The 126,397-nt window shown below is 48.6% G+C and overlaps 31 protein-coding genes across 31 annotated transcripts in view; 13 read left to right on the forward strand and 18 right to left on the reverse strand.

Moving 5' to 3' along the window:
* VC83_08519 (uncharacterized protein) overlaps positions 1–173 on the reverse strand; it is a gene marked incomplete at its 5' end in the record, with an annotated part of 2,350 nt that extends 2,177 nt beyond the window's left edge. The window contains one exon of the mRNA XM_024472068.1: positions 53–173. Within this exon, the coding sequence (XP_024320279.1) occupies positions 53–173 (121 nt within the window). The remainder of the gene's footprint in view (positions 1–52) is intronic.
* Positions 174–1,929: 1,756 nt separating this feature from the next.
* Positions 1,930–3,094, forward strand: VC83_08520 (uncharacterized protein). The gene is made up of 2 exons (XM_024472069.1): positions 1,930–2,401; positions 2,471–3,094. Exons 1-2 carry the CDS (start codon positions 2,066–2,068, stop codon positions 2,990–2,992), a joined length of 858 nt encoding a protein of 285 aa, XP_024320232.1. The 5' UTR covers positions 1,930–2,065; the 3' UTR covers positions 2,993–3,094.
* A 297-nt stretch (positions 3,095–3,391) lies between these two features.
* VC83_08521 (uncharacterized protein) lies at positions 3,392–8,089 on the forward strand (the record flags this gene model as incomplete). Its single annotated transcript, XM_024472070.1, has 5 exons — positions 3,392–5,237; positions 5,291–5,399; positions 6,505–6,652; positions 6,709–7,013; positions 7,069–8,089. The coding sequence occupies 5 exons, from the start codon at positions 3,392–3,394 to the stop codon at positions 8,087–8,089; spliced, it is 3,429 nt and encodes a 1,142-aa protein (XP_024320233.1).
* Positions 8,090–16,417: 8,328 nt separating this feature from the next.
* On the forward strand, positions 16,418–16,849 carry VC83_08522 (uncharacterized protein; the record flags this gene model as incomplete). Its single annotated transcript, XM_024472071.1, has 1 exon — positions 16,418–16,849. The coding sequence occupies one exon, from the start codon at positions 16,418–16,420 to the stop codon at positions 16,847–16,849; it is 432 nt and encodes a 143-aa protein (XP_024320300.1).
* A 13,067-nt stretch (positions 16,850–29,916) lies between these two features.
* VC83_08523 (uncharacterized protein) lies at positions 29,917–32,134 on the reverse strand (the record flags this gene model as incomplete). Its single annotated transcript, XM_024472072.1, has 6 exons — positions 29,917–30,132; positions 30,197–30,341; positions 30,447–31,172; positions 31,223–31,554; positions 31,613–31,798; positions 31,877–32,134. 6 exons carry the CDS (start codon positions 32,132–32,134, stop codon positions 29,956–29,958), a joined length of 1,824 nt encoding a protein of 607 aa, XP_024320301.1. The 3' UTR covers positions 29,917–29,955.
* A 938-nt stretch (positions 32,135–33,072) lies between these two features.
* On the forward strand, positions 33,073–35,258 carry VC83_08524 (uncharacterized protein). Its single transcript, XM_024472073.1, has 6 exons — positions 33,073–33,771; positions 33,822–33,852; positions 33,904–34,047; positions 34,098–34,224; positions 34,275–34,902; positions 34,951–35,258. Exons 1-6 carry the CDS (start codon positions 33,440–33,442, stop codon positions 35,123–35,125), a joined length of 1,437 nt encoding a protein of 478 aa, XP_024320236.1. The 5' UTR covers positions 33,073–33,439; the 3' UTR covers positions 35,126–35,258.
* A 53-nt stretch (positions 35,259–35,311) lies between these two features.
* Positions 35,312–37,149, reverse strand: VC83_08525 (uncharacterized protein). Its single transcript, XM_024472074.1, has 4 exons — positions 36,667–37,149; positions 36,475–36,598; positions 36,002–36,418; positions 35,312–35,853 (listed from the first exon to the last, which is right to left on the reverse strand). Exons 1-4 carry the CDS (start codon positions 36,862–36,864, stop codon positions 35,399–35,401), a joined length of 1,194 nt encoding a protein of 397 aa, XP_024320261.1. The 5' UTR covers positions 36,865–37,149; the 3' UTR covers positions 35,312–35,398.
* A 734-nt stretch (positions 37,150–37,883) lies between these two features.
* Positions 37,884–39,808, forward strand: VC83_08526 (uncharacterized protein). Its single transcript, XM_024472075.1, has 5 exons — positions 37,884–38,404; positions 38,472–38,598; positions 38,652–38,772; positions 38,833–39,287; positions 39,344–39,808. Exons 1-5 carry the CDS (start codon positions 38,174–38,176, stop codon positions 39,655–39,657), a joined length of 1,248 nt encoding a protein of 415 aa, XP_024320234.1. The 5' UTR covers positions 37,884–38,173; the 3' UTR covers positions 39,658–39,808.
* A 4,264-nt stretch (positions 39,809–44,072) lies between these two features.
* On the reverse strand, positions 44,073–45,673 carry VC83_08527 (uncharacterized protein; the record flags this gene model as incomplete). The annotated part of the gene is made up of 3 exons (XM_024472076.1): positions 44,073–44,225; positions 44,297–44,985; positions 45,589–45,673. 3 exons carry the CDS (start codon positions 45,671–45,673, stop codon positions 44,073–44,075), a joined length of 927 nt encoding a protein of 308 aa, XP_024320235.1.
* Positions 45,674–53,878: 8,205 nt separating this feature from the next.
* VC83_08528 (uncharacterized protein) lies at positions 53,879–54,803 on the reverse strand (the record flags this gene model as incomplete). Its single annotated transcript, XM_024472077.1, has 4 exons — positions 53,879–53,882; positions 53,956–54,138; positions 54,188–54,236; positions 54,635–54,803. The coding sequence occupies 4 exons, from the start codon at positions 54,801–54,803 to the stop codon at positions 53,879–53,881; spliced, it is 405 nt and encodes a 134-aa protein (XP_024320308.1).
* A 1,642-nt stretch (positions 54,804–56,445) lies between these two features.
* On the forward strand, positions 56,446–56,769 carry VC83_08529 (uncharacterized protein; the record flags this gene model as incomplete). The annotated part of the gene is made up of 1 exon (XM_024472078.1): positions 56,446–56,769. The coding sequence occupies one exon, from the start codon at positions 56,446–56,448 to the stop codon at positions 56,767–56,769; it is 324 nt and encodes a 107-aa protein (XP_024320262.1).
* A 738-nt stretch (positions 56,770–57,507) lies between these two features.
* VC83_08530 (uncharacterized protein) lies at positions 57,508–59,181 on the reverse strand. The gene has a single exon (XM_024472079.1). The coding sequence runs from the start codon at positions 58,396–58,398 to the stop codon at positions 57,763–57,765; it is 636 nt and encodes a 211-aa protein (XP_024320281.1). The 5' UTR covers positions 58,399–59,181; the 3' UTR covers positions 57,508–57,762.
* Positions 59,182–60,272: 1,091 nt separating this feature from the next.
* Positions 60,273–61,824, forward strand: VC83_08531 (uncharacterized protein). Its single transcript, XM_024472080.1, has 4 exons — positions 60,273–60,451; positions 60,529–60,703; positions 60,761–60,879; positions 60,928–61,824. Exons 1-4 carry the CDS (start codon positions 60,377–60,379, stop codon positions 61,414–61,416), a joined length of 858 nt encoding a protein of 285 aa, XP_024320280.1. The 5' UTR covers positions 60,273–60,376; the 3' UTR covers positions 61,417–61,824.
* Positions 61,825–62,337: 513 nt separating this feature from the next.
* On the reverse strand, positions 62,338–63,938 carry VC83_08532 (uncharacterized protein; the record flags this gene model as incomplete). The annotated part of the gene is made up of 2 exons (XM_024472081.1): positions 62,338–63,014; positions 63,905–63,938. 2 exons carry the CDS (start codon positions 63,936–63,938, stop codon positions 62,338–62,340), a joined length of 711 nt encoding a protein of 236 aa, XP_024320283.1.
* Positions 63,939–67,831: 3,893 nt separating this feature from the next.
* Positions 67,832–68,341, reverse strand: VC83_08533 (uncharacterized protein; the record flags this gene model as incomplete). Its single annotated transcript, XM_024472082.1, has 1 exon — positions 67,832–68,341. The coding sequence occupies one exon, from the start codon at positions 68,339–68,341 to the stop codon at positions 67,832–67,834; it is 510 nt and encodes a 169-aa protein (XP_024320282.1).
* Positions 68,342–68,781: 440 nt separating this feature from the next.
* Positions 68,782–69,246, reverse strand: VC83_08534 (uncharacterized protein; the record flags this gene model as incomplete). Its single annotated transcript, XM_024472083.1, has 1 exon — positions 68,782–69,246. One exon carries the CDS (start codon positions 69,244–69,246, stop codon positions 68,782–68,784), a length of 465 nt encoding a protein of 154 aa, XP_024320230.1.
* A 623-nt stretch (positions 69,247–69,869) lies between these two features.
* Positions 69,870–72,264, reverse strand: VC83_08535 (uncharacterized protein; the record flags this gene model as incomplete). The annotated part of the gene is made up of 2 exons (XM_024472084.1): positions 70,925–72,264; positions 69,870–70,869 (listed from the first exon to the last, which is right to left on the reverse strand). The coding sequence occupies exons 1-2, from the start codon at positions 71,002–71,004 to the stop codon at positions 69,870–69,872; spliced, it is 1,080 nt and encodes a 359-aa protein (XP_024320266.1). The 5' UTR covers positions 71,005–72,264.
* On the forward strand, positions 71,230–71,847 carry VC83_08536 (uncharacterized protein; the record flags this gene model as incomplete). The annotated part of the gene is made up of 3 exons (XM_024472085.1): positions 71,230–71,320; positions 71,373–71,499; positions 71,556–71,847. The coding sequence occupies 3 exons, from the start codon at positions 71,230–71,232 to the stop codon at positions 71,845–71,847; spliced, it is 510 nt and encodes a 169-aa protein (XP_024320285.1).
* A 3,220-nt stretch (positions 72,265–75,484) lies between the features above and the next one.
* Positions 75,485–76,941, reverse strand: VC83_08537 (uncharacterized protein; the record flags this gene model as incomplete). The annotated part of the gene is made up of 3 exons (XM_024472086.1): positions 75,485–76,471; positions 76,529–76,704; positions 76,750–76,941. 3 exons carry the CDS (start codon positions 76,939–76,941, stop codon positions 76,258–76,260), a joined length of 582 nt encoding a protein of 193 aa, XP_024320284.1. The 3' UTR covers positions 75,485–76,257.
* RNR1 (ribonucleotide-diphosphate reductase subunit rnr1) lies at positions 76,629–80,687 on the reverse strand. The gene is made up of 3 exons (XM_024472087.1): positions 80,342–80,687; positions 80,131–80,288; positions 76,629–80,062 (listed from the first exon to the last, which is right to left on the reverse strand). Exons 1-3 carry the CDS (start codon positions 80,358–80,360, stop codon positions 77,756–77,758), a joined length of 2,484 nt encoding a protein of 827 aa, XP_024320264.1. The 5' UTR covers positions 80,361–80,687; the 3' UTR covers positions 76,629–77,755.
* A 1,177-nt stretch (positions 80,688–81,864) lies between these two features.
* RHO1 (GTP-binding protein Rho1) lies at positions 81,865–82,789 on the reverse strand (the record flags this gene model as incomplete). The annotated part of the gene is made up of 5 exons (XM_024472088.1): positions 81,865–82,020; positions 82,115–82,249; positions 82,329–82,526; positions 82,603–82,630; positions 82,722–82,789. The coding sequence occupies 5 exons, from the start codon at positions 82,787–82,789 to the stop codon at positions 81,865–81,867; spliced, it is 585 nt and encodes a 194-aa protein (XP_024320267.1).
* Positions 82,790–84,247: 1,458 nt separating this feature from the next.
* Positions 84,248–85,670, forward strand: VC83_08540 (uncharacterized protein). Its single transcript, XM_024472089.1, has 2 exons — positions 84,248–84,732; positions 84,816–85,670. The coding sequence occupies exons 1-2, from the start codon at positions 84,295–84,297 to the stop codon at positions 85,455–85,457; spliced, it is 1,080 nt and encodes a 359-aa protein (XP_024320252.1). The 5' UTR covers positions 84,248–84,294; the 3' UTR covers positions 85,458–85,670.
* On the reverse strand, positions 85,627–86,831 carry ALG14 (UDP-N-acetylglucosamine transferase subunit; the record flags this gene model as incomplete). The annotated part of the gene is made up of 3 exons (XM_024472090.1): positions 86,486–86,831; positions 85,694–86,428; positions 85,627–85,632 (listed from the first exon to the last, which is right to left on the reverse strand). Exons 1-3 carry the CDS (start codon positions 86,552–86,554, stop codon positions 85,627–85,629), a joined length of 810 nt encoding a protein of 269 aa, XP_024320253.1. The 5' UTR covers positions 86,555–86,831.
* VC83_08542 (uncharacterized protein) lies at positions 86,832–89,536 on the forward strand. Its single transcript, XM_024472091.1, has 2 exons — positions 86,832–88,431; positions 88,482–89,536. The coding sequence occupies exons 1-2, from the start codon at positions 87,079–87,081 to the stop codon at positions 89,325–89,327; spliced, it is 2,199 nt and encodes a 732-aa protein (XP_024320287.1). The 5' UTR covers positions 86,832–87,078; the 3' UTR covers positions 89,328–89,536.
* Positions 89,533–90,204, reverse strand: VC83_08543 (uncharacterized protein). The gene is made up of 3 exons (XM_024472092.1): positions 89,980–90,204; positions 89,851–89,928; positions 89,533–89,798 (listed from the first exon to the last, which is right to left on the reverse strand). Exons 1-3 carry the CDS (start codon positions 90,064–90,066, stop codon positions 89,730–89,732), a joined length of 234 nt encoding a protein of 77 aa, XP_024320255.1. The 5' UTR covers positions 90,067–90,204; the 3' UTR covers positions 89,533–89,729.
* Positions 90,205–90,421: 217 nt separating this feature from the next.
* On the forward strand, positions 90,422–90,875 carry VC83_08544 (uncharacterized protein; the record flags this gene model as incomplete). Its single annotated transcript, XM_024472093.1, has 2 exons — positions 90,422–90,473; positions 90,523–90,875. 2 exons carry the CDS (start codon positions 90,422–90,424, stop codon positions 90,873–90,875), a joined length of 405 nt encoding a protein of 134 aa, XP_024320256.1.
* Positions 90,876–95,051: 4,176 nt separating this feature from the next.
* VC83_08545 (uncharacterized protein) lies at positions 95,052–99,277 on the reverse strand. The gene is made up of 2 exons (XM_024472094.1): positions 98,936–99,277; positions 95,052–98,879 (listed from the first exon to the last, which is right to left on the reverse strand). Exons 1-2 carry the CDS (start codon positions 99,112–99,114, stop codon positions 95,123–95,125), a joined length of 3,936 nt encoding a protein of 1,311 aa, XP_024320257.1. The 5' UTR covers positions 99,115–99,277; the 3' UTR covers positions 95,052–95,122.
* A 192-nt stretch (positions 99,278–99,469) lies between these two features.
* VC83_08546 (uncharacterized protein) lies at positions 99,470–100,892 on the forward strand. The gene has a single exon (XM_024472095.1). It carries the CDS (start codon positions 99,588–99,590, stop codon positions 100,824–100,826), a length of 1,239 nt encoding a protein of 412 aa, XP_024320288.1. The 5' UTR covers positions 99,470–99,587; the 3' UTR covers positions 100,827–100,892.
* VC83_08547 (uncharacterized protein) lies at positions 100,873–103,492 on the reverse strand. The gene is made up of 6 exons (XM_024472096.1): positions 101,967–103,492; positions 101,727–101,916; positions 101,559–101,665; positions 101,393–101,505; positions 101,053–101,339; positions 100,873–100,994 (listed from the first exon to the last, which is right to left on the reverse strand). The coding sequence occupies exons 1-5, from the start codon at positions 102,343–102,345 to the stop codon at positions 101,190–101,192; spliced, it is 939 nt and encodes a 312-aa protein (XP_024320309.1). The 5' UTR covers positions 102,346–103,492; the 3' UTR covers positions 100,873–100,994; positions 101,053–101,189.
* Positions 103,461–107,468, reverse strand: VC83_08548 (uncharacterized protein; the record flags this gene model as incomplete). The annotated part of the gene is made up of 3 exons (XM_024472097.1): positions 106,356–107,468; positions 103,886–106,192; positions 103,461–103,831 (listed from the first exon to the last, which is right to left on the reverse strand). The coding sequence occupies exons 1-3, from the start codon at positions 106,981–106,983 to the stop codon at positions 103,461–103,463; spliced, it is 3,306 nt and encodes a 1,101-aa protein (XP_024320220.1). The 5' UTR covers positions 106,984–107,468.
* Positions 107,469–121,141: 13,673 nt separating this feature from the next.
* Positions 121,142–121,759, forward strand: VC83_08549 (uncharacterized protein; the record flags this gene model as incomplete). The annotated part of the gene is made up of 2 exons (XM_024472098.1): positions 121,142–121,541; positions 121,617–121,759. 2 exons carry the CDS (start codon positions 121,142–121,144, stop codon positions 121,757–121,759), a joined length of 543 nt encoding a protein of 180 aa, XP_024320231.1.
* Between the last annotated feature and the right edge of the window lie 4,638 nt (positions 121,760–126,397).

The raw sequence follows: 126,397 nt of genomic DNA on the forward strand, positions 1-126,397 counted from the left end.
AAGTTCATCAGATTAAAATGTGCTGACAGGATGGGCAAGAACCACTGCTTACCGATAAGTGCTCCAACCTGCCATAGTCTAAATATTTTACTGTTTTTCTCAGGCTCGGTTTTTGCTTGCTTTGGCAGTAACTGGGTTGTTTCGTCCGCAGATTCTTCACCAAATCCGCTCATGCTTGAAGTTCGAGATAGGGTACAGGAACTTGAAGAGGACATCGGAAGCCGGTCCTTCGGGACAGTATGCCAGCGCTTGATATGCGTGTGAAGGAAATCAACCTGGGTTTAACTGTGGCGTATGTGGCTGCAAGACGAGAGTACGAGGACGATGAGAATGCACATGAATACTGAAAGGAGTCAAAGATGAGATAGCGAGAGGCAGTGGCGGATGTATAGGAGGCGAATCCGGCACCCCAATAACGAATCTAAAGGAGCAGATTCCAACGGAGCTCCGGAAAGAGAATCTCCCCGTGCACAACCTACAGCAAAATAACCGCATTCGCTCTGTTTACGCACGGGCTCGTACAAATTCTTTCGGCGCTGAATTTTAGCCCATCCTCTGAATGGCTCACTCACCCTTCGTCTCACTTTGGTTCGAGGGCCAATGGCTCAAGTATACCTCATCCCGAGTCTTTCCTTGGGTTGCAAGACAAGAGCTGAAGCCTACTATACCTTACCATTTGCCTTGCTTCATATTGCAAGAGAAGAGCTGAAGCCTACTGTACCTTACCATTTGCCTTGCTTCATATTGCAAGAGAAGAGCTGAAGCCTACTGTACCTCATCCTATGTCTCGCCTCATATTGCAAGACAAGAGCTGAGATCTCTCGTGCATTACTGATTCAGCTGGGATATACAGAGATCTATACTTTCCTGCACGCCACTTCTGTTTTTGTAATAAAAGGCTGGGGTCTTTCCGGGGTCTTTGCTCCATTCGTAAAAGCGCTGGCAGTGGGACAGGTTTCATATTGTAAGACAACAGCTGAAGGCTAGCGCACGACCCTATATCTCGCTGCATTTAGTAACTTACCAAAAGAAAAAAGTATGTAAAATGAATTAAGGGCCGATTTTCTAAGAACACGTAAATAACAACTATTTTTACATATTATATTAAATGAAGTTTATTTTCTCTAACGTACATGTATAACGAACCGGCCAAACAAGCGAACCGGCCAATCCATTTTACACCTTAAATCACGAATTTCATAACTTAATATCTCAACAACCCTTTAATAATAAGTTATAAAAATATGTACTTAGCCTTTTATAAGCATTTAAAGTACTCTATTTGATTTTTAAAGCAATTAGTATTGTAGTTATTAAGATATTGAGTTTTAGCCCCCACTTTTGACCTAATTCTTAGTATCTTAATAACTACAATACTAATTGCTTTAAAAATCAAATAGAGTACTTTAAATGCTTATAAAAGGCTAAGTACATATTTTTATAACTTATTATTAAAGGGTTGTTGAGATATTAAGTTATGAATTCGTGATTTAAGGTGTAAAATGGATTGGCCGGTTCGCTTGTTTGGCCGGTTCGTTATACATGTACGTTATATACTAACTAATCTATGTTAATTTTTAGATAATAAGAAAAAGAGAACCTGTTATTATAAATAGAGTAAAACATGTTTAGTGAGTTATACCGATAAAAGGTGTGGGTAGTTTAGGAGGTTATAGTGAGTAATATCTTGAAGATATCTAGTGAGCTACATGCTATAATTGAATTTAAATCTAAAGTAGAAAGGCGGTAAGGTGAGTAAAAGAATCTTTACCAGGGTTGTGCAGGGTATTTAGATCTTTTGCCCATGAATTAAATTGATTAAAATGATACTTGGTGACTTGATATAAATGTTTATATTCTAGTTAGGGTGGTGCGGGGGAACTAGTTCTGCATTTCAGCCGCTTCGTGATTCCCCACCGACCCACTACATGTTATAGCTGAACTGAGATATGATGCAACGGTCTACTTAGCACAGACACTTCATTATCTTTGCAAACTCGACGTGATTCTACCAAATCTCACACATTCAGACACAACAGAGCGGAATACGCATTTCCCAATCAACATGGCAAGCCACCTTTCAGACCCTGCCAATGGAGCGGCCCTTGGCGGCACTTCTATTGCCCAGATCTCGACCATCTCGCTCCCACGACTCCTCAAAAAAGATCCCGCTGAGATTGCTCTCCTCAACAAAGTGTGCTCCGGGGCAGGCTTTTTTTATCTGGACTTCCGTGGAGATGCGGAGAGCAAAGGTGTGCTTGCACATCTCTCCGACGTCAATACGGTAGTTGAGAAGTACTTCGACCAGCCCGACGAGGCCAAAGCAGGGGACGCCAGGCTTGACATCAAAGCTTCCCAGGATTTCGGATATAAGAGGGGCCACGGGGGTGAGTCGTTCGAGGTAAGAATGCGCGACCCCCGGTCTGGTAGATCATACCCATGGTATCTCTGCTGACCTAATGGAAATTAGATATCACGAGACGAAATTACATCAGACGGCGCTTCTGTCTCGAAAATGCCGCAGCTGTTCCAGCATGATTGGGCCAAGATCAGCAGCTTCATTGCTAGTTGTGACGAGGCTTGCTTGACATTGCTCAAAAGTCTCTCAGAAGATTTCATGCTGCACCACCGCGTCGATCACCCCAGCGACACTGGACTGAAATTTGTCCTCCACCCATCCCTGGCTCGGTTGTCAGACGTTGGCGAAAACCTACACACGGACGGCGGAACCTTGACCCTTTTGTTTTACAAGGATTGGAGCATCCATGCTTTTCTTCCCGACGCCGACAGATGGGCTTTCATCCCGCCACCCCCAGAAGGATGTACCCTGGTCAATATCGCCGACACACTGCAGGCTCTCTCGGAGGGGAAGCTGCATTCGCCAAAGCACAGAGTAACACAGCCAGTTGATGGCGCAAACAATCGGTACTTTCTCAGCTACTTCTTGAGGCCTGAAAATGAGTGGATCAATAAATGCAGCTCTACCAAGTAGACAGGGCATGGAACTGGTCTGGCCAGCATTCAATGGAATGCATGTCGTGACAAAAATGTGATCTCTCGAGACTTTAGCATTTAGAATATATTACTGCTGCTGTGAAATTTGAATAGAAGCATTACACTATACTAAAATTATACTTTCCTCTCCGGATCGAGCTTAAGCCACTTTGGTTTTGTGATAAGGCCGAAATAGCAATAGTAGTGATAAGGATGATAATATATTATATGGTGTTGTAAGGTGTAGAAAGCCACATATCGGAAGCTCCGCTAATCATCGAGACCCCTGTGACACTGAATATTGCGGATCAGCTTTTGAGTATTGGGAATTGCACTTCTAGAGAGCCGTCCAATTCCATTCATCTTACTTTGGGCACTCAATAAACCCCGACTCATCATGAACTCTCTCTTAGTTCAATGGTTTCCGACATTTGCTACTGTCGCTTCCGTGGTAGCCGTTATACTCTTAGCTCCATCTCGATCGAAAACTTGGCTCCGAAGGCATTGGAGCTTGAGGTTTGGCCACAATGTTTTTCGCAATAAATCGACTGAAATAAAGATTCAGATCAGCCATCGAAAGTGGGAAGCCCGCGACAAAGATGCCGATGATGAGAAGCTGGACGAACTCAAAAAGCTCAAGCAATTATACTACCAACTACACAATCTTGAGAAGTTCCCCGAAGTCCTTCCTCAGGCCAAGGGACTCTTGGTTTCATTGCTAGAGGAGACAAGCACAGCGGGTCGGACACTACCTCTACATGACAGTATTCTGTCAGTTCATCCCTTCTCTCGGCATGCTCTGGAAGCGTTTCAACACAGGCGGGATCGTGGTATTGGAAAGGAATGGGAAGACTATAACATTAGACGAAAAGAAGGGTCTCCACGGGAGTTGGTCAGCGACAGGGAAGAAGCAATTTGGTGGTTGAAGCAACTTTCTCCCGTCAAGTATGTCGATGGCGCTTGGCTGGGTTATATTGGCAAGGTAACCACACCATTTGCCCTCTTGAAGACGATGAAAGGGGCATGGCAGATCTTGTCCGAAGAATTGGGTGATGGTGATTTGCGAAAGAACCACGTTCACTTGTACCACAAGCTGCTCGAAACTACCGCTCCGGACCTACCTACTGCAGAATCTCTCGACTTTGGTCACCCACGGCATCAGCTCAACGAGCTTTCCGTATGGAAATCCGCAATCGCTCAACTACTGATTTCTCTCTTCCCGCATGAGTTTCTACCGGAGATCCTCGGATTCAACCTTCATTTTGAAGCTATTTCAACGGACACGCTAAAGGCCACTCGGGAATTGAAAGAAGTTGGAATAGACCCGTATTACTTCCTCCTCCACATATCGATAGACAACACCCATTCCGGCCACAGTGCAATTGCGATAGAGGTGGTTTGCGAATACATGAGGCACGTACTCGAAAGTGAAGGGCAGGAGGGTGCACAAAAGGCATGGGGAAAGCTTCAGGCAGGCTACCTCCTCTCGTCATGCTTGCCAGGAGCAGTTATTTGCCCATCCCAAAAACAATTGAATAGTGGCTCTAATATTTCTCTGAGCCCAGCAGAAGTCAAGGTAATCAACATATTCAGGGCCAAGGCACAGGTCGCCCATGGGTTTCATTGCAGTAGCCGGGTCAAAATCGGGTCCCGAAGCGTGGCCGACTGGCTTGACCCAGTCGCACTAGGATCCAAAGAATGGCAGAAGGGGCTGCTCGATGCGCTCAGTTCCAGCAAGTACTGGATTTGCAAGGGAGATAGTCGCAAAAGCCGCTTTATCCAAGAATTGCAATGGAACGGAAGAATGTTTGGCTCTTTCACCCAGGATGAATACAATGTCTTGACGAAATGGATTGATACCCTTCCCAACAACTCTTCAATTCTGCGGACTCTCGATGCCATGGTGCAGAATGGCGATGATGACAACAACAAGGACATCCTTTCTGGATATCCTGTGTTTCAGCGACCCTTCAGTGGTTGGAGTTCGGGGATACCCAAAGCTTTCCAGCCAGCCACAACCTTGTTCAAGTTCCCAGAGCTCCCATCTCTGGACATTGGAGGCCGCCCGGTTATCGAGAAGCTACTACCGCTATGGATCTCTCACCCTTGTCTTCTCCAAATGTTTGTGTCGGTTCCAATCAGAACCAAGAACACGTTTGTCTGCTCAATCATCAAGATTCTGCGTGCACAGGGAGGCTTCGACATCGAGAGAGAATGTCCTGCTGGGATGGATGAAGTCCAACGTACCAATAGCCTAGGCCTTGCCGGAATTGGTATAAATATGATAGTGCAACAGGGTCTCTCCCCTACCGCGCTACCCTCATTGAAGGAAATTCTCAAAATGTTTCCATCGGAATTTGCGGTTCATATGTTACACTTTTCGATGCGCCCAATGAGTCACAAGGGTATGCTGATTGGGATGGCAACTGCTTTTGCAAAGATGCATTCCGTACTATCAGAGTCTCAATCCGGTCTGTTGTCTGTCCAGGATCAGGACATTTTGCAGAGGATAGCTCGTCGAGAATTAGAGGGGCTGGAGCATTGCTGGAAAGAACTAGAACAAGATGGAAAAACATATGCCGACTGCTGTGAGGGTTATGCCAAGACCGCAGATCAAATCAAGAGGTGTTTTGAATTGTGAATATCATATCGGAGGTAGAAGTCTGCGATTACAGTTTCCGGCTCATATCGCAGTTTGTTTTGATGGTATTTGCAATTTAGAGACTAGAAATGAAAAAGTCTATCCGAATATTTCCTAAATCGATTCCATGTACTTCAAATTTTGTGAAAGCCCATGTTAAAACCCACCTTCGCATCCGTTTATGAAATCAACCAAAAATGATATGCTTGTGCGACCTTGGGCCAAAATCAGCTTCAGAATCGAAAAGCTCAGCAGTCTTCGTATTTTGTGTCCCCACTTCTCTGGTGGAGATCAACGTCGATCCCGCTGAGGAAGACTAACCTTTCGTCTCACACTGACAAGGACCTGGTACATCCCTCACAGCCCCGTGACACCTGAGAACAAAGGGCGTAGTCCAGTGGAACCTTGCATATCGGATAGACGGATGACTCCGAACAGGGAAATTGATCAGGTTTTTGGCTTGAGTGTACTGCTGCAGCTCTTGGTTTCAGAACAGAGAGTCCGATAGCCCCAAACATCCCATTTTCAAAAACACTACGCCACCTTGACTTCAACCACTTATATCTCCAAGTGTGTCCGAAGGTGTGAGATTCGGGTTTTGCAGCAGATATGCTCCGAATATGACTTAGTGTGATAATAGAAGTACTCTGAGGGTAATGCATTTGCATAGATACTACAAGCGCATAGATACTACAAGCTTGATAAGGCGATGTCTTGAGTTCGTAGTATAAAGCCGTGGCGTATACCCTCCCAGAACCCTCACCATTCTACATACCAACCAGTAAAATGAAGGTTTCTTGTCTTATTCTCTTCCTTGGGATCTCAAGATGCCACGGGCATCTTGTTGGTCAACCGATCAAAACATCCAGCGGCCCAGTTAGCGGCCACGCAGCGACTGTCAATTCAGATGTCTCTGTATATCTCGGGATTCCTTATGCACTACCACCAGTTGGAAATCTGAGATTTATGCCACCGAAGAAATATCATGGTGATAAACCCATTAATGGAAGCAGTATAGTAAGTTTTTCCCTAATCCTGGCAAATTCGAGAGTATATTCACATTCCAACCCTAGGGATACGCTTGTCCAGCCAACACGCCGTTCGCCGCTCGTGGCAATGATCTCAACAAGTACGATATATCTCTTGCAAATCTTACTGCCCAAGGAATTGCAACTCTCTCGGACTTATTTCAAGTTTTGGCAACTTTTAGTGAAGACTGCCTAACTCTGAATGTCTGGGTTCCCGCTGGTGGGGAATCAGACAAAGCTGTCATGATCTATGTCTATGGGGGCAGTTACACTGGAGGGAGTACTCAGATTGGCTATTACGACGGGCAGCATCTCGCAGCCGAACAGGATGTTATTGTCGTCACCCTCAAGTAAGCAATCCGTCATCAAATGACTGGGGGGCAAATTCTAAAACTCTCGTCTTAGCTACCGGGTCGATATCCTGGGATTCCATGGCGATCCGGAGTCTGAAAATCATAACCCCGGATTCCTTGACCAGCGGATGGCTGTAGAATGGGTAAGAGACAACATACGCGCTTTTGGCGGCGATTCCTCAAGGTTGACGCTATTCGGCCAATCTGCTGGTTCAGCCTCAGTGGACCACTACGCCTATTCCTATGCGTCTAACCCCATCGTTTCTGGCTTCATTATGGAGTCTGGTGCTGCTGGTTTTGGAAAAGCCTTGCCATCGAACAATGCCCAAGCATGGTACAGCGTCTCTGATACTCTTGGTTGCGGCACAAACGTTACTTCTAGCCATCATGATATACTTTCGTGTCTACAAACGAAGGATTTCAAAGAGCTGTTTGCTGCGATTGCGATTGGGTCCAACAGCTTCGGTCCCAGCGTCGACGGAATCACGGGCTTTGCCGACTATCCCGCTCTTTCAAAAGCAGGCAAATTTGCCCAACTCCCTGTTTTGACTGGGAATAACGATTTCGAGACGGGCGCATACATTCCCTTATTTGCTCTCAATGGCGTCACTCAAGACCATCAATTCTGGGTTGATTACACTAATAGGGAGTTTGCGTGCCCTGCAGGCGCACGAGCAAATGTCAGCGCCTCACATGGCCTTCCTATATGGCGTTACCGGTGGTTCGGAAACTTCCCAAACACTCGCCTGTTCACCAACCCTGATAGCGGCGCCTGGCATTGCTCCGAGATTGCCTTCATTTGGAACACGCTTCCTACCGGACCAGGAATTCCTCCTGATACCGCGGTGGAGGTTTCGATTAGGGGATATATCCAGGGCGCGTGGGCAGCTTTTGCAAAATCTCCTTGGACTGGGTTGACGAAGTACAGGGGTGGATGGCCTCAATATTCACCTTTTGAGCCATCATTGATTAGGTTGGCTTATGATAATGTGACGGGCACGAATGTTGCATCGTCCGGAACTTATGATGAGGCCTGTCTCACGACCTATCCCATAGGCCATAAAAATCATTGATAGTACTATAATATTCATCTCGCTGCCCTTCTCTGTTTACTATTGATTATAGACTCGCATTTGGTATGGCTTGATACAGCGAGACTCGCCCAGGAACTACATATAATAGCCCGAGGCGCCGGTCATCCCGTCCCATTGATCATTTCACTCGACCAGGTAAATGGGGGTCTCAATAGTTTGTGCGATGAAGAATGCACATGACAATTTCGTACGAAGAAAGAAGAATGATTCTTGCATTTCAAATGCTTAAATTAAACCCAAAATTAAGTGTAACTTAGGTTGCGCGAATCTATGATCTTCCTCATACAACATTAAGAGATCGACATGCTAGAAAACCTACATAATATACAACTTTAGTTAACGTACATGTATAACGAGTTAAGCAAGTCGGCCACTTTCTACCAACCACATATATATTATATAAATCAATTCAACCACAACGCCTTGAATCAATTCAAACTACTTGGAATTAACCATCTTTAGACGTCTCCTAAGCTACCTAACATGTTGAAAATTATGGCTAGTTTAGCTACAGTTGCCACAGCGCTAAGTATGTAGCTAAGCCCCCCCTATACAACTACCCTCCCTATATATATTCTCCCTCTTAGCATCAACCATACCCCTTTCTAGCTGTATCGCATCTGCTTTAGGTGCCGAAAGTGATACTCATGTTACGTTTGTTACAGTTGTTACGGTTGTTACAGTTGTTACGGTTGTTACGGTTGTTATGGTTGTTATGGTTGTTACAGTTGTTACAGTTGTTATGGTTGTTACGGTTGTTATGGTTGTTACGGTTGTTATGGTTATTACGGTTGTTATGGTTGTTATGGTTGTTATGGTTGTTATGGTTGTTATGGTTGTTATGGTTGTTACAGTTGTTATGGTACTATTCTTTCTAGGCCTTTAGAGATGCAGGAGAGGAGGGCGATAGGTCTCTAGGAGTGCAGTGAGGTCCTGTCTTTCTTGCCGACTTTTGGAAGCATAGCGACTTCTACTAGCTTCTAGTTTTAGGGGAAGTGGTTGACTGCAAGACATCTGTTGTATAGGTTGTGGATTGCAATTTTGATGAGTTCCTAGCATGCTTTGAGGAGCCGTACAATAACTTAGTCAGTGCCTAGAGAGGTGCTAGAGACTCTGATGGTGTTTCGTTCTGTCTCTAGTAAGATGCCTTGGTTCTAGGGTAGGTGGCTAGTGCCGTTCTAGCTAGATAGGGGGTCTGTTGGTAGGTCATCTGTGTCGCGAAACCTTTCTAGTATTGATGTCTAGAGGGCTTCTGCTTTTCCCATTGTAATGGTTTGGCCATTGATTGTTAGTAGTGCGCCTTAAGGTTAGAGGAGAGCTTGTGCCATCTAATGGCTTTGTAGAGTGCCTTGTCGTCTTTGACGCCATTGATGATATGTTTCTACTAGTCACGTTTGGCCTGGCACACTATGCGGTGGAATTCACATGTGGTTTCAGAGGGGCTGTCCTCTGTATCGTCTCTATAGAGGAGGTGGCATTAGTGCGCCTCCTGGCACTATGGTGTCCACTATGGGGCTAGGTGGCCTGTTCTACGGTCTGGCTTCCCTACTGTCTGAATACAGGTGCTAGAGACCTCTGTGATAGCTGTAGCATATCAGTTGATGCATGCTAGGTCCAGTGTGTTAGAGAGCGGTGTTAGGGAGGCAATTCTGTTCTGGATTAGCCCTGCAAACTTAGGGAGGGCAGAGTCTGGTATCCTGAAATTATGTTGTTTAAGGGGGGTGTGGCTACGTCTAGGTATTATTGTAACCTGCGTCTCATGGTCAGAACCACTGTGCATGTTAGTGCGGACTGTGGACTGCACAAAAGGTATGTTATAGAAGGTTAGGTCAAGGACGTGGCTGTCATACTGACATTCGTTGCACTCAGTTTGCTATCAAACTCAAGAGCAAACTTAGAAATCTCCTCCTCAAACCTACAAGTCACTATACATATTTTGGCTTGTCACACCAACAACAAGAGCAATACTACTCAACGATTGCTACAACCCTCTATGATTCATTACACGTCATTGCTCCTTAGTTACTGGGCCAATATGACCACATACATATCTCTACAACCCTCTATGATTCATTACATGACATCACTCCTTAGTTACTGGGCTAATACTACACATGACATATCTCCATCAACTAGAGGCCTAGGAACATGAACGATAGCTCCAAAACCTTCTACAACCCTCTATGATTCATTACACATCATGGCTCCTTAGTTACCCACCAGATTGGTTAAGTTATGACTTAATTTGTCTATAGGGGTACTCTGACCTTGGACCTCCTTTCACTTCCTATAGGCTAGGAACCTATGAGATGGTTCTATGGGATTCTCTTACGTCGACTACAGTTACCAAGCCTGGTTAGTCATGGAAAGTCTTGGAAAATGAGAGAACTACACCCCTGTAGCATAAATAGGATTGCCCTTTCCTTAAGAAAGGGCAAGCAGACAATACAGTAAATCGACTATCACTTCCACGTCTTTTCCAAGCTTCCAAGCATTGATCTTGTTACTCCTTGTTTCTGAAAAGTCAGTGAGGTGCTAACCTCTGACTTATCCCTGATGTTACGGCTACGGTAACGTGACGTCATGGTTACAGGACCAGGGCCTAGTAACGTGATGTGTGAGTCACAGGGGGCAAGCGGGGTAGGCTGCCATGTGATGGGGCTAATGGATAGTTGCAGAAACTAGTGGATATTGGATAGTTGAGCTATCCACGAACTATCCTGAATATCTAGCTATCCGCCAACTATCCAGATTACCCATGAGGCACGACGCCACTATATAAGTAGATAGTATTTCCTTAGATAGGAGCCTCGTGCTCAACTCAATATAGTATTGTTTACAATACTGTAACATGTTACTTGGAAAGCCTTTATGTCTAATCCCCTGCCTCCTCTGTCAAGTCAACCTTACGCAAGAAACCTCTGTGTCTTCTATTGTTTAGCAGTCAGTGTTACACCTGAGTTCTCAGACTCAACATTTGTTACAACTTGTCTAAACCACTCCATTACATCATACACCTGATTGCTGCATTGTGTAATAGTCTAAGCTACGACCCTTTGGCTCTGTTTCCTAAGACAGTGTGTTGTCTTAGTAAAATACCCCTTCCTTGGGTGGCTAGATTCTCACATCTGGTGCACCCACGATTACAGTGGCCTGCTCTCTAGGTTGGGACTCCTAGGATCCCAATAAAATCCATGCCACTTTCACCTGCCCATCTCGCAAGCTCTGCGCCTTGGTGTACAGCCTGTACTCCTAGCTCAAACATGTCATGCTAGGCATTGAAGTCGCTACTAATAAGGCAGTGTGGTAGGGGGGCTAGGTGCGTGACGTAGTTGAGCACATGTGGCTAGAGGGGCTGTCTGTAGGTGGTGAAAATAGCATAGCTGTTGATGTCTGTCCATAGCATGTTGTAGCTTTCCATAGGGTGTTGTTGCTAGGTCTTAAGGCCTGCCCCTTTTCGTATGTAGGTCATAACCTAGGGTCTCTCTTCTTCCTGTTGTTCTGGATCTATGCTGTCCTAGCTGTCGACTAGTGCATAGCAGTCATATCCTAGGTGGTTCTAAGTCCTTGAGCTAGGGACGGTGAAAGGTTCTTGTATGCAGACAACGTCTATCTTCTCTAAGAAGGCGAGGTGGAGTGTAGTGATGTGGCCGGGCGCCCTTTTGCCTATGTTTGCCTAGCAGACCTATAGGTCCCGATTTTTAGGCTATTTGTGGCAGCAGTAGCTGCAGTGTGTAGTGTGTAGTCCTAACATATAGGTGTGTTGGTGGTAGAGTCCATTTCTATGTCCTCTTCCTAGGCACTAGATGGTGTTTCCTCCTAGCTGAAGCTCTAAGCTGAGAGGTCGGCTAGGTTGAGGCTCCTCTAGGAGGCTGTAGTCCTCTATGGGCATCTGCTAGTGCTAGCTTAGGGGGTGGTGATGCTAGTATCAGTTAGTGTACTAGCGTTTTCATAGGCTGTAATTGCTAAGCCCCGTTTCCTTTTAGGTTGGTTAGAGGCAACATTGGTTGCTAGGCCTTGTGTCTAGGGCTGAGGTTGTGACTTAGGGGCAATTTCCATAGGGGTGGTGGTGTGTGTGTCTCGGAAGGCCTTGTCTCCCTACTGGCAGAGAGTCAAGCTCCCGTTTGGTAGGCTTGATGATCTTGCCGTTCTTGCGCTTAGGAGTTGCTAGGCAGTGCTCATGTCTAGCTAGGAAGGTTCTATGGCAGTTGGCGCATCTGGTTTTCTTGGTGCAGTTCAGTCCTATAGGGCCTATGTGAAGGTCTATGCAAGTGCTGTAGTTGTAGTAGTAGGCATACTGTAACACTGACTTCTAAACAATAGAAGACACAGAGGTTTCTTGCATAACGTTAACTTGAGAGAGGAGGCAGGGGATTAGACACAAAGGCTTTCCAAGTAACACATTACAGTATTGTAAAGAATACTATATTGAGTTAAGCACGAAGCTCCTATCTAAGGAAATACTATCTACTTATATAGTGGCGTTGTGCCAAAGGGATATCCGTAGATAACATGGATAACATAATATCCATGATATCTAATGTTATCCATCACCTGATATTCTGTGGATCCCTATGGATAACAAAGATAAAATAATATCCATGATATCTAATGTTATCCATTACATGACATTCTGTGGATCCCTGTAGATAACATAGATATCATAATATCCATGATATCTAATGTTATCCATTAGATGACATTCTGTTGATCCCTGTAGATAACATAGATATCATAATATCCATGATATCCAATGTTATCCATCACGTGAGGTTGTAGCTGTAAGCGCTAGCCATAGCACTAGCACTTAGCCATAACACATAACGTAAGTCGTGGCGTAACCGGGAGAATGGCGTAAACGGGATAGTGGGGGAAGACCGACCACGAAGAAAGCGAAAAGTAGAGTATTATTACTTTAGTATTCAACTATAATGCAGCCATATACTTCTTCTGGGTTCTCATCCTCCTCGACATTCTCGGTTTGGTCAGGTACAGTGATATTTGTCGCTGTACTCTTGCCTTTGGTAGTCGCTTTCTGGGTGGCCTCCTCGGCCTCAATGACTTGGGAGCGTAATTCCTCTGTAGTTATGTGGAAGTGGCCCTTTAAAATTGCGCATTTCCCTTTGCTCTGTGCTCTCCGTGTTTGTATTATCGATCGTAGGTTATCTGCCTCGCGTTGGTGTAAGAAGTTGCGTGTATTAAGTCGCTCAGTCTCATCAGCAAACCGACGGATATATTGAGTAGTGGGTGTGTTTAGGACTGTACGCGTCTCTAAGGCCGCAACCAGGACAGTGTTCGCTTTGCGCAATGTAGAACAGTCGGGTGGACTACTGTTCTGAAAGACATTGTCAAAAATATCGTACTCAGTTGGTGTTTTTGGTTGATCATCTGTCACATCTGTCTGTTGGAGCGTCACCATCCGGATCACCCGTTGAGGTTGGAAAGGTTGTAGACCAGCACCCCTCCATGCAGATGTAATATTATGAGTAGATAGCGCAATTGCTCTCGCTTTGATGTATGCAGATAGCCATTCTGCTTTTTGTATGCGTGTAAGTTGCGCTTCATTCAAATGTGAGAGCGCACTTGTGAGATGTTTTTTCAATGGTCCGAAGACTGCAACATCGAGTGGTTGCAACACATGGGAAGTGTGCGGTGGGAGGACAAGGATAGATATTCGATTTTGCATACAATGGGATATAAAGCCTCCACTTATATGACTGTCGTGGCCATCGCATATGAGTAACCGTTGTTGTTGCGCTCCATTAGATGTCGCTTTCGCATGCGTTGCTGGTTCAAACACACGTTTTAACCACTCGATGCCATGTAAGTTGCTTGTCCAACCCTTTGTATTAGCAGAGAAGTGCCATTTATCGATAACCTCAGGAGGGATCCAGTTTTGTAAGATGTTCTGACCCTTGAATATAATAAGAGGGTTAATGGTCGTTCCATCCATACAGATACATTCAACAGCAGACACCCATTCCTGCTGGCCTTGGTGTGCCTGGTGACATGTACGGAGTGTAGAATCAACGATGATCCGAGTACACTCCATAGTGCCAATCGAAAATCCAGTTTCATCCATGTCATACACGTTGTGTTCTTGTATTCCTAGACGCGCCACAAGGTCCTTGTACGCGTCAAACCACCCCGTTAACACATCTTTTGTAACTCCACTCATTCTTTGTGCTTCGACCCGTCTGCCTAGTTGGATTTGTAAATGCGGATGTCGTTTTATAAACTGTGGGACCCAGTCTTGTCCAAGGGGAAAGTTCAGAATCTCTTTGTGATGAGTGTGTTGGGCATGTTGACTGTTAGGGTGCGACAGTTCGAAAACGCGGCATCGGTTGACACGGATTTCGTCAGCAATATCCCGCAATATACGGTGACTAGGAGCATATCCACTAATTGTTAGCACCTTTATCCACTTTAAAAGTGTCTGCTCTTGCGCTGGCGATAGCAGTTGTTGTTGTTGTCGAGCTTCTCTCCGTGACAGTTTCCCATTAACGCGTTGAAGGACTGTGTCTGGCCGAAGGTGTAAAGCCTTTGCAGCACTGTACGAAGATTTGTATAATCCGGATTTAACTCCAGCAACAGCTTGTGCCAATAAAACTTCTAGTTCTTTGGCTTTCTGACTACGCTTTCGCACCATGTTGGGGGTTTACATTGGTTTGGTGATACTCTTGATGCTCAATATTCCCCACTATCCTGTTTACGCCATTCTCCTGGTTACGCCACGACTTACGTTACTAGGTTCATTTAGCTAGGTTGTAGTATCCTTAACAGCCTAGGTCGTGCCTTGAGATAGCTGTCTTTTTGTCAATTGCCTTTAAGAGCTCGCTAGCATTGAAAAGTCAGAAGGGCCTGACTAGGGTGAGGAATGATATAATCTAGGTGATTTTCCTAGTCTAGGGGCTGGCCCCATGTCAGGATGGTCGGCAGCTAATGGGCTTGTTCTTTGTTTAAGCGGAGACTTCGTCATGTAGTGTTAGTGAGTGCATGTCCTATAAGCTGGTGTAGAAGCATGGTACGCAGGCTGACACAAGCCACCCCGGCTCTAACGCAGCAGCAGAGGCATTACAGTCAGCATAAGGAACAGATGGCATGTTGACCTAGTTGACAAAATGCTGTTGCTTGCAGCAAGAGGTGTACTCCTAGTCTAGCGCACCACACTAACAGTCACCCTTTTTAGGGACGCTAGCCTCCTCTCTGCTATGGCAGCCCTTAAAGAAGCCAAACTCCATTTCGCTATGCGCCTCTAGACTATAGAGGCAAGCCACCCTCTCGTCTAGCACATTCAGCCCCCTATGATTAGTAGGGGCAGAGGAGCCGGAACACACCAACGTCCTAAAACCAAAGTCTAGAGACTAGGACTACTGCAAAGTCTAGAGACTAGGACTACTGCCTAGCATACCTCGGCTACAACTCAACCTACTACACTTCACCACTAGATGTAGGACAGATCCTATAGGTGGCCAGGACAAGATCACTACGTCAGCCACCTTCAAACAATGGTGGGACCATCTACTACTAACAGATGTCACCATCTTCTCTAATGGATCAGAGCAGCACTAAGCAGGCAACAGAAAGGTTGGCTACAGATACGCTATATACTAGAACAGACACTAGATCGCCACAGGGCATGGAGCTATCAACCCCTCTTACATGTCTTCGACGCTGAAATTATGTAAAGCGTAAGCCTAAGGTCTCACGGGAGTCCAGGGAACCAGGTCAGGAGGCAGGAAGGTATCGTATTCTGTAAGCACAATAGGTCTACGTATACACAGTGACTATTGACTGGAGGCCTTCTTCCGAGGCCTCCAGCCCCTTTTATCCAGGCGCCTTGCGCCCTACTTTACCGAGCCCTACGGGCCCCACCAAAGGGGCCTCACATGGTGGCACGTGATGGCCTTCCTTACAATTACCCCCCCTCTTGGGAGAATTGCCCTCAATTCCGAGGTTTGCAGGTAGGGCTTGATTACCCTCCTGGCTTGTTTGGACTTTTTGTTTTGCCCCAGGTGGTGGGCTTGTTTGGGTGCGCGCTTGGTGGGCTGGTCCCGTGACCCCCCTTGTTGTGGGTTGCCGCGGCCACCCCCTTTGTTGTGGGTGTCGCGCCAAACTCCTACTTCCAAACTCCCTATCGAACTTTCTTCCACCTTCATCCTGAACATCACCTTACTTCGTTTCGCCCTCGATCTTAGTCCCAACCTTTGATACCGTTGCTTGTTGCTTCAAGGTAATCACTTCCTTTCCACCTGGATTGCAGGAGCTTATCGTTACGGATAGATCTCACATTGTCCAACCCTCATCATGGCTCCCAAGCCGAAGGGGAAGGCTCTAGTTGATACGCCTCGCAAGCGACCAGCGGCCCAGATGTCCGGCTCTCCTGAGTCGCAGGCGCCCGCCACGCCTGTTCCTTCTGGTGTCGCCTCCCCCACATCACGTTCTCGCACTGTCCGTCCGTATCGCTCGCCTGAAGTCGAGGGTGAAGCTGAGGAGCCCGAGGGCTCCGTCGTTCCTGAGTCTGAGGCTCCAAAGGGTGAGCGCACCGTGCTTGGGTGGAAGGTTGCTGCCCGCTGTGAGGTTCCCGATTCTGCGGGACGCCTTCGCGCTGGCTCCCGCCCGTGCTGCGTAAAGTGTGCGCACACGTATTACAACTTCCCAGGCCAGATGTGCTGTGCCTCAATCAATGGTAGCCCTACGTCATGTTTTGGCACCCATTGGTCGTCTGCAGCTGTATAACCAGCCCATCTAATAAGGTACTCCTCTCTCTGGCCCCTGCCTCATTTGATTATCCTGTGGTCTAGGACCGCTTCTACTTGGTATTCTTCCTCACCGTCCACAATTTCTGGGCTAGGTGGAGGGTTGGGTTCCTCTGTGTTTTTCCAATACCTTTCTAGTAAGGACACGTGGAACACGTTGTGGATCGCCTTATACCTTGGCGGTAGCTTCAACTGGTAAGCCTGCTTACCGATGCGCTGGGTGATCTCATACGGGCCAAGCTAGCGGTGCCCAAGCTTCCTACTTGGCTGGGTGGTTCTGATATTCTTGGCCAAAAGCCATACTTTCTCTCCTACCACGTACTGCATTGGCTTGTGCAGCTTGTTGTAGCCTCGTATTTGGGCTTCCTTTGTCTGTTTCCACGCCTCTTCGAGCTCCTGTCGCAATTCTAGGATCAGGTTGATGCGATCTTTCGCGACTGGCACTTCCCTTCTGGTGGGGTCGTCCTCGATCCCTTGTCTTAGGTCTATATTGATGCCGTATCGGGCCTGGTTTGGCGACATCTGGATGGAATCGTGGAAGGCGTTATTGTAGGTCAATTCTGCGAAGTGGAGGAGTTCCACCTAGTTGTCTTGGTGCTGATTACAGTGGATCTGCAAGTAGGCTTCGATATTCTGATTCTGCCTCTCGGTCTGGCCATCGGATTGAGGGTGGAAAGCGGTCGATAGGTTACGCCTTACTTTGAGGTGAAAACAGAACGCTGACCAGAAGTGACAGGTGAACACACTCCCTCAATCCGTGATTATTTCGGCTTGGATTCCAAAGTCCTTTACCCAGAACGCAAGGAAGAGGCGCAACAGCTCTGGGGCCGTGATGGTTTTCCTACAGGGTATATATTTGGACACCTTAGTATAACGATCAACAATCACAAGGATGGAGTCTGAAGCCTTGCCTTGATCCGCCCCTACGCTTGGGGGCAGATCCGTGATAAAGTCCATACTTATGGATTCAAATGGTTTCGAGGGCATTCTTAAGGCCTGCATTTCGCCATATGGCCTATGCCGCACGGGCTTGATGAGCTGGCATCTATCGCAGCCCCGTACGTACTCCCTGGTTTCCTCGCTGAGGCCAGGCCAGTAGTATTTGCGTTGGATCAACTCTTGGGTTTTCTTATATCCAAAATGCCCGGCTAGTGGGTCGTCATGGCAAATCTTGAAAATTTCCATCCGCACTGCCTGGTTGGGAGGTACATATACCGCTCCCTTGAAGCGTAGGATGCCTGCATCGTCTACTCTCCAATCTGAAGAGCCATTTGCTCGCGCCAACCCAATATCCTTGGCCCTTTTAACAGCTAACTCGTCAGTCGCCTGGAGGGTTTTGATCAAGTCTATTAGGGGTTCAGACGCAGCACTATAGGCGCTCTCTCCCTTGGCTACAGCAGCTACTGCAACCCGAGGGACAACGAGACCTGGACTCTTGGTGTCCTTACTATGGTCATCGCCCAGTCTTACGCTGCTAGCGTTTGCCTTCCTACGCTGTAGGTTAGGTTCTCCTATCTGAAAGCCTTCTTGGCTTGTTATCGTCCGACTTATCTGCGGGATACCTCCTGCCTGCATGGCTTCTCGGAGCTTGTTCTTAAGGGTCGGTAGCATCACATTCTGGCTACCCTTTTCACCCTCATAGTCTGGTCTCCTAGATGGACCGTCTGCTGGGTTTGTTTTTCCCGCTCGATAGGAGATGTGGAAATCATAGGCTGATAACGCCTGCGCCCACCGCGCTTGCCTCCTTGTGAGGGCGGTGGTTTCCATAAAATACTTCAGATTGTTGTGATCTGTTAGGACCTCAATTGGGTACTGGCTTCCTTCGAGGTAGTGTCTCCACTGCTCTAAGGACTTCACGATCGCCAGGAGTTCCTGGTTGTGGACTTCATAGTTCAGCTCTGCTGGATCTAGCTTTTTGCTGAAAAAGGCAACTGGGTGCCATTCGCCCTTCTCTTCTGGCTTCGTTCCTTCCACTAATTGGGACAGGTTCGCAGCGAGCACAAAGCCTGACGAGTCCGTCTCGAGCCTGATTCTACGGCATGGGTCGAAATGGACCAGTGTGGGGGCTGTAGTGAAGGCCTTCTTCAACTGGCCGAAGGCGCTTTGCTGTTCCTCCCCCCACACGAACGGGCCTGTCTGCTTGCCTGCCTTTGCCCCTTTCATAAGGCCTGTCATTGGGGCCACCACGGAGGAGTATTGCTTAACAAAGCGCCGGTAAAAGTTGGCAAAGCCGAGGAACACCTGGACCTTTCGATGGGTCCTAGGTATTGGCCAATCGGCGATTGCAGCAACCCGGTCGCTTTCCATAGCCACCCCTTCCGTCGTGACAATATACCCAAGGAAGCTTACCTTCTTGGCATTGAACTCGCACTTTGAGAGCTTCACGTATAGGTTCGCCTCGCATAGGCGTCCTAGGACCTCTCGTACGTGGTCAGCGTGTTCCTCCTCCTTCTGGGAGTAGATGAGGATATCATCAAGGTATACGACACATATGGTGTCAACCAACCCTTGTAGGGTCTCATTCATGTACGCTTGGAACGTTGCAGGTGCGTTAGCCAATCCAAAAGGCATCACCCTGTACTCGAAGTGTCCGTATCGAGTACGGAACGCTGTCTTCCACTCGTCGCCTGGGCGAATACGGATGCGGTGGTAGGCGTTCCTAATATCAAGCTTTGTGAAGCACCTCGACCCTTGGAGCCGATCCAAGGTCTCCATGATCAGTGGCAGCGGGTGTCGATTCTTCACGGTAATCTTATTCAAGCCTCTGTAGTCTACGCAGAGGTGTAGGCTTCCGTCCTTCTTCTGAATGAATAGGATGGGCGCGCCTGCAGGGCTTATGCTCCTTCGGATCCAACCCTTCTTCTCGCTCTCGTCGAGGTATTTACGGAGCGTGGCCAGCTCCGTTTCCGATAGGTTATATACTGGCCCATACGGTGGTTCCTGGGGCCCAGTATCGATGGCATGGGTTTTCCTTCCCAGCTCTGGCAGTTCTTCTGCCTTTTCCTCTGAGAAGACGTCGATATAGTCCTCATATTCCTTCGGGCATTGGGTAGGCACGCTATCGTCTGTGTTTAATGCCAAGACGAAGGCAGTATTACCTTCCTCCCATTCTTCAATATCCGCCACCTCGGCTCTCGCAATATCGAAGGGCTGGCGCCAGGTCTGTTTGCGCCAGTCGATCTGGGGGTTGACCTGCGTCATCCAATCCATCCCAAGGATGACGTCTACTCCTGGGGTGTCCATGGAAAGAAGGGTCTGGGCGACCACGCATTCCCTTTGAAAGTGGTCCCTAGCTCGGACCTGGGTGGTGGCCGCTCCATATATCACAACCTCTTTTCCATCGACTGCCCTTGCCCGTGGCGGTGCCCTATCCCGGCACTCCAAATCCTTCTCTTTGGCAAACAGAGGGTGGATGGTGGACGCGTCAGATCCTGAGTCGAGGAGGGCTCTTGCCTTGTGCCATCCGGGCCTACCTGCACCTCTACCTCAATCTCCAATCGACGCTGCGCCGTAGGCTTCTGGGATTCTGCTGGGAGTCACTCCCTCTTGGGGGTGTAGGCGTCCAATTTCCTCACCCCTGGGCCTGTGTGTTGGCGTGGGCCTCGACATTCCTTCGCGAGGTGGCCCGCCTTGCCACAGTTATAACAATTGATTCCGCTAGGGATTGGCCTAGCGTCCCTACTGTGGGTAGGGGCCTGTCCTCTCGCCGGCCGCTGGTCTTGTGGGCGGTGTCTATTCCAGAAGGGTGTTCTTTCTCCTTGGGCCGAGGACTGGGGAGCCCTGTGGCTGCCAGAGTTGCCCTTTCGGAATGGAAAGCTGCCCTGGGAGGTATTCCTTCCTTCCCTTGAGTTGGACTTGTCAACGGTAGGAGTTCTCTCTGTTACCCACTGGTTTGTCATTTCTAACATCGCCAGGATATTAACGATAGCGTCCCTGTGGGTAGAGAAACGCTCTGCGTACCCTCCTTCAAGGAGCCGCTGCCTCATCTCTGGGTGAATCTTCGTCAGAAGGTGGACAGTCTTCTGCGATTCAGTATACGGTTCCATCTCGCGTTCGAGGTCCTCAAGGTAGGCCACGAACTTGCGGATGCTCTGCCCTTTCCGTTGTAGGGCGACGTTATACTTCAAGGCCGCGATGTGTTGTCGGTTGGCTGGGTCGACATGGAGGTCCCGAAGAAACTCTTCGAACCCAGCGATATCCAAGGGATCTATGTATCCTTCTCCTTGGGTTGCACACTGGTTATCCCATTCCTTCATAGGGTGTCCTTCCAAGTATTGGGCAGCGAAGGCCACCTTAGATTGCTCGGTTGGAAAAACCCTTGGTTGGTATCGGAAGATAGCGCGGATCGAGGCCATGAACTCGTTGAGCTCTCGGATGGATTCGCCCTTATATACCTTAGGTTCCTTGACCCTTCCTATTGGCCTCTGGGCTGGTGTGACCTCCATTGATACGGTAGAGGCGGTCTCTGCCTCCTCCTCTTGTTGGGGTCCTTCCCCGTCCTTGATATCTTGGTGTCGCCTTTTCCGACGGTTCTCTTCCTGAATCTGGGCTTGCTTCTTCGCGAAGTCCCGTACCGCCTCAGGGTAGGCGTTGTAGTCGTCGCCGTGCGTTCTTCGGAAAAGCTCTAGGGCTTCCTCCATCGTGTTGATGTAGGCCCTCTCTTCGTCCATCCGCTTCCGAAGGTCTGCCAGCTTCGAGGCCATGCTCTCGTCCTGGCCTGCCGTCGAATGGCTAGCTTCTTGTTACGACGGAACAAGAAGGCTGGCCAACTACAGGACAGGAAGGAGGGAGGTCGCATGAGACCGGCCCTGGTACCTGGAGGGGCAGCGGGGAATAGTAGTTCCGAAAGTATCACGTGACGGACTCGCAGGATGATGAGAAGAGTCCTAAGAGTCCAGGACTCCGAGGACTCGAGTGAGTTCCCAGGAGTCCACTAGGCACGTGACGGACTCGCAGGATGAGAGAAGAGTCCTAAGAGTCCAGGACTCCGAGGACTCGAGTGAGTTCCCAAGAGTCCACTAGGCACGACGCCACTATATAAGTAGATAGTATTTCCTTAGATAGGAGCTTCGTGCTCAACTCAATACAGTATTTGTTATATACTAGTAACGTGTTACTTGAAGCCTTTGTGTCTGATCCCCTGCCTCCTCTGATAAGTAAACCTTTACGCAAGAGAACCTCTGTGTCTTCTATCGTTTAGAAGTCAGCGTTACACTTCTACGGACGTAGTTCTTGGAGCTGGCTCAGTGGCGTCAGTTGCTGGCGTTGCTCCTCCAGAAGTCGCACGCGTAATCCTTCTTTCCATACTCGCCATCCTGACCCAGTAGGCTGGATATGGGTGCAGTCAATAGAATTGTAAAGCGTAAGCCTAAGGTCTCATGGGAGTCCAGGGAACCAGGTCAGGAGGCAGGAAGGTATCATATTCTGTAAGCACAATAGGTCTACGTATACACAGCGACTATTGACTGGAGGCCTTCTTCTGAGGCCTCCAGCCCCTTTTATCCAGGCGCCTTGCGCCCTACTTTACCGAGCCCTAAGGGCCTGTAGCACACCCTCCGCCTCCCCCTAGACATTAGACACAGCTGCCTCTAGCTATATATTAACAGCACCTAAGTTATATTGTGTCTCTAGGGAGAAGCATCCTTTTCCTCCTAGTGGGCCTTTCTCACCTGCTAGGAAGCTATGCAAGTCTTCGACATCAAAACCTGCTAGTAGACACACTAGGATCGAAGGCAACGAAGCAGTAGACCAACTCACAGACCTTAGGGCTACAGCTCCCCTGCTAGCAGACTCCGACAAAGCCTCATAGACTACAGTTAGCGGCATCCACTCTATATTCAGGACACTCTCAAATAAGCCTAGCTCTCTTAGTGGACATTGTAAGGATGCCTTCTCGTCTCTCATTCTAGGGAGTAGATTCTGGGTAGCTGGAGCGTCACGTGTGATCATTTGGGTGGGCTAACCGAGTCGGAACAGAGTCGGATGGGTTTCGGTACTTGACAGAATCTACTCACGGGGTTCCCCGATCATCTTTTTTGTATCCTTCGTAGTAGACCTATAGGATAGCATCTGTTTAGCCTCCGACTGGCACTCTCATATGCTATTACTGTGAGCTGGGTGCCCTGCGTCCTTACAGACATAGCATAGCGCCAAACTCTCCCACTAGTACAAGAAATGGAACCTTAGCTATGAGGTTAAGCCACTGCTAGAACTCGACCTCCCTAGAGCCACACTAGACATTCCGTGGAGTTCCCACTCCTAAGCAAAGCAACTACCTACACTACACACCACACTTGCAGTGGCTAATAACATTAGACCAACCTCCCCTTTCTCGAGAACCTCCGAGGCACAGCCTCTACTAGCAAACCTGACACCATCCCAACTAGTGGGGAAGGCGCTTAATCAACGGGCCTTACAGCTACGCAAACATGCAAGAACTGCTCTCTAAGGTCATACTCTATACATAAACCCATAGCTTATGTAACAGGTGCCGCCGTTACAGTACATGTGGTATATAAAGCGTGTTACGCGTATTCCGGGCGAGCCGGAATACTGTAGTCTTTTTGGCTCAGTGGGATGTAGCGCGAGCGTAACCGTAAATCGTTACAGCTTAGCACGTGTAAGAATCGTAAGCCTAAGGGTCTCACGGGAGTCCAGGGAACCAGGTCAGGAGGCAGGAAGGTATCGTATTCTGTAAGCACAATAGGTCTACGTAGATACATCGACATTGACTGGAGGCCTTCTTCCGAGGCCTCCAACCCCTTTTATCTATGCACCTTGTGCCCTATTTTACTGAGCCCTATGGGCCGCTTATGAAAGTGTTGGTGGAAGGCCCGAAATATCGCGACCGCGCGCAAATCGTGCGGTGTGTTTGGTGACCGGACCTTTGGGCTTTTGCGCAACGGGCAGGAAAACTCGACAATAGACTACAGTATATAGAATGAATAGATCAATTGAATTACTACACTACCTATGGAGCCTACGTATTATTTATGTCTTTTCGGAGGGCCTACCCAAATGCCCTGAGTAACAGAAGGGTTTGGGCCTGAAACCCAATGCGCCGGAGTTCCGAGGCAATCTGCTCACGCCAAGCGCCAATCGGGGAGCCCGACGATTGCACTGGGGAAAAGCTCCCATTCTCTTTCCCTCAACAGCCCCCTTACGTAGTTCGTAGGAAAGTGATAAAAATGAAGTAACAGGTCAGCAAACTCGATATCACCAAGGAAACCTCCTTCCTCCCATCGCCCTTCCTTCCTCAAACCGACTCCGATGAATCGCGGGAGTAAGCCAGGGTTGCGGGGGCGACCAACTGGGTCATTTTCTTCTGTCCTTAATGGACAGAGTTGAAGACTCAGTGTTGGACCGGCTTCTTGCTGCATTCGGTATTGCCACCGAACGCTTTTCCTGTCGTCGTAGCGGTGTTGCTGCTGTTCGATTCTCACCGCAGCCCCCTGTCGTCGATATATCTCATCGACAAACACCCTCACCAGCACCAGCTGTATACAAACCATTGTGGCTCCTCTCGGCCGCGATTCGAGCGCCAAGAGCAGCCCCAAAAGTAGATCGCTGAGGGTACTGAGGGCTTGACGCCCCCAAAAATCTCCGCCTGCATCGGGCTTGCGCTTGCGACGTACGGCTTTTGCCTAGGCGGCGAACGGCCCCGTCTGCCAGACGGCAGTCCTTCGCGGAGATCACTGTCTCCTTCCGCTTGCGGGGGGAATGGAGATTCGGGGCCCCTATAGGGCCTTTTGCACCAGGTATCCCCGGATGCAGCGCATGAACGCTGGGAGCGGCAGCGGCTTCGTGAGAACGTCGGCTGGCATATCCGCTGTTGAAACGTAATCGATTTTCATCTTGCCAAAGGCAATCAGCTGTCGTACGTAGTGATAACGGACGTCGATGTGCTTCGTCCTCTGATGAGACATTGGATCTGAAGCGATCGCCAGACTGGCTTGGTTGTCGCCGAAGATCTGGACCTGGCGACTGCATCCACCGAGAAGCTTTTGTCGGCCGATTTCCTGGAGGAGCGTGCGAAGCCACTGGCCTTGCTTGCTTGCTTCGCAAAGGGCGATATATTCGGCTTCAGTGGTGGACGTCGCGACACATCGTTGCTTCGCCGAAGTCCAACTTATCGGCCCTATATTCAACATGAATATATGACCCGACACCGATTGTCGGTCAGTGTGGTCGCCTGCGTAATCCGAGTCGCTGTAGCCGCGTAGATAGGGGGGCATATCGCCCCCTATTCCTCCGAAGGAAAGTCGTAAGCTCCTGGTCTTCTTTAGGTAGCGTAGGGCGTGAAGAACTCCGTTCCAATTCCGTACTGTAGGCCTGGAACAGTTCTGGCTGAGCTGCCCCCAGGCATACGCGATATCGGGGCGCGTGCAGACTGCAACCCAAGCCAAGGATCCAACGCCCCGTTGATACAGGTGTTGATCGGCTTCAGGCTCACTGCCATCGCCCTTGAGGAGCGCTGCGCGATCAGTCGTCGCAGGAGTCGAGCACGGGGCTGCTTGCTCAAGCCGGAAGCGCCTGACGATCTCGTCGATATATCCTTCTTGATCCAAGAATATTCGACGATACTTGCGGTCCCGCGTCACCCTGATACCAAGTATCATATTAACTTCGCCAAGGTCCTTGATCTTCCAGCGTCCCTGGATCCCTTTGACGACACGATCGATATCTGACGGATCCTTGCTCATGATCAACATATCATCAACGTACAGACCCACCAGTATCCTTCGATCAGCTGTCGTGAAGACACTTGGTTCGCTGAAAATTGGCTGGAAACCCAGCCCACCGAGGCCTTTGCAGGCCTCAATGTACCACTCTCTCCCAGACTGCTTCAATCCGTAGAGCGACTTCCGTAGCCGTAGGACATAGCCCTCCGGACAATATAAACCTTCAGGAGGCCTCATATAGACCTCCGCATGTAGGTCTGAGCGTGGATACGCGCTTACGACATCGATTTGCCGAATATCCATGTCCTCGTAGGCTCCAATCGCCAGGAGGAGTCGAAGAGACTCAGCCCGAATTGTCGGTGAGAATGTCTCAAGGTAATCGTCGCCAGGGACTTGACCGAAGCCCTGGGCGACAAGTCTTGCCTTGAATCGGTCAAGAAGGCCAGTGGGCGTGTATTTGACATTGAACACCCAGCGGCAACCCAGAACTCTCTTTCCTTTCGGTAGCTTCGCACGCTCCCAAGTCCCGAGCGACTGGAGCTGTGCGAGCTCTTCCTGGACAGCGAGAGTCCAGTCTGCACCATGTTCTGGATCGTTGACAGCCTCTGGGTATTTGTCCGGGACTAGCAGTTTGGCAGGTATAGCGTACGACGCCTCAAACGCCTCCTCGAACGGCCTCGTTGGTCGTCGCTCTCTATCGCTTCGCCGGACGCTAAAATCCTCAGCAGGAGAGCTTTCCTCAAGAGTCTCCGCCTCCGTGAGGAGTTGGTCGGTCGCAGATCCGGAGTCGTCTTCTTCTTCTGGGAGGCCAGTAGATTCGTCGTTTTCAGCGTTAGGGGCCTTGTCCTCGTCCCGCTCTATCGACTGGACCGGTGGTAGCGGCACTATAGGGTGCAGTAACCCTTCACTGCTCCGTGTTACCCCCTGGATAGGGGTTGCATTTCCTGATCAGGCAAATCGCTGACTAGAATATCATCATCAGCATCGTGCAGGCCCCCTATCAGAGTACTGTTCTGATGGCTTCGCCGATCAACAGCCTCTATAGAAGGCTCCCTCTCGAGGTAGGCCTCCATGGGGTCAAACCCCACATCCTCAATAGGCCCCTCGTTATAATTGTCAAGATCAAGCCGTTGATCTTCGACAAACCTCACTGAGGTCGCGATTATAATCCGATTGCCAACCGGGTCATATAATCGGTACTGTTTCGAGGTTGCCATATAGCCAACCAGTGCAGTCCGTATCGCGTTAGGCGCGAGCTTGTCACCGTTCCTCTGTTCTTTTGAGAGGTTTGCGTATGCGACGCAACCCCAGACACGGAGGTGGGCTACAGACGGCTTCTTGCCGCTGTACGCCTCTTCTGGCGATTTGCCCTCAGGCCCGATTGGCAGCCTGTTCCGTAGATAGGAGGCTGCCATCACCGCCTCAGCCCAGAGCTTTGTAGGTAGGCGCGCGTAGGCGAGCATCGCCCTGATTAGGGCCACCAAGGCCCGATTCAGTCGCTCAGAAACTCCATTCTGATACGACGTATACGGCGTTGTAAACTCGAACAGAATGCCCTGGGAACTTCCGAGGTCCCGTTCGAGGGCCTTGTATTCGCTGCCGTTGTCGCAGCGTACGACTTTGATCTTTCGGCCAGTCTCAAGCTCAACGCGAGCCCTAAACTCTGTAAAAATTGCCCGTAGCTGCCCTGTCGACTTCATGACATAGACCCAAGTCTTCCGTGTGTAGTCGTCTGTAAATGTCACAAAATAGACGTTGTCTCCGCCAAGTGACGGCGTCCGGTACGGCCCCCAGATATCGCTGTGGATCCTGTTGAGGGGGGCCGTTGCATGCTCTGATGCCTTCCGATTGATAACCTGCGTACTCTTGTTGAGTAGGCATTCCCTACACGAGTCCGCAAGGTCACCAATTAGCCCTGGCAGTCCGTCAACTGCTGTATGGGCCAGCCTCAAACTCCTTGAGCTCAGGTGCCCGAAGCGCCGATGCCAAAGCATGGCTTCCTTTGGTGACATCGCCACTGCGCGCAGCGCAGTGACGGCGCCTTCCTAGGTGCCGTCGAGGACGTAAGAGCGTCCAATTCGATCGGCTACGCCGATAACTTCCCCCCTAAGCTCAAGGAGCATCTTGCCGCCACTGGTCGTCCTTGTCATGATCCCCCTGTCCTGGAGATGGGAGACCGAGACGAGGCTTCCAGCGAGCTTCGGTACGTGCAGCACTTCATGAAGCTGAATACGACGTTTGCTGCCCTTGACAGTTATTTCGAAGCTGACAGTCCCTTCGGCGACAGCCTGGATTTCCATCCCGTTGGCCAATCTGACCGGAATCGGCTTGTCTAGGGCAATATAGTCAACGAACGCCTCTTTGGCGTACGTCATATGGCGGGAGCAGCCCGAGTCCATAATCCAAGCCTTGCTTTGGGCTTGGACGTCGCTAACCCATCGGGTATCGACGCCACAGAGTTTGTCAACTGCGGCGATCCAGGATGTCTCAGTAGTAGGAGCGGCTTGGATGCTGGCAGTGTTTGCCTCCTCCGGTAGAGGCGGTGATAACCCCTTTCCACCGCCAGGGGCAGCGAGAGGTCCAGTCGATGGCCCTGCTGTCTTTGGCTCTCCTCTCTTCTTCGCGTTGCAGTCCTGGCGAATATGTCCAGACTTCCCGCAGTGATAGCACGTACGGGTGTCTTTCTGAGAGGACTTGCCTCCGCTGCCCCGTCCACCCCCTTTGCCCCTTGTACTTCCAGTATCCGTAGAGGCTTGCCGGGCAGATTCGGTGACCGACTTTGAAACCTTGGTCTGTTCCTCAATATCGACAAACTGGTCGATGATGTCTTGGTAATCTGTGATTTTTGCCGCCCTGATCTGGGCGCTAGCAATGTCATATTTGCTGCCACGGCTTCTCATAATCGCCAGGAGCCGGCTGACCTTCCTCGAGTCCGAGGGCCTGTCTTCTGGCTCTATCGCTGCGATGTCGTCCTGGAGCTGGTTTAACATCGTGGCGATGTCAAATACCGGTGTAGACGCTGGCGGAAGGTAGCTCCCGAAGGCCTCGTTTTTTAAGTCCAGCTGCTGCAGCCCGTCGCGGGCGTGCATTTTCTTGAGCTTGTCCCAGACCTCCCTGGCTGTCGAGAGACCTATAACCCGGTTGACAATCGACGGGATGCAACTTTCTAGGATGATCCTCCTAGCCCTGTTGTCGCGGAGGAAAGCGAGCTGTTCTTCGCGTGTAGCGGCAGCCTCCTCAGTTTCTTCCTTTTTTGGCTTGTCCAGCTCATATTCGAGCGTGAACTTGTTGTCGATAGCGCTCCAAACCTTCCTGTCGATAAGCTCGATCTGGATCTGGAGGGCCCAATTCCGATAGTTCGGACCAGACAGCTTCTGGATCCGGGACCTCTCGATGTGTTCCGACTCCATTTTTTTGTGAGCCGTTATCACTTTCCGGCTTGTGGAGCTGAACTGCCGCAGCCAAGTCGATGGCTTACTTTGCGGGCTTCTTTAGACTGAGTATTACCGGTGGGTAGCTCAGGCTCTCACTTTATCGATGTGAGACTTCGGAATCAATTCTTTGGTTCAAATGCGAGGCTTCCTGAGCGTCGCCGGGCTCATAACCTGTTGGTGGAAGGCCCGAAATATCGCGACCGCGCGCAAATCGTGCGGTGTGTTTGGTGACCGGACCTTTGAGCTTTTGCGCAACGGGCAGGAAAACTCGACAATAGACTACAGTATATAGAATGAATAGATCAATTGAATTACTACACTACCTATGGAGCCTACGTATTATTTATGTCTTTTCGGAGGGCCTACCCAAATGCCCTGAGTAACAGAAGGGTTTGGGCCTGAAACCCAATGCGCCGGAGTTCCGAGGCAATCTGCTCACGCCAAGCGCCAATCGGGGAGCCCGACGATTGCACTGGGGAAAAGCTCCCATTCTCTTTCCCTCAACAGAAAGGGACCTCACGTGGTGGCACGTGATGGCCTTCCTTACAGCACGTCCCCATACCCTTCGGGAGGTCTTAGGGCCGCGGGCTACACCCATGTCCCGCTAGACGTAAATAAATATCATCATCATCATCATCATCATCATAGGCGAGTTGAATACTGTAGTCTTTTTGGCTCAGTGGGATGTAGCGTGAGCGTAACCATACATCATTACAAAATATGACCACATCCCAAAATGAAGCATGTACGACAGTCAATGGAAGATGGCTATTGTCAATACTAGAGAAATTGCAAGCAAGCAGCATCATTTGTCATTAGCGGAAATAATAAAGCCTAGCATTATCACATCACACGTGAATTTCTTTTCCGCCACTTCCAACCTTCCCCCCTTTCTTTTTCCGCCACTTCCAACCTTCCCCCCTTTCTCTTCTCGGCAACATCATTCTGACTACCTGCTTCTATCTGAAAGCTCAAGGGTGTTCATTGCCAACTGTACCATCCTCCCAGTCACTAAGAGGGAAGTACTCAACGACCTCCGGAGGGTGCGTCTCATTCCCAACAACACTCCCTCCAAAAGTAAGGTACCCTTCCACACCTGGCTTATCAATCAATGAGAGCACTTCAGTCTGGTTCCCCATGACCCAGGCCTGTAATAAACGTGTTAGTAACTTTTCTACAGGACCAATTATCCATAAAAAGTTTAAAACTCACAGTGTTCATGCCCCAAACCATATGAGGTAGAAGATGACAGTGAATCATCCAAACACCTGGATGATCAATCCTAAGTCTCCAGGCCCTCCATGCCGAGAGTGTGCCATTTGGTGATTTTCCCCCGTACATATATAGGTTTGTGGTACTATCCAAAGATTAGTGTTCATGTTTCTGGTAATGCTCTCACCCAATGAATGCCCCAGAATACTGGAAGGTAGAGGAATTCGGGGACATGGACGGGGATACATACTCTCTCCTAATGGGATGTCCTATAGAACTGCGCCATCTTGCCTCGTTCTCCTCGCGATTGTATACACCCTCTCCAGAACCCAAATCCCAATAATGGGCCCCATGAGCGTGCCATGGGTGCGTCTCTGTCCCACCACCCGCAGAGCCGGTGCCTTGAACCACAATCTCAATCACCTCTCCTATGTCTGCTGGGAAAGCATACGTCACCGGGTCCAAACCATCATGCTGGAGAGCGCGTTCCATGGATGGCCAGTTCGAACCGCCATCTTTGTACAGACTGACAAGATAAGGCTCGTGCACAAGACCTTCATTCCAGGTGTGGCCATTTATCGTGTAGAGCAGGCCACCGCCTGGAATATCGAGGTGAGATGTGATATTGACTCTCCGAGTCACTTCTTCTGCGGTTGGGAAATCAAGTGCATTGTGTGATGCGGCAGGGTGTTTTGAATTGTTGTAGGGGCGAAGTGAGTACTCTAGCCAGTAAGGGTCCGATGGTGGTAAGGTGATGGGATCAGAAGCTGGAGGATAAACTGCAGGGGTGGTATCGGTGTGAGGAGGGCCATAGTTGAGGACCGCGAACGAGCGGGTAGGGGGTCCAAATTCGCGACTCTCCAGTTGTATGTAGTAATATTGCTTTTCTGGCCTTTTAAGAGTGTCGAGGAGGAAACTGAACCGTTGGCCTGGACTGATTTGCATAAATGGGGTCTCAAACTTGTCGGTATAGGCTCTATTCATTGTTAATTCCATTGGCAGACATGATAAACTGAGGAGACATACCCATCAGCTTCAATCACTTGGAGAGTCTCATGGCCCTCGATGGCCAGAATGTCAAACGATAAGCCAGTTCCGCCAATAAGTCTCACTCTGTAAGTTTTCCCGGGTTCAACGTCGATGACGGACAACTCATCGTCGCATCGCTTGCCTATCTCCGATGAGACAATACCACCTCCTTTCCCGTTGATAAGTACCATTTCCTGGGCCCTTTCGTATTCCATAGGGACGGCAAGTAATGCGTGCTCAATAAATTCATCTGTATCCGGGAAGACATCTTGTAGGAAGACGATAAGATCATCATGGTAGTGGTACGGGGGTTTATCTTTATCCTCAATCTGTCATATATCAGTACAAGAAAGAATCGACTTAAGCGAATAGAAAAGTGTTCCTTACAATTAACGGACCCGTAGCAGAGATAGCCTGGAGACCGACGTGCGAATGGTAAAAATATGTTCCCGCAAAACCAATTGGCACGTAAAGCTCATAATCAAAGAAATGGTTAGGAGGAATTGGCCATTGGGCGGCCTGAGGAGTTCCATCAGAGAATGGGGCTGTTGCCATTGTGAGGCCATGCCAATGCTGTTTGATAGTTAGTTGAAAGTGGCTACTAATTCTCCATATCCGGAGTGGGCAGAAGGAATCTGCGCGGAATCTTACCATCGTAAGGTTCTGATGAGCAATATCATTGTACACTCTAATCCAAACTGTCTGGCCTTCCGTGAATCTGAGGGCAGGCCCTGGACTCGTGCCATTGACAAGCAAGATTTCCTTCTCTGGCACGCAAGACTGTTTTCTCATCTCTTCGGTTACTCTGAGGACACCATCTGGGATAAAACCATCACCATGAGTCGTTGTAGCGGCCACTCCGATCAACCCTGCCGCGAGAACAGATATACATGGGAGGAAGAAACGCATCTTCAAACTTCCAATGAATGGGAGGTGTTCTTAGAGAATTTGAGAAGATTTGAGCAGATAAAGAACGCAGTGCAACAAATCAAGGCTTATATACCTTTTCCTTGCATTTTGCTACAAGACACAACCTATCCGACTCCCGATGTTAGAACCAAAAACACATGCACGCGGACAACTTGTGCTGGGGGGTAAGAACCAGTATACCTGACACGATCCGTTCCAAGACAGGAGTATACTGTAGTTACGAGGGAAGTAGATCCCGACATTTTCATCCTACGTCTGTAAAAATCTTATTCGTTTACGATTCACGAGGCCGATTACTCGTGCGGCCCAAACGTCCGAGTAGGGGAACTCGCGCAGAAACGTGCGGCCGACTGAGATTCAAATCGAAGGGTATAATTGGCTACGTATCAGTCTGCGGGCACGAGATCCCTAAGGTGACTTTTGGAGCCTAGCGTATGGCTTAAGTCTCAACCTGAGTGTTGCTGAGACCTGGGATCACTGCCGCATCCGTTATCTTCAGTTCCACCTTAGCTAACATACGCAACTCCATTCCCTAGAGAACAAATCCCTTTTCATCACCTGCAGATCTGGGTTACACTTCAGCTTTGTTTAGGTACGCCATGAAGTATTCATACTCATGCATCTTGATCCAGAATTTGCTGATAGTTTTGGCTCAGCTCATGAGACATTCTGGGGGCTTTTTTTCCCGTGGGTCTCACTACATTATACTACGAAACCTAGCAATCATACCCTAAATTGTTGTGTGACTGGAACGTAACATAACGTTTGCAGCGGAGGATTTTAATTATGCTAGGTGAAAGCCTCAAGCTTTGCCTTTCCGAGACACAAGTCCAAAAAGGTTAAGTTGCACGCTCCTAGCTCGGACGGTTGTTTACCCTAACTAACCCCTGAAGCATCGTCGTTCCCATTTAGTATCACGCTAGAGTACAGTTACACTAAACTTCCCTTTTTGGATAATTCCTTCCTATCTAAGAAGTCCTCGCTAAGTCGTACTCTACTTTCGTAGCTCTCCCAGAAGGTACCCACGGTGGGGATTCAGCCCAACTTTATGTGCCCGCTCGGGATGCTGACCCGATTAACGGATGGGGACAATTCTTGGTGTTTACCGGTACCCTGACACACCCCAAACCCAAAGCACCCAAAGCACGTGAGAAGGTGGTCGCAGCCAGATTTTGAGGGAGCAAGTTACCCACTGTCTGTATCAACGGCTACTCCAAGAACTTGAACTGGTTCAACCCTCGATTGTTCTCACGTTGTCTCAACGTTCGACCGTCAATCGCCATTATGGCTCTCCAACTCTGGGAGGTTTGCATTGCAGCATTTGGCTTGGGCTGGCTGGGTTTATTTCTTTACAGAGCAACATTAGCACCCTTGTCAAAACTTCCTGGGCCATGGTACAGCCGATTCTCTGATGTGATTCTCATGTACAAAGAATTCACAGCTCATCGTCGAGTGTATATTCACGAGTTGCACAAGAAGTTTGGGCCTGTTGTTCGATTGGGCCCCAATGAGGTATCCTTTACATCCGTGGAAGCTCTGAAAGAGATCTACCAAAGTGGTGGGAGCGGATATGACAAGACCGAGTTTTACAATTTGTTCATACAGTATGGAATAAGGTGGGTAGTTATAACTTATTCAGTCAAGGATCTGGTTAACTGAAAAAAAGGACAACGTTCTCAACACTGCAGAAACGAAAAGTAAGCTGCCTTCCAACCCTCATACAATCCCCCCAACTGACGAAAGCAAAGCATGATCAAATGAAACGATACATTGCGGGATCATATGCCAATACAAGCATTATGCATTTCGAAGTTGTGGATGGTATTCAAGAACGAGTAAGGGCATTTTTGAGACAATGCGAAGAAGCAGAAAAGCCAGCCATAGATTTCTACGTAAGAATCGCCAATTGCACTTTCAGTGACAACAAAATTGACTGGTCTAGGTTTATCTGCATTGTTTTGCCATGGATTGTGCCTCGTTCCATCTGCTTCATCCCCATGGAACCAAATCAATTGAGGGTAAAGATCTCCATTTGATGGAAGAGTACTCATTTGGCGATACTTTAAGAAGTTCGTACTCTCAAAATCCTTCACAGGAAACAGTTCTAACAGCATAGCAGCAAAGTTACTTCGATATCGTTTGCCAACTATAACACGTTGGCTGGAGGAGATCTTCCAACAGAAATTGGAATCAAAAATTGGCCAGTACGTAATAACGGCGTGCGAACAGACTGATTCCGGAGACCACAGTCTGGCGTACAAACTTAAGAATAGTAAGGCGGAATTGCAGCAAATTCAAGTCGCTGCGGAGTGCATGAACCATCTTTCAGCAGGTATTGATACAACTGGTGACGCTTTGTGCTTCTTGATGCACCAATTGTCTCTGCCCGGGAGTCATCACATCCAAGACAAACTTATTGCTGAACTTTCTTCCAACAAAGATAAAGGTCTTGATGACTTGCCATACTTGGAAGCAGTCATCAAAGAGGGTCTGAGGTGTTTCCCTCCCATTCCCATGTCACAGCCGCGGTGTGTCCCCTCTGGCGGCCGCATCATCGACGAATATTTCTTTCCCGCGGGGGCTATCGTCAGCTGTCAGGCTTGGAGTGTCCATCAGTTGAACCCACATATTTTTGATAAGGGTGATCAATTTATCCCAGAAAGATGGCTTGATTCAAAGGCTGCCGTTGAGATGAACAGGCTATTTTTCTCATTTGGAGCAGGTGGGCGATCTTGCACGGGCAGACAGTAAGTTTAAGACTTTCACGAACGGAACACTCACTAACAGAACACTAGTCTTGCAACGGTTGAAATGAAATGCCTGCTCAGTGAGCTATACTCTCGCTACAAAACTAGAATCGCCCCGGAAATGAAAGGAAGCATGGAATTGTATGACCAGGCAATTTCTACTCGGCCTTTAGATCAGACTTGCTTGTTGGTCCTTAAATCTATACCGAGTTTAGAGCCCTGAGTTCTGTACTGTGGGTTTGGGAGGCGGTTGGCATAGCATGTTGTTGGCTTGTAAACATGAACGTGCGAAATAGACTGCGCCTGTTATATAGAATCAATAGATCGGTCAAAAGGTGCAACATAAATATTGGCGGTTCACAGAATGGCCTTCTTTCTCGAAAGTATAACAAATGGTGCCATGTTTTGGGTTTTGTATGATATTCAATTGCCTCTCTTTCAGTTCTTAAGCAAAGACTTGATCCCGAGATAATTCATCGTTTACAATTGTATGCTCCTAATCTAGCTGACACTCGATACAGGCTTCTGCTTCGCTCCCTCTCCAGATCTTCTTGATTCCCAAGCCACTTTTTGCAAGTAATTTCTTCCACTGACTTTCAGTCCTCTCCATCCCCCCCAATGGAAACATGGTGATATCCATAATTGCCTCCTGCATTGTCCCGTTCGAGTCTGGCAACACCACATCAATCAACAGCAGTTTGCTTTTTGGCTGTGTTTTTAGGAGTGGCACAATTTGTCCGAGAATGGTGCTGCAATCGTCGTCACTCCAATTATGAAAAATATGGCGATAATGATAGACATTGGCATCTTTGACAGGTTGAGGAGTGAAGATGTCATAAGTCATGAAATTTACTCCAGTTGGTGGTGTGGGTACGGCTTCAAATGTAGAAGGTAAATCTTGAACAATAAATTGTCCTTTGATCTTCGGGTTTCTTTGACGGACCTCGCCCACTAGACAACCCATTTGTCAGTATTTGTATTTTGATGCACAGATGGAAGTCATAAGGCTGCGGGTATGCGTATCTCCAGAAACGGCATGGACGTGCTCATAAAACATTCGGTGAATCAGATATTCAGACACGAAGAAAGTTCGCCTTACTGATGTGACCTTGGCCTCCAGCAATATCCACAACCGCAATATCTTCGTCTTTTAGATCCAACTTTTCAAGCTCAGCACCCCATGGATAAGCATCCAGGGCGTTATGTGACGTCATCCCAGCAACCATATTGAGGGCTCGATCGGGGTGGGAGCCTAGCCAGGTCCAGAGCTCTTCCCCGTAGGCCCATTTGAAAGGTGTTCCCGTCTCCTTCGTGGGCGCTTTGTACCCTTTCTCCGCCAACGTTTTCGGCATTGCCATGATTGAAGGAATGAGATCGAAGAAGACAAAGTTGTTGAATGCGCGGTGGTCGGGGTGTAGATATGGTTTCCCGAGGGAAGTGAGACTGAAACTCGGGCCCCTTGGGCCCATGGATTCTACAAACAGATTTGCCGCTGTGAGCTGACGGAATACACGGACTACATAAGAGTCAGTAGAGGACCTCATGAATGAGGCGGCAAAAGGGAATATTCACTAATGATTATTTCATCCGCTTCAGTGGACTCCACAATTTCTGCCATGGAAACTTCCTTTCCTCCTTCGAACTTCTCCCATAGTTTAAGTTGAGACACGATCTCAATTGAAACACTGATATTGACCTGGAACAAAGGGTTACTATATAAATTCCAAGTAGCGTTTTCCTTGTTTCAGGACTTCGCCGACTTACTTGAAATATTCGAGGCCAGACCTCTCCATTGGGTTCCTCCAAAGAGCTGAGAAGTTTTCTGGCCTCATGCTGGAGGTTTCGTCGCGCAACGTGAAGGTCATCTTGAGCTCCAGCTGCTGTATCAAAGCTAGCAGCCGCTTCATTTACACCTTTCACTAAATCAGCAATTTCTGACGGAGACGTATATACAGTCGACATTTGGCAACGAAGCTTCAAGTCAAACTCAATGTAGATTCAGGGACGGAGAGAAATGAATGATCGATACTGGTATGTTGGTTTTCTCCCCTCCACAAGCACACTTCCCAAGGGCCTCGCTTCTCACGTGTTCAGTAGCATTGTTGCTCCAGGCTACTCCAATGCTCTCGAGAGCTGAAAGGCCGATACGTGGCGGAGCCATAACGGAAACATTCTATTGAAACTCGAGGATGCCTGTCTCTGCATTATTGTTTTTGTCATGCATCTCAACACTTTGTGTCCCTGTCGTGTACTCGTAGTTGCATAAAGCCGCATCTTAGCACTAAAATGAATATACTTCCGAGGTCACACTATCCAGTGATCAGTGCTTGTCTCATATCGCGGACAAAGCACCGACTCCAGTCCGCTAGGTCCATTACTAGCCCAACACCAAAAGTCCCCATACATGGGGAAATGGGGATCCACAGGCCCGCCTCGAGGCTGTGGCGCCTTACCGTATAGTGTTGAAGATACTAAACATCCCTAGTCGCTTAATATGAAATATTCAAAAAGTAGAGCTGATCTTCACTAAACGAATGGTTTTTGGAAGCTGAAAAGCTCTAGTCTGGACCCCCGTCACATACAGGTGAAACCAATACTGCATGTAGACATTGCAGCAAAACGCAAGCCTCGATATGTAACGGGCAGCTGGTAAGACAACAAATTAGGAATGCGTATGTACCTCGGCCTAACTGGCTGAGGAACCTATGCGGTTCGGAGTGGTTGGTCCATAACATACACCCTTGAACTTGCAGAAAGCGGAATCTCAATGCGACTTTCAGGTGGCTTTTGGGGCATCAATTTCCGTTTTTAATAAGCCGTTGGGAAATGTCTCCGAGAAAACTTACTTAAACAGCAGCGCTGTGACTGTACGCTTTACGTGCATATGTACCTGTGGGTCATCCTCTCCCGAACTAGCGGCGGGACGTCGCGGATAGTTTTTTATTGAGTTGGACAGCATATGAACCCTTTCAAGCGCATCTGATAGCGTCAAGTAGGGTCCATATTACCCCTCCAATGGAAAGATCAGACGCATATGGACACGCCGAGGAATCTATATTGGGTCAGCTCAGCTCAGGAAATCTCACCGCCATCTGCTGAACCTCGATCACTCTCCACCTATCTGACCACTGTGACGATTCGAAAGGCAGTGAAGTTATCAGAACACGTGCCTGTGTGAACGTCCTACCCATTACGACACCACCATCTGGCTTCACAAAGTAACGAACGACTCCAAATCTATCAACCATTTATCACCTATCCCAATAGCAAAATGGATAGAGAACAGAGGATAGCCCAGCACAATGCTATCAAAATGCAACTCCAAACCCTCACCGATGCTGTGAATGCCTACTCTACTACATTTGAGAAGAACTCCTCATCCGACAACCTTGCGGCTATCGGCGAAATCTCACAATGCCAAGTCGCAATGACTGAGAGTGTGAAGCAGATGCAAAGTGCTATCTATGGGCCGTTGAATATGGTTATGCTGCATTATGAAGAGGTAAGCCTTTATCTTCCTGCTGCAAGCAATGGTGAGAGCCGGACCTGATCTTGGATGGTGAAAGTAGTGTTTCCGTTCAAGCTCGCTTAGAACACTGCTGGAGATGGGTGTTTTTGATATCCTTCCCGCTGATGGTAGTGAAAAGCCCGCGGAGGAACTGGCTAAGAAGCTAGGCGTTGACGAGGCTCTTCTCGGTTTGTGATACATGAAGCAGTGGATCCATAAGGCCAGGGCTAATGATACAAAGTTCGTCTGATGCGCGTAGTCATACCTACATTCTTCGAAGAACCGCGCCCAGAAGTATACACTCACACGCCAAACTCCAGAGTGTACTTGGAGCTTCCCTTGCGGGCCAACTTCAAAATGATGTATGAGCACTTGGTGTTATGTTCAAAGAAGATTGATTAACCAGTTCTAACCTTCTCCAGGTACGACGAGACTTGCTTCGCGAGCATGAAAATGACCGAATTCTTCAAGAAACATGGGTATATCAACCCCGACTCCCGGAGTAACAATCCCTACACGTACGCCCACGACACTAAAGGCCTATCCATGTTCGACTTCCTCCTTCAGAACCCAGACCGCTTCAAGAACTTCAATGATGCGATGCAAGCTCGTTCTTCCCAAACATCCCTTCCCTACGACCTGTTCCCTTTCAGAAACAAATTGGGCGAGGTGGACAATACGGATGAGACTGTTCTGCTGGTAGATGTTGGAAGCGGCATAGGCCAGGCTACGCTTGCCATTCGGGAGGCTTGTCGAGATGTAAAGGGGAAAATCGTCATGCAGGATCAAAAGGAGGTTATTGAGGGGATCGCAGGTCCGTTGCCGACGGGTGTGGTGGGAATGGCGCATGATTTCTTCACACCACAACCTGTCAAAGGTACACGCTCCTCACCTTATAATCAAGTAATAGTCTCACGAACCTGACAATTTTAGGTGCCCTCTATTATTACATCCACCGCTGCCTTCACGATTGGCCAGACTCCGACTGTCTCTTAATCCTGCAGCATCTCGCTGCCGCGATGGAACCTGGCGTCTCGCGCATTTTGATCTCTGAAATCGTGATGCCCGTTGGACGCGTTGATATCCAGACGGCGTGGTCGGATATTAACATGCTGACATTTAGCGGGGTGGAGCGAAGTGAAAAGCAGTGGGTAGACTTGCTGGAGAATGCGGGTTTGAAGATTGCGAGTATGCATGGCGAGGGTGGAGGATGCTACTTTCGGGTATTGGAGGTTGTTCATGAGTGAATTAAGCTACAGTGTTCCCCAAATAGTATTCGAATAGTATTCGGGGTTTTCCCGAATACTCGCCATCTGGGAGTATTCGGCGAATACTCATATCCTCGCCGAATAGTATTTGAGTATTTTGAGGCTCAACTGTAGTATATAGTAATGAAATATGATAACTGTCTACTCGCTATTATCCTCCTCCTCGTCGCCTATAACCCCCCAATCCCGTAGGCAGAGTAGATATCGAAGAGTTGAAGGTAATAACCTGTTCCTTTTCTTTGTGACTATATCACCGCCGACACTAAATATACGCTCTGACGCTGCCGATGAGGCTGGAATTGTGTAAGGACACAGGGCACCCAGCTCACAGTAATAGCATATGAGAGTGCGAGTCGGAGGCTAAACGGATGATATCCTATAGGTCTACTATGAAGGATACAAAAAAGATGAAGGGGGAACCCCGTTGAGTCACTTTCCTTAAGTACCCGAAACGGGCCCGACTCGGTTATCCCAACCCTAGCCCTGAACCTTCCACCACAACAGGTCTGCATCGACCCTGAACCCTACACCCTTACCGTCCCCCACTATAGTGTAACTCGCTATGTGCTCCTCTACTGGTTCGAAACCACACCGAGTTGGATTCCATGCTTGTAGTGACCGTAACAGCTCTGAGGCAGGTTCTTTGAGTATCTAGGTAAGGAGGCATCCTTACAAATTGCCAAATAGTACCGTGTGATCCGTGATATAACTGGATACTGATACTGCTTTGCCTGCCAATATTTGAGGATATTAGTATTACGGTCGACACCATTCTCTTTGAACCATCGTCGCCACTCAACTTCCTCAATAGAAGGCCCATGATGCTGATACATCTCGTCGTCGGAATCAAGTTCTCTTAGAGTCGTCAGCTGCTCAGTTTCAGCAGCAATAGTAGCTTCAATAGCAGCAACCTGTATATCGTTCTCACGGTCTTTATACCAGTTATAGCAAGCTGCGAACTGTGCTCTTGCCCTATCTCGTTTTACAGCGTCTTGTAACGCTGACTTCTAAATGATAGAAGACACAGAGGTTTCTTGCGTAAGGTTGACTTGACAGAGGAGGCAGGGGATTAGACACAAAGGCTTTCCAAGTAACACGTTACAGTATTGTAAAGAATACTATATTGAGTTGAGCACGAAGCTCCTATCTAAGGAAATACTATCTACTTATATAGTGGCGTCGTACCTCATGGGTAATCTGGATAGTTGGCGGATAGCTAGATATTCAGGATAGTTCGTGGATAGCTCAACTATCCAATATCCACTAGTTTCTGCAACTATCCATTAGCCCCGTCACATGGCAGCCTACCCCGCTTCCCACTGTGACTCACACGTCACGTTACTAGGCCCTGGCCCTGTAACCATGACATCATGTTACTATAGCCGTAACACGTCTACACTTTTGGCATATAAAATTCATATATACTTAAGTTGAATCTTGGGTCGCAGATAGTAGCAATTGACAAGTGGCTTGAGCCTTGATTTGTCACAAGGTTGTAATAAGTATCAAGCTTATTATACGACGCTTTACAAGCTGCGCTGATTGCTGCTGTTGTCAATGGAGCGTTTTCCATTGCCTTAAGCTTATTTAAAAACTGTAGATAGTGTGGAATGCAGACATTCAATGTTGGATAATTATCTGCTTGAACTTGCTCTGCTGGTTTGACGAATATCTTAAAGAACGCCTTTAGTCCATGTAACACTTGCCATTCTATTGATGTAATGATAATATCACGCATACTTAAATCCATCGTTTGCGAAGCACATAAAGCATTGATCGGCTGCTCAAGCCTCAAAGCATTCTCAAGCATATAATATGTTGAGTTCCATCATACAGGCATATCGAGGGACATTGAAACTACCTGAATACCCATAGCAGATGCTTGTACTTTCAATGCATCTTTCCATGCTTGACAGTTCCGGAAGACATAGATATGCCGGCGTAGTTTTATAAGAACCGTTGCCACTTCTTCTTTATTAAGAATGAAGCCTTGAGTATGAGCTAAGCCTTGCTTAAGCCTATACAATTCCGTTTGTTCTGATGGTACAGCTTTTAACATAGTTAAAGCTGCTTGAACTGCAAGGTTTATAATGTGTGCCATGCATCGGACGTCGCCTTCCTTTACTGTAAAGCTCCCTGGTTGCTGTATAGAAACAACGCTCGTGCATGCCCCTATTTCAAACTCTGCGAGCATTGCTGTATTGTTCGATGCGTTGTCTCTAGTAATTGTAAAGACTCCGTTCGTAATACCAAAGTCATCCGTAACAGCTTGAAGCTGCTCTGCAAGATATTCACCGGAATAAATGGGCTCCTTTAGATGTATGATATCAAGAACACAGTGCCAGTGAACCTATTCGTTATTTATCCAATGAACAGTTATCGCAGTGTGCTCTGAACCATTCATTGCAGACCATGAATCAGTCGTAAGTGATAACCATTCGCCCTTTATTATATGAGCCTGGAGTTCTATCTGTAGCTTTATACGGTGGTTGCAGAATGTCTTGTGTAAATCGCGCATTAAGGAGCTCGTTGATATAGCTAACGTTGAAGGGCTAAGCTGGTGTAAGCTGATGAAACGAAGGCTGATCAACCAGACTCATTGGTAAGTTATTAGATACAATAAATGCAAGTAATAACTCTCTATATCGAGAGGCAAGAATGGATCCTCCTACTCGAGGAGTAAAGAATTGTTGGGCGTTTCGGGCTGTTCCCATATTCGGAGCGCCCTGCAAATCCTGCGAACTCTGACTCTGCGAACTCTCAGCACGCTGTAGCAATGGAGTTCCTGGTTTTATAGCTTCGTATAATGCAGGATGCATGCTTTCAACATGTCTCCACAAATTACTCGTGATATTCCATGATAAAAGCTTCAGTTTTGGCTTATAATTACAGCCATCTTGCATACAGATAATCTTCATCGTTGCAGGGCTGGTGCTTAACAATGTTCTACTGAATACATTCTTTAAGAACAACGGTGACTGAGTATTTGGGAGTTGTGGCCATATTTGTAGTAATGGTAGAGCTATCGACGGTGAAGTCTCAAATGGAAAAGGGGGTGGTAGACGCTGAATTTCCTCATCTTCGTCACTTGGAATTGCGGATAGCTCAGAGTTGCTCATTCTGGTAGAAATATCAATTGGTATATTATCTATGGATCTATTTCTACGGATCTATCTATGAGGGCGGGGTAAAATCTTCGTAGCTTGGCATCCTGGGCCATGCTTGCCAAGGACTCGAATAGTATTCGAGTCTTTGGCAAATACTCACCTATCCAACTCCACCATCACTGCATTGGCAATGCGCTCCTACCACCCCCTTCTGCCAACTCAGCAGCACATTCAACCCCCCCCCTAACTGTTGCGACGCTAAGTGAGTACGCTGCCCCCATCAGATTCGCCGACTGTCCAAAAACAACGCTCTCGCACCTAACAGTCTCCTCGTACTTGCTGCCAAAATCCACCACCCCCAAATTACTAATCTCGAAACTTTTCCCCAGCGATGCCCAGGCTTACCACCACATTAGGTACCAGCTTCAAAAAAGCCGAGAACTGGTTCTTCGTCCCCCCAGCACCCTTTGCCCCTTAATCCTCTTCGCCTCCCCCCACTCCACCCCATTGCCCAGCCTCCCCTTCCCCTTCGGACTGGATCAGAAAAACAGACAGGATGTAATGGTGGGTGCACCAGATGTGAGAATCTAGCCACCCAAGGAAGGGATGAATTTACTAAGACAACACACTGTCTTAGAAAACAGAGCCAAAGGGTCGTAGCTTAGACTATTCCACAATGCAGCAATCAGGTGTGTGATGTAGTGAAGTGGTTCAGACAAGTTGCAACAAATGTTGAGTCTGGGAACTCAGGGGTAAGTCAGAGGTTAACACCTCACTGACTTTTCAGAAACAAGGAGTAACAAGATGAATGCTTGGAAGCTTGGAAAAGACGTGGAAGTATGTGATAGTCGATTTACTGTATTGTCTGCTTGCCCTTTCTTAACGAAAGGGCAATCCTATTTATGCTAAAGGAATGTAGTTCTCTCATTTTCCAAGACTTTCCATGACTTACCAGGCTTGGTAACTGTAGTCGACGTAAGAGAATCCCATAGAACCATCTCTTAGGTTCGTAGCCTATAGGAAGTAAAAGGAGGTCCAAGGTCAGAGTACCCCTATAGACAAATTATGTCATAGACAAATTATGTCATAACTTAACCAATCTTGTGGCTAACTAAAGAGCGATGACATGTAATGAATCATAGAGGTTCGTAGGAGCTTTTAGAGCTATCGTTCATGCTCCTAGGCCTCTAGTTGGTAGAGATATGTCATGTGGTAGTATGAGTGATGTCATGTAATGAATCATAGAGGGTTGTAGAGATATACTATGTGGTAATATCGGCCCAGTAACTAAGGAGCGATGACGTGTAATGAATCATAGATGGTTGTAGCAATCGTTGAGTAGTATTGCTCTTGTTGTTGGTGTGATAAGCCAAAATATGTATAGTGACTTGTAGGTTTGAGGAGGAGATTTCCAAGTTTGCTCTTGAGTTTGATAGCAAACTGAGTGCAACGAATGTCAGTATGACACAGGACATGGCAGATATATACGTCCCTATATCCTCTGCACCCACTCCATCCGCGAACTTCTGCAGGCTAATCGCCGCATTTCCGTCGATCCCCTTCACACCCTTCGTCTTCCCCACCACCACCTCCGCAATAACAACCATGAGGAGCGCTGTCACGCTTGTCTCGTGATGCCTACATCTCGCTGCTAGCACTGCCGCCTGCGACACTGACAGACTGAACTGTCGCAGCTTCATCACAACTGGCTGAGAGTTGGTAATAAGCGCACCCGACCAGACATCCCTGTTCAGGAAAACAGTCTCGTAAAGCGTGCGCAGAAAACCTCTGCCGGTGATGCTGAGCGGGACGGTGGTCTCGAAGGCGGGCGGCAGGTCAGCGCTCGACGGCTGAACCGTGGTTGGTTGATTACTCGACGGCTCGTGCAGGGCGGCAAGAAGAGCGTGCTGGATGCAAGTCTGTAATACCGCAGCGCCGCTGAGCCCGTCACCGATGGTTAGGCGGAACGGGGCTGGAGCCTCTGGGGTGCCATTCATGGCAACAGGCGGCAATGGGATGACCAGGGCGCGCCATAGAGGTGAGGTGCCATCGCCGCTGAGGATGGGCGTGTTATATAGCTTGATGAGGTACTCCTCTACTGAGGCGTTAGGCTCGGCGAAGGTGACGAGGCTGGAGAGGTCAATGCTCTCAAGAGGGTTCCAGGATGGGGTCTGCGTGCTTGCACCGAGGACTGAGATTCCTAGCGATGGGTGCTGGGCAGTCAGCTGAGCTGCGCAAGGACTTGGTACGTGAGGTTTTCGACGGCTGCGGACCAGTCTGCGGCTAGGAGGGACGAGGAGAGGAGGGCCGGCGGAATAGTGTAGATTGCTGTGACACCCACGTTGTTATAATACCCTAGATGACTACGGGTGATATAACAACACTCAATTATAACTACCTTACCAGGGCGCCACGTATTTGGTGAGGGGTCCGAGGATGGTCCGGGGATCACACCTATTTTGACCGGTCATCCCACGGTCAGTTGGCCCGTGCACCGGTTCGAAGACCGTCCAAAATCCAGGATCAAAGCTTCAACCCATACGGTTGAAGCTTTAGAACAGTAGATAGGAAATTGACAGTAGTATGACAGTAAAATTTGCTCACCGTTTGTGATCCTAGGGCTGTTGATGTGATATTGCCGTCGCCGGCCACACTATCGTCATGAGTCCATGACGGCGACCGACAATACTGACTAGAAGCACCCACTCCTCAGTCCTGACACCGTTAGTGGAGTGACGACAGTATTATCACTGTCCTTAGGCTGAGAGCAAGGGCGGGCGTTTCTGGTTTCCTCGAATGGAACCATCGCAGCCATGGATGAGGCAATGGGCGGTCCTAGGACCAGGAGTTAGAGTGGCGGCAAGGAAGCCGCAAGAGTTGAAAGGCATGCTAGCCAAGCAAGAAAGGCAAAGAGGAACTGAAGAATGGCAGACGAAACAGCGAAGGAAATGACAGAGGCGAATGGTGATGGAAAGTACAGAGGGAACAGTGGTAGAATCGGTGGTCGAAAACGGCAAAGGAGACTGGCGAAGAGACTGGATGAGGAGACTAGATGAGGAGACCGGATGAGGAGACCAGATGAGGAGACCGGATGAGGAGACCAGATGAGGAGACCGGTGAAGGAGACTAGCAAAGGAGACTAGCAAAGGAAACAGTGAAGGAAAACGGTGAAAGAAAACGGTAAAGAAGGGGGAGAGGAAAGCGAGCGAGGAAATTGAAAAATGAGGCTAAGATTCTAAGGGCAGATAGCTTGATAGCCACATAGCTATCTGTCATTGGAATCTGTAGAGCTCTTAGGGCCTAGGAAGCCTTCCTTTAGCAGCGGATAGATCGGCGACAGCGTGGGCTAGAGCACTAAGAGTATGATCATTTTGATCACGGTAGCGACACAAGCTGCAGAGGAACACAGAAGAGAGGCGGCAGGCACAGGAAAGCAGGTGTTAAATAAGGCATGGGAATCAAGCTTCATTGCATATTATTTCTATCATATAGCCAGTATTCATGCTAGATCCAGCTTCAAACAACGCCATTGTGATCCGTAGCCACTCTTATTCCAACAGCAAATATGCCTCAACCTAAGATATCCAGCTAGAACGCCTAGCCTAGAACAGCAAAGTCCAAAAATGTTCCATCAAGGAGGTCAGCAACATAATGCTAACTTCCTAGCCTAAGCCACTAGCCTAACAACAGCGCATAAGAGAATGCCCCCTAAAGCAAGTGTAAATTAACCGCAAGAAGAGGCAGCGAACATCTCACTCTATCACCTAAGCACTACGCCTAGGGACGAGATTTCTTTGTGGGCTTTGGTAGTAGTGGAGAAGCCCTACTTAGATATATTCTTGTCCTTAAATAAGGGTGCGTTTCTTTAAGATAGGTTTTAGCGCCTTTGTATTTAAGCGCCGTTTAAAGGTCTTGTAGAACTCACCTTTGTCGAGCTGATCGTAATCCACAATTAAGGGGAAGCGTTAGAGGAAATCTGTAAAGCTTTCTTAGGAGTGTAGGCTAACAGCCTTTTAATTAGGGTTAGATTTCTAGTCCATCATTAATTTCGTCTAGGCAGAAGTGTTGATGTAAAGTTCCTTGGCATAGTACTAGGTGAGGTCATGCTTTTCTCAAGGTCGATATAATGGTGTATAAATCTAAATGCCTCATAAGAAGCTTAATGAATACTATACGCTTGCTATGAATCAACGATGGAGTCATTCAGGGGTAGCTACAATTTGCGATCCACGTATGAATCTTAACGTATTCAACAGTCTTTGGCCAAGCAGTACTGAAGAAGTCAAACAGAATAGGGTTAAGCAGCAGTTCCACGACATCTTTATTCAATATAGAGACCGCCAATACTATCTTAAAGAAGAGAAAAGGGAAGCTGAGGCTGATTTACCACAATTACCTACAGAACCTGACTCTGATGATGATTTATATATCTCTCATAGTAAGAACCAGAATGGAAGCGCTGGCTTGTTGATCCCCGGCCAGGTCCAGCAACAGATATCCTCAAATATTGGGCGGCAAAGTAATATCAATATCCAATTATAGCTGCAATTGCTCAAGACCATTTGGCAATTCCTGCAACATCAGCTCGATCAGAATGGGTCTTTAGTAATGGAGCTGATATTCTTACGAAGAAAAGGAACAGGCTCTCTCCTGAAATGCTTCGATATTTACTCTGTTTACGAGATTGGGGTCATATACTAGAGGTTGAAGAAAGTGAAGCCAAAGACGCTGATGACGAGGGGGAAGAGTAGTTATATAAGTTATTTTATTTATTCTATTTTTATATTTTAAGCCTCATTATCCTGAAGATCCGGATATAACCCGTATCTATCCGTCAGACCTCAGACAGATCATGATCTTACCTGTGAGGGCTCAGGATCAGATCCGGATATGATCCTCCGAACACTGTATATAACATGGATGAAACTGGATTATTCTAGTGTATAAGACCCTTAAGAGGTCTCCTTTCCTAGAGTATTCTAGGCGTCAAGAAGGATAAAGCACGAATAACAGTTATTTTATGTACGAACGCAACAGGAGAAGACTGAATTCAACCTTGGTTTATTAGAAAAGCTAAAAAGCCACGAGCTTTACAAGGAATCGATATTGCAGGAATAGGAGGTGTATGGAAGCATAATTTGAAAGCTTGGAATACAACAATCGTTATGGTTGAATGGCTTCAAGCTTTCTATCGCCATATAGGGGGACGACAGGTTCTTCTTACAATGGATAATTTCAGTGCTCATATTACAGGAATTGAATTACACCCTCCTCCTTCGAATATTCGAATTGAATGGCTTCCTCCAAATTCAACAAGCCGTACGCAAGCATTAAGGAATTATTCAGAATTTCAAGGTCTATTACTAGTGGCAACAGCTTCTCATAATGCTCTCTTCTTCTGATAAACAAGAAGATCCATATTCAATTATTACACTTCAACATGCAATTCGATGGGCCCTCTGCACTTGGAATATAGATATTATGAATCAAACAATATATAACTGTTTCCTTAAGTCAACCCTTATTTCGACTACCTAGCTGACTTCTATTCAACCATGTGAGAATATCGATATTCTATTCCAAGACATTATACAGGCTGGCAAAATCCGTGATGCCATGTCACTTACAAGCTTCTTAAACCCTATCGAAGAGGGAAGAAGAGGATACAACTACTTAAGAAAATATGATTCTACAAGAGGTAATCCAAGAGCATTTAGGCCTTTTGACTGAAGAAGAAGAAGAAGAGCTAGAACAGCCTTTGCTAACGCTATAGGAAGCTCGCCAGGCTCTTCAAGTTCTTGTAGAATATATAGAAGGATCGAACAAGCTTGGAAAATCATATTCTAGGGCCTTAGAACGCCTTACTACTGATATTGAATTGTATCCCTAGTAATATCATCGAGGCAGCAGAGTACTCTAGATAGTTGCTTTACGTAGTATCAATTTAAATCACGTGTTTCCAGTAACGTGGTTGTACACCGAGTCGTGAATGTCACCGAGTCGTGAAACTTTTTTATACCCATCACTGTAAGGTATAATTAAACAACCACAACATGTATTAAAACTAAAACTATTCAGAATCTGATGAGCTAAGTACTTCTATGACCTCCTGACAAGTTCGTGCATTATGGCCAGCCTGTCATGACACTCCTTCGATATTTGTGTCACGACCCTTCGATTCGCTTTAGTCTCTAGTACTTATTTCACTATGTCATTCACTTCACCTGCTTCGCTCACTTTGCTCACTTCGCTTCACTTGCTGACCTAGATCAGCCCAAATGTTGACTACTGGCTTAGGCTCTCTTGTTATTGGCTTGCTGCACTAGGGCTCGCTTAGCTAGGGTTCGGTTAATTAGTGCCTTTGCTTATTTGGCACTAGGGATTTTTACTGTTATATAAGCACTTATTGCTCATGTCTCTTATTGATCTTTAGCCAGCAAATTATATACTACTTGGCCTTCTTGCAATTCCTCCTGCTTCGACTTACTTTGCATTCCCTTACTTCGAGTTGAACCACTTGGCCAACCTGTTAGTCTCACCACTTGACCCCTGTGGTATAAAGTATATGCTTTGGAGCCTGAACTACTATACCTTGTCCTACTGCTTCGAGTATCGAAGTCTTCACATTATACTTCAGATACTTCTGCAGACTTGAAGGTCAGCCTCGGTTCGAACTGTCCTTACACAGCCCCCCCGCAAGTGCCACAATGTCGTACACGTGGTTGCCCCTCATTCCTACCAACCCCTCCAGAGCACTTCTCGCGATTTATTTGCTCCGTAACTGCCCTTTGGGACAAATCATCATGTGCATCCCCTACAGAAAGTGCACACCCTTGATGGACACGAGACTTTTTAGCCCTCCGGCGTTTGCTAAGAGCTTCGTTTGCTGCTCGAAGGGTGCGGACTTCAGCTGACAATAAAGTCATTTCATGTGCCAAAATCTCTGTCCCTTTAGCTAATGCAGTAACAGTAGCAAAAATGGGGGTTGGCGAGCTTCGTTGGTGCCATGCAATGCGATTTTTAACTAGAGAGTCTGTGAGAGAGCATCTATTGGGTTGCGAGGCGTTTGAGAAACCCAAGGATCAGCGTCTATAGAGGGGGGTCCTGTAGGTGTAGGAGTCCGCAACTTGACGTCTAGCTTTGAAAGGATTACTTGCAGATCAAAGGGCACTAAACCAGCTCCACGAAATCCAGCTTTGGCGTTTTGAGTTGTTATTGACTGGTTATAAGCTGCGTGGAAAGCTATAAAAAACTCAACCTTTGTAATATGGTTTATATGAGCCTTAATAAAGGTCTCAATTTGACGCCCATACATGCGTTTAAGAACACTAAAGCACCCAACATCAAGTGGCTGAGTTAGGTGAGATGAGTGAGGAGGTAGACAGAGAGTTATGATGTTGTTTGCTTTGCAATATTCCTGAAACGCAGCTGATTCGTGACTTTCATGCCCGTCTAAAACCAACATCCGATATGGTCCTTTTGCACGACTGCAAGTATGTTTATCGAAGTGATGAAGCCATTCTAGACCTGTCTCGTTGTTGGTCCATCCATTGCTTGTTGGTTTAATTACCCAATTGTGAGGAAGGCCGCCTTCAGTATACCAACTTGAAAGGTGACATTTCCCTTGAACTACTAAAAACGGAGGGATACTCCCGCCTTCAGCATTCACACAAACAATTGCTGTAGCCCATTCCCGATTGCCAGGCTGAACTGCCTTGCCTCTGCCACGTCGATCGGCGCTAAAGCTGAGCTAATAACGCCCATCATGAAGCCCGTCTCATCAAAGTTGTAGAAATCGCAGTCTTGGATGCTGTCTTTGCTCTCATGTTCTGCACAAGTTGAAACCACGCTCCAATAAGCTCAGGATCTTCGCACAAGGCTCTTTGAAAGTCATAAACGCGATTAAAATGCGTCTTTAACTCGGGGTGGCGTTGTATAAATCGATATGCCCTCCGCGTCCCAACGCGCTTTCCCCCACGCGATTCAAGGATATAATTTGCCATATCCTCCACACTAGCAGGCCGAGGCGCAAATCCTCTTGCATCCATATCCAATATATTTCGAATAATCACTTCCTCTTCTAGCTCAGTCAATTTAAGACTATTGGCTTTGGTTTCACGTCGAGAAGGTCGGCCGGCCATTCTATCAGTAAGCGTAGAATAAGGCACTTTATATAGTATTGATGCAAACCTGCGATTAAGCGATTTACATGTTTGAAGAGCCTCAATAGCTAGAATGATTCGCGCTTCTTGGGTTTGGATTTCCATTGGTAGTTGTGGAGGAAACGCGTGTTGAAGTTCGTAGGTAGCTAAGTAGGGAAAAGTTCACGACTCGGTGACATTCACGACTCGGTGTACAACCACGTTATACCAATATTTTAATTATAACGATATTCAAGTGTTGTCAAAATTACATCGCTATAACAGGGGTCCTACTGTATACCCAGGTATATACCTACCTTTTTTTTTTCTGAGAAACTACCCTGGTATTTCAAGTAGGTAGGTATATATCCGGGTATATGCCAAGCCTTGCCAAGTATTCAGAATCTAACGTCTTGAATATAGTCGTGATATTGTCGTCATGTGCATGCCATAACACACAATGAGCAACTCATCATTATCAGATGTGCCTATTGGCCTTGACGACATTGGCCTTGATGAGGTTGATTAGCCAACCTTACCTGCCCTTATTCCGTCGCTCTGTCTCTAGACGTCATGCACAATGCTTCCACCAAGCTCCTCACCACTATTTGTTAAGAATCTATATAGGCGTACACTGTTGGACACTACACCACCAACTATTCGGGTTATCTGTAGCCAGCCAGACTACGGATATTCACCGCAGCCATTGGTATTCACAGATAAACCTCTTCATCATCATTTTTAGAGTTCTGATGCCCAAGTTCCCCTCTATTATCTCCTTAAGTAGTTCTTCATCAGTAGTCTCTCCTTCTACTTCTCCAGCCTCTTCCACAGGGTTTAGAAAGTTCGAAATAGCCATTGAGTCTGTAATTGATGCTATAGTTATCGCTTGGTTATAGAGTTCTTGTATCTAGTAGGTATCGTTATTGTCAGAAGGCTAATTGGATTTGAAACAAGTGTAGATTTCTAGAAACAGTTGTATATCGTAGTATTTGAAACCTCTGTATTCTAAGCACGAATAATCTCGCATAGAGCGAGTCGAAGATTCATAAGTTTCTGTGGATCTTGATATGAATTGATAGTGTCGATTATAAACTGAAGCCAATGTTGTCTATAATAAGCTTTAACATTTTGAATAATTCCTTAATCAAGAGGCTCGAAATGACTGGTACTGTTAGCTAGAAGCTAGCAAATGCGGATATTAGGGGGAGGAGGGTTGAGCTCAGCCCTAGTATAGTGTGATGAAAAGCTGCCCATTGTTACGAGTATTTGGCGAGTAGTTCTAATATGCTGATAAAGGGCTTGAAGCCATTCGCTCACAAGTATTCTAGTCATCTAAGCCTTCTTGTTCACTTTCCATTGTGCCCCCATTGTTAGTATATTAATTCGTTGTAATGCTCGAGGTGCTTTTACATAGCCAATTGCCTAAACAGGGAGTCGGTCTGTTCTAGTAGCGTTGACATAGAAAACTAGGGAGTTCCGAGTCTTATTCTTCTTAACACTAGATTAGAGCTGTGATGAGAGGCCACATGATGGCATCATCTTCTAGAAGAGTCCAGTTTCATCCATATTGTATATATCCTCTTCTTGAAACTCCCCTGCTATTGTCTGTAGTGCCCTCATTTCTTCCTTAACATTTTCTAGACTAATGCCGCCTCTCTAAACCGTTGTCGTGATTGTATATGATGTCGCTTTTTGAATTTTTCGAGCCAGCTAGTAGAAAATGATGGGCACTCTTGGCTAGTATATTCTAGCAGTCGTTTCCAGATCTGCTGTGCCTTCTGCTGTAGTATATCGCCAGTTGTAAACCCTCCCTTTTCTTCAATCCGAATCTACCACTCCCAAAGGATTTCCTCTAGCTTTGGCCACTAGCCTAGTCGATGTCGTTGGATTCTAGTGTCTTGGTTCTTATCAAGGGCCTCAAAGTTGCTGCTTAGTGATTCGGAAATAGTCGACTGGCTTAATTTGTGATGATATGTCGTTCAAACCATTTGATACACTGCCGCTAAGTTGGCTTTGGAACTTGTTAGTGGGCCTAGTGTCGAAGGGCACGCTGCTCGTCGACTGTAATCAGCCTTCTTCGAGGCATTTTGGGTGATTATAATGGCTGTCAGAATATACGTTAAGACGATAAACAGGCTGGAAAAGACGATAATCGTTGAATCGTATTTTGTATGGTAAAAATATGGTCCGTGGAAAAATATCGCACAAAAGAGGTTATCGGCTAAAAGAGGATCGTTGTCACGAGTAGCCTCACGTGCAGGACCTGTCACGTGCGCTATAGTCCCAAGGCGGAGGGTCTTCTGTTGTAATAGTCACATGATCTCACGTGATCTCCATACAGATTATCGGTAAAGCCAAATATAGGTTACATAGTTAGGAATACATACATTTATTACTCAACATCTTCCCTCCGAACCCCGCACGAGAACATATATAGTAGGAACGCGGCCCTTAATTGGAAGGGCAGCGTTCAGTCTTCGTATCAATTAGAGAGCTTGACTACGTAACTATCTACAACGTGACTTCCCACTGCCCTGTTCAGCCAAGGCTCTCTTACAATCGTCTTGGCGAAGTTTGACTGTATATGTTCGATCGTATTTCATTACTGACTTATTTACCACCGTGTTTCTATTTTCACAGCCGGTCTTGGTCGCTCATAGAGCACTTCTAGGCTGCGCACTACTCGCTCAATACTCGGCTCACTCGCTCAGTGGGTTACTCAGCTGGGTGAGTAGCTGAACCTTTTACTCGACTCGGTGAGTGAGGTCAATACTCAGTTACTCTGTAAAAACCCGGTGAGTACTCGGCTATCACGTGTAAGATTTATGCATCATGTGAACAGTCCCTCATACGATTAATACTGTTTTATGGTTAAGTTAAAGTATTACATCTATTAGCATCACTCTCGCCATCTCTAGTAAGCTGTGAGAACGAATCATGTATATTCCTCTATCTAAGTACCATGATTATCAGAAGATTATTAGAACGCTATTATCTATTATATATGCTTAAGAACATCCCTCCACCTTGCTTGATGAGGCCGGCCAGACCTACTAATACCTAAAGTATTTATAGGGTCTTGATGAGGATCCTCGACTGAGCGGAACGAGCTATGAGTCAAGATAGGTGGGGCTTGTGGAGAAGAAGAGGCGCTAATATTCTTGACTTTCTGATTCGCAATGCAAGATGCATGGGTACCCTTCTCAGTCCTGTTTATAGTTAGATTGAGGCTACCAGAGATTACCAGAAGGGACTTACCGAACACAAATACGCTCAACCTTCAATTCATTCTGTAGACGTGTCTTGTCTTCAGTAGAGGCAGCGATATACTTTGTGTAATGACACAGGGCACCCAGCTCACAGTAATAGCATATGAGAGTGCGAGTTGGAGGCTAAAAGGATGCTATCCTATAGGTCTACTACGAAGGATACAAAAAAGATGAAGGGGGAACCCCGTTAAGTTTGTTTCCTTAAGTACCCGAAACGGGCCCGACTCGGTTATCCCAACCCTAGCCCTGAACCTTCCACCGCAACAGGTCCGCATCGACCCTGAACCCTACACCCTTACCGTCCCCCACTATAGTGTAACTCGCTATGTCCTCCTCTACTGGTCCGAAACCACACCGAGTCGGATTTCATGCTTGTGGTGACCGTAACAGCTCTGAGGCGGGTTCTTTGAGTATCTAGGTAAGGAGGCATCCTTACACTTTGCAGACTTATATAACTTCTTTAAGTAGTAGCTCAGATCAGCATGGTCAGCCTTGAGTGCTAAGTGAACAGCCTTCTCATCTTCAGTAAGGTTGGAGACGCAGTTGCGAGCTTTGATAGTATTCGCATTAGTGGAGAGTTCTTCATGTGCCTTGAGTTTCGCCATACTAACTAAACACGTGATTAGCAGAGATCTCCAGAAGTTCTGGCTATAGAATCAAGATAATAAACTTAGTTGAAGTCCTAGAGAAGAGGTAAAGGCTCAAAAGGGAAGAAGAATGTGTAGATCGGAGAGTAACCAAGGAAGGTGGTTCTAAGGTCGTGGTTATTTTAAAGTTGCAAACAAAAATATTTGTGAAGGAATATTCACCTACAAAGAATTACTGTTCCAAAAACAACACCACAATGCGCACCTTCATATAAAACACATACCTTTCAACCTCTACCTCTTTACTATACTCTTCTTCTGCAATATTCTTTCTACAAACTCACTGTAAGTACACATATCTTTTGATCTACTTCTTTATCTTGTGTTTACTTTACTAACTCACCTTGATATTAGCAAATGACTCGTACCAAGCAAACTGCTAGGAGATCAACTGGCAGCATAGCACCAAGGATGCCACTTGGATTACGGGCTGGCTCTGGGCTTGGCGGAAAGGGACAGGAAAAGGCTGTGGGCACAGCAAGAAAAGCTCCAGTTTGCTCATCTCAAGCTAGCAACAATCATGCTCAGAAGGCCACGCGCTGCACAAAGTCTAGTAAGAGGATTACCAGAGGATTACCAGAGGATTACCAGAACTCTCTAATAAACATATAGGCACCAAGGCTCTCCGCGATATCAGAAGACAGCAACTTGATACTAGCTCCCATTCCAGCGTCTTGTTAGGGAAATCACAGAAGACTTCAAGTCCAATCTTCGCTTCCAGCAATCTGCTATCCTAGCTCTTTAGGAAGCTGCTGAATGCTTCCTCATTCGAGAATTTGAGAGTATGATGTTTAAACATAGTGACAGGGACATACTAACAGTTATAGTGACAAACCTCCTCGCTATTCATGCGAAGAGAGTGACAATTCAGGCAAAGGGTATGATATTGGTTCGGCGTTTGCAGGATATGATGTTTAAGCTGTGGGCTTAATCGATGGAAATGTCTCTCACCCAGGAGTGAAGGTCAGATGAGTTCTGGCAACCATCTGGTAACCTGGTACCTAAAGGCCAAAGGTTATAGTGTGGAATAGGACATCAACAATATGGGAATGGAGTTGGAGTTATGGCGTCTTGATCAATGAAGTCGCACCCCGTTTTTAACATAAGTAATGGCTAATCAAACACGTGATATAACTGAGTTGCCAAGACCCATACTAGGTACTCAGCAAGTGAGTAATCCTCATTCAACAATACTCGGGACATGAGTGAGTAACTCAGCTGGGTGAGTAAAAATTCTACTACTCGACTCGTGAGTACCCAGTGCGCAGCCTAAGCACTTCCTTACCCGGCGATCCGAAGTTGTCGTTTCATCCTGATGCCCAACGAACCACACTCGCTTGGAAGTCCGTCAACAATACCAGAACAGTCACAAAGTTGATGCTGCATAACATCACACTACCCTCTACGTCTACCTTATTGGGGGCTCGACATCGTATTTTAGCCACAATACTCATGCTCGGGCGCTTGGCATTGATCTCAGCTCCGATCTGTAGCTGATCTTTCCCAGTTTACAGCTGGCTGCGTATTAGCCGCTCTGTTCAACGAACACAGAGAAGAAACCCGACGAGTTAATTGAAAGAGGCACGATTGGTACTGTAATATGAGACAGAGAGCATATTGTGTATATATGTTTCGTAGTTCAGCCTTGGTTTTGGTTGTACAGCGAGGCAGTGACAATCAACGCATTTATTCAGTGGGATGCCCATCTTCATCGAGAGCATCGACTCTTACTATTCACATTTCTTCATTGCCTGTCAGAAGGCCGAAGAACGCAACATCCAGCCAGTCATCAACACCAGTTCGCGAGGTCTTCCTCAAACACAACGTGGAGGAGGACTACAGCGCATGCCTCATTCACCGCCACTACGACCTGGCCGCCAATAAGTGTAACGTCGAGGCAGACGGAAAGGCTGTCGCCTCCTAGAATTTCACAGGTCTCTACCCTTCCAGCTGTAAAGGCACGTGCTACCCTTACGAGTATAAGAGATACGCTGTTCCACAACCTTCACCAGCATTTGTCGCGGACTTGGGAGACCTTTTGGAGGAGAAGGGTCTCACTGATTTGGTTGGGTTCCAGACGTACACAAATGGGATCGTCGGGCTCGAGACCACAGATCGGGAGACCAATGTGAGCACGACTGTCGACCAGGATGAGAAGCTTCCTGTCCCAGAGGGGATGGCGCTTGCATCTTGGGCATTTTTCCGTGTGCAAAGAAATAAGCTGTAGGTAGTTTAGGACTATCGGAGCCTCCTATACAGTTTCAAATCAATGGCATCGGATTGTGATCTCCCAAAAGTAGAGATGCATGAGCCTTGAGCTGCATGTAAATGCTCCCTGGTGACCGTCAGCTCAGTATCCAAGGATGCCAGCTGTATACAATCGAGATTTGCCAACTCAAACGCCGCCAACGGTTGTAATACGAACCAAAATGAAAGCGACCTACATGAGCCCGAATATCAAGTTGTCCCTCAGATAGTGATACCTTGACCCCGCACACGATAATCGTAGAGAGCCTGGCATAGGGTTACTAGCCCAACTGTCCGGAATGGCGGAAATGGAGACATTGCGATCTCATGACCGGAGCCGAGATGGCGACGTCTTTTGGTTGAAACTCGGGGAGGCATACTGATAAACGTGAGATAATCTACTATACCGTGGGATCCTCTTGTATTGGCAGGAGCGACCTATATCTCGAACTAGGTTGCTCCTTCCTTCCGCGGGTATTCGGGCTGCTTTAGGTCATTGGGCCTTTTGAACCTGAAGCTCGGCCTTCTGAGCCTGGAATCCGTGGAAGTGGGGGGCTATAAGCCAATTCTGGTAGCTCTCTTTTTGAGGGGCTACTCAAGTCTACTGGAACCCTCTCTTTCCTTCCATAACGGGAGGTCGCCAGACTACAAACTAAGCCAGAAAGCAGCTCTATAGGTCTAGAGGGAAGGACTTGAAGGAAGGGCGCCTCGGAAAAGAGGGTGGCAGCCCCTCGTAATGCATCCCAGCTCTTTCCGCGTACAAAGAGCCAGTTCCTGAATCAAAAGCCGAGAGCAACAGAGAGAGAGAGAGGGTAGGAGAGATTGCGGGAGCAACGAAGTGAAATTTCATACGATAATTGATTTTATGTACCTTTACATACAAATTACTATGAGAAGGTACTTGCACAATTTGGTAGTCGAAACCGCCCACATTGCTTCCCCTTAATACCACGGCGATGCTTTCTCCAACCTGGATGAGAGAAGAGAAAGTTTGGAAGAAAAGCCTACCTACGCGCATCCTAAGTCGCTTGAATATGGGATACGATACAGCACGGCCAACCCCCTCAATGACGATATAATCCATCGGATCGCGTTCATCCGCATCCGGCGGCTGGGCAATCTGGCAGGTGGGGTGGTGGATCGATGGTTGGCGGAACGGCTCTGTGACAGACGATGATGGTCTGTGAGGAGTTAGGAGGCAGTTGGGAGGGCTGACCGAGGCTACTGATGCGACTGCCTGGTTCGGCGTCGGCGGTTCAGTTCGGGTCTGGATCTCTCGATATGTAGTGGTTCTGCACTGGCTCATTTCCCACGCGTGGTCAGGTAGGCATCCACCGATGAAGATTTCTTCGGAGCCGGTCTTCGCTCGGTGTGGCCGGTGAAGTATATGGTAAAAACTATGTTGGTTCAGTCTGTCTGGCCGTGTATGGTCTGTCCTTCTACCACCGAGTCGTGGCTCAGCTCTTGATCTCGGTTGAGGCGGATGAAGTCATCGTTCCCAGTGCGCCCAATGAAGCTTTTTCAGAACCGTCATCTCATGGGGAGGCACAATCCCACAATCCCATCATCCACCCCATAATTCGACGGATCCCAAAGTGCTGGCCCGCACCCCCAAGTCAATGGCCAATCCCAAAGCAAACCTAACCTTCCTAATCTTCCCCGCGATCGCCGGTGGATCCTGGCCCATGAACTACGCCTGTCTCACCCATGGCGAGCTGAGCCGCTCTGTACGGTAATTGCGCAGAGGAGAGCTCCATCGCGCTAGGCCGACGCGATGCTGGGATTGAGACCTTGGCAGGCCAAACAATGCAGGTGCATGGCGCGTGTTGGCGACGGGAGTTCTTCTGTGCAGCGCGTTTGTTTGTACCGTGGAAGGGGAAGAGGGGATGAACAGAGATAAGCTGTACTGTAACTGTAACCAACGCCGACGGGCAGTTTGAGCTGTAGCCAGGCCCCTATGACGATGCCAATTGCAATGTGATGCGATTGACTGGTATGTACATCACCGCATCGCTGCATTGACAGCGAGTAGCGCAGGAGGAGCAGCAGCGGCCAATGGCTGGTTGACCGACGACGGAAGGAAAGAAACGGATGATGTCAGGGACGTTGTTTGTGAGACCTGCGAGTAAGATCTCCCCTAGGAAGGATGGAGTCGGCAATCGCCCACAGCAACCCTGCGAATGGTATCCCGTCAAGACAGAAGAACGAGATGAATGTGCGACAGCTATCGTTGGCTGTCTCACCCTCATCTCCGACCCGTCTTTCACTACAGACCAGTTCAGCTATATCCCAGCTGTAACCCAGCTGTATCCCAGCTATATCCCAGTGTATCCCAGCTGTATCCAAGCTGTATCCCAGGTCCAAACTATCCATCCTAGTCCTATAGCAACCACGCTTGTTTTGTGCCCTGGTCTACTGAAATTTAGGAATAATATTCCTGTTTTTTAGGCTCTAGCAAAGCTGCTAAAGTCCACTAAAACCTACTAGATACTGCTCTAACCAGACATTGACATTTCCATCCGACATCCATCCGACATTTCCAGAAACTCAGTAAATTAGACATTTCTATTGGAGATGGGGAGTATACTATACGCTGCACTCTCCTGCTCTAGTAGCTGCATCTCTCCTGCTCCTGCAGCCAACACATCACACATCACATACATCATCAGAGCCATCTCTTCGGCCTACATCTACATCTCTACTCATGCCTATACTTCTCCCCCTTGTCTCCCTCTCTATCAAGCATCATTCCCGCCTACTACCGCCTCACACCGCATCACACCGCATCACACCAGCATCTTTCCCCCCCCTTGTTGTCAGAATGTCTTCAATTGCATCCCACTAACGCACCAATATGAACACATTTGCCCTCCCCCCCCTAGCAACGGCCTTGCCCACCTGCCACCTCCAACCCCCTCCCCCCCACTTTCCCCCAATCTCCCCCAATCTCCCCCAATCTCCCCCAATCTCCCCCCAAATCTCCCCCCAATCCCAATCTCCCCCCAATCAGGAAATCCACACTTTCTCCAAAATCCCATCTTGTTTTTCCCTTCCAAGTACCGGGCCGCTCCACTCCTCACCGACCCACCTGCTTCAGCTCCACCAACATCGTCCCATCGCCCTCCTCCACATACATATAAATGTAAACAGCCCCGATTCGCGCCCCGATCTAAACAAAACCTCCTCTTCACCTCACCACTTCCCAATACCCAAATACACAACCTTTCCTCTACTCAACCTCCATACATTCACACGCAACCTCTTCACTCTCAACAATCATCAACATGAAGTACTCCATTGTCTTTATCGGTGCTCTCGCCGCCCTTGCGACTGCCCAGTCCGAGCTCTCCCAGTGTGGTGTAAGTGAACCTGGGCCCCAAATCACAACAATTCACCACCAAACAACCCAATGAACAATCACTCTAACACACCACAGCAACAATGCCTGCAGAGCATGCTCGCAAAGGCTGCCACCCTTGGCTGCTCCTCCGCTGATGCCGCCTGCCTCTGCAACAGGAGCGACTTCGCCTACGGTATCCGTGACTGCGCCAACGAGGCCTGCGGCTCAGACGCTCCTGTGATCATTGCCTACGGCAACACCTTCTGCAAGGGTGAGGCCCCTCTTACTCTTATGGGCGTTTGAACATCCGTACTAACGATGCGACTAGGCCACAACGGCGGCTCTGACAACGGTGCTGGCGCTTCCGGCGCTTCCTCCGCCGCCGGTGCTCCTACCGGAACTGCCGCCTCTTCTTCCGCAACCGCCACTAACGGTCCTGGTAGCAACGTAAGTTCCCTCTCCTCTCACTCACTGATCATATCTAACATAACCCAGACCGGCGGCGCTGTTGGAGGTGCCAGCGGCTCTGGCGCTCACGGCGGCCCAGTCCCAATCACCACCTCGGCTGTTGTCTCCGACTCCAAGACCGTCGGCTCCACCACCATCTACTCTTCTGACGCCAGCGCGACCCCGGTCACCACCATCGTCTCTGATGGAAAGGCCGTCACCACCCTCTACGGCGCCCCCGGTGCTGGAGGTGCGAACGGCGGTTCCGGAAGCGGATCCAGCGGTGCCGGGGGCGTAGTGAGCACTGTCACCAGCGGCCCCTCCACCTTTGTCACCACTGTCTCCTCTGGATCTGGATCCGCCTCCACGAGCGGTTCCCAGAACGGCAACGGCAGTCCTGCCGGCGGTGCCGGCTCCTCCACCGGCGGCTCCGAATCCGGCTCTAAGACCTCCACCTCCTCTGCTGGAGGTGCCAGACAGACTGCCGCTGCTGCCGGTGTCATGGCCGTGGCTGGTCTTGCTGCCTTCGTGTTGTAAGCGTCGACTTGCCTCACCTAATCTAGTATGAATGGAGTAGGACGGGGGAGTAATATATGTGGTGTTGCGGTGGTGGTGTGCGATACCCTTCTAGCCTACGAGGTGGTGGTCGTTGGAACATACATCTTCTCGACGTTCTTTACCGGGTTGGAGCAGGGTGCTGCGATCGACGGGTGCGTGTGAGGATGGTGAATGCCATCGATGATCACTGCCGGAACGCCAAAAGGATCTTATGCCCTGTCACGGCTTTGTATGTATGAGGTGTTAATAAGTAATGAGACGATGGACGGGGAAGAAATGGTCTTTGCTACATCCATCATGGCTTCGGGGTGGAGAATTAATAAGGTGGATGAAGGGGACGAGGATTCGAGATGCAGTATACAGAGAAATGGATTACTGGATTAGATATTGATGTGTTCTGATCTGAAATGTGTGCCTACTGTGATGTTTTTCTTCCGCTTTCCAGCGGCATTCAAGTGACTGTTCGTTGGTGGGAGGAGGCAGTGATATGGTCTAGACCTGACGGAAGGAACGACCTACGCATGGATGGTATGGAAGGTGTGACCCATGGAAAGTCTAACATAGGGAAGGCACGACCCCACTTGCAAGGAATGAGCGGGAAGGAGGTGCGGGACCAGGGACTAAGGGCAGCTGGGGTCAGCGAGACAACAATGATGCATTGAAGATTCCAGTCCTCAGCAGTATGTACAGTATCCTCTGGGCGTTCAATTTAGAACCCATCTCTCTTCCATTCTCTTGACATCTTACCGTCCGGCTTTCTTCCTGTCTCCGTCTTCTCACTTCTCCCTGTCTCACTTCATTACCCCTGTCACCCGTCTCACCCCTCACAACCCCACCAACTTCTTTCTCTTCCAACCTCTACGACGACACGTACACCGCCGGACCTGGAATCAAATAACTCTAAAACGAGGTATAAAGATTATACAGAATCCCCGGATCAGTCGGGGTATACGACCCCACCAGCGCCACGCCCGCCGGCTTCTTGGTGCCGCTGCCCTTAATATTGAGGTTCACACACTGGGGGTAATCCTGTGCCCCATCCGCCTGCCCCGCCGCATGCAACACGATGATCTCATGGCGCAGGACATACTCCCCCGGCGCCATATCCGCTGGGATCTTGACGCTCCATGTATTGCTATTTGCGATGAGAGTGTCAGTCTCCCAGTTACCCGGGTTGCTGCCGGAGAGGAGCCCAACGCCATCGATTTTAAACCAGCGCAGTGCCGTCTTATCGACCAATGCACAAGGCCCGTTGCAAGGGGCGAGGTAGTCGATGCCTGGCTCGTGGTGGGAGCTGGGCCAGGAGGTCCACTCGAGGATTAGGGACGAGCCGGCGGTGATGGCGGTGGTGTCTTGGCCGGGGGTGGCAACTTTGTGGCAGATGATGTCGGAGATGGAGAAGGCGGAGGGGGCGATAAAGCCGTTGTCGAGGTCGGTGGGGATGGACCAGCCGACCACCTTTGGGATAAGGTTGGCCCATTGGAAGGAGGGGTTGTAGCCGACGTAGTTGGGGGAGGTTAATCGGAAAGTGTGGTTGGAGCGGAGTGGTGAGAGGGAGAATGGAGGAGGGAGGGAGACTGGAGACGTTGTGTATATCCGCCTATAATCACCGTTCAATAAATGAAGCTGCCCCCCTGGCTGGGCGGAGGGGGACGTGCCGGCAAATGGGTGGGTGGGATATATATTGAGCTGGAGGAGCTAGGAGAATAGAGTGGTGTCGGGATGGCGGCATCGAAGTATGCTTTTATCCGTCGCGGGAGAGGTGGGGGGAAGAAATAGCAAGAGAGATGATCCGGCAGTTGCCTGATGTCCTCATGGCGGAGATATTGGGGTGCATGTGAGAGGTGAGGATATAGATGAGAGCTGCGACGGAGAATGCATGAGAGAGGCTCCGACCGTTGAGGAAGGAGATGCCGGTATCTTTGGGGTGACAGGGGAGGGGAGAAGAGTCTGGGGAAATAATCACGGGGAAGGCGGCTTGATGATGGACCGAATTTCCCATGTCATCTATAACGGCATATAATTGGCTTGCAAGATATTCACCGCTGTGAATTGGCTCTTTCAGATGAACCACATCTAGCAGATTTGACTTCTGCTGCCAACTTCTATTAATCCAATGTGCCGTTACTACAGAGTATTCAGTGTAATCGCGTGTAGATCACAAGTCAGTAGTTAAGCATATTCGGCCCCCATTTGCACAATATGAGAATGAAGTTCTGCTTGTAACTAAGCACGGCATAGTGAGAACCGCCTTTGAATATCGCGGTGTAGCGTTCTAGCAGATACTAACAAAGTAATAGGGCTTAAGAATTGAATAATTTGACGAAAAGGTAGACTATCACAAGGTGTAATGACAGATTGTTTGATACTACAAAATGGAGCAGTAAATCTCTATACTTTGATGCGTTAACTGGCTGCTTAGTCGTTGTCTTCTTTAGCTCAAAGAATGATGAGCTACTTGACGGACTTGATGCTGCTTGCAGCTGGTCATTCTTTCTCATGTTAAATGAGATTTGCGGGTGCTTTTAGGTGTAGTGCTTCCATAAGGAGGAGCAGCCTAAGCAGCCTGCACCTATGGCAAAGGAGGCCCAGGATGCCCTCTAGATACTAATTGAGTATTCTAAAGGCCATAATGCCCTTACTATAGGGCATATACGGGCACTAGAGCAGCTGCAAACAGCCTTTGAGGCTATTCAAGCCTAGTCACAGCAGCAGGTTACATTGATAGGTGGATTACATAATATTACTCTATATAATGATATATACGATAAGACGATGGAAATCCTTGCTATGGATGCCATTGTCTTAACAAGGGTTTGACTGTACTGTATTAGGGACCTAGAGTAGGGGAGAACTAACCCCGCAAAATGATGTCAAGGATCCCCTCCATTTACTTAGATGGGACCATTCTTTTACTTGTAACGGCTAGTCATCGACCCTAGATCTGTGCCAGTCCGCTCATACAGGTTCAATGCTGATCTTACTACAAGAACCCTGCAATTAGTCTAGAGTTTGTTGCTTACAGAGACTACAAGTCAGAAGGTGTTCGCAAGGGTCATTTTTGTCCTTCTTTCCTTGTTGTATTAGTTATGGTGGCTGATATACACAAGCTATAGTGATGCCCTGCGACGAAGCTGGGATGAAGGGGTTATACTTGTGACGCTTCTTAGGAGCACAGAAAAGCTACGGGATGATTTATAGTGAATCGGCTCGTAACTTCTCCAACCTGCTAGCTGTGAGTGACAGAGGATTATTCTAGCATCAGCAGTTCTCCTACAGGCAATAATATCACTCTTGAAGCTAATCCCGAATGCAGTGCTTTTTTAACTATTCTTCTCTGTCATACTGACATTCGTTGCACTCAGTTTGCTATCAAACTCAAGAGCAAACTTAGAAATCTCCTCCTCAAACCTACAAGTCACCATACATATCTTGGCTTATCACACCAACAACAGAAGCAATACTACTCAACGATTGCTGCAAACTCTTCTACTACATCTGTTTATGCTACATACATCACGGCATATCATTTGGACACTCATTGAACAAGTTATTAAGAAAATCTCCTCCTTAAGGGGGTGGGTCAATACTACCACATGGCATATCTCTACCAACTAGAGGCCTAGGAACATGAACGATAGCTCTAGAAGCTTCTACAACCCTCTATGATTCATTACACGTCATCGCTCCTTAGTTACCCACAAGATTGGTTAAGTTATGACATAATTTGTCTATAGGTACTCTGACCTTGGACCTCCTTTTCACTTCCTATAGGCTAGGAACCCAAGAGATGGTTCTATGGGATTCTCTTACGTTCACTACATGATTAGCAAGCTAGTTGTGGGTCGCACTTGATTTCTAATACATTTACCAAGCCTGGTTAGTCATGGAAAGTCATGGAAAATGAGAGAACTACACTCCTTTGGCATAAATAGGATTGCCCTTTCGTTAAGAAAGGGCAAGCAGGCAATACAGTAAATCGACTAGCACATACTTCTACGTCTTTTCCAAGCTTCCAAGCATTGATCTTGTTATTCTCTGTTTTTGAAAAGTCAGTGAGGTGCTAACCTCTGACTTACCCCTGAGTTCTCAGACTCAACATTTGTTGCAACTTGTCTAAACCACTTCACCACATCATACACCTGATTGCTGCGTTGTGGAATAGTCTAAGCTACAACCCTTTGGCTCTGTTTCCTAAGACAGTGTGTTGTCTTAGTAAATTCATCCCTTCCTTGGGTGGCTAGATTCTCATATCTGGTGCACCCACCATTACATTAAGGAAACAGACTCAACGGGGTTCCCCCTTCATCTTTTTTGTATCCTTCGTAGTAAACCTATAGGATAGCATCCGTTTAGCCTCCGACTCGCACTCTCATATGCTATTACTGTGAGCTGGGTGCCCTGTGTCCTTACAATAATGGCGTAGAGAGAGAGTGGGTGTTACACCCCGAAAGCGGGGTCTTGTACCAAGATGGCAAGATCCCATTACCAAGAGACCCTGCTCTCATAGAAGAGCTGCTACAAATACACCATGACGACCCGCTAGCTGGACACTTTGGTGTAACTAAAACGCTTGAGCTACTACAGCGTAAGTACAAGTGGACAGGGATGAATAAGGACGTGAAGGAGTACGTCAAAACCTGCCAAATATGCCAGAGAATGGTAACGAAGCGCCACCGCCCATATGGCGAACTATAACCGCTCCCACTACCAAGTGTCCCGGGAAAGGACATCACTATGGATTTATTACCGGTTTACCCCCAAGCCTACACCCAATAACAAAGAAGGCGTACGACTCTATACTTGTAGTAGTAGACCGATATACTAAGTACGCTATCTACGTTGCAACAAACAAGACGATTACCGCCCACGATTCGGCACTGTTAATCATCCGCTATGTCATTCCTGAGTTCGGGTTCCCAGAAGGAATTGTGTCAGATCGAGGATCTGTATTCACAAGCAATTATTGGGCAGCACTCTGCTTTTACTTGCGAATACGGTGACGCTTGAGCACCGCCTTCCACCCGCAGACAGACGGACAAACCGAGAGGCAGAACCAAACAATTGAGCAATACCACGGTCCTACATTACGAGCCTCCAAGACGATTGGGTAGCGTTACTACCGCTCGCCCAATTCACGTATAACAATTCACTTCACTCTACAATTAAGACCTCCCCTTTCCAGGCCTTAAAAGGATTCAACCCACAGATGGGAGACGTGAGTGTCGTGGACGCCCCTCAGAAGGGGGATGCACCCGAAGCAAGGGAGCGGGCGATACAGCTCCAGGTTGAGCGGGAAGCGTTAGCTCTACACTGGTTTAAAGCGACCCAGGCGCAGACCAAGCAGCATAACAAGAGAAGACAACCCGTAGAGTACAGTATGGGGGACCAAGTGCTATTATCAACAAGGAACCTAAGGTTGCGACGGCCAAATAGGAAGCTCTCAGAACGGCATGTAGGGCCGTTTAAGATTGTAGAGATTATTGTGAAGCAGGTGTACCGGCTTCAGCTTCCTATAGAAATGGGGGTCCACCCAACGTTTCACGTGTCCTTACTCAAGCCGTATCACGAGAGATGGCAGGGAGGCAGGGGGGACACAGTCACAGCACAACAGGCAGCAGGATTGTCATAAAAAGCGTCAATTCACATAAGGCCATGCCTTCTTTAGGGCTATTCCCTCGAATCTATAAGTATAGAGGGGCAGAATAGGGCATGCGTAGGGTGAGCAGGGCTCACATGGCACCGTAAGCTTCGCCAGCCGCGAGCTCGACAACCTTATCATCATCGTCGAGGAGAGTGTCCTCATCCTCTGCAGCACCACCGCCAAGGGCAAGCTCAAGGTCGGGAGTCACCGTCGTCCTCGCCAGGGTAAGCCTCATTCAGGCTCGCTCTCAGTGGCAGTCGACAATGGTTGGGTTGTGAGGGTGCTACAAATATTAATAGAGGAACGGAAGAAAAGCAGAAGGTAATCGTACCAGGGCCTTAACCAGGTCGTTGCTATGGCGCAAGGTACGCTGAATGCCATGCAGAGTGTCACAAATCTCAAGGAGCGCAAGTCCCTGGTTGATCTTGACGGGCTTAGAGTCAGCCCCGACGACGTGGCCGCGCCAAATCACATTCTTGCCCCGAGTAACCCAGGCGGTGTAGTTGGCCTGGCGCTCTTCGAGGATCTTTGAGCGGGCGCGAACGAGGCGGTTGCTCATCGGAGTGCGCTCCCAGGCGAAGAGGAACCGACCGTGCGCTCTCATAAGGCGATTAAAGCGGCGGATTGCAAACTTGGGAATATTGCCACACAGGTTAGGTGGGGCACAGGCAGGGGCGAAGCGGGGGCAGAGCAAATACCGGGAGACAGTGTCCATGTCCCTTAGAGCAATATTTGCAGCGGGTCATGACGTTAGGACGCGTGCAATCCAGATTCAGCTTCGCGGTATACACGCGTGCAATCCAGATTCAGCTTCGCGGTATACACGCGTTTGCTGCAACGCAGGCACATGGGGACGACCAGTTTCTCATGGGAACGGCGAACAGACGCAAAGTCAGGAGCGGCGACGGGAGCGACAGCGGACTTGGCGCGGAGCTGTTGCGCAGGCGTGCCAACATTGAGGTGGGAACGACGAGCAGCAACAGAAGGTGTCACAGGAAGGGCGAATGAGTCGACAGATCCCTCACGAGAGGCAGCCGCAGGGGAGGAATCAGGTCGCTGGCTGGCGACAACAGCCTCATCCTCTTCATCAGGAACAGGAGCCCTGGCATTGGACTCTTCGTCGTCAAGGCGTGGGGGGAATGCAGCCTTCGCGGCCTGACTGTGGGTGTTCTTCTTGGCCTTGGCCTTGGCCTTGCTCGCAGGCTTGGCCGGGCCAAGGAGACCAGCAGGGTCAACGACCGCCTTCTTGCGAGGAGGCATCCCGATGGCAGCGAGAGCAAGGTTGGTGGGGGTTGAACCTTCAAGATGATTAGTATCAGAAAGAAGAGTTCCGGAGCACACTCACAACGGAAGCAAGGCGACAGAGGAGCTCCTGGGAGGCGGAGTTGTTGAGGTTGTGAGGAAGAAAGGAAGAAGCAAAAGTGGGAGGAATTCACCCAAACAGCACAGCCACAACACGCGCAGGCGAGACTTGCCCGATTCCTCAGGCCGTAGCCGGTGCTGAAGCCACTCGGCAGTACCCATAACTTACAATACGGCCCGACCTCACATCTCGGGCTCAAAGGGGCTTGAGCCATAAGGGGGGGATAATTGTCACGAGTAGCCTCACGTGCAGGACCTGTCACGTGCGCTATAGTGCCAAGGCGGAGGGTCTTCCCTCCGAACCCCGCACGAGAACATATATAGTAGGAACGCGGCCCTTAATCGGAAGGGCAGCGTTCAGTCTTCGTATCAATAGAAAGCTTGACTACGTAACTATCTACAACGTGACTTCCCACTGCCCTGTTCAGCCAAGGCTCTCTTACACCCGCCTCATCTAGCGCGCGGGTCAGGAGCCCAAGCAGTAGCGCACGCTCAATGCGTAGGCTAGTGTGTCCCGTCTCCGCATCGATGAAGGGGAGGGCGCCGAGTTTAGCCCCGCTTCGAAGGGAAAAGATGCCTGTCTCCTTTGTCTCGAAGGCCACTTCCTTTGCAGCGGCTAGGAGGCCCAGAGAGGCAAGAACGCGCGAGACGGGGGGGGTGAGATTAATCGCGCCGCCGAGGGTAGAAGGGGATGCGCGCAGCTCGTAGATTGTAGGGATGGTGGGGGAGTAGTGGTGGAGGAAGAGGGCGAGGAGGGCGCCGGAGAGGCCCAGGCCGATTATGGTTGCGTGTTGCGGAGGCATGTGTGGGTTATTAGAGTAATTCGCGGTGAGTTTAACGCGTGAACTGCGAGTCCCCGGGTCGCTAACAGTCGGCCAACCCTGGGCATATCATTCAGCCACGACCCGTTGTTAGAGACGCATATGCAAACTTGGTAGGAGTTCCGCGGTGATACCGTCCCAGCCACGCGGCTGCTGATACCTCGCCGCTGCTGGATTGGCCCGTCTGTCACTCGACGTAGCTACTGGATCAAGCATTTTCGGCTAATAACAAGCGCTTTAAAGGGTCGATCACGATGACACCTTCGTGGCACCTTACTGTAGAGGATATGCGAGCTAAACAGGTGGGTGGAGGGGATAATAGGTCTGTTACGACAGGGGTGCAGGTTGGGCGGAATGTGATATTCCTCAATGCGACAAAACCAGATTAAAAGGACGAGTCGAGATAGCGAGCTATAAAGTTAATATTACATCGGAAAATTGATATAACACAGTAATCCAAATACTTCAATTTCAGTATCAATTCGACTACGCATAGTCCTTTAGACTTTCAAGACATGAGCGAGTACCACTAAATATGGCACACAAGCTCCACAACGCCAACCAAAATCTATACTCAACCCTCATAGCGCCTCTATCCCAACCCCTCACTGCTTCAACTTCAACCCCAGCCACCCCGTCGACAGCTCCCCCATATTCCCCATCGGTCCCCTCCAGCTAATATTCAACACGCCCATAAACACCTTCCCCCCCTCCCCTATCTCATCCGGCTCTCCCACCTTCTCCACCACAAAGCAAACCTGCCGAACCCCACCCCGACCCACCACCGCCTTCCCTTTCTCCTCTTTCTCCCCCTTCTCCCCCTTCTCCCCCTTCTCCCCCTTCTCCCCCTTCTCCCCCTTCTCCCCCTTCTCCCCCTTCTCCCCCTTCTCCCCCTTCTCCCCCTTCTCCCCCTTCTCCCCATCCCACAAGGACTCCAAACTCCTCGCGCGGAACCAGCTCTTCGTATCAAGCCTCACGCCTTCCAACACTAGAGCCTCCTCACCCACATTCTCTAACTGCGCCTCGAGCGCCCAGCCACCATCCACAGTCCCGATCTTTGTGCGTACTACCAATGCGGGGCGCGCCACGAACTGGTATAACTTCCTGAAGCTGCGGACGCGGCCGGAGGTCGATGTAGTCTCTGAGTAAGATACCGTAACGGCGAGGACGTGTGGTCCCTCCTCGCGGAGGTGACAGGTGATTATCCCTTGTAGACTTGCCGCGGGAGCGAGATGGGTAGGCGGCGGGGCAGACTGAGAGAGCGGGTCGGAGTCCGGCGAGGACGAGCTGGACGCCGAGGCGAAGGAGACGGGAAGGGAAGTATTGAGACTGGGTGTTTTCATCTCAGCTTCTATTTTTACGGAGTGCACGCGCGGTGAGTCGGTTGGGAGTTCATTGTTCGCGCAGAGGGTGCAGGAGAATGTCTCGCCGACGTAGGCGTTGCCGAAGGCGGGGGGGAGGATGAGGAGGGGCGAGAGGGCGAAGGGGAAGGAGGGCGCGGAGGGGTAGGTGAGGGAGGCGGCGCGGGGGATGGTTTGGGCGAGGGTGGATGTTGGGGAGGGGTGGGGGAGGGGGTATTGGATTGCGAGGGAGGGTCGGGTTAGACTGCGGGTGTGTTAGATGGGGATTGTCTGAGCGGGGATGGGGATGGGGTACGGACCGGAGGACTTTGAGGGAGACGGCATGGGGTTCCTTGGGCACTTCGGCGGTGCTCACGGACTGAGCGCGCTGGTGCGCCATGGTGTTCTGTCTCAGCTGTCAAAAGCCATTGGTTTCTGGGGATTGGGTCTACTTGGAACCTGGTCGTAAGCGGAGGGAGCCGTCAGCGGTTCTGCCGTGATTCACCGCCTAAGTTCTAATCTTATCAGATGGGGTTGGGTTGAGGAAGGGAGGGATGGCCGCTCTTGGCAATGATGGAAAGAAAATCAACCTCCCAAGAATATAAAATTGGATGCGAACGCAACGATGTCGATAGAAGAAGAGCAAGAGGAGAAGGCAGGGGAAGTGCAACTCGTACGAACAGAAGGCCTCTTACTTGTCCTAGACACCCCTAAAGGTACCCACACCCACCCACCACTCCACACACTGTGAAAATGACAGAGAAACAGGCCGAGGCGTCTTCGCAGGCAAAGACATCCCAGGGGATACAATTTTAGAAGTCTGCCCAGTTCTAATACTGGACCCTCAGGAGAACGAAGAGCACGTTAGGAAGACAGATCTTTATAATTACACATAGTAAGCCTCGCCTCCACGTGTTTTAGTGGCCCGTCATGCCCTGACATATCACACAGTAACTGGCCACTTCCGGCAGCTGAGGGCTCCAAAGCCCCGGGAAAGACGCAGGCGGTGGTATTTGGGATTGGGAGCCTTTTTAACCATTCCCAAAGACGGCAGAATGTTGGCTGGATGCGCGATGTGAGCAAGAGCGTTGTGGTTTATAGGACGCTACAGGATGTGAGGAAAGGAGATGAGTTATGTATTTCATACGGTGACCGTCTAACGTTTGTGGATGCGGATGCCAAACAAGTGGATAGCGATGATGAGGATGATAATGCGGCGTTGGCAAGAATAGACTTGTTTTGATATACGGTGTGCTCTTTATATTGGTTAAGAAATGGATTCTAGAGCCCACGAGGATCATTTAGAGAACTGGCTTTGATTTGTCTTCAAGTCTCCCCCCTCCGGCTTGCTCTTAGGGTCGATGTTTGATACGCAGTCAGGAATATGAGTTACGCTGCAAAAAACCGACGAACATGGTCAAGTTAGCTCCATCGTAAATATGAAACCAGCCGAAATAGGATATTAAATCATGACCTTAGATTTATATGATAAAGCCACTTCTCGGGGTCGGAGCTGCTGGATTTGGCAGGGCGCGGTTGCTGCTTTACGCACCCTTTACCTCCACACTAAACCCAAATGCACGTGATCGCAGATCGCATCACAGACACATGTCGGCGGGTTACCCTTCAAACGGGTTCCTGGTTCCTTGCTTTCTGCTTTCCGTTTCTCTCTTTCTGCTCGCCCCAAGGTACCACCCACTGGCCATCATGATCATGAGGGCCACTACACGATGGACCCCCAGGTCGCTCGGACTGGCCACTTGTTTAAATACCTTGCTATCCCGTGGCCTCCATCGACGAGCACCACCTACCTCTTCCCAGAAGCTTGCCCTCTCGCGCCCTCGAACAGGTCAGCCTGATACGTATTCGTCTCCTGAAGGCAGGCCCCCGCGACTCAGCATTCGGAGCTCTGCGTTCATCTCATCATCCCAGGTCTATCGCTGAGTCGCCCATCATGCCCACCAAAGGAATGGGCAACCGGCAACTGCCTACTCCGAAGCAGAACATGATAAGCTTCGTCACCAAATGGACAAGACAAGCTCAACAGCCAAAGAAGCCTAAGCGTACCGCCGAGGACTACCGGATTATGGGACGAGAGCTCAGCACCAAAGCTCAGAAACCCAAGGATGCCGAAGCCACGAAAGAGAATGTCCGAGGCATATGGCGCAAGTGGTCCAAGTAAGTCGACAACGTCTCCTTCAAGGCTCCTATCACTTACTCGAGGTAAGGTTCTGCGCTTTTCAGGGGGTGGACGATGTGCGAAGAGCTATTCAACAATGCGATAATGCGACAACTATGTTGTTCCTGTGCTTCATCTGCGAGAATTATAAAGTTAAGGCGTTTAACTCTGTCCACCAGTACCTGCTGCAGTTCAAACAACTCTATAATCGCGTCAATGGGTGCCACATGGATACAAACGATGCAAAAGAGGTGTTCAAGGTATGCTCTTGTATTCTATGTTATTTATGGAAGACATGGCACTGACATCACCGTCCTTGTAGTATCTAGATACGACCTTGGCAGACGAATTCAAACTTAGACGGACGATGAAGGCCAAGCCAGTGTTAGGAGCAGACGATATCCTTCTCCTCCTCACTCACCTCTGGGCTCGTGATACCTCCGTATTTCCGACTGAGGACCAACGGTTAACGACTGCAACAATAATGCTCCTTTCTATCTATACTGGTTGTCGACCTGCCGAGCTGGTTGACGCCTTAAAGCGTGCAGGCGGAAAGACGACCTCTCGCAAGCGCCCACATATAGAAGTCTGGGATGCCATTAATGACTTGGACGAAGATGAGTGTGCAGATGAGGGAGAGGGATTAGATTAGCCGAATTATCAAGGGCGAGCGCCATGGGATAATAAAAACGATTCTGAATATGATGATGATTACTTCGACCCTGACACTGTGGAACGGGAATATAAGAGTTTATGCTACGAGGACATCCGTCTCTGGATTGTTCGGAACCCTACAGAGGAAGAACGAGACCTCCTAGGCATGGAGATCACTTTCTCCCATCACAAAGGTGCTGATAGGAAACCGAAACCGTATGTCCCTCCATAATGCCTCTCCCTTATCCCAACTAACTTCACGACTTTAGCACGACTTTCCTCTTTCATGAAGAAGCCCTTCCCATACTTTGCCCTATCAGCCATGTCTTGACTCACGCAATAAAGGATGATGCAATTGAGGTTGAAGGCTCGTCGCAGGCAGAGCCTTTCTTTACAAGTCATCTGCAGCACCCTACGAAAGCCGTATTGATTCACTGGAGGCCAGAGATGCTTAAAACGCCTATATTTCGTCAGGCCGTACGCACGTGTGATATGTTCCGTACGTCGGAGTGGAAGGCTCTACGCTACTCGACCTATGCGTACTACCTTGATCGTCTCGGCTGGGCAGAAGTTAACGAGCTACTGTTTTCGTAGAGGCACAGGAAACGCTGTTGACAGTAAACTTCTCACTGATCATAGTTTGCTTCAACTAACGAGTTCGTAGGAGCTGCGACGACAGCAGTTCGCGACCAGATACTAAGATACAATCCCCAGACTGGCGTCTTTTGCGGATCATACAACAATGAGAAAGTCAGGTTTATCGTTCAGGATGCAGTGCTAGACCAGCCTACCGATTCTGGCTTTCTTCGGGCTTTCACGCACATGAGCCTCACTTGTGATCCCTGCCGGACGATGTTCGCGCTGGCCTCCCACCCAATCCAGAGCTGGTGCAGCTGAAGCTTGAGCAGCAAGAGCTTCGCTTGGAGCTTAAGCATTTATATGGACACGCATTTGTTCAGGGTTCAATTGGAACAGAAGCTGGTGAAGAATATCATCAATTAAGTCGACAGATTGCCACGGTAACTAAGACGTTTGAGCAAGAGCTCAAGAGGGAGTACCGCCGAGACTACTTCTATCGTATCCACAACGAAGAACTTGAGAAGATCCTTAAGAAGGTCACAGCCTTGGCACCGACATATGTTGAGCCTGTCGTCAAGCACCAGCTGCCGGAACGGGCCCAGCTTCAAGAAATCATGTGCGACCTTTCTAAGGATCTGATTGCACGTAATATCATCATACGACGGATTCATGCCATCAACACAATGGTCGCACTATCTCGTCGCCAAGAAGTTCAGTGTCATAAGTCGCAGCTGAGCAAATCGTCCTCGGGGTCTTCTCTTGGAGGGTCCCCCAAGGTGAAGGAAGAACCGCCTGTTCCCGAAACTTTTTTCTGTGAAGTGCAAGGAAACTCAGTGTATATTTTGTATCGGTGACGATCGTCAGAGTTATGACAGGCGCATGCGCACATTTTCGAAACCCGACAAGATGAAGGACAATGTTGAGAGGCATTTAGAAAAGAGGACACGCGGAAAGTATGAATGCTGCCATCCAATTTGCAAGGCCGAAAGGCTACTTCTCAACAGCATTATCCTTTTCAAGAATCATGTGGAGATGGTGCACGGAATTAGACTTAGAGGCGAAAAAGAGGTATCTTGAATAACTGCTCCTTGTGGCATTGTTCGTTCCGAGAGACTCCGTAACCTTTGCCTTCTGTCTTCATTCAGCAAGTAATCGTCAGATCGAACTACCCGCTTCGCTCACATATTGTAGGTGTAAATCTAAAATACCCTTCTCGAGGAATACACTTAATGAAGCTCCTCCGTGTTAAATGAACATGATATTGTCATGATACGCAACAGATGAGGAAGCAATGAAACTGCCAGTGAAATGAGGTGTGGGCACGAAAGGACAAAATAAATATATAAATAAAATGACAAAAACATACAACAGTGGGTATTCGCTGGTGGTCACCCACCCAATTACTAATCCACCGATCTCAAGGTTATGTATGGCAGAGCGGACGGGATGCCCAGTTCCCTTGAGTATATGGTCGTATGTGATAATTACTTGCATATTGGGAGATATACAGTAGGAACTGTGATCTAGTAACTGGCAAAAAGCACAGAAGGCTGCCAATATTCTTAGCGGTCACCCTTCTTTCGTTGTTCTCCAAAAAGCTGTGAATGTTTTCACTCGTACGAACCTGGCTTTTCTGTAGCCAATCTTCCTGGATCAAGGGGACGTCCAGTTCCATAACGTCCTTCAAATGGGGAGTTACTTTCTGTAGACTGATCAACATCCACCTCTGATGGGCTGCAACCAATCTTCTGTGAAAGCAGCTGAAGAGAAGTATCTGACATCTGTCCAAGCAATTGTCTCGATCTAGACCAATCGTCACGCGCTTCGCGGAGATCAGATCCCCAAAAGTTGCAACAATGATCTGATCACCATCGTCACCCATCAAGACATCTTCGAAAACATGTATTCGATCTGGAAGTGCTTTCTCAGCTGCTTCTGAGCAGATTTTCAAGCTTTGTTCAACTCAACCTTAATTCTTCTCTTATTGTTTCTTGCTCTATTGCCTGTTCGCCGGAGAGAGTATGACGTTGCGAAGAGCTGCTCATTAATCCTGTGGAGCTGTTCTCTGAGCTGACACGTGGTTTGAGCTAGGCCCAACTTGCAGTGGTTAAGAGTATTGTTCGTGGCTGCTTCTGCTTGTGTAAATTTCTTAGACTCGGCCGCAGAGTCCTCATTGTATGCTGATGTCCCAGCAATGTTCACAAAAGCATTCTGTTGCACATCATCGATGTGTGCAGAAACTTAAATGCAGATATCTAAACAGCTCTGTGCACTGTCTCGCTCTTCTTTGATTCGTTGTTGCTCCAAGTTATCCACATTGATCGCCTGAGCGCCTTGTGAACTGGCCTGTAGCTTCTCATCCAACTCTCGCAAGTGCTCTTTGAGATCAGAGGTGGTTTTTGCGATCATCGTATTATATTCATTTAGGAGAGAAATCGTGACATTAGTCGTTCTTCTACAAAAATGTGTTAGCTATAGCTGATAACAGGAACCAAGACTAGACCAAACTCACATGTTGGCATCACCAAGGGCAATAGCGATTGTGGATTTATAGCCTCCTAGCATATTCTTAAATGCGTTAATATCACCAGCCATATAAGTTAGAGTAGTCCAGTCGCGAAGGCTCCTCCTCGTTCCATTGGAATGGTTCGTGCATTTTAGCACTATCGCTTCGAATTCTTGACAAGCCTGGTTACATCAAGTTAGAGGAAGTGTTAGCGATGTTAGGTCGACCTTTCCATTGCTGATAGTAGCATGGAGAGACTGCAGAACCGCATTTAAGGCTTCGAGTTCTTCTTTCAAGCCTCGTATAGTTCTTTGACTGCTTTGAAAGCTTGAGATTAACTGATGCAACGACTGTGTTGATTTAGCTGCAAAGGTTACTAGCGCCAAAAGGCTAGCAGTAACGCTCAGTGGATCTGCCATTGTAGACAGCTAATGATAGTATACGGTAAGAGCGACCCTGCGGATATATACCTATGGCCATAACATGCCAACCAGGTGATGGGCACATCAGTTTCAGCGAGCGTGGCTGTGCTACATTTGCCAGCCGCACGCTATCACGGTGCGCCAGTTGCCTTCAACAATTAGATATTTACTATGTCTACGGGATTGGGGGATAATTGTCGACGATGAGGATGTCGAAGATGAGGATGTCGAAGATGCAAGTGAACATATAGGTTAGGCATAGTTAAATATTTTCCATAGTTTTCAATATTCTATACACTCTATTTAAGCCTCAAATATTCGAGCAGCAGCACATATCAAGACAAGAGAACATCTAGAAACGCGACGATTTATTAACTACCAACATATCAAACACTATAATATGCTATAGCCACATCGGGGCCTGGACCAAAAACAATACGAAAAAGCCACGCAGTATCCCAAACCTGCAACTAAACAATTGCAACAAAAAACCTAAAGCGTGAGCCATAAACCATATACCCATTCCTCCTCATACAACCCTATCATACTCGATTCTTACACCTCGGGGTTCAAACATCCATCTAACCACTACACATCAAGCAGCTCTCCGGGTTCTCAATGCTGCACGCCAGCACAGCATCGGCGTAGATATCATTCTCCCTCTCATCGCTATCCGGCTTATCCTCCGACTTCGATAGGTTGACATCCTTCAACTCCTCATCCTGCATCGCACCCGGCTCAGCAGCTAGCGCCTTCGGGCTACCGCCCTCCTCGACATCAGCCTTGAACCCTGGGCTCTTCAGCGGGGGGTTCACCGGCTTCCTCGCCTCGGTGGGGGGGGGGTGGTGCTGGGTGTTGGGACACCGTTGGGGGAGGTGAGGGTGTTGTTGGGAGGGCTGGAGTTCTGCTTCATGTACATTGGTCGCGGGGCAGATGGCTGCGATGAAGGGGCAATGTATGACTTCGCGAGGGGCTTGCGCGAGGAGGTACGCTCTCTTGCAACGTTGGTGTCGGCGACGAGGAGGGCCTCTTGGTCGACGGTGAATTGGATAGGAGCCGAGGCGGCCATGGTGCGGAGGTAGTACATGCCGGTCTTGAGGCCGAGCTTCCAGCCAGCAAAGTGCATGGATGTGATCTTGCCCATTGTTGGGTCCTTCATGTGGATGTTGAGGGACTGGGACTGATCGATGAAGGCTCCACGGTCAGCCGCCATCTGGACGATGGTGCGCTGGGAGATCTCCCAGACGGTCTTGTAGAGGGCCTTGATGTCGGCGGGGATGTTGGGGATATTCTGGATGGAGCCTCCGTCCGCGATGATGCGGTTCTTCATGTTGTCAGACCACAGTCCCATGTCGACCAGGTCCTTGAGCAACCAGGGGTTAACGACTTGGAACTCGCCGGCCAGGACACGGCGCGAGTAGATGTTGGAGGTGTATGGCTCAAAGCACTCGTTGAAGCCGAGAATCTGGGAGGTGGAAGCAGTGGGCATGGGTGCAACGAGCAGAGAGTTGCGGACACCGTGCTGCTTGATCCGAACCTTGAGAGAGTCCCAGTCCCACAGGTCGGTAGGAGTAACGCCCCACATATCGTATTGGAGCTCGCCCTTGGACACTGGCGATCCCTCGTACGTCTCGTACGTGCCGTGAATCTGGGCCAGCTCCACGGAGGCAGTCAAAGCACCGTGGTAGATGGTCTCAAAGATCTGGGAGTTGAGGAACTTGGCCTCGGGAGAATCGAAGGGAAGGCGAAGAGCCAGGAATGCATCAGCAAGACCCTGGACACCAACGGCAACTGGCCTGTGACGGAAGTTGCTGCGCCTGGCCTCCTCGACGGGGTAGTAGTTGACGTCAATGATCTTGTTCAAGTTCTTAACAACAACCTGTGTGACCTCATGAAGCTTCTGGAAGTCATATGTGCCGTTGGCCATGTCAACGTACGTCGGCAGGGCAAGAGATGCCAAGTTACACACGGCCACCTCATCCGGGGCAGAGTACTCGACGATCTCTGTGCACAGGTTGGAGCTGCGGATGGTACCGAGGTTCTTCTGGTTGCTCTTGCGGTTGCAAGCATCCTTATACAACATGAAAGGGTTTCCTGTCTCAGTCTGAGACTCGAGGATGGAGTACCAAAGCTTCTGGGCCTTGATGGTCTTGCGACCCTTACCCTCCTTCTCGTAGCCCTCGTAGAGCGCCTCAAACTCATCGCCGTAGACGTCCGCCAATCCAGGGCATTCGTTGGGGCACATGAGAGTCCAGGCGCCGTTCTTCTCAACACGCTTCATGAAGAGATCCGGGATCCAGAGAGCGTAGAATAGGTCACGGGCACGGACTTCCTCCTTGCCGTGGTTCTTTCTCAAGTCCAGGAACTCAAAGACATCCGCATGCCATGGCTCAACGTAGATGGCGAAAGCACCGGGTCGCTTGTTACCACCCTGGTCAACGTACCTCGCGGTGTTGTTGAAGACGCGGAGCATGGGAACGATACCGTTCGAGTTTCCATTGGTACCGGCAATGTATGCACCAGTGGCACGGATACGATGGATGTTTAATCCGATACCTCCAGCAGTCTTTGAGATCATGGCACATGTCTTGAGCGTGTCATAGATACCCTCAATACTATCCTCCTTCATGTCGACCAAGAAGCAGGATGACAGCTGGGCCTGTGGTGTACCAGCATTGAAGAGTGTTGGGGAAGCGTGTGTGAAGTATTTGGAAGACATGAGGTTGTATGTCTCGGTTGTCTTCTCAATATCCTCGCCGTGAATGCCCACCGCAACACGCATAATCATGTGCTGTGGTCTCTCAGCAACCTTGCCATCAAGGCGGAGAAGATACGATCGCTCAAGAGTCTTGAAGCCGAAGTATTGGTAGTTGAAATCACGATCGTAGAGGACGGCAGAGTTGAGCTCCTCCGCGTGCTTCATAACTATGTCATATGTCTTCTTTGCAATCATGGGCGACGGCTTCGAGTTTTTGGGGTTTACGTAATGATACAGGTCGTGGATGACGGACGAGAATTGCTTCTTCGTCTGCTTGTGAAGGTTCGACACAGCAATACGTGCAGCGAGGATGGCGTAGTCTGGGTGGGTGACGGTCATATAGGCCGCAGTCTCGGCAGCCTGTGACATACTGTTAGCAATTGAACGGCCTACAGCAACTGGACTCCCATGGAAGAGGTTATACATACCAAGTTATCGAGCTCAATGGTGGTGACACCCTGGTACACACCAGAGATGACCTTTTGTGTGATGGCAGCGGCGTCGACATGCTCAGCGTCCAATCCGTAACACAGCCTGGAGACACGAGCTGTGATCTTGTCGAACTGGACACGCTCCTTGTTCCCATCTATTGGTCTCGTTAGAGGTTGTAGCTGCAGGGTGGAGTTTGCATGAACTTACTGCGCTTATACACGAACATGGTGACGAAAGCGACTCGACGTCACTGGAGGAGAGACTTGTATGGTTATATGAGGTAAAAGAAGGCGTAGACAACAATGGGGATGTCTTGACAGCCTTGATTTAAGAGAAAGGGAGGGGAAGAGGAGTTGAGGTGGAAGATGAGGAGAGTTGATGTGGGAAGAGAAGAGCGGGCAAACCAGAGTTGGGGTTCAAGTACTTTACGCGTTCATTGATAATCCGACGCGACTTGCCGACATTTTAGCTCTAGCGCGACAAACATTGTGTAGGCAGAACAACGCGACAAGTGGCGAGTCACGTGATCGTTTATTTTTTGGTGTGGATGAACAGCTTCATTTCCATGACAACGGACAGAAGGATTGAAAATGAGTCATGTACGCGTGAGATAATGCCTGGAAACGCCCTTTGAATTACTGTGCACGGGGTCAAGCTTGGAGTCGATCTATAAAGGGCCGAATGCTAGTTTCTGGAGAATCGAGATGCCACAAACACATGCAAATCCCAATTCAAATACCCAAGGCCTATCTCTTAGAAACAAGTCAATTAATTATAAGAAATAGAACGTGAAGCTCACTAAAGAAATGTGCACTGGAACAAGATTGCAAATTATTTTCCAAGTGGTGTAGAATCCCCAGCCCCCTCTCACTACATTCCCAGGACCTCCGGTATATATCACTCTACCCAACCGCAGTCGAGTACAGCAGCGACCAGGAAGAAAAAGAAAAGAGGAAGTAGTGAAATGCAATGCTATAACAATGTTAACACCACCCAAGCCGAACATCGACAGCACAAGCAGAGTCTCCGCCACAAATCACCACACCCCCACAGGCAAGCCATCGCAGTGAGGAAAGAGATCTTCAAATAAACTACGGCCTATTGCTATTACACCATGGAAAATGCGAATCCGTCCGGGACACATTGACCATCATTCACCAGACAGCTTGAAACGTTTCAGACCAACGAGACAGAAACACGGGAAGAGAGGCAGGCAGGCCGGCACAACCACCACCACCAAACAACAACATCAGCAGGGCAAGCCACACACGCACACACAAACGCAGAGACGCCGCAGAGAAGTAGCCCGTCGCCCAGCGCACTCAATTCCAAGAGGAGAACAAAGGGGCCAACCGTGCGTGCGAGAGGGTCCAGACACAAACAGGCGCGGAGAGAGATAGATAGGAGAGTGCTCGCCTGCACACCGGACCAACGCCAATCCCTTCATCCAGCCCAGACGAAAGGGGGGAAGAACACCCTGATGGCAATGATCGAGCCCGCAGCAAACACGGAGTAGTAGTAGTAAAGGTATGCATGCTCTCAACCTCTTATTTTCCGAAAACGGGGGTTCCGAAGGAGGTCCATTAACATCAACCGATCTCGAGACTGGGGAATGATGGGCGTAGACGAGTCCTTTTTCCTACTTTCAGCCAAACAACCATCTCACCAACTTGAGTCCGGACGAAGCAAAAAAACGAGGTTGATTGCATAGACAGTTGGTATCGATATGTCTACAGGATGAGGCACTTGTGTCCCTTCTTGCCTCCCTTCTTGGAGAGAAGAGCGGCACGGGTTGCGTGCTCAAAGACCTCGCGAACACCCTCGTTGGTCTTTGCGGAACACTCAAGATACTTGTAGGCACCAATCTTCTTCCTGACCTCCTCTCCCTATTTCGCAAAACGTTAGCATCGGGACAAAGACGTTGTGTGCAACTGGGAGATGGCGCAGCGGTAGCCGCCCGAACAGGATTCCTTTTCATACCTGCTCTGGTGTAACTGGCTTCTGGCTGGTCTTGTGAAGCTCCTCGATGGTCTTCTGGTCGTAGCGAAGATCCTTCTTACATCCGACGAGGATGATTGGGAGCCCTTGGCAGAAATGCAGCACTTCGGAAATCCACTGTGATGGCAAAAAAAGTTAGCCCAGCCTTGCCAGCCTACGTACGAGACGCAATCTCCCACGGGGAGGGCTACAGTACCTTCTCCTGGACGTTGTCGAGGGAGTCGGGGGAGTCGACGGCGAAGCAGATGAGAATTACGTGGGAATCGGGGTAGGAGAGCGGGCGGAGACGGTCGTAATCCTCCTGGCCAGCCGTATCCCAAAGAGCCAGCTCGACGTGCTTTCCATCGACCTCAACATCGGCCACATAGTTCTCGAAGACGGTTGGGACGTAGACCTATCAAGCCACATTATCTCGTTAGCCGTTATTCCTCGTATCTGGTGGCAGAGCATTCCGCTGTGTATGGGCTTACCTCTGGGAAAGTGCCCTTGGAGAAAACACTTGAGATAACATCAGCATCGGCGTGGATGGAGAGATGAGCCGTGGAATAGACGGCTCATCGAGGCAGCAGCGATGGGTTTGGGTACTTACATCAACAGACAAGTCTTACCACAAGCACCATCACCGACGATGACGAGCTTCCGACGGATCTCCGCCATACTGTCGGGGGTGAAGTTCGTTTGTGGGAAGGGGTGGGGAAGATGGAGTGAGTGATGTAAGGGTGAGATGAGGATCTCAGCCTGGGGTGGAGGGAGAATTCGTGAGGTTCGGAGGTTGTTGATGTGGTTGATGGTGGTTAGATTGTGGTTGTGAGAGATCAGAGGGGTTTTGGATGCGAGGTTGCGAGATGGATTGTCTGGTGTCAGGTCAGGTCGTCTTTGCTGTTCTTAGGAGCTTAGCGGTGTTTGGTGTTTGGTGTTTGGACGGGGTTGGAAGGAGGGAAGGGGGGAAGGTGGGAAAGGTGGGAAGGTGTGGGAAGTAGCAGGCAAGTGTGGTAGGGTGTGGTAGGGTGTGGTAGGGTGTGGTAGGGTGTGGTAGGGTTGGAGGTGCAAAATAAGTAAATTAGTCTTGGTTGGGGGTATTAGTGACTTGACCTCTCTAGCTTTTGTGCGGTGCCATACCACGCAGGGAACTACAGAGCAGAGGTACCGGGTACAAGCGGTCTCTGTAGTTTTGGTTAGTTTTGGTGCGCAGGGACTTGATGAGTATACAGTATGAGTATAATGTGCATACGAGGCTCGATGGAGTATCCCCTGCTCCCCTGCTCCCCTTATCAATCTTCCCATCGTCTCCCTACTCGATGCCTCTTTCATCCTCAGCTCCCAGTGCGCATGGATAGCCTCATCTCATAAAAAGCCTGTTATACACCGTCTACCTGCTCGCCGTGGATTTTCCCAGTTTCCCACAAAGCACAAAGGGGGCTGGCAGGCCCGTACGGCCAAGTAACCCGTGTGCCCGTGTAAAGTACCCGTGTACCCATATAAAGTACCCGTGTACCGTACAAAGTACCCGTACGACACACCGACTTGTACGGCACATGTTTCCTTAAGGGGCTCACACTCAATCAAATCACGCCTACGGAGTAATCGCCATCCGAAACACCCAAATGCGTAACGTAACGTCTGGAATCCCTATAAATAACCGTCTGTTGCTACATTCATCGACGTTCTACCTCACCGGCCCGTATATAATCTCAAACTCCAGCTGCTTCCCAGCAATATCTGGCTTTCTTCAGCTGAACAAGGCGTGCTCCCAAACAACCACAACCACATCACTCCAGACGCAACAAGCGCGATGGGGGTAACACAAGAATCCAACTATCCAACTATCCAACTAAAATTAACAAGCTGACGCCGCTAATCCCTCTTAATCCGCTGAATTAATGCCACAATCCCCAATAACTCATAAGCACGTGACCTAGCCTTATCTCAAAAGCCACCAGAGACAATCGGCCCCGTTTGAACAGATCCCACGCTAGTCCCCGTAGCAGCCTTATTTGGTAGCCTTCAAATCGAGGCCACCAGGACCTCAAAACAACCTCCAAATCCACTAGTCTCAATCCACACTAGCCTCCAATCTCAATTCAAAGCTGCTCCTCAAAATTATAACGACACGACAGCCTCCCCCAGGCCGACTCTCCTACGCACGAACGTCACCACCCACCATGCAGTCCGTTATCCGCCGCACCGCTCTCGCCGAGAGGCAAGCCGCCCGGCGTCTCGTGAAGCGCCGTACGAAGAACCATCATGAGGAGATGAAGACGCGGCGGGAGCAGGAGCGCTTCGGTCAGAAACATTTGACGGGGGATATCAAGAATGCCCGGGCTGCGAGGCGTGAGGATTACGATCTTGGTCCGTTGGCGCCGAGGCGTGATGTGGGATTGAAGAAGGAGACGTATGGGACGATTCACTCGAATCAGTTGCAGGGGCCGAAGTTGACGATGGAGGAGAGGTTGGCGGTTAATCCGTCGGGGGGGAGGTTTGCCAATATCGTGGCTGGGGATCGGGTGGTGGTGTTGGAGGGTGCGGATAAGGGGAGGATAGGGAAGGTGCAGAGTTTTGATACGGAGAAGCAGCAGATTGTCGTCGCGGGGTTGAATATGGTATGTCTCTTCCGAATCTCTCCTAGGGCACTGTTTCGGCAGGACAGCCCCCTCAAGACAAAGACTAACGCATGCCACTACAGGTCGACATCGCAGTCCCCAAATGGATGATGACCTCTCCCGAGTCCGGCGGCCGCCCCGTCCGCAGCATCGAGAAGCCCCTCTCCATCGCATCCGTCAAACTCGTCGTCCCCCTCCCCGACCCCGAAACGGGCAACGTCCGCGACGTCATCGTCCGCGACATCGTCAACAGCAAGATCATCTTCAACAAATCCGGCGGCGCGAATTTCGTCCGCATGATCGCCGGTCTGAACACCGTCATCCCGTGGCCCAAGACGGCGCCGAAGGAGCACCCCGACCACGACGCTGATACGCTGCGTATCGATGTCGAGACGAGGACGTTCCTGCCGACGCTGCTGAAGCCGCCGATGCCGGATAGTGTGATTGACGAGCTGCGGAACCGGTTCTCGATCTTCCGTACGCGTCACGAGGACGCGTATCTCGAGAAGAAGGAGGCGGAGGAGGCGGCGAAGGAGGAGCGCAAGGAGTCGATCAGGTTGATGCGGACGCCGCTGAATGAGGTCAATAAGCGCGAGAGGACGAAGCGTAAGGCGTTGGGGAAGGGGGAGTTGACGGAGGAGATGTTGGCGGGAATTGGGGCGGTGATTGCGAGGAAGAGGGGGAAGGCGCTGGAGGCGGCGGGGTTGGAGGCTTCGACGTTCTAGATGGGCGTGGTGTGGGCTTTGTACAAATAGGGGAAAATTGCGCGTGTTGTTGTAGTAGTAGAGCGAGAACTGTGATGGTTGTGTAGTAGAGTGGGCATTATAGGCGTTTGCATCTTCATTTGTCAAATCTATATATGTACAACAATACAATCGCATTATACACATATCCTTACCGCTTCTCTGTGCTTTCCCTCTATATCTTTCTTCCGTATCACCGCCACGCATCCCATCCTCACTCCACCAAAAACCCCCTCCACTCCCTCCCCCCCTCCTCTTCCCCACCACCTCCCCCCGTTCCACAACCTCTTCCTCCCTCCCCCCTCCCCCAACCCACGCTCCCACTGCACCAAAAACCTCTCCGCGAGCCCCAATCCCTCCACAATCCGTCCACTCAAACTCAAGCCCCCCACCCTGGCCCAACTCTCCACATACACGCATCTCGCTCCCTTCTGGGCGTTTAGCACGCCGAAGAAACGCAGTACGAACGCCGCGATGAGGACGAGTACGCCTGTTGCGGGGCCGTTGGTGAGGATTAGGTCGGGGGCGGTGGGGTGGTATGGTCCGAGTTTCGGGCGTGGGTGGGTGGGGGAGAGGAAGCGGAGACAGGAGAGGAGACAGAGGAGTGAGGTGAGAGGTGCTGTATACAGCGGTTGATGTATGCGACGCGCCCGCGGGACGGTGAGGATTTCGAATCCCTCCCCGCGGACTACTTCAGTGTTCTTCTCATCTGCCGTGGTGGTCTCCACACCAGTAAGCCCGCGCTCGAAATCTATAGCTTTCAGCGTCGAGAAGGCGTCGCCCGAGGAAACGAGGTAGGTGCGGTATATGTACCTCTCCAGCGAGAGGTAGCGGATCATGGAAAGCATTTCGGCCGTGTGGCCGCCGGAGCCGAGGACGATGAGGATGTGTGAGGGAGAGGTGCGGGGGGGTGCGGGGGGACGGCGGGAGGGGAGGATGGCGAGGATGCGGTGCTGGCGGGGGGTTAGCTGGGAGGGAGGGAGAGAGAACGGGTCGAGGGGGGGACGTACGAAGAAAGTGGTGGCCAGAAGGAGGAGGGCGGCGAGGGCGAGGCGGAGGGGGGTGGGTTCGAATGCCATTGTGAGGGTGGGAGCTATGAGAGATGCGATGCCATATTGTGGTTCGGTGCAGGCGGATTGGCCACGTCGCGTTTGATGCCGAGGTGAGGTGAGGTGAGTTGAGGTGGATTGGGCTCCTGTATTTTCATGTGTTTGTGTATTAGAACTTGGATATAAGCTTTCATACGCGCAATGCCTCGTATTTGGCGTCAAATATCCAAATTTCTCCGGCTTCTTGTCGACTTTCAATAGCTGATAGCAGCTCCAAGTTTACAATGGTAACAGGTACAGGTCTACGCAGCGGAACCACTCCGCGTGGCCCCTGCCGCATTAGCGGAGGGACCACCCTGCCAGACAACATCTCGATCCCCAAGTTAAGCCTCACGTCAAGCCTCGCCACAAACCACAACATCGCACCTGTCTCGGTCTGCAGACTTGGCTGCTCCGACCGCAGATCCTCCGTATATATAATATAATATCATATCACACATCGTCGTGCATATTACTCCCCGCCGCAGCGAATTTCCGCCTCCCATGCCAGCCAGATGAACTCGATTGCCGCCGACTTCCTCACGAACCTTTTGGCGAGCGAGTCGTTCCGGATTTGGGGGAAAGAGAGCGGGGTGGTTACGGATGAACATGTGGATATATTTGCGGATGGACGGACGTCTGTGATGGGAGAAAGCGCACAGGAAGAAGAGAGGGCTGGGGGAGGTGGGGAGGGACAAGGGGAGCAAGGGGCAGATGGGGTGACACAGGTTCAGGGAGGTCAAGAGGGCATACTCGAAGATGAGGGCGGGGGAGAGGCTTTGACTGGACGTCAATCTGAGTCTAGATCACCTGTTCAAGAAGAAGGCGCTGAGAATGCTGTACAACCACAAAGCGGCCTCGAAAGCGACCCAGTTCCGAGCAGGTCGGAAACGGAACTGCCCATTCGGCAGCCAACTGGGACACCGGCAACTGGGGATGACAACCCCGAACCTACAACACCAGACAGGGCCCAGAGCTCCCCAACGCCGCCTATAAGCCCGTCAGACCCCCAGGCCGAAAGCTCTACACAAGGGAGCTCTGCTGCCCCGACCAGGCAGGCCAGTGAGCAGCCGCCAATAAACCCGTCAGACCCCCAGGCCGAAAGATCTACACAAGCAGAGTCTGCTGCCCGGGCTGAAGATGCCAGTGAGAAGCCGCCTACCGCATTGCCAGAAGATGATGGCATGCGCGCACTACGGGAGAGGGTTCTCCACATACAAGTACAAGATATTCCTACGGATGAGAAGGCGCGGCTGATGCATGAGCTCCTGACGGAAGGATATATCAAGTCTCAAGTCGGCCAGGAGAAGTCGTCTACGGTACCGCCTTCGCCAGTTACGGTAGTGAGCCAGGAGCGGCCAACGACCCCCACATCGACAAGCTCTTTTAGCTTCTGGCCTGGGAAGGACAATTCTCATTCTCCTGAAAAGGGAGATACTGTTACATTCCATTTGACACAGGATGACCTTAAACCAACATATGCGCCTCTGCCCCCTCCAGTCGAAGGAGCTTCCGATGGCAGCGACGATGTAGAGCAAGCTCAAGTATTTGGCTGTCAGCATTACAAACGGAATGTCAAGCTTCAGTGCTTCACATGCAACAAATGGTATACGTGTAGGCTCTGCCATGATGCAGCTGAGAACCATACGTTACCACGGAGGGAGACCAAAAACATGCTTTGCATGATCTGTGGGACCACCCAGCGAGCAGCTGAAATATGCACTCACTGCACAGGCCGCGCCGCGAACTACTACTGTGACATTTGCCATCTTTGGGAAGATGATCCGAACAGGAGTATTTATCATTGTAATGACTGCGGGATCTGTAGAGTCGGTGTGGGGCTCGGGAAGGACTTCTTCCATTGCAAGGTTAGCCTTCTATCTCCCTCCAGCTTTCAATAGTCTAACATGCCTCGGAGACGTGCGGCCTCTGCATGAACATCTCAATGGAAATGTCCCATAAATGCATTGAGCGGTCCAGCGATTGCGACTGCCCCATCTGCCACGAGTATATGTTCACATCTCCGCAGACTGTGGTGTTCATGAAATGCGGACATACCATCCACAAGCACTGCTACCATGCACATCTGGAGAATTCGTATAAGTGTCCAATCTGCCAGCAGACGATCGTGAATATGGAGACTCAGTTCCGCACCCTTGATAGGGCCATCGAAGTGCAGCCCATGCCGGAGCAGTTCCAGGATACGAAAGCTATGATCACTTGTAATGATTGCAGAGCCAAGAGCGCGGTGCCGTATCATTGGCTAGGACTCAAGTGCGCAGTTTGCGACAGCTACAACACAATACAGCTGAATATTATCAATGACGAGGTATTGGCACCGCCTGCCGAGGCAGCGGGACATGGGGATACTGCTGCAGAGGGTGCGACGGCGGAGATGGCTATACCAGTACCAAGATCGAGGAGGCACTCATTGAGTGCTGAGCAGACCCTGGCTCCGAGGGATTATAGTTCTGGGCTAGCTCCAGACGTACCGTCGAGGATTGGCAGGTCGATGTCGCCTGTGCGGGGGAGGTACTTCACCCAGGGAGAACCTCCAGCGGCAGATGATGCTGAGGTTTGGGATGATGAGGATACGGATTTTTGGGGACGGACACCGCAGGACCTCGCGGTGGACGGGGACGAGGAAGAGGAAGAGGAAGAGGAAGATGATGAGGATGACTTGGACCTGTCTTTGGAAGAAGAAGAAGAAGATGATGATGATGATGATGATATTGATACGATGGAGTTATTTGGGCATCGCTAGCAGGAAGCTACGGGCATAGATGGTTTTGGCGTTACGATTCGCGTAGGGTCGTTGGGATGCATATGGCATGACTATCCATTGGGTGAAGGCCGAGAGGGCGCAAGAGGATCGAGATTAAACGAGACCACCATTCCGAGTCTCCTCTGGACAGGACCGCATGTAACAATATAATGAGCGGCAGCAGAAATATCAAATATCCAAATTACTACACGCATGAAACTTGATTCCCAGTCTAGGAGAGAGTATCATCTGTCATAGCCGTCATCTATCCATCCACTTCAAGCTTGGTAGCCCATAAAAACGCCTGTGTATGCATGGTAATCATCCCAGTCACCCACACTCCTCCCAACAGCCTCCGTAGGCCTCGTATAAAGCTCAAAGCCCGCAGCCCCATCCCCAGCCCTACCTCTGCGCCTGGTCAAACTCTCTCTTCCCCTCCTCAGCCTCCCGTCTCAGCTCCTTGATAACAGTCTACTTTTCGTCAGTATCTTCCCCACCACCAGCCACGCCGCGCAGCACTCACAGCCAAAGCCTCGGGATTAACCCCATTCTCCACCATACTGACACAAAGACTCAACGTGTGCCGGTCAAGATTCGTGTTCTGCCCATGTCAGTGTTTACTTCGCTGGCGGGGAGGAAGTTGTGCGCGTACGAGGAGCGTCGCAATCTCATCAAGGATATCGACAACTTCGCGGGCGGCGTTGCGCTTCTCTACGAACGGGGAGTCTGCTGGGGGCATCTTGTTCGGTGTGTGGAGTTGGGCGCTCTATTGATTGTTGTTTTGGTGTTGGCGAGGATGGGAGACGCGGGTTGTGAGCTGGCGCGATCGACAGACAAGGCTATGTGCTTGTATTTGGCAAGGCTGAGGGACTGGGGAGTAATGTATGGAGTGATGACTTCATTAGATCTTTCAGATGCTAAACTACTCGTAAGGCGTCAACAGTTAGGTTCTATAAGTGTAGGGTGTAGGTTATTTACTATTATTTAATTTCCTATTTCTCAATTCCTCAACATCCTTTCCTCTACTCACTCTCCTGTCAAACTGACGATTCTCAATCTCACATCCCACTCACAAGCCTCTCTCACAGTTATCCATGGCCGACAGCCACGATATCAAAGTCCCCTCCCCCGAAAACGTCGTTCTCCGTGGCGGCTGCCGCTGCGGAAACATAACCTACACCTCCACCAGCCTCAGGTGGCTTAAGCATCGGCAACACATCCGACGAGTCCGGGCTGAGCACCTATGAGGCGAATCCGTGGGCGCGGCGGGGATTTTGCGGGAACTGCGGGAGCCCGGTTAGGTTACATTCTGCGACTAGACCAAAGGATATTAGTACTGTGACGGGGAGTATTGATGAGCGTAGTGTGAAGGGGGAGCTGATGAAGCCGACTGAGCATATTTTCTTCGAGGGGAAAGCGGGGTGGTTTGATTTGCCGGAGGATGGGTTGGGGAGGTTTGAGAGGTTTAGTGAGGGGGAGTCTGATGAGAAGATTAAGGCGTGGATGGAGGAGCATGGGGAGAAGGGGGGTAAGGAAAAGGGGTCGTAGTGTACTGGTGGAGTATCTAGCTTTCATGTAAATAGGAGCTCGCGGTTAGACGCTTCGCTCCCAGTAGGAATAAGCAAGTTGTCTTGTGGGAAGCAAGATGTCTTGCCCCAACATTTAATTTCCACAACAATTCTATAACGATTCAACAACATGTCTGACCACAAGACTACACTTCGTGAAGCAAAGGAATGGCTCCTTGCAAATCCTTCTGAATTAGTTTCTACTGCTGCAACTATTTTCAAAGTCAAAGCAGATACCCTACGTCGATCAATCCTCCGAGAAACGAACACAACAGCTCAACAAGAACAGCATGGAGGGCACAACAAGCTATTATCAAACACTCAAGTTGTCGCAATCAAACAATGGATACATCGGCAATACAAGAATGGAGCAGGTGCTACAAAGCAGATGATATATGCTGCTCTCTGTCATATACGTGATCCATTACCACCGCCATCGGATAGTTGGATGAGAAAATTTGTCCAACATGAGCTTTCTGAATTTCATACAATTACTACAAAGCCTATATCACGACAGCGAACAACAGCACATGATGAAACAGTAGTTGAAGAATGGTTTCAAAGATATACTACATTTCTACAAGAGCATGGGATAAAGCAAGAGCATAGTTGCAAACCATGCAACTTATGGAATATGGATGAAACAGGATTTCGAATTGGAATCCCAGGTGGTGAACAAGTCATGGTGCCTATTGGAATATACGAACTCTACACACCAAGTCCTGAAAACAAGAGTTCCCTTACTGTTGTTGAAGCTGTCTCTGCAAGTGGGCAAGTGATTCCACCTGTTATTATCATACAGGGCAAAACTCATATGGAATCTTGGTACCATAAGAATCTTCAAGAAGAGAGGATTCTACTTTCAGACTCTGGATAATCAACGACGAACTTGCAATTGAATGGTTAACACACTTTATTAAACATACAAAAAGCACACAAGATTCAGAGCCAAAGGTCCTCTTGCTTGATTCTCATGCAAGTCATCATTGCCCTCAATTTGCAATCCTTGCAGAGAAGCATAGAACTATTATTCATGCATTTGAGAATGCATGAGTATGGCCGATTGATAGTACTACTGCTCTTCAGAAGATCAAGAAATACAAAGCCAACACAATCTCAATTTGAAGAACAACTCCCTCTAACATTTAAAGGTTGGAAGTACAGATTCCAAGATGGAAAGCAAAGGTTCCTGACTTGCTAAGCAGTCCATCAAGGCAAGGGTTTACTAATTTCATGGATAATGCAGAAGAGGTGTTACTTACAGCACCATTGCAAGAGTTTGATCATTCAGTACTTCAAAAACATGTTTCTACAAATATCAACCAAAGAACAAAAAGCTGTCACACTCTACCAGTTGAGCCTCCACCACTGCATCGCATAATTCTTGGGTAGAGATATGGAAATGGCCCTTTAAAACCACCCTCTTGTAATGGTGGGTGCAGCAGATGTGAGAATCTAGCCACCCAAGGAAGGGGATGATTTTACTAAGACAACACCTGTCTGTAATGGTGGGTGCACCAGATGTGAGAATCTAGCCACCCAAGGAAGGGATGAATTTACTAAGACAACACACTGTCTTAGGAAAAAGAGCCAAAGGGTCGTAGCTTAGACTATTCCACAACGCAGCAATCAGGTGTGTGATGTAGTGAAGTGGTTCAGACAAGTTGCAACAAATGTTGAGTCTGGGAACTCAGGGGTAAGTCAGAGGTTAACACCTCACTGACTTTTCAGAAACAAGGAGTAACAAGATGAATGCTTGGAAGCTTGGAAAAGACGTGGAAGTATGTGATAGTCGATTTACTGTATTGTCTGCTTGCCCTTTCTTAAGGAAAGGGCAATCCTATTTATGCTAAAGGAGTGTAGTTCTCTCATTTTCCAAGACTTTCCATGACTTACCAGGCTTGGTAACTGTAGTCGACGTAAGAGAATCCCATAGAACCATCTCCTAGGTTCCTAGCCTATAGGAAGTGAAAGGAGGTCCAAGGTCAGAGTACCCCTATAGACAAATTATGTCATAACTTAACCACTCTTGTGGGTAACTAAGGAGCGATGATGTGTAATGAATCATAGAGGGTTGTAGAAGCTTTTGGAGCTATCGTTCATGTTCTAGGCCTCTAGTTGATAGAGATATGTCATGTGTAGTATTAGCCCAGTAACTAAGGAATGATGTCATGTAATGAATCATAGAGGGTTGTAGAGATATGCTATGTGGTCATATCGGCCCAGTAACTAAGGAGCAATGACGTGTAATGAATCATAGAGGGTTGTAGCAATCGTTGAGTAGTATTGCTCTTGTTGTTGGTGTGACAAGCCAAAATATGTATAGTGACTTGTAGGTTTGAGGAGGAGATTTCTAAGTTTGCTCTTGAGTTTGATAGCAAACTGAGTGCAACGAATGTCAGTATGACACCTCTTTCCCTTCGTACGGGTCGCACGCTTCTTTATGATAGACCGTAAGTTGTTGGCATCATGTTGGTGGACGATACTTTGCGCATGAATTTGCTCAGTCCCGGTTGTCAGTTTTTGGATATATCTGCAGACTGGTGTTGCAACAGTCGTATGGTCCTTAATTGTGGAATTAAGTAGCTTATTCGCATCTCGTAGTATCGCTGGATCAGGTGGCGAGCTATTTACAAAGACTTGATTAAAAATATTAAACTGGGTTGGTGTTCTTGGTCTTTCTTGCTCGGGTGTTGCATCGCGGGTCATCGTACGAAGTGCTCTTTGCGGGTTGAATGGGATTAAACCAGCACCGCGCCAGGCAGATTCGATGTTCTGACGATTGCATACATCTGATCGTACTTGAATATATGCTTCCATCCACTCGTACTTCTGTATTCGTACGAGTTGTGCTTGGTTCAAGTGCGATAGTGCCGCTGTCAGCCGTTTTTTGAGAGGGCCAAAAATCGCAACATCAAGCGGCTGCAGCAAGTGTGATGTATGAGGCGGTAGGATAAGAAGCGCAATTCGATTTTGAAGACAGTGTGCTATAAAGCTACCGCTTATATGTAAATCGTGGCCATCACAAATAAGAAGTCGGTGTTGTCTGCCTGCTTTTGCTCAGGTTATCGGTTCAAAAACACGCCTCAACCACTCTATACTGTGAACGTTACTCGTCCAACCCTTTGTATTTGCTGAAAAGAACCATTCATTACGTACGCTATTCGGTATCCAGTTCTGTAAGACGTTCGACCCTTTGAATATCCCGAGCGGTGGTAGAATTGTTCCATCTGCGCAAGTACAGTCCACCATCGAAACCCATTCTTGATGGCCAGGATGAGCCTGGTGCTTTGTACGAAGTGATGAATCGAGTATTATACGCGTTGACTCCATTGTCCCAATCGAAAATCCAGACTCGTCCATGTTATATGTCTTTTTGGACGATTCCGTGTTCTTGGACCACTTTCTGATACGCGTCAAACCACGCGTCAAGCACTGGTTTTGTTGCCCCGTCCATTCGTACGGACTCAATTCGACGTCCAATAGCAACTTTGAGATGTGGGTGTCGTATAATGAATCGGGGAACCCAGTCCTCACCAAGCGTATCATGTGGTTGGAGTTCAAGCACGTCGGGTGTCACATTGTCCAAATTGTATGTTCGTTTTGTACGCACTTCCTCTGCTATTTCTTTTAATAAGCGATGCCCGGGAGAGTACCCACTGATTGTTAAGTCTTTGATCCACTTGAGAAGTACGTTTTCCTGAGCATATGAGAGTTTCTGCTGTTGTTGGCGGGCTTGACGGCGAGATAACCCCCCATTGATGCGTCGCGTAATGTGCTCCGCGTCAACCCCAAGTCCTGGGCAGCCTTATACAAGCTTTTATATTCACCATTTTGAACGCCAGTTATCGCCTGAGTAATACGAGACTCTAAATCCGCCGTCGCTATGCTTTTCCTACGCACCATTGTTGAGTTATTCAAGTTACAAGTTGGTAGTCCTCGGTTATCAGTTGCGTTACGACACCCGTTGCGTTACACCACGACTTACGTTACACATAAATACTTGCTTTGATTTAAAGTGGTAGGTTTAGCGAGGCAAGACATCTTGCTTCCCACAAGACAACTTGCTTATTCCGACTGGGAGTGAAGCGACCAGGCGGATCCGACGATTATATTTACATAACATGAACATATAACGATTTTAGAACAAGCATACAGTCATTCGTTCCATTCATTTATCCAAAGGCAATTCCTCTATTTTAGCCCCAAACTCCACAATGCTGCCCACTATATACCCAGCAAGCTTAGCTTCTTAAATTCTCCAATAACTGGCGCCACCTTTGCCCGCTGACTGGCCTCCATGCTCTCCGCCAATACGGCATCGCCTCCAATGGGCCTATACCCATTCTCATCCACCTCTCCCTCTTCAACCTCCCTTGCCTCGTCTGCCTGGCCATATACCTCTTTCACGGCATCCTTGCACATCTGCACGACTTCAGCGCCTAGTGCCTCGACAGCCAGAGCACCTTCCCGCATACCCCTGCGCACAAGACCTTCAACGAGTCGTTGAATTTCTTCTCTAGTAGACTCAGCTCGTTCAATTAGGCGGCCAACAGAAGCAACGAGGTATTCTTCCTCGTAAACGGACCCCTTCTTGCCACGAGCGCGCTTGCGCTCCTCTCTGCGCCTATTCTTAGACGTCACCCTCGATGCACCGGTGGCTGCTGTTCCGAGAGACTGTCGGCCAGTGTATCTCGTGAAGAGAGAAGCGGACGTCGACACACCCGATGCTGCGACAGAAATGTCGTCAGGGATGTCGGCATCGCCCTTTGAAGCCTCACCTTCGTAGAATGCAAGTGGGTCCGCAAGCGCTCGCTCACGTAGCTCTCTGATACGTGGCACTTGAGCATTCAGCTGGCCCTTGCATTCAGCCAGTAATTCTGTCGTGACACCTAGAGCGTCCGTGAGGCCTGTCTCTATCACGCCGTTTGCTTCCAGGAGCTCTGGGCATGGCCGGATCGGAGACGTGGCGAGTTCAAAGGCTGCGGCGAAGTAGCTTCCCTTGCAGAATAGTTTGGCTGCCACGGTTGGCGAACCCAGATACGTCGCGTGGATAGTGGCGGCGTCGGAGTAGCTCTTAAGTTCAGCCAAAGAGTCCGCCAGGGACTCCGCGAGGGATGACAACGCAGATGGCAAGGGAGATGTCAGAGAAAGACAGAATAGGGCCTCGCGCCAGTATGTTGGCGATGCGAGGTGGTAGCAGTGGCTCGCTTCCGCATATAGACGTAAAGACTCGTATGCTAAGGCTGCAGCATGATATTGAGACTTTGCCTCCAAGTGCACAGCATAGAGATGTGTTATTTCCGAAAGCCTTGCAGGGACGTAGCGATACAGTGTGAGTGCCGGTTTGTATAGGGCGTGCTTCACTATGTAGGCATCGATCTCGGCACTTCCGTCGACTGGAGACGAGTCCCGAAGAGATGTGAGGGCCTTTGCATGTCGACCGAGGTGGTCATCAATCGAGAATTGTCTCCTTAAAACGGGCATCTCCTGAAGCTTCTGGAGGAATGGCAGGTATTCTCTGGGATCTTTCTGAGACTGTTGAGCAACTAATAATGCAAGGTCCAGGTTATAAAGACCAAGGGCATGCTCATATAGCTTGTTGACGTCGGCAAGGAAGCAAATATGCTCAACTGCTTTATCGGCCATGGATTGATCGGTAGATATTAACAAGGCCACAACCTTCAGACCGTCGTCTAGAGCAGGCGGCGATTTGCATAGGTGCGCTGTGATAATATTCTTAAGGTTGGTTGACTGGCGGTGTGAGAGTATAGAAAGCATAGCGTCGCAGACGCGGTTTACTTTCGAAGTAGTCGATGTGGGCGGTGCCAAAGGCAAGCCATTGGCGATGGGGAGTGCGCCCGAAGGCTTTAATACCCGTGTATCTTTATACAATGTCTGAGTGACGTCTTCTTCCCTCAGCGATGATAAGAAAAGGTCAATGTAGGTAATCTTCTTCACCTGACCAACGAACAGCCCGACATTGGCCAGGAACTGTTCCGGCTGGTAATCGTACAACAGGTTCATGTCGACTCTTTGTGTCCTGCAATGAGAAAACGCTCTCTTGTAGTTCTTTTCGGCGATTAGATTCCGAATTCCAGCGAGGACCATAGCCCGAGGCCAGATAGTCTCCAAATTTCCACGAGGCATCTGCAAAACCAAACTGAGAGATGTTGGCATAGCTGTCACAAGTCGAGACCCACGCTCGAGAGCTCGGCATCTCTCATCCTTCTCCGGGTCGTCATTTGGGACCTCCAGTTCTTGGAGATCCGTAATATGCACAAACTTAAGCATGTGAGTTGTAGTAGTAAAAACCAGGTGTAGAGGGGTCGTAAGGAAAGATGTGCAGTTCTTCGCGAGACATCTGGAGTTGGCATAGAGATGACCATTAGGGGATAGCCCAAACGCAATGACATCCTCCCCATGCTGGATAATCTCAACCCAGGGCAGAAATGCGGGAAGCTTGCAGTGGTTGAGGGACGCATCAGCAGGATCGACGCTGTGCACATCTCCAGCCGCGCCTTGGATAAACGCGTGATCCTTACCATCCTGCTCAAAGCTCGAAAGACTGATAGCTGGTTCGTGGCTTTGCGGCTTTGTTTCAATCATACGCCCAGACTCGCTGTCGAAGCCATGGAAGCTAATGCTTGATGTGCCATCCTGAAGATTGCGTCTTAAAACCAAAACATTTCCATTCTCATCGAAACTGGCATTGAAATAACTGCTTTCGGAATCTTTCTCGAAGGTGAAGCGGCCGCCGAGAGTAGGAACCGACGATGTGGTTCCTGATACCGCCCAATCATAAACCTCGATACCACTTTGGTGCAACACAGCAATGCGAGAAGTCTCGGCATTAAAGGCAACATCGATTGTGTTCTCTTTTATGAGTAGTTCGTAGTGAGCCATTGGAGGAGGAACATTGGCAGATCTGAGCGGCGTGAGCTTGATATTCTTGCCATCGATAATGGCAACAGCGCCATAATCATGTGGCGGCATCGTAGAGCTCCTCGCAACAGTGAAAATATACTCTATAATGTTGATAACGTCTGCGCTGGCGACAATCATTCGTAGAACCTTCTCCTGGTGCCAGGCTAAAGAGTTTGCAAACGTTGTCTTGGTGGCAATCTCCTGCTTTAGGTACCAGTGATAGTTGCCCATCGTCCAAAATTGCACTCTATCCTCAAATATAACTGCAAGGACAGAAGAATCGTTGTTCCACGCCAAGGAGATGTTCTTCCCGAATGTCCCCATCTCTTCGGGAGTCAGTCTCAAGCTGAACTGCCCGTGACGAAGACCATTTCGCTCAAAGAAAACGATGTCGATACGGTCACTGAACCTTTGAACGCTAGCCATCAGATTCCCTGCAGGTCTCCAACTCAAGGCTCCTTCAAGGTTATCAACAGGCTCACTGACACTGTCAAGCACACCCTCTCTTGAGTAGACTCGAATGAGACGCCGTAAGCCTTCTTGGACTGTAGAGATAGCAACGTATGAACCGTCTCCTCTCCAACTAATCGTCGCTTCTTTCTTGTCGTTCGGGCTCAACAGGCCTTCATCGACCTTCTCTGGCATTGTCGGATCTCGCAGAGCATTCGCCCCTCGCCCCTTAAATTGGGTCTCCTTCTTTCCCCAGCCTACATTGACATGGTTGCTAGCTTTTTGGTCCTCTGCAGTCATTGTCACATCCATAATACCTTCAAAGCCGCGGCTCATGAAGACGACGGTGTCAGCCTTCGTTGTGATCGCCAGGAGTTCCTCATCAGGTGACCACCTCGCTGCGGTGATACCTGCATCGACTGAGCCTACAATCTCAATACGGTCTTTTCCTGGTAATGGTTCCTCTCTAACGACCACAATGTCGCCGCCAGCTAAGACGAGACATGCTGTCTGCGAGTCCCCAAAGTAATATAAGGATAGGATCTCATCACACGCCAGGTCAGGGTTTGGGCATGGTGCGTCCCAGGAAGTAATGACATTATGTTCACTAGAAACCTCGTCAGTAAGCCAATTCCATATGCTGCGTGCAGTGTGGTTTCTCACTTTTTGGTTCCCTTCTTGTTTACTCTGACCAGCTCGACAAGGGTATCATGTTCGCTTGGCCCATATGCCACAATCGCGCTGTCGGAACTTGTATCCCACGCCGTCGCCGCAATGCTCCTTACTGAAAACTCATCGGGACTCCTCCAAGTCTCATACTTGATATTACTTAGATTGCGCATCTTCACAAGCCTCACGTGCTACACGGAGGATCCACGGTGTAGAGTGGCAATATCAAACTTTTTGACGAGGTCATCTTTATCGTTTATCGCCTATCGTCAATTTTCAAGGACATGGCTAGAACGTCGACAGATTTGTGGCCTGGATTTGAAGGCTGTAACCGTTTTTTTGGCATTTATTAGAAATTAGAAATTAAAGTTGTTAATACCACATAGGATTGTAATTATATTGCTACCTTGTATTAGATTAGCCACTTAAAAATCAAATTAAAAAGAAGAGTCCTCTTGGCTATGATTTCAGTGTCAATTCACACCGCTCATGCACATAAGTGTCCACGTTCCAGCCTGCTTTATGGGAAGCGAGACCTTCAATCACGATATCATCCGATAACTAGACGTCAACTCCACCTTCTTCACCTTATAAAGCTCAAGAATTCTCCCAAACTTGGCTATAAGTCAATAGCACAACCGCCAGTATGGATGAGGCATACAACCAACACTATCCGCACATTCGGCTCCACAACCGTTCCTCGACCTCACTGAACGCCCTCTCTCTCGCGCCCCTCACCTCCCGATTCCCCATTGATGATGCGGACGAAGCTCAGACTCCACAACCTCCACAACCTCCACGACCTGAACACCGCCTCTCATACCTAGAAACTGCCTCTATCCCACCGTCGCCCGGCATTCTGGCCAGCTCCCGCTCCCCGTCGCGCACCAGACCCCGGCGATCCCTGAGCTCATCTGGCATCCCAAAGTCCAAGTCGAGCACACAAATCCACAAAGACGTTACCTCCGCTCACTACCCTAAACCACATGTCCATAAAAGCGGTGCTATTACCCCCGGGCCGCGCCCAACCCACGGAAACAAGCACCGATCTATTGCGTCAGAAGACTTCGCGCTCGGATTCTTCAATCGCAGGAAGCCCGACGACGACGACTGGCTACTCCGCACTGGCTCCCTGATCATCTCAGCCTCGCGCGAGTCGAAGGGCCAAGCATGGCTAGTGTCCCGCGCCAGCTCTACCTCCCTGGCGGGCCTCGATAATGACGACGACTCGGAGGATGACCGTGTCGCTGAATACGGCTTCGTCCGCTCCCGCCGCCCAAGTGGAGACGCCGATGACGAACTATCCCTCGTCACAACTCGATCTTTCGCCGCACACAGCCGGAGCGCTTCGCGCTTTGCCTCCCGCACACAGAGCCGGGCTCACTCGCGTGTACAATCTCGTCGAGGGAGTAGATCGGGGCTGGTTCTCACACCGCTTCAAGCGCAGGAGATGGACAGCTACTTCCAGCTCGCTGGCATCGACATGACGAAACCGGATTTTGTCGATGTCGATGAGGATGCTGAGGCAGAGCCTGCGCAGGCCCGTCATGACGAGATGCTCATGCGGCGGCTTGCGAAGACAGGGACGCTGGGTCTGGGGACGTGGGTGGAGCGGCTGATGGGGTGGAGCCTTTTTGCGGTGGAAGAGGATTGGGAGGAGACGGATGGTGAAGGGGAAGGGGCCGAGACAGAGACTACTGATACGGATGTAGAGGGTTATGGGCGAGGCAGGAAGGAACGAGAACGGAAGCAATGGGGGGAGATGCTTGAGAAGGAGGCAAAGGAGCAAGGTGTTGTGTTGCCCCCGCCGCCGGAAGGATCTGAAGAAGGGGGATGGGGAGATGCGGCTTGGTTGTTGAGTGTTGCTACGAAAGTGCTTCTCTGAGCGTATATAGAAATGCTAATATTAATATTAATGAAAGGATGCTTCGGCGGATTTATTAGAATATGACTTCATTTGTTCCTGCTATCTGATGAACGCACTAAACTGCAATCTGGGAGACGAGACGTATTCGCTTTTCTGAATGCCAATTCTTGAGCCAGTTCAGCCATCCTTTCCCGAATTCAGCCACGCTATTCTCAGTGCGAGTTCTCATGTCGGTTTTACCAACCTTTTCAGAATTCAGCCTGTTGCTCAAAACGCCGTCGCTGCAATGATTTGGTATTATAATGACGCACAAAAGAAATCCCGCGTCCTCCTGTGTATAGCGATGCTTCGAATAAATCTGCTGGGTGTATCATGAGGCGCTCAGCCGTCGGTCAGGTCAATAGGAGTCTCCATTGTCGTCTTCCTTTGCTTTGCAACCGGTGCGTCGCCTGTCAGATCCATAATATCTGAATCGCGGCGCTCTCTTTTGACCATCCTCTCTGGTTTGATCCCTGTCTCTGGTTTTGGGCTCTGGCGGAAGTAAGCTTCTCTTTCGACAAAGGAAAGTTCTGGATGTTTGGTACCTGTTGCCACTGAAAGGCCTCGCGGGCCAAACGCTCTCTTTCTGCTGCTGGCAGGGAATCGAAGAGGTCTATGGATGGAGACCTTTCAATAATCAAGAGTTTGCAGAGTGCATCTACACTGATGTAAGACCCCTAGTATCCGATGCGTTTGAAGGTGGCCCCTTACCTTTAGAGCGGTACCGAAATATGAAGCGAGCCAAGGGCTTGTCCGCTGCGTCAACGTACTCGAAGGCAGAAGTTCTTCGTGGTGGAGCTGCTTTTGCAGGGCCAAAGCTGCAGGAATAACTTGTCAGTATTGGAAATGTTGCTCCTACGCTTCGGAATTTGCACATACGCAGTACCGTGTGAGAGAGCGCGGCCCTTAATAACCTTCTCGGAAATCGAAGTCGCAACATCTTCGGGCGTAGTGTATCTGCTGGGAACGTCCTCTCCTATTTTAACGCGAAAAACGTTGACAATTACCTCCCCCAAATTCGCTGCGGTCTTCATGTCGATCTCCGTCTGCCCAATATCCGAAGCCTCAACTAGATATTTATTAGCGCTGCCCCTCTCTGAGAGAGATTAATGAACTAACCAATGTTGACGACAGCAAATCTGAAAGGTCTGAGGGTTCCTTTTCCAGTTTCATCCACTCCAGAGATCCCTCCTAGCAGCGCGTTCCAGGGACGAGTGTCTGATCTCCCAAATGCCATAAAACGGCCTGCACTCCATTTTCCGTCGACCTTTGCTAAAACGACAAGATCATCTTCTGTTTGTCTATGCTCCTCAAAGGTGGGAAGGACAGAAACTTTCACTCCAAACTCGGTGTCGGATATTGCTTCAATGTACTTCACGACCGTCTTTGACGCCAAGGGCCCATCGACTTCCTCGCTAGCATCTTCAAACTCTTTTCCTGGTTGCCCATTGATCCAAATAGAGACCTCAAGTCCAGTAACTGCATCAATAACAGCCATGGTAAGAGTGCGCGTCGTGGCAAGACGGTAAAGATTCTAAAGGTGAGAATCAGGATAGCAAACGGTTCGGATGATTAAAGAAAGCACAAGCGCGTCAACTTTAGTGCAATAATGTCGAGTAAATCCACGCGCTGCTTATTGGCCACCTTTTTGGTGAATTTGAATGTGCGCCAGAGGTGAAGTCGTACTGTTGTGAGAAACAAGGCTGTGAGGCCGTCGTCGTTTGTTCCGAGTTGTGTATCTGGTCGAAACTACGCGCGCGCAACACCCACGCGAGGCTGCAGCCTTCGAAGACGGGGAGGAGAAGCGAGCCTCTATAATTCTTTCGTTCGCTGGTATGTCGTTCGTGCGGTTTGGAATCCAAGAGGGAGACTAAACTTCTCAAGTAATTAGGGTCTTAGAGTTGACTATAGCGCTCATCGTTTCAGAAGAGTGAGCGAGTATGTAACTAGCGAACGCCCACGCTCTTATTTCAGTCAAGACCTTGGGAAGCCGAAGACATAAGAAGCAAGCCAGAGATAGAAAGCCTCTCATACCATGCTATAAGCTGCGAGGCCTGGGAGACGATGCCGTATTTGAGAAATCCCAAGGACATACCCCTTCTCATGCTTCCAAACCACCATTTAAAATAAGCTGCAACAGTCTTCTCACCACAAGTCAACACCATCTCCACCACAAGTATCACCATCACACCAGTCTCTCATAAAAAAGAAGCCAGCGCACCATCATCTAATTCATCATCTAATTCATCCCCTCTACCCCTCCATCTCATCTATCGAATCCACCTCGCTCGCTATACATCCCCCCCCCATGTCCAACCATAGTACTCACAACATAAATCTTCCCCTTATCCAACTCCACCCCCTTAACTCAATGATCACTTTTCCCAGCCAGCGGAGTCCGCACGCACTTCCCATATACATCGCTCCGCGCCATATCGCTCGCCCTCGAAGTACAAAAAAAAAGGTGACACAAAAAAATGCAAAAGCAAAAAATATCTCAACTCTTCGGAGATGACTCAAAAAATCGAAGTCGCGAGAAAATACCATCATCCAATCTTACAACGATATCATGTCAGTTTTGATATCAAACTCACTCACTCACTCCGTCTCCTCTCATTTCACCCCCCTCGGCCCCAAAAGACTCGGCACAGCCTTCCTCCCCATCCTCTTCCCCCCATTAAGCACTACCCTCGGCACCCCCCCAATAACCCTCGGCTCCATCATAAGCTCCGGATCGAGCCTCGCAGGCATCCTACAAATGACGCTCTTGTACTCGCCCTTGAATGCGCCGCTGGGGCTGGGCACACTAGCGCTTCGCCAGAGGTGATCGGATCGATCTTCCAGGAAGGAGGTCTTGGCTTTGGAGAAGAAGGAGGAGGTTGAGAAGCCGCGGTTGCGCTTGGCGAGGATGATTTCGTCGAAGAAGCGGATGGAGGGGCTGGAGGCGGGGGTGGTTTCACGCTCGTGGATGAATTCGTTGAATGCTGTGGTGTATTAGTGCGTGAGCTCATAGAAGTGGGGGTTGGAGTTGGACATACCCTGCGTTTGCCTTAAAGCGCCAACATAGTCGGACATCTCACCCGGCAGACTCCTCCCGAATCCCTCCATATCAAATGCATATATCTGCTTCGCGGCCTTCTGCTCCTTGGTGGTCGCAGGTCTCAAATGCTTGCGATATGTGTACAGAAAACTAGCGAAGCACCTCACAAAGGAGGCTCTGACCTTGTCCGCGTTGAACGCTGATGGACAGATTAAGCTCACCTGCCCAAGACAACGGGAATGCGCGGTGATGCTGCAGCCGCTGCAGCCGTATGTGCCATCACTATCAGCTTTCTCGTCACATACAGAGCAGACGGATGAAGTATCATGGCTCTCCCAATTGAGACAATGTCCCTCAACCCAAACCGTTTCCGAAGACGAGCTGACGGGCTGCATGAGCATGCTTGGCATAACCGTGCTCGCTGCCAGTGTGCTAACGGCGTAGCTGCTAGGAGCATAACCGTACATGCTCTTGCTGTCTATGGAGATGGCAGATGCTGACAAGGATGCTGAGTGCCCCGCTGTGAAACGTAGCTCTGGCTTGCGGTATGGGATATTGTCGCCCACACCAAAGGACGATGAGCGTCTGGAACTAGACTCAAAATGGCCGGAGCGTTTCTCTTTCAGAGTGCTCGTCAAGGTGAAACCGGACTCGTTGCGAACCATTGGGCTGTTTGGCATGTTCGGGAAATGAGTCGAGTTAGGAGAGATTGATGTCTGTGGCGGACTAGAAGGGGTGTTTGACTTGCTTGTTGACGGACGTTCGACACGAGTGTGATCATTCTTAGACTGTAGGAAGGCATTGAAAACAAGCGGTCGAGACGTCGTTTTAAGGTTTTCTTCAACGAATGTGGTTGAGCTCTGGCTAACAAATTTGGAGAGCGTGCTTGGAGCAGAATTCTGCGTGAATAGCGAGGGAATTTCACCCGAGAATGCATCGTATGGGAAAGTTTCGATGGCATATGGCGGAGGCCCGACAGGAACGCCAAATTTGTTATGGTGTGGTGCCGCTAACTGAAGCAAGGAGAAAAGCTTCCGCCTTTGCTGCCGCGGTAGAGACACAGGCGGTGTAGTAGACTCGATAGAGTCGTTATCCAAATCCACGAGAACATAGTCGTCATCTGGCAAATCAACATTCTCGTATCGTCGCTCAATACCCACAATGTACGGGCAAGGCGCTTCCAATGCGGAGATCAGCCGTGCAGGTAGCACAGGAATGAAGATGCTTGCCCATTTGAATGGGTACAGCAGCGTTATCAATGCCTTGGTCGCTAAATGCAGCATAGCTGTGTGCGACGACAAAAATATAATCCGAGATTCTGATAGGGCGAATTCCAACAAGGCCACGATATTCGGGATTGTCAAGGCCCTGAAGAGAGCATACAAGTCTGCGTTTCTTGACTCGGGTAACTCGTTGACAGCCTCCTTTCGGGCAAATAATCGAAGCTCTCGGACAGCAATTTCGACCTGCGTCTTTGAAGTGATAGGTGACAGTGCCTCGGTGCACAGGTTCACAACATATCGTTCTAGCGGCTGCCACCGGCCCACTTTAGGTGAACTTGGTGGAACTCGTAACACGCCGCTGTCCGTCATAGGCACAATAACAGCCCGAAGCCACTCCTTCCAGAAGCTCGTTAGCCCAGCATCGCGCCCCAGAATCCCATAAGCTCTAGGTGTCCAGAGACCTGTGTCACCATCCGTCAGACCCTCTATTTTTGATGCTGCACCATGTCTCACGGGTCTCAACATGTCCGTCATCAATGTAATCTTCTCTTCGACCGAGCTAATTCGCTCCTCGAGATCGTCACGGGCAGTTGACCCAGAGGCCATCGCCGGGAGCTGAGTAAGGAGTTGCGATAAGTGAGCTCTTTCCCCAGCTAATCTCTCGCCCAGGCTTGCTGCCAACTCCCGTTCTTCATTGGTCATATGGCTCTGACGCCAATCCTCACATTTTCTCTCAACTGCCGCTGCCGCATCGGCGCCAAGTGGTAGCCACACTATCACAGTAATGCCGTATATTTTGGCATTATCATCTCCAGTCATTGCAAACCCGTGCCACGTGGACCGAGGCCTCTCGTCTGAGGAGACAATGTTGATATCGTTAGGGAAAGCGAACATAGGGACATAATCTGGGAAACGTCCCCTTCTCTGCAGTTCGTCCGTTGCTGTCTTCGGTGGGTATCTGTCAAGGAGGACGGGTTCAAGGCGTCGTTTTAAAGGGTGCATATCAGGGTCCGCGTTTAGGGGTTCAGGTGGTGGTATAACGGAATTGTAGTTGCTCAGTCGTTTAGATGTGCGGCTCGAGACTATATGATGTTAGCTAGGTTCTTATCATACACATCAATAGAGTGTTGTATCTTCTCTCTGAGTGTCCAATCTGAAAACCAAGAAGCACAAATAACGACACCTCCATCATGAAAAACGTCTGTGTGCAATTGTTGAGCAGTAAATCACAAAAATATAACTTACCACTTCGGTTTATAGTCTGTTTCTTGGAACTGTTCAGGTCCCTAAAGCTTATCTTCCTCCGTATGCTCCCACCAACCCTTCCAAACGGACTCTTCCTGCCACCCAGTCCCTCCTCATCATGTTTTATCTTCTCTGCCCTAGCCGTCATAGGCGGCCTGCTCTGCATCACCGTGCCCGCGCTGAAGCTCAAATCATCCAAGAATGTCTCGCGCTCATTCGCAAATTTGGACAGCGCCCTATCGAAGTCGAAATCCGACAGACCCTGCTTCAGCGACTCCTGGGTCCCATTGCTCGGCACGGCGCGCACAGTCAGCGAAGATCTGTTGCTGCCGCTATACGTATCGAGTGCTTCGAGGGATTGGATCGAGTTTCGCGCGTCGGTCGACAGGCGCGACAGGCGGTTGAGGGAGCCGCGCGAGTGTCGTGCCGTCGAGCCTCGTGATGCGCTGCCGAGGATCGGCTCGTCTTGTCCCTCTTCGGGGCCTTCTGCTATGGTGTTGTCTCCCACGGGCGGGAGGCTGTTTGTCGTGTGACCGCTGTTGGGAGCTTCGGGGAGGTCGTGGTAGGAAACGGAGTCGATGCCAGCGATCCAGAAGTAGTCCGCGAGGGGAGCTGAGGACGGGTCCATGGTGGGCGTGTGTGTGAGCCGGGCGACTTTGGGGCCTTTGTTTGAACGGTCGCGCGTATAGGAATTATCGCCCAGGGCAAACGATTTGTGAGCTATGTTGTCATCGAAATATAGTTGTGGGGTTGCAACTTTCTGTTTGGCAATTATGCGTGTTGCTAATCGGCTAATGGATGGCCAAGGTTCAAGGAAAGGAAGGGATATAACAGCAAGGCCTGATTGTAACCCAAGATCTCAAAGCGATCATTTGCAGGAGCCCTGTTTTGTTGGGGGAGTGGGAGTTAGGGAGCGTGCTTTGGGTAGAATGAGGGGGAATGTGAGGATATGGATTGAAGATGGAATATGGAGATGCTTGCTTGTGAGATATCGGAAAGACTCCACATTTGGTGGGGCAGTCAGTGTAGAGGGTGCGCGAAATAACGGGACTGACGGGTGGGTTGCGTAGGGATATTTAGGGTGTTAAACGGGTTAAACAGGCCTTCCTTTCGTATCTTTAGGGGACGAACTACAGGGACTTACAGGGACCACAGGGACTTACTACCTTACTAACTCCAGTTACGATCAGTAACTACGATCAGTAAACGAGGTAACCGTACAAAGTTGCCCGTCTATGCGCTGTTTAATATAAAGTGTAGTATGCACTGCCTACCTTTCCCTCGTTTAATACTTATTCCGGTTCCGAGAGAGGAGAGGGAGAGGATCGAAAAAATGACGCTACACCGCTACTACGCTTGCTACTAATCGTCGTGACCAACTTTTCGCTTCGCTTAAGGTTGGAGTAAAGCAATGTGGGAAACGCGCCCGAAGCGAGAGGAAGCAATGTGCGCTCTGTCAAATTGCGACCGTAAGTACCCACACATAGTAATTTATATGTAAAGATACCTAAATAAGCTATTCTACGAAATTATCACTTTCTTACTCCCACTCGCTCTCATACTGGCTCTCATACTGGCTCTCACACTCGCTCTCAATTTGGGGGCCTTCTAGGTCAGGAATTGGCCCCTCGAGCTCCGGAGGAATTGGGATCCCCTCTCTGTGGAACTAGGTAATCATCTTGTTCCGGGCACGCTCTTCCTTTCAGGCCTTAATTCCTGCCCTAAGAAGCCGTTTGCGAGCCTGGTTTAGGGCCTGGCGGGCTACCCGGGCTTCTTTAGCTACGAGCTTCTAGGCTTGAAGCTCGGCTTTCTAGGCCCGAAGCTCGTGAGCGTGAGCTGCTTGGAGCTCACCTCCAAACTGAAGGCCGGCCTAGCTTCGGCTTGCCCGCTTCTTCAACTCCTCAACCTGCCGCTAAGTTAGGCAGTCTGTAGGTCAAGCTCTATAAGCTGGCCTAAGGCTACGACCTCTTCTGTTCCGGTAAGCCAGTTCCTATAGTCTCTTTTACTAAAGCCGTCATAGTTATATGTATTTCGGGCGAGCTGGAATACTATAGTCTTTTTGGCTTAGTAGGATGTAGTGCAAGCGTAACTGTACATCATTATAGTATTCCAGCCTTATAAGCACTAGCATAGGGTAGCTGTGCTCGCAGCTATATGAGATATTGACATTACCTATGACCTACAATCCTTTATAAGGGATCTCATACACATTCGGAAGCAGACTTTTTATGAACCCGATTTTTCCAGTGCTGTAGCCCCTCTTCTATCCCCTGAAAAGTTGAGGGTTTTAGGGTAGAAACCTAGATTAGTAGGCATAGTAGGCATAGGCATAGGTGTAGGCGTAGGCTGTGAGTAGGTGCATAGTTTTGTAAGGGCTGTATTACAGCTTATAGACCAAATACCAGCTTTCTAGAAAGCTGATATTATAAGGCTGGAATACTATAATGATGTACAGTTACGCTTGCACTACATCCTACTAAGCCAAAAAGACTATAGTTGTAAGGACACAGGGCACCCAGCTCACAGTAATAGCATATGAGAGTGCGAGTCGGAGGCTAAACGGATGCTATCCTATAGGTCTACTACGAAGGATACAAAAAAGATGAAGGGGGAACCCCGTTGAGTCTGTTTCCTTAACTCCCGAAACGGGCCCGACTCGGTTATCCCAACCCTAGCCCTGAACCTTCCACCGCAACAGGTCTGCATCGGCCCTGAACCCTATACACTTACCGTCCCCCACTATAGTGTAACTCGCTATATGCTCCTCTACTGGTTCGAAACCCCACCGAGTCGGATTCCATGCTTGTAGTGACCGTAACAGTTCTGAGACAGGTTCTTCGAGTATCTAGGTACGGAGGCATCCTTACAATAGTATTCCAGCTCGCCCGAAATACATATAACTATAATGGCAGCACCCTGTTATAATTACCCCCCCCTTTAGTCTGTGACGTCCTAACACGGATGTAGAGGCTTTTAGCTTATCATCTCGTACTTGCTCCTGGGCCCGTTACTACTTAGGATGCTAAGGTGTGTATATAATAGCTTAAGCCCCTAAGTGTAAAGGATGCCTTCTCATCTCTCACTCTAAGGAGCAGACTCTGAGTAGCTGCGGGTCACGTGTGATCATTTGGGAGGGCTAACCGCGTCGGATGGGTTCTGGGTACTTGAGGGAATTGACTCACGAGGTTCCCCCTGGTCACGTGTGATCATTTGGGTGGGCTAACCGAGTCGGATGGGTTTTGGGTACTTAAGGGAATTGACTCACGGGGTTCCCCCTTCATCTTTTTTGTATCCTTCGTAGTAGACCTATAGGATAGCATCCGTTTAGCCTCCGACTCACACTCTCATATGCTATTACTGTGAGCTGGGTGCCCTGTGTCCTTACATTATACAAAAAAGATCACGCCTGCCAGGGACGGCCGTACTTAAATAATATCCCACACCGGAACGACTCAGGAGAACTATCGTTAAACCATCGACTGCGACTCGGTAACATTTCAGAGGAGAGACCTGACAACTTCAAATAGCCGTGATTCCAGAGATATCACGGACAGCCAGTGGATCAAGGTTTGATTCTTCAGAACAAGCTGGTAAAGTCGCTGACACGTTGGCGCCAAATAGGATACGAGATCCGTAAGAACCCCCTCGTAGCACAGAGGAAATTGTGGACAAGAGCGTTGATAGCTACGAGCTACCAGAAGTCAAGCTCTTTTGTATCGGTACCGATACATACCCGAGGCAATATGTCGAAAAAGCCGACATCAAACATACCCCAAGACAATGACGGTCAATTGCCCCGAATGACTACCAGACAAACCACCGCTGCAGCTACAACCGCTGTGCCATCCGAGGACATCCCGAGTCGAATGGCCTACCTCGAAGCACAGATACAGGAGATCAAGGATCTACTAGTTACCCTGACGGCAGCCCAGACCAGAATCCCGTCCACACCGCTGGTGGACGCCCCCATACCCACAGTCGAAGCTGCGGGGCAACGAACGCCTCGCACACGAAACACCCCTGAGACAGTTCAATTGCCGCCTCTTCAGGACTTTCGTTCTCCATCAATCCCAAGCACGTCACGAATGCACACCGAGGACCCACCGGCTCGCTATAAGAAATCTACCCTCTCGGAGAGAATCACTCCGCGCGATGGGATAGAACATACCTTCCTACAATGGAGCACTTCGATTTGGGACCGACTCGTAGTCAATGAGGACCACTACCTTACCGACGTCTCGAGAAGAGCGTTGATATGGGGAACTACGACCGGCCTGGCTAAGACATACCTAGAGCCCCAATACCTGTCCGCTACGTATGGGTTCTGTAGTGCTGAGGAGATGATGGACCTACTAGGTTCATACTACCTAAGTGCAGCTATCACAGGACAAGTCTCCGAGTCTGAATGGTTTCAGTACATGTGGAACAAGTTGACTCCCCAATTCCGCAGCAGCGTCGCGATCATCAAAAACCAATGGAATGGAGAATACCAGACCATGGTACGAGAACTTACCACCTTCGATCAGGAATGGCGTCGGAACAACGAATTGAATCTGCTACCCGCTCTCACAAGGACGTCCACACGTACCACAGATACGGCAAAGGCGTCAGCGTCGAAGCTGACTCGAGCCACACCCGCTCTGTTCACCCGAACCACGTTCCTCCCCAAGCCAACGATGCCAGAACGTGTGAAGACCGCAGTCCCAGCGTCCTCAGGGAACTGTTTCAAGTGTGGCAAGCCCGGCCATTTCCAGGACAAATGCCCCCTTAACGCTACTATCAAGGAAATTGACCGTAACGATCCCGAGGCAGAAGAACAATGGGAGGAAGCTGTAGTTCAATCAGATGCGTCCCTCGAGGAAAACGACGAGGCCTAGGAGAAGGCTCCTTCCTAGGTCTACGCAAATGTGACCTGCGAGGACTAGACTTACAAGAACTCCTGGGAGGCACCCAGTTCTTAGTCGACACGACCCTGAGTATGAATGGACTCGGTGTGCAAACGAAGTCCCTAGCAGACACAGGAGCAAACGGCTACCTCGTCATTAACAAGCCTTTCGCAATACGACTATCGAAAGCGCTTCAGAGCCCTATACGGAAACTACCCTACTCTGTACCCATACGTGGATTTCAGCGCAAAATCCAAGGCCATGTATTGGAGTATATTCGGTTACACTTAACAGTCGAAGGACGCCGGATATATAACTGCCCCTTTGTACTCCTGGACCTCGGAGCACAAGATGTGATAATTGGAAAGAAGCTTTTCAGCCGCTTCTGAATACTACTCGACTCTGCAAGGAGCCGGTTAGTATGGCCAAAGGAGTACCCGCCGACTCCTCGCTGGAGCAAGGAGATCACATTGCCCTACTACACGCGAGAAACGTCCATTCGACATCCCGCATACCAGCCGGATGCGAATTGCAGGGATGCTGCAATCCACTGCAAAGACAGACGCTGCGCAGGCGGATGCTCGATAAACATGAAGGTGATAACTTCAGGCTATGAAGAGATCACCGATAAGCCACCGAGTCCTACCCGAAACCAGGAGGTTTCTCCCCCATTACTGGTGAAACTGGTACCTACTTTCACACCCATATGTAATGCTGACTTCTAAATGATAGAAGACACAGAGGTTTCTTGCGTAAGGTTGACTTGACAGAGGAGGCAGGGGATTAAACACAAAGGCTTTCCAAGTAACACGTTACAGTATTGTAAAGAATACTATATTGAGTTGAGCACGAAGCTCCTATCTAAGGAAATACCATCTACTTATATAGTGGCGTCATGCCTCATGGGTAGTGGCCGGAAAACCTATCAATTCATTGCCCCAAAGTACCACTGGGTTGGGATGAAGTCTGAGGAATCTGCTTCGACATAGGCTGTCTTGTTTCTATCAAAATGCCTCAAGACAGGAGCTTCTGTGACTGTTTGTTTCAACAGCTCAAATGCAGTTTGGCATGCATGAGTCCATTCGAATATCTGATCCTTTCTGGTAAGGTTCACCAATGGCCTCATGATGCTGGAGTAATTTCAGATGAACCTTCGATAGAAATTGCAGAATCCAATGAAAGCTTGCATATCCCTGAGCGATTTTGGAGTTCGCCATTCCAATATAGTAGAAACCTTTGCAGGGTCCATGCGAATGCCATTGACTCCCACGATGAGTCCTAGGAATTTGGTTTCTTGGACGAAAAACTCACATTTTGAGATATCTGCTTGCAGTCCAGCTTCTCGAAGCTTCTGTAGGACTTTCCTTATGTGCTCTGTATGCTCTGCTCGAGTAGCACTGTAGATAAGAATGTCATCCATGTATGCAGTGACGAATTGGTTGAGGTAATCCATGAGGGTTTCATTCATATACCTCTGGAATGTTGCTGGACCATTTGTGAGTCCGAAGGGTATGACCTTGTATTTGTATGATCCAAATCAAGTTCTGAATGTAGTGAGGTCTTCATCTTCTTCTGTCTGCATTCGAATTCGATTGAAGGCATGTCGAATGTCCAGTTTGATGAGATATTTTGCTCCTATGACTTGGGCCAGCATTTCATCAATGAGTGGTATGGGATATCGATCCTTTTTCGTTATGGCATTTAGCTTCCTGTAGTCAACACAGAATCGAAGACCACCACCTGGCTTTCTCACAAACATAATGGGTGAAGAGTATGGGGCTTTGCTTGCTTCAATGAACCCTTTTGGCAAGTGCTCGAAGACATATTCTTCGACCAAATCAAGTTCTTCCTTTGACATATTCCAGAGTGGTGCATATCCCAGCTTTGCATCACCTTCGAGTTCAATATGATGGTTTGAAGGTCGATGGGGAGGTAGCTTGTCTGCTGCCATTTTTGAAAAAACATCCAAAAATTCATGAAATTCCTTCGGAAGGATCAGTCGAGGGTCAATTTCTTCAGTTTTGGTCTTGTTCTTGTGCTCGATTATGTCCTTCATTAATATAGCAAAGACTTGAGCTCCTTTTTGCTTTATGAGCATTCGAAATGGTGCTGCGCCAATCATTGCTATGGTGCAAGGTTTTGGTTTTTCCACTTTCAGAGCAGGTTCCGAAGGAGGCATTTCTTTGGCTTTCTTCTTTGGCCTTTGTCTTTTGCTTTTCGATATAGGCTCTGTTTCGAGGGCTCGATCTGGTATAGAATGGTTGCAATAATCTCCAGTGAAGAGGACTTGATCCAAGCTTTCCTGAGAATGATGGAATGTTTTCCTAGCAAAGTGATGAATAATGGACATAGGCTTTCCACATGCTCTCCCACTTGTAGTCAAGGATATATAGCATGTGTGATAGCAGGGGCAGCCTCTCCATTGAATCCTTCAACTTGTTTTGTCTTCACAAGTTCGACTGGGGCTATCCCTTCGATTTCACATATTCTTTCTGCATCAGCAGCATTAATGAAGTTTCCACCTGTGGCACCAGTATCGATCGATGCATGGACAATAGTTTTGTATTTTCCCATTCTACAAATAACTAAGAAAGGGGTGTCCGGATCAAAACTAGATCTTGAGGAAGAAGCTGCAATTCTGGCTGCACTACTTCTAGTGATGACTTGTCTAGAGGATATTTTTTCGAATCAATGATAGACTCAGCTGTAGATACCTCATTCACTTGAGCTTTGAGCTTCTGGGGAGAGTCTCAAGCTCGATGTCCATTTTGTTGGCATATGAAGCATTTCCCAAGTTTCATGAGCATTTCTTTTGCTGGATCTTGATGCGGTGGTTGATACAGCTTCTGTGTCTTGTTTTGCATGTTTGAATCCATTGTAGGTTGAGGGACTGAAGTTCGAAGTGCCTGGCCCTGATTTTGAGTTTGGCCCATGTTGTTTGAAAATGACTTTGGCTTCCTTTTGTCTTCTTGTTCCTTAATCCGCTGGATGTTCTGGTCGATGAGCATGCATTTCTTTGCAAACTCGTGAAGTGTAGTAGCTCCAACTTCAGCCACTAAGGCTTTCTGCATCTGTTGGTTGACTTTGAAGCGCAAGTCATCTAGCAAAGTTTCTTCGGAGTAATCAAGCTCTGTCGTGAGCCTTTGAAACTCGGCCCAGAACACTGCAAAGGTGTTGTTTCTCTGATACAGCTTCCGATACTCAGTTTGAGCTGTGTGCCTTTGATCAGGATCACTGAAGACTTTTTCCAAAAGTTCGAGAATTTCTTCTGCTGTCTGCAGTTTGTTTGTAGAGTTTGGTCTAAGCCTTGGATTAACATGTCGAACTGCCAGTCCTTCCAGTCGACTCTGAATGTAGCTCATTTGTAAAGTCTGTGTTGGAAAATGATCAATGTTGGCTTCTCTTGAGGCGAATTTTCACAACACAGTCTTCAAATGCTGGCTCTATCCCATCTGTGAGGATTGGAGGGTCTGGAATCCGAGCTGACAGTCGACTGTGAGAGTGGTTTCCTGGTTCATTCTTCAGAGCTTGTTGGGTTTGCTTTTCAAGATATTTCTGAATTGTTTGTTGCTCTGTGATTTGTTGCTCGTTGCTCTGGATCAGTTCCTGTAACTGGAGAATGGCATCATCCTTTTCAGCCAGTATCGAATTCGAGTCCTCTGCTAGGGCCAAATAGTCCTGAGGAATGTTCTTGTGCAAATTCCATGCCATTTTCTGGTTGGTGACAGATAGTTTCTGGAATTCGTCAAAGGTTTCAACATTCCATTCAGCCTTTTCATGTCGATTTGCAAGTATAGATTCACATCTCTCTTGAGCTGTTTTGCCCAGAGTGTGAAGGAAGGTTTCAGATTTGAAATTAGGATCATGAAGTTCATCAGTTTGGTTTGCAGAACTTGGAATTGATGCTCCTTCTGCCAGGGATTCCTGGTCTTGTTCTGGATCATTTCGAGCTGCCATTGCAGCTTTCTCTTTAGCTGTATCAGCCATAGCAAGTTGCTATTTCAATTTCAGTTCATATCGTCAAGTCAGACACATATTGCCAAAGGCCCTATTGTGCAGTTGTCAGCTGTAGGAGCCACTTGAGAGGAGCGCACTTCCCTCACAGTTATATCCTTGTCGAGGGAGCATTGTAAAAGGTCTGACTTGCGAAGGTGGTGTGTGTGTGTTGAGCTGACTGTCGAGAGCCAACTTTGAGGGGTTGCCTCAAGATCGTCCTGGAATCGACATCAGGATAAGGTTTCTGGTTCTGGGGTTTCCAAAGAGTGGATTTCGATTTTGATTTCAGAAGAGGGTTCAGCTCGAAGAGCAGGAAAAGAGGTATAAGAAAGATTGAGTTTTATGTCACGGTTCACCAAGGCATAGGGCGCCAGTTGGGTATTATGAATTAAACTCAATCTAGAGAAGGAAGGAAAGAGAAGAGGAGCACTTGAGCAGTGGCTCGATCTGTATACAGCTATGTTGTTGTGGAGTGAATTCTCTTTAGCGAGACCAGTTCTGAGAATTCACTCCACAACTGAAAACTTCGCTCCAACCCCGGAAAGCTCCCCACACCCCTGAACCCCTACTCGAAGCTGCAAGGCGCACTTGATATCATAACAGTTGCCTTTTCTGTAAAAATGGTTGCATACTTCTTCTTCCAATTCCTTCTGGCGTGATCATTACCACGTCAATGTGCACTTCATCGAACGGTTGCAAGTTCCGAGTTATAGCTTGCTTGCAGATGTGTTTCTTTGCCTTTCCTCTCTCGCATGGATTGCACAATTGGAGAGCTTCATCTTCTTGTTCTTGTGGTGTAAGGTCTTCCTCATTAGAGATTGCCATGCCTCTCACCATTTTTGAGGCCTCTGTACATTCACAAGTCCAAGATGTCCAAATCTACGATGCCAGAGTCTAATTGAGTGTGGAGGATTCTTCTTATCTTTGTGAGTAGTTGCTGGAAATGCATATGTACGCGAGGCTTTAATTATCATCATGTTCTCATCAAAGCGGAACATTGGAATTCCCTCCTTGTTGAGTAAAAGATTCTTATCCATGATCCGTAAATCACCCCTTCCTAAGAAAGAGCTTTCGAGCTCCAAAAATGTTCATTCCACAATTTGGCAGATATTGAACTTTGGTAAGGTGTAGGGTGTGAATGCCTCCATCATCTGTTGCGCATTGCAATGTTCTTTCGCCTTGACCAAGTAGCTTGGTGATGCCACTTGCTGTGTCAATGGATGGAAGAGTCAATGAGGTTTCGTATGTGCCACTGTTAAATTCCTCAATTGAGCTGGCGATATGTGTGTCTGCTCCAGTGTCAAATAATGTGCCATTTTGAATTGGCAACCTTGAGTGGTTGACTTTAACACAAATGTATGTGGTGGCATTCTTGTCAATTGATGATCTTCATCTTCTTCATCTGATGAGTTCTCATTCTTTGCCTTCTTTAGCTTGTTTGATTTGTTGCTTAATGCATTGAATGGTGTGAACTTCTTTCCTATTCTCTGCTCCCATTCCTGTCGAAGCTTCTTGTTTGTGACGAAGCAGTTTTCAGGTTCATGCCTTGCATTCAGATTTCCGCAGTTCTTGCACATCTTTCCTCCTTTGCCCTTTATGTCCTTGAATTTTGACTTTGGCTTCCCTTTCTGATTTGGCTTTCCATTGTAATGTGTGCTTCCATCCTCTTTTTTGTCCTTCTTTCGGGCTTCATCTGTAATGTCCTCAATAAGTGTGGAAAGTGTAAGCTTTGTGTAACGCTGACTTCTAAACGATAGAAGACAAGAGGTTTCTTGCGTAAGGTTGACTTGACAGAGGAGGCAGGGGATTAGACACAAAGGCTTTCCAAGTAACACGTTACAGTATTGTAACGTGTTACTTGGAAAGCCGAAGCTCCTATCTAAGGAAATACTATCTACTTATATAGTGGCGTCATGCCAAAGGGATATCCGAGGATAACATGGATAACATAATATCCATGATATCCAATGTTATCCATCACGTGAGGTTGCAGCCGTAAGCGCTAGCCATAGCACTAGCACTTAGCCGTAACACATTGTTGCTTCACTGCATGTATTCGAGCACTGGCGTTCTGCCCATATTGGCAATGCATCTGAGAGTGCCATGATGAAGAGAATTGGGTGCCAGACATCTGGTGGAGGGATCTCGAGGTTGGTAAGTTTCTCAATTGCCTTTTTGAAGCCAATAATGAACTGTTCGAGGTTTGCGTAATCTCCGTACTTGATTTTGGTGTATGTCTCAATTGCATTAAAGTTGAGCACAGCACCAGTGCCTTCATATTGAGACTGTAAGATTACCCACATCTCGCATGCAGATTTGCAACCTGCAAGCAGCTGTGATGGTGTTTCCTTCACATTAGTTTGGATGATGAGTTTCATCGATGCGTCTCCTGCTTTCCATGCTTTCCATGTGGCGAATTTTTCAATATCCACCTTCTCATCGAACTCATCTGCTTGTGGAGGAGCTGTGCCTTTTGGGTGTACAAAACGGACAAGGTCGTTGGCATCCACAAGATCCCCATCACAGTTTTCCATTGTATGTAATTCTCCTCTCCTTGGAGTTTCATATTCTCTGGGAGGTTATTCCGACCTCCATTGCCTTCACCCATTGTGAAAGGTCTTGTGTGTTTGTATAAGGAATTTCGAGTTTGTGAGAGTTGGATGATGGATGATGGATTCGATCTGGGGCATCCTAGATTGTAGAATTGATCTTCTTCTTCCTCTTCTTGCTGAGTTGAATCGATCATCTGCCAGAGGCTGCAAGTTCGTCTTGAGGTTTTTGTGGAGTGTATGTGCTGTATGTTAGCACTTGTCCATGAATTAGATTGTCTGTGCTGTAATGAGCACTTCTCTGAATATGATAACTTTTCGCTTTGCGATAGCCGGGCTCATAACCTGTTGAAGTGTATGATATCACTTGCAGCGGTAGTATAAGTCATCAAGTTGAGTTGAACAACAGTTCACTAGAATATGTGTTGTATTGTTGTTTTGAGTGAAGCTATCTACAGAACTATTTGTGGGTGGTCCGCAACCCGATTCGGTTGGCGAGCCACACGCCCAACCAATCAGTCTGAGCAACCTCCTCCTTCAACACGATATTAATCCACCAGTCAACTACGTTGTTATATGAAGAAGGAGGATCTTCTTCACCACTTCGTCCTTCTGGCCATAATGAGACTTCGCTCTGGCGCTCTCGAATAAGACTAGTAATAACTCTTCTAAGCGAGTTATGGGTTAAACCTAGCAAGTGTTCCTCATCCTTAGTTATAAGCTGCCAAAAGGATCTATCTGTAATAACACCATATATATCACTTTTTTAGACACAAAGCCAGAGAATTGTTGTCTTTTAGTCTATCGTAAGCCCCTTCCCCCCCCTTTTTGATATTATAATGCCATCAGCCTAGCTACTCTGAGCTAAAGCGCTTTGAGCTGTAGCTGCTAGAGAGTCTTTGAGGATAGTAGACTCGCTAGTTTCATCGCTAGTTTAGGGTTCGCTAGTGGTATTAGTTAAGAGTTTGTAAGGTAGCAGTTAGGTAGGCTAGGGCGACGCCATAGGCAGTTGATATTGCAAATAGGGGTTGGTAAAAGTGTTAACGTATTTCACAAGCGAGTTGGCCACCCAAGCAAGTTGGCCACCAAAACACCAAAATTGACTATTACTGCCTACTACTACACCACCACCCTACATAATGACCCTTATTCGATCGTAATTGAATCCTTGTGCCTCGTACATGTACGGGAGTTATGGCCCATAATACCACATATGCCACAGCGCTTCTGTCGGCCTGTAGAACCCACCTGCCGACAATGCTCACTTGCCACCTCCGTACGGACTTGAGCTTCTACCTCAGCACTCTGAAGCATATCCTCTCCCTCTCGTACGGAGAGACTGCCCCCTTGCATTATACGCCTCTTGCGCTTCCTTTCCCTCCTCTTTTTCTGTTCATTTGCCGCTTGTAGAGCCTTAACTTCTGCCTTAAGTAGAACAGCAGAATGCATCATCATTTCCGCCCCTTTAACAAGGCAGCTAACAGCATCATTAATTGAGGTAGGAGAGCTATTCTGATGTCGTACGATGCGGTTCTTAATGTGCTCTGTTTGAAAGTTAAGCTCCCTTATAGTTTGAGGAGTCTTTGAAGTCCAATTGTCACTCTCAACTATAGGAGGTGTTGGAGTCCTTAAGCGTAGATTTAAGTGAGAGAGGACACTCTGTGGCTCGTACGGAACTAGTCCTGTAGCTCGGAATCCGCTCTTGATGTTCTGCTCTGTAAACGTAGCTTTGAATGCTTCTTTGAATGCAGAGAGGAACTCAAGCTTTGTGATGTGGTTTAGCCGGTTCCGTACGAAGGTTTCAATCTGCTTTCCGTACGAAAGCTTTAGTGGCGCAAAGCAGCTCACATCAAGAGGCTGAAGAATGTGTGATGAGTGTGGTGGCATACAGAGGGTAATTATCTTCCGTTCTGTGCAGTAGTGTTGAAATTGAGCAGAGATGTGGCTCTCATGTCCATCAAGAATAAGAAGGCGATAGGTTCCGACCGTACGAGCATTTGTATGTCGATTGAAGTGTTGAATCCACTCATACCCAATTGAATTTGAAGTCCACCCATTCTCACTAAGCGTAATCACCCAATTGTCTGGTAATCCTGAGTCTTCGTACCAAGCTGAGAGGTGATTCTGCGCCTTGAAAATAATGAACGGCGGGAGTGCCCATCCGTACGAATTAACACCTTGGATAATTGACACCCACTCTCTATTCCCTGGCTGTATAGTCTTTGGACGGCTCTTTGCTTCTGAGCTTGTGACTACCTTTGCAGTAGCAATAACTCCCATTGCGAAACCTGCTTCATCAAAGTTGTAGATGTCCTGCTCTAAGATGCCATATTTTGCGACTGTGTTTCGTACGAGGGTGAACCACCCTTCAATTATCTTTGGATCTTCGCATTTTGCTCGTTTGTAATCGTACTTCCGACTAAACTTTGCTTTAAGTTCCGTACGACGCGTTATGAAGTTACTAGTCCAGTTCTTCCCAGTAGGGCTCTCACCTCGTTCGGAGAGTAGTAGGTCTGCCATTTCTTGCACAGCTTGCGGCCGGGGCGGAAATCCACGCGAATCTAGGTCGAGAATATACTGAACAAGAGCTGACTCTTCGTACGAAGTTAGGTTTTGTGATTTTGGGGTAGAATCACGTCGGGAGGTCATTCCATTCATTCTGTTGGTAAGGGTACTACGTGACACGTCGTATGATAATGCAGCAGCTCGGACACTCTTAAATTGACGTTCCTTTAGTGCCTGAATAGCTAATAGTATTCTACCCTCTTGATTTGAGGATTGGGCTTGTGTTGGTTGTGGCATAGTTGACTGTAGTCAAGTTGACGCGTTTTGGTGTTTTGGTGGCCAACTTGCTTGGGTGGCCAACTCGCTTGTGAAATACGTTACTCATTATTATATATAACTATACAGTTGACGAGTATTGTCAACCGGCGCCGTGGGTGCCAGTTTGTAAGTAGCTGTTGAGTAATAAATGTATGTATTCCTGACTATGTAACCTATACTTGGCTTTACCAATAATCCGTACGGAGATCACGTGAGATCATGTGACTATTACAACACACCCCCCCACGTATCCCCATACGAGCCTCAAATTGTAGTGTGAGAAACTTGGGAAAAAAGGTGTCAAGTACGCCCGATGATTCACATCTACGCCCGGTGACTCATTTCCGATCGAAAAACAAGTTGGCCACTTCAGTTCGGATCTTCCATCTTTCTTCCATATCGGTCATCTATACCTTGGACTGCCTGGCTGCCTTCTGCCTTCTGCCCCTGCCTGCCTTGCATCTCCTATCCTATGACTCCCCACACCCCACTATACTTCTCTCTTCTCATCGGCAAGTCCGTACGAGACAAGATGCCTGCTGTTGGACAGGTCTTTGTGGAAGACCTAAGCGAGGTCTTTGTGGATGCCAACATCCACATTTACCTTTCTCCTGCTGCCCGGGAGCCCCTGCCCCATCCTCTGCCTATGTTGGCACCTCGGGTGTACACGACTGTCCCGTATGGGACTCCTGGAAATGTTCGCCTTGAACACCCGCAAGAAATTGCAGGGTTCTACATCCAGGCAGCGGGAGAGAATGTCGCTCGGGTCTCCCAGGTGAGATCCATGGGTTGTGAGCAGTGTGATGCTGCGTACGGAGAAGAGGGATCTCGGCAGATTCCCTTCTTTACAGTATGCATATCCTTTGGGAATGTGCAGGGTGGTGCCTGTGCTTCCTGTGTCATGAAACATCAGGCCGCAGCCTGCTCTCTTTGTGAGTACTTCCCTTCCCTGTTGACTTATGTACCTTTTAGCGTTCTTATGAGTCCGTATGAGCTAACGCTTATAGATTCCTCCCAAGATGATCGGGAGCCCACCCCTCCTCTGAAGGATGACACTCCTCGTCCTGGAGAACGTGCTGGGACTCGGGCCCATGCGCGGAAGTTGGTGCTTACGGCTGCGCAAAGAAATGGTGGTAGGAATGCTGTTTAAGTAGGGATTTGGATGTACGGACTTGTGGTTCTTGGGTTTTTCTTGTTTTGCGGTGGCTTTCTTGTATAGATTGACAGAAATGGCAATGGATTCCTTGGTGATTCTTGTGCCATTCTTGTGACAGCTCCGTACGTAAGTGTAAATGTATAAAAAGTCAGGGATTCTCCTGTTTTTATATGGTAAAAGTCGGGGATTTCCCTTGTTACCCCTGATTTCCCCCCTTTTGTTGAAATGGGTTTTTTATTTCGAAAAAATATGAAATCCGCGTGCATAGTGTTGTATCTAGCTCGTACGGATCTATGAAACTGTCGAAAAAGAGTGTATGTTTGTTAGGTCCCAAGGTATTCCATTGGGAAAGTTGAAATAAGAGCGCATAGTGAAACTGGGTGTAACTGTAGGCGGCTTGGTGATTCTGAGATTTCTATGTTCGTACGGAGCTCATCAGTCTCCTGTTCTTGTATTGCCTCGCATTTTAGTTGGTGAAGTAGAAATCTAGATCTTGTGATCTAGGGGGCTCGTTTCCGAGGTACAAAGGTAGCCACTGCTTCGTACGGAGTTGTGCTCTTAAGTAAGCACTCCTATAGGAGGTGCTTTATGTCCACAAGGTTTAAATGGTTAATAAACTCCTCGTGTCTTTGGCGTGGTAGGGCTTTTGTAAACCCATCTGCTGGCATCTTGTACGTAGCTATCCACTTGATATCGAGATGTGTCTCTCTACCTCCTGTCTTAGCCAGTGGGAGTGAATATCAATATGCTTGAGTTTCGTAACTAGCTTCGGGGACTCTTTGAGTAAGAGCCGTACGGTCTGCATATTGTCACATTGTAGGGTGAACTTCTCATTAAGATCAAGTTTGATAGTTGAGAAAAATTGCTGCCACCAATAGAGCTGTTTTGCACTATGTGATAGAGCTAGAAGCTCAGCTTCTGTAGTCGAGGTTGATACAGTTTTCTGCTTCGTACAGCGCCAGTCAATTGCTCCTCCAAAGAGTGTGAAGAGATACCCTTCTGTACTCTTTCTTGTAGCTTCGCAATCTGTGTACGAAGCACCACTAGAGCATTGGAAGCGTGATGTATTGATCTTTGGTCCGTGCTGGAGGGCTAGATGTTTTGTCTCCTTTAGATAGAGTATAAGTCGATCGACTGCTGCCATGTGGTCTGGTCCTGGGTTAACAAGGTATTCGGATAGTTTCTGCACCGTACGGGATATATCTGGTCTTGTAACCACTGCAGCGTAGTTGGTAGATCCTACTTTCTGTTGATATAGGTGGATTTGCTGTTTGTCTGCTTGCCCATCATATGGAGTGAGATTGTCATTAACCATTGGAACCTTAACTGTTTTCGACAATGGCGTTACTGCGTACGTAGTCATTATTTTGTCGATGTATGAGTCCTGGCATAGCCAGAGTGTTCTCTCTGTCTGATCTCTTATAATTCTTATTCCTAAGAACCATTCAAGTTCTCCTATTTCACGGAATTCATAGGCTTCCATAAGTTTCGTACAGAACTCTGTTGCTTCTGCCTTATGGTAGGGATGGCTTAGAATGCAGATATCGTCTACATAGAAGAACACAATGATTGTAGATGAGACGAATAGACACTGGGCTTCTGGGACCTGTACGAGGCCTAGCTTCTTCAGTGTATCTGAAAAGTTGCGGAACCATAGGAGTGGTGAGCGTTGGAGTCCATATAAGGCCCTGTTGAGTTTCCAGCATTGTCCTTGCTCCTCATAACCGTCAGCACATCGTACGTAGACCTCCTCATCAATGCGGCTGTTTGTAAAGGCATTTATTGCATCTAATTGCTCTGTATCCAAATCGAAGTAGGCTGTAATAGCCATGAGGGCTCGGAAGGTCTTTGAAACAAGGGTAGCTGTGTACGTCTCATCATGGATTGAGTAACGCTGTAGGTCCCCTCTTACAACAAGTCTAGCCTTGTATTTGACAAGGTAGCATTATCGTCAAATTTATAGGTAAATACCCACATTAGTGGAATGATAAAACTCCGTACAGTGCTGTCTGGCATCGATTTGAAGGTGTCTTGCTTCTGAAGGTCTGTTATTTCCTTTTCCGCTGCAGCTTTGAAACCAAGCTTATTAGGGTGGTTTTGAAGCTGGTTCCAATACTTCGGAGCAGCAGGGAGCTCCGTACGATGTATCTTACGTTTCTGGAACTCTGTACCAACGATGAAAGCTTGGTGCTGGCTTATCCTTGCTTCTGGGTGTGCAATGGTTGCAAGGTAGACGTCGTGTCTCCGTACACTGTCTTCTGAACGCTCTGGTGTCATTTCAGGTGTCTGGAGTTGAGGCTCTTCATGTTGGACCTCTATCTCCTTTTGAGGTTCTACCTCTACTGCTTCCTCTTGTTGAAGAGCTGTATCTGTTGTTTCCGCCTCGTACGGAGTTGATATTTCTTGTAGAGGTTGTAGAGCTGCGCGCTCCTCTTCATATTCCTCTCCTTCCTTTTCTAAAAGGTCAGGAAGTTCAATGACCTGGACTGTCTTTTGGAGCTCCAATTCTACAACTGTAGCTTCGTACGATGGATCATACACTTTGTCTCATCAAAAGTAACGTCCCTGGTTACTATAACCCTCTTAAGATTTGGAACCCATATTCTAAAGATGTTTGTAGAGTTGTAGCAATAAGATAGCCTATTTGGGCGTTCCTCTCTATCCTCTTTAGCTTTGGTTGCTTAAGGAGGAGTGCGTAGGCTCTACATCCATAGGCGCGGATATGAGAGAGTAAGGGCTTAGTAAGCTCTGGCTTTTGAAGCTGCGAGGGTAGGGACTGGAGTAGAAGTCCGTACGGAGTCTCATCATTAATGACAGATGATGGAGACCGGTTTATAAGGTAACCTGCAGTCCGGAATATTTCAGGCCAAATTCCTTGTGGTAGGTTGCCTGCTTCCTTTAAAGCTCGTGAGCATGTGATTATCATACGGCCTAAACGTTCGATTCCACCATTTGGTTCGGCAGTGTACGGGGGTGTAAGCTGCACTTCGTATCCTTCATCTGCAATCCATGCATCCCATTCATCTCCAAGTGATCTCTCACCATCAAGGAAGAAGATCTTTACCTTATAACCCCATCGTCTCCATACGTAGCTTACAAAGTCCTTAATTGTTTGTAGGACTGTGCCTTGCGTCTTGTCTTTAATGGTGTAGACATGGTTCATGCGGCAGAAATCACACTGTAAGTGTAGGGCCTGTGTGCTACCATCGTACGCCTCTGGCATCTGGATAAGGTCTAGGTGCACCTTCTCATAAGGGATCTGTGACCGTGGTGTAGATCTTCGGGAGATCCTTTTTGTAGCATGGGTAAGGCGGCAGACTTTGCAGTTAGTGTCGTACGAATCCATGTCTGTGACAATAACCCCTTGGGTCTTCTCTTGGAGCTTCCTTATTGCGTTTTGATTAAGGTGGCCCATTCGATTATGCCACTCCTTTGCAGTGCCTGTTAGGTCTTTGCGAGGTCCGAAAGAGGATAGAACAGCATCTTGGTGCACTTGAGTCATTGATAGGGCTGTGTTTTGAAGGACTTTTGTATTGTCATTATTAATATATTCAAGGACCCATTGTCCATGGATAACTGGAGTGTTGCAGAACGGCTTTCCTTCATACGTGAGTCCTTCTGTAGCTGTATTCCAATGGACTCCCTTTTGGATGAATCGTTTTAAGGATGCAACAGAGGTGTGGAATGAGGAAACGAGGGCTGTTTCTTGGAGTGTTATGTGTCATACTGACATTCGTTGCACTCAGTTTGCTATCAAACTCAAGAGCAAACTTGGAAATCTCCTCCTCAAACCTACAAGTCACTATACATATTTTGGCTTATCACACCAACAACAAGAGCAATACTACTCAACGATTGCTACAACCATCTATGATTCATTACACGTCATCGCTCCTTAGTTACTGGGCCAATATTACCACATAGCATATCTCTACAACCCTCTATGATTCATTACATGACATCACTCATACTACCACATGACATATCTCTACCAACTAGAGGCCTAGGAGCATGAACGATAGCTCTAAAAGCTCCTACGAACCTCTATGATTCATTACATGTCATCGCTCTTTAGTTACCCACAAGATTGGTTAAGTCATGACATAATTTGTCTATGACATAATTTGTCTATAGGGGTACTCTGACCTTGGACCTCCTTTTACTTCCTATAGGCTACGAACCTAAGAGATGGTTCTATGGGATTCTCTTACGTCGACTACAGTTACCAAGCCTGGTAAGTCATGGAAAGTCTTGGAAAATGAGAGAACTACACTCCTTTAGCATAAATAGGATTGCCCTTTCCTTAAGAAAGGGCAAGCAGACAATACAGTAAATCGACTATCACATACTTCCACGTCTTTTCCAAGCTTCCAAGCATTCATCTTGTTACTCCTTGTTTCTGAAAAGTCAGTGAGGTGTTAACCTCTGACTTACCCCTGAGTTCCCAGACTCAACATTTGTTGCAACTTGTCTGAACCACTTCACTACATCACACACCTGATTGCTGCGTTGTGGAATAGTCTAAGCTACGACCCTTTGGCTCTGTTTTCTAAGACAGTGTGTTGTCTTAGTAAATTCATCCCTTCCTTGGGTGGCTAGATTCTCACATCTGGTGCACCCACCATTACATTA

This window comes from Pseudogymnoascus destructans (assembly GCF_001641265.1).
Source record: "Pseudogymnoascus destructans isolate 20631-21 unplaced genomic scaffold scaffold_28, whole genome shotgun sequence".
Classification (NCBI taxonomy): Eukaryota; Fungi; Ascomycota; class Leotiomycetes; order Thelebolales; family Thelebolaceae; genus Pseudogymnoascus; species Pseudogymnoascus destructans.

Bases quoted from the DNA above. Each gene is read 5' to 3' on its own strand.
- VC83_08520 (XM_024472069.1), top strand. From the start codon at position 2,066: ATGGCAAGCCACCTTTCAGACCCTGCCAATGGAGCGGCCCTTGGCGGC. The intron at 2,402-2,470 runs GTAAGAATGCGC...AATGGAAATTAG, and splicing joins ACGGGGGTGAGTCGTTCGAG to ATATCACGAGACGAAATTAC.
- VC83_08524 (XM_024472073.1), top strand. From the start codon at position 33,440: ATGGCTCTCCAACTCTGGGAGGTTTGCATTGCAGCATTTGGCTTGGGC. The intron at 33,853-33,903 runs GTAAGCTGCCTT...ACGAAAGCAAAG, and splicing joins CAACACTGCAGAAACGAAAA to CATGATCAAATGAAACGATA. The intron at 34,048-34,097 runs GTAAGAATCGCC...TGACTGGTCTAG, and splicing joins AGCCAGCCATAGATTTCTAC to GTTTATCTGCATTGTTTTGC.
- VC83_08525 (XM_024472074.1), bottom strand. From the start codon at position 36,864: ATGTCGACTGTATATACGTCTCCGTCAGAAATTGCTGATTTAGTGAAA. The intron at 36,419-36,474 runs GTGAATATTCCC...ACTCTTATGTAG, and splicing joins AGCGGATGAAATAATCATTA to TCCGTGTATTCCGTCAGCTC. The intron at 35,854-36,001 runs GTAAGGCGAACT...TGGGTTGTCTAG, and splicing joins TGGAGGCCAAGGTCACATCA to TGGGCGAGGTCCGTCAAAGA.
- VC83_08526 (XM_024472075.1), top strand. From the start codon at position 38,174: ATGGATAGAGAACAGAGGATAGCCCAGCACAATGCTATCAAAATGCAA. The intron at 38,405-38,471 runs GTAAGCCTTTAT...TGGTGAAAGTAG, and splicing joins TTATGCTGCATTATGAAGAG to TGTTTCCGTTCAAGCTCGCT. The intron at 38,773-38,832 runs GTATGAGCACTT...AACCTTCTCCAG, and splicing joins CGGGCCAACTTCAAAATGAT to GTACGACGAGACTTGCTTCG.
- VC83_08530 (XM_024472079.1), bottom strand. From the start codon at position 58,398: ATGAGCCAGTGCAGAACCACTACATATCGAGAGATCCAGACCCGAACT.
- VC83_08531 (XM_024472080.1), top strand. From the start codon at position 60,377: ATGAAGTACTCCATTGTCTTTATCGGTGCTCTCGCCGCCCTTGCGACT. The intron at 60,704-60,760 runs GTGAGGCCCCTC...CGATGCGACTAG, and splicing joins CGGCAACACCTTCTGCAAGG to GCCACAACGGCGGCTCTGAC. The intron at 60,880-60,927 runs GTAAGTTCCCTC...AACATAACCCAG, and splicing joins CTAACGGTCCTGGTAGCAAC to ACCGGCGGCGCTGTTGGAGG.
- RNR1 (XM_024472087.1), bottom strand. The intron at 80,063-80,130 runs GTATGTATAACC...AGTATGTCACAG, and splicing joins CCATTGAGCTCGATAACTTG to GCTGCCGAGACTGCGGCCTA.
- VC83_08540 (XM_024472089.1), top strand. From the start codon at position 84,295: ATGCAGTCCGTTATCCGCCGCACCGCTCTCGCCGAGAGGCAAGCCGCC. The intron at 84,733-84,815 runs GTATGTCTCTTC...ATGCCACTACAG, and splicing joins TCGTCGCGGGGTTGAATATG to GTCGACATCGCAGTCCCCAA.
- VC83_08542 (XM_024472091.1), top strand. From the start codon at position 87,079: ATGAACTCGATTGCCGCCGACTTCCTCACGAACCTTTTGGCGAGCGAG. The intron at 88,432-88,481 runs GTTAGCCTTCTA...CATGCCTCGGAG, and splicing joins AGGACTTCTTCCATTGCAAG to ACGTGCGGCCTCTGCATGAA.
- VC83_08543 (XM_024472092.1), bottom strand. From the start codon at position 90,066: ATGCCCCCAGCAGACTCCCCGTTCGTAGAGAAGCGCAACGCCGCCCGC. The intron at 89,929-89,979 runs GTACGCGCACAA...TGACATGGGCAG, and splicing joins ATGAGATTGCGACGCTCCTC to AACACGAATCTTGACCGGCA. The intron at 89,799-89,850 runs GTGAGTGCTGCG...GACGAAAAGTAG, and splicing joins TTAATCCCGAGGCTTTGGCT to ACTGTTATCAAGGAGCTGAG.
- VC83_08545 (XM_024472094.1), bottom strand. From the start codon at position 99,114: ATGCGCAATCTAAGTAATATCAAGTATGAGACTTGGAGGAGTCCCGAT. The intron at 98,880-98,935 runs GTGAGAAACCAC...CGAGGTTTCTAG, and splicing joins AACAAGAAGGGAACCAAAAA to TGAACATAATGTCATTACTT.
- VC83_08546 (XM_024472095.1), top strand. From the start codon at position 99,588: ATGGATGAGGCATACAACCAACACTATCCGCACATTCGGCTCCACAAC.
- VC83_08547 (XM_024472096.1), bottom strand. From the start codon at position 102,345: ATGGCTGTTATTGATGCAGTTACTGGACTTGAGGTCTCTATTTGGATC. The intron at 101,506-101,558 runs GTAAGGGGCCAC...ACATCAGTGTAG, and splicing joins ATTTCGGTACCGCTCTAAAG to ATGCACTCTGCAAACTCTTG. The intron at 101,340-101,392 runs GTACCAAACATC...TACTTCCGCCAG, and splicing joins AGGCCTTTCAGTGGCAACAG to AGCCCAAAACCAGAGACAGG.